The sequence below is a fragment of the Atractosteus spatula genome, chromosome 2 (genome assembly GCF_055471065.1).
Source record: "Atractosteus spatula isolate fAtrSpa1 chromosome 2, fAtrSpa1.hap1, whole genome shotgun sequence".
NCBI lineage: Eukaryota > Metazoa > Chordata > Actinopteri > Semionotiformes > Lepisosteidae > Atractosteus > Atractosteus spatula.
In genome coordinates, this window is record NC_142707.1 from 6142620 (window position 1) to 6276886 (window position 134267).

General features: G+C 41.8%; 4 protein-coding genes across 11 annotated transcripts; all 4 read left to right on the plus strand.

Moving 5' to 3' along the window:
• The first annotated feature begins 6604 nt into the window (after nt 1-6604).
• fgfr1a (fibroblast growth factor receptor 1a) lies at nt 6605-65073 on the plus strand. Of its 4 annotated transcripts, none has more exons than XM_088938287.1 (18): nt 6605-7386; nt 26886-27067; nt 39556-39813; nt 41842-41928; nt 43457-43629; nt 47627-47750; nt 49702-49892; nt 51609-51759; nt 56171-56361; nt 58052-58197; nt 58566-58687; nt 59459-59569; nt 61341-61531; nt 62061-62183; nt 62790-62860; nt 63102-63239; nt 63423-63528; nt 64060-65073. In XM_088938287.1, exons 2-18 carry the CDS (start codon nt 26983-26985, stop codon nt 64234-64236), a joined length of 2445 nt encoding a protein of 814 aa, XP_088794413.1. In that variant the 5' UTR covers nt 6605-7386; nt 26886-26982; the 3' UTR covers nt 64237-65073. The 4 variants fall into 4 exon arrangements, with proteins under 4 accessions (XP_088794413.1, XP_088794421.1, XP_088794429.1 ...); XM_088938295.1 differs by lacking the exon at nt 51609-51759 and adding an exon at nt 53352-53496; XM_088938303.1 differs by lacking the exon at nt 39556-39813.
• An 18909-nt stretch (nt 65074-83982) lies between these two features.
• Nucleotides 83983-99755, plus strand: lgi3 (leucine-rich repeat LGI family, member 3). Its single transcript, XM_088939572.1, has 9 exons — nt 83983-84503; nt 85963-86034; nt 90561-90632; nt 91631-91702; nt 92236-92307; nt 92842-93011; nt 93497-93661; nt 95107-95197; nt 96021-99755. The coding sequence occupies exons 1-9, from the start codon at nt 84310-84312 to the stop codon at nt 96748-96750; spliced, it is 1638 nt and encodes a 545-aa protein (XP_088795698.1). The 5' UTR covers nt 83983-84309; the 3' UTR covers nt 96751-99755.
• Nucleotides 99756-100726: 971 nt separating this feature from the next.
• chmp7 (charged multivesicular body protein 7) lies at nt 100727-107923 on the plus strand. 4 transcript variants are annotated; one of them, XM_088933406.1, is made up of 11 exons: nt 100727-100928; nt 101437-101728; nt 102492-102663; nt 103418-103603; nt 104036-104169; nt 104591-104639; nt 105122-105241; nt 105327-105425; nt 106294-106354; nt 106533-106769; nt 107309-107923. In XM_088933406.1, exons 2-11 carry the CDS (start codon nt 101445-101447, stop codon nt 107362-107364), a joined length of 1398 nt encoding a protein of 465 aa, XP_088789532.1. In that variant the 5' UTR covers nt 100727-100928; nt 101437-101444; the 3' UTR covers nt 107365-107923. The 4 variants fall into 4 exon arrangements, with proteins under 4 accessions (XP_088789532.1, XP_088789542.1, XP_088789537.1 ...); XM_088933416.1 differs by having other exon boundaries at nt 100728-100928; nt 106533-106643; XM_088933411.1 differs by having other exon boundaries at nt 100728-100928; nt 106536-106769.
• Nucleotides 107924-110003: 2080 nt separating this feature from the next.
• entpd4 (ectonucleoside triphosphate diphosphohydrolase 4) lies at nt 110004-119950 on the plus strand. 2 transcript variants are annotated; one of them, XM_088909673.1, is made up of 13 exons: nt 110004-110123; nt 110731-110866; nt 111364-111561; nt 112740-112945; nt 113515-113665; nt 114240-114343; nt 114785-114844; nt 115329-115459; nt 116752-116918; nt 117242-117566; nt 118111-118196; nt 118695-118856; nt 119618-119950. In XM_088909673.1, the coding sequence occupies exons 2-13, from the start codon at nt 110859-110861 to the stop codon at nt 119862-119864; spliced, it is 1845 nt and encodes a 614-aa protein (XP_088765799.1). In that variant the 5' UTR covers nt 110004-110123; nt 110731-110858; the 3' UTR covers nt 119865-119950. The 2 variants fall into 2 exon arrangements, with proteins under 2 accessions (XP_088765799.1, XP_088765800.1); XM_088909674.1 differs by lacking the exon at nt 110004-110123 and having other exon boundaries at nt 110733-110866; nt 115329-115483.
• The last annotated feature ends 14317 nt before the right edge of the window (nt 119951-134267 follow it).

The window sequence follows — 134267 nt, forward strand, 5'->3', positions numbered from 1 at the left end:
AGCGATTAGTTAAAGAATCCAGAGAGCTGGCCCCAAAGTCTGGACCTCATTGCAGGTCTTTATTGCCAGAAGTGTACTAAAGTTTTTTTCAGGACAAATGGTGGAATAGAAATGTAATCCTTTTAAGAGGTTTATTCCAATGGTCTTTGAAATTGCATACTATTAAGGATTGTTGTAATATTTCCATAGAATGATTACTGCATTTATTATGTGGTAATAAAAGTAATTATTTTAAGTATTATAAGAACATAATAACAAAATAAGTTCTGACCCTAGATCTGAGGTACAACCAAAACAGATTAGAAATGATTAATTAATGACACAGAGCAAAATAAAACATTACTTGTGTTACTTTGTCCTTGTTGGTACAGTATCTGGGCCAGTGACTGTGCTTTGTCCTGCTGTAGAGCATCTGCATTTGGCCCAGTAGCCTCACTTGACAGAGCTGTTCCTCCAATTCCATTATCAGGTGACCGTTGTACATGACCGTTAATGTCAGAGAATCAAAGTGAACCCTCTTCATACATTTCCCACCTCAAATTCCCTCAATTAATACTCTGGACAGACAGTTCTTAAAACACAAAACTCTCTAGATTGAGCCTAGCAGTCCTTTGCATGCTGATACTGTTAACCTGTGTGCACACTGGGTTACACATGCATTTTCATAGAGCACCCTCTATTTTTCTAGTCTGAAAAGTTGATCTACAGAGAGCAACTGGCAAACTCTGGTCTCCACTTGGACTCCTTTGCTAAACAGCTGAAAGAAGTCAGTCATCACTGCTCAGACGTAGTGGAAAAAATCCATCTGTATGAATATTTTCAAACTTAAAGTGCTCCTGTTAAGGTGTAGGTTAAGTTCCTCAGGAAACCTAGTTACGAGGTTTCCTGCTGATGTAGTTGAACTACAGGGCTTATCCAGAATAGGTTAATGTTGTGTATGTAGTGCATTTTGAAAACTTTGTTTTTAGGTTCAATATGGAATAATGTATCAGTCATTTTTCATTTTTTATCACCATGATGTTTCATCAGAAATGAGAACATTAGGCTTTGCTTACAATCCACTGATTATCTATACACAAATCACAGCCTCCGAGATGAAAATAAACAGGAAGGGTTTTGTCTGCCAAGGTTTACAAAATCGATGCTGTTATCAACAGCAAATATTTTGTTGCACTTATTTAAACCCTCATGTCCAGTAAGCTGTTTCCTGTGTACACTAGGGGCTCAGAAATCAAAAGCTTCCTGTGGAAATAGAACTTACCTTATACAACCTTGTTGTTTCCAATGACAGGAAGAGTGACGTTTTAAATCTCCTGGCGTACGACAAGCTGAGTGACAGAAGAAGAAGGAATACCTTGTGGGCTGAAGTAGGCAATGCGTTTATCAGTCACTGGCCCCGTTTCAAATATGGAAGCTTGTTTTTATGTGTGCTACCATTGCAGTACTCACTTCTAAATAACTTTCTCTTTTTAGAAAGATGCTGCTTGGGGATGTTAAGATGCTGCCGGGACAGCTAACTTAGCCTTTCCTCTTTCTCCTGAGCCTGAACAGTGTTGCTCTGGCAAGTGTGCACAACTTAATGACCACCGAAGGAAACATTAAAACAGGAGGGCACACATGTGGCTACATCACTAAAGGACTTAAAGTAATACTGTGCTGTATAGTTAAGAGAACACTGGTTCAAACTGTATGCCATTAGCCAGCTGGGACCATATCCCCATGTGCTGGGGTCAAGTTAATCAGGAATTCATAGGCAGACTATGGTTTCCTGTACAAGACATATGGCCTCCTAAAGGACAGGAAAAACTGAGTTTCCAGTCTCCCTATAAGTATGCAGTATTATTAGAGAGAGCTGCATCCAAACTTTACTGTCTGTGAGAGCTTCCAACATGTTAGATGCCCCCTGGCCCCCTGGCCAGCCAGTCCCCTCCTCAGCCTATTAGTAGTGCCCAATGCCCCTCTAAGATCCCTGTTCTGTGTTAACAAATCAAGCAGTTCCAGCATCTAGCCAGGTAAAAACACTTGCTTTGGAGGGTTCACAACAGGCAATAACTCCATTAGAGCTTCACTGACGCACTGCAGAATAAAAAGATGTCATTAAACACTCAGGGCACCAGGCAGGGGTGTGCCCTCTGCAACATTCTTCTGTTACCTCCGGACTGTATACTGAGGAAAGCCTGGATGACCATCACCCCCTTTGCCTTCCCCACCTCTCTCTCTCATGCTGCTCATTAGTCAGCCTTGGGCTGTTTCACACCTCATTGCTACCTCTATTTGATGCAGTATTTGCTGATAAGCCCTCTTTAGTAAGTCAATGGGACCCATTCAGAACATTCGTCTGCTTTCCAGGGCAACAGGACAGATGGCAATGGACAATTAAAGAAATTTATTTCAGCTTTTTTGGCATTTTGGAAAATGGCTGTAAGCAAATACTTCTGTTCTTCGAATGAAATGTATATGTGGCTGGAAATCATTTCTTCTTCAAATGACATGTTCATGTTTTTCAAGATGGTTTACTGGTCCCTGTTGATTTATTTTTGCAGACCTACAAACTACTCATAGTTCTATGGGCTCTGAACAGCTGCCCCCACACCAAAGGAAACTAAATGCAATTTGTGTGTAAATGAAGTGTTAAACGTGCCTTAGAAATGTATTCCATTAGTACTTTATGTGTTATACATTTTCTTTGGAAAGAGTGTTTTCTGGTGTTTTTTAACGATTTTCAATTAATATTTGGAATTTCTGCCTTAAATTACAAAGCAGTGCATGTAGAACTATGAACCAGTCAAAGAGAGCTTTATTACTTATGTTTTTATATTAGTAATATTTATAATGTAACTGTGGTAGATTGCAGAAATGTGTGCTGACATTTGTAAACAGCATTTTCTTTCTTTGCACAGTGACTGCTCCCTGAAGACTCCATATTCTTTTTTTACTTAACTTTTTAAATTGCTAGTTATTTTTTATTATTATTTTATTATTCAATTTTAGAATCTCCAGTTGTGTGTTTTTCCCGTCTGGACTCATGGCTACGACCTCTGACACTGCACGCCGGTAAGAATGAGGGGGTGCAGTCAGACTCCTCCACACAGCTCGCCGTTGAGTCTCCCGTCTTTACCACGTCACAGGCACCCAAAGGTCACTGCTGGTTGGGGGACAGCTGCATCCCTCGTTGGCAGCGCCCGCTAACCTGTCCGTCGTTATGTTTGCCAAGAGCCGGGGGAGCCCAGACTAATTAATCCCACCCTCTCCTGAACTGCGCACAGCCCTCATGTATCTCTTGTCTGGGTGACGTCAAGCTCTGGTTGACATCAAATTCCCTGAAGCTAAATAGTGACAAACCAGAACTTTTACTGGGGGGCACTAAATGCCTCCTGGAGAGCCTCACAGTTATCACGGACAGCTTATCCATTCAGGCATCAACCTTACTCTGGAAACTGGGAGTCACACTTGGGTCTCTCCAGACTTTGGATCCGCACTTGAAAAATTAGACTAATATTTTCACCTTAGCAATATTGCCCGCATTAGATCATTTCTATCAGTGTCCGATTGCTGAGGGCCCGATTCATGCATTTATACCATCAAGGCTTGATTTCTGCCACTGTTTACTCTATGGGCTCCCTAACACTCTTCTCAGTGAGCCCCAATAAGCCCCAATCTCTGCAGCTAGACCTCTAAGTCACACCAGATCTTGGCAGCATATTACTCCTACACTTAAATCTCTACATTGGTCACCTTTAAAATGATGTATTAAATATGAGATCTTCTAACTTTGAAGGTTTTGAACAATCTGTCTCCATCTTACATCTCTGAGCTCCTCCATGTTTATCCTCCTGTAGGCTGCGGTCTGTTGACGCTGGTCCTTTGCTCACTGTACCCAGGACTCACTATTGGTGACTGTGCCTTTTCTGTCGCAGCTCCATCTATATCTATATCTATATCTATATCTATATCTGAAGGCACTTTATAAATAAAAGGAAACATAATGGATGGTTTAAATGCCGCCTTCTTCTTAGGTGAGCAGGATAGTTTATAAGGAAGAAGTAGAGGTTCATACATGCTGAAAAGAGACGAAAAGAAAGACAACCTTTTGGCTGTGGGCTCTATTTTAGGTGTGAATTAATTAAACCACTTAACCCCAGGATAGTTTATAGCTCAGGATAGTTTCTAACTTCTAATAAGCAAAAAAAATGAATTTGCTTTCCTTTCTTATGCAACCTCTTTCCCCTTCACATGTATTTCATCCTGCAGTTTGGTGACATTCCTCTCCTTGACACTCTTTTGTTGATTATTTTATTTAATATATTTTATGCACACTTAATGAGAAATAATTTTACCATGCATAATAAAACTGTAATTTTCCTATTCTTATATAGGTGTGACATTAAAATATGCTATATATAGCATTTCATAAAAAATATTTAAATTATAGAATTACACACATAATATATCCTTCAATATAAAAGATATGTTTAAATATATAAGTGCTCTTGAAGGGTAAAATAACTTGGCTACATCTGGCTGTGATGAAGGTCTGTAAAACGAGTCCTGTCTAGTATCAGTCACTCTAATAAAACATCTGGCAGAGGCGCACATACATCAAAACGTATTGAGAGCACAGGAAGAATGCATTTGGGGTTATTATCTGGATTTAGTCATATTTTAAAAGGCATGTGGTAGTGTCTGGAGTTTCACGTTTCAATTTATAATAAATACTTTAAAGCATGTGGACAGGGCGTGTCACTACCTGTTTCGAAACGGAGAAGAAATTCACGTCAAATACAATGACACCCCCACAGAGGTATGGTGCTTCATAATGGCAATGCTAGTACGATCGAAGGGAACGCGTTAAAAAACTTTGTTGAATACAAGTAAAATTTCACAGCTTAGGGTTCTTATCTAAATGTAAACCTTAGTTTAGGCTTTTTTATCTGTACTTACTTTAGATTTGGTCTGAATTTTCAAAGTGAAAATTATACATAGGCCTGGTATCGCTAAGAGTCACTGTATATTAAATTGAATTTGAATTGTACGTGTGTGTAGACCTACTGCATCATCTCATCTTGATGTACGACTGTTGCAGCCGACCTCTTGTAAACGGTGCAAAACAGCCTTGGACCGTTTAAAAATAATGAACTCGATGAGGCAAGTAATTAATTTAACAGAGCCACTGACACAAACTATTACGGAGCCGTTTAGCGTGGTTAATAACTGAAAAAAAGGTTTACCTCTGTTATTGCAATTATTAAACATCGCCAGGTGGTATTAAAATTATTAAACATCGTCAGGTGGTAGAAGTATAGCATATTTGATGTGTTTATCTTTGTGGTTTATCAAAGATTAGGCACCCGAGATGCCTAACATGATTGTAAGATTCGAATAATACGAAATGAATGTGTTCATTCAACCTTGTTTCATATAATGCTAATTTTATCTGAGTAGCCTGGGTAACTGAACGGAACTGGCTTCCTGTAACGGTTTTTGTTTAGTCAACTTATCAAGTAAATTAAGTTTCGATCAACAAATGCGTTGAACCTGTCGCCCTCAGCCTCAGCTATGTTGTTTGCAAATCCGGCCGATGCTCAGCTGCTTTTTTAAGACGTTTCTGGTTTTAACACAAAAGTATCTTCCACGCGCGTGAATGGCGTTTTATTCTGTTGTCTGCGCCGAAGTAGTTTTTAGTGACAGAACATACCGTATTCAGTGAGAAAGTACATACAATTTTTAGTAAGAGTATATACAGTTTAGGAAGGTCCTTACCCTCTGTATATTTAACACGGTGGGGTTGCCATTCCGTATTTAATCCTTGTGTTGCTTTAACTACATTCATACACATTTTTGAAAAGGGTGGAGCTTCTACAATGCCAAATAGAACAACATTTGCAGAGAGAAAAAATGGTCAATCTTTTATAGAACGTCTTTTTATACAACACTTAAAATGCAGTCTAATTCATCTCAGCGACGTTCCTTTGATGTCAAGATGCACGAGATTATGCGGACTGTATCAGCATTACAGTACTGTATTTCACGAAGAGCAGTTTCATGCAACCACATCCGATAAGTTTCAATAATATTTAAGATTATTAATGACATTTCAAAACCACTCCACGGCGGCGCAGTGGGTTAGCACTGCTGCCTTTCCACGCTGGGGCCCTGGGTTCATTTCCAGACGTGCGGTACTGTCTGCGTGGGGTTTGCGTATTTCCCCCGTGTTCATACACCTAGCTGGACATGTGATCTGAAGAAAACTCAAGAAGATAACTTCAATCTAAATGACAGGGGTCTGTGAGAACACAGGTAACAAAACTCACTACAATTAAGATGTAAACAACATTTGTGAGCCTACTTCTTCATATTATGGACGTGAGAAAAGTATTATAGAAACGAAAAACGTGGAGACTTCGCAATTCGTCGCTGAACGAATAACCATGCGCAGGGTTTGGGTCATATATTGAGTATATATGCCGAATAGTCCGGCAGTATTGACATGTTGGTTTACTTTTCCGCTAAAAACTACATATCCCAGAATGCCGAGCAGAGTGGGTTGAGCCTCACTTGGGCATGGAGGTGTTGGAGGATGGCTCCGAGGCAGGTTAGCTCAGTCGATGTGATTATGTATTCTCCGTATGATGGTAGGGGGCAGGTTTCCATTAGTTCGGCTCTTGTTGTTTCTGGAGCGTTTGAACAGTAGGGGGGAGGTCGCAGACAATCTGCGATGTGAAGGAGAAGTTCGGATGAGCGAACGAAATAAGGAGAGATACAGCGTATTTAGACACGGGGCTGAATCATCAAGCTTTTATGTATCAAAATTCATTTGACTTTCAGCCTGAGTGGGTCAGGAGCTGATAGGAGCCTATCTCAGAAGCTGTCTTAAAAAGTTATCTGGAAGACGGTTATCTTTGTGGGAATCTGGTTTCTTTCAAACAATAAAGAAGTGGAGCGCAGTTTTTTTTTTTCCTTCACGTTATCACCAAAAACAAAAGGTGCAAGGCGTTTCATGCTTCTGCTTCTGCGAAGATTACTTTTCCCTCTCCAAACTTTGCGTATTTACCAGCTGATTTATAGGATTTATAGTTAACAGAAATTCGTAGTTTGGCTGTTCCGCGGCTTTGCTGTGATCTAATCTCAAGAAGTTTTTTTTTAACCTATGATCTGAGCTCTGATTTTCAGGAGAAGAAAGCTACTTGTCGATTCGTCCGGTTCTCCTTCCCCGGTATTTGCTAATTAACTTTGCGAAAGGCATTTGCTTTTTTTTGGTACATACCAAGTCAGTTGTTTGGTACTGGATCTACAATAATGCAAACTTTCTAACGTCTTATAAGGATTCAATTTCTTCTTCGTGAGAATCCCGGCGGCGCATCGTCTTGGAACTACTTGGCAAAAAAGGTAACAATTATTTTGGAACTATAACTGAGTAAGAAAATATCTCATTCTAATTCTGATGTCAAGAACTTTACAAAATCCGTAAGTTTTCCTAATTTTATGAGCAATTTTTAAATACAAACTCAAAATTCAAAGGATAATATTTCTGCGCCGTTCCAACATATGATTTCGATGTAATTCTGCAATTTCACACGTTTTAAGAAATAGTGCGAATATAATGTGTTTCGTAAATATTCCCGTAAGATGCACGGAAATTCTTGAGTCTCAGTGGTTTTCGTATGCTATGTAGCCTGAAGCTAATATTCTTGAAAAAAAATGAGTTCTTGTGTTTTGGCTAATGTCCATCAATGCCAGATGTAGAACGCGTAATGAAACAGAACGTGCAATGCTTATTTAAGTGGTATAGATTGGTTTAGAAAGAAATTCTGGACTCCACAGTACCTATTTAGTTAAACCCGTAAAAGAAATGCAGTCATGACATCCAGCCTAAGAATTAATCTTGGTTAACACAGGAAAAGTGTTAGCGGGTGACCGGACTGATGTATTCCCTGAGGTGGGAGATATTTAACACGTTAAATTCGAAAAACGAATGCCCGTCAATAGCCTTGTTTAAAGTAAATGCAATTTAAAAACCAAACACTGTTACGTTCTAGTGATATGTCGCGATTTGTTGGTATGGAAGACAAAATACTGGGAATTGGAACTCATTTTGATTAAAACGAGTGTCGTCTTACCCATTTATTTTCTATTGCGAGCAGGGGGGTCATTGTGCCGTGTTTAACTTTCATTGAAATGATCTGGCATATCGAGGTATCAACGGCAACGAATGCGTTTTTTCAAAGGTCAATTTAACGGGAAAGTCTTTTCTTTTGGGAGGGAGGGGGGTGCCTAAGACGTTTCAGAGCCAGAAAGAATCATGGAAAATAGCAGTCAGGTTTTTGGCTCGCGGGACGGTTAACTAAAGGGATGGAATTGGAAACTTTTTTTTTTCTAGCTTGATCTCAGAACTGCGTTTCTCTCGATAGCCCCCGTGACGCTGAGTGAAGCCTGGCCTTTTGGCTTTTGTATCCATTTGTTCCAGGCGGATCACAGGCATTTCACACGTTGCCTTGTGGACCAGCGTGGTGTCAATCGCTCGCCTGAGGAGTCCCAACACTTGTTGCGTTTGGTTACCTGAAGTCACAGGGCTGTAGCAGTAGTGGGGGTGGGGGTTATGAAGGCAGAACTGGGCTAGTAAGTCATTTAATTTAATTTTTGTTAGTATGTTAATTCTAACAGCGCCTCAGCCCTCGCGAATGACTATTACAGCGGGCCGTTCCCCCCCACATTTAACGAGTAGTAGGAGATGGATTTTACAGAAGCGCGTTGACGCGTCTACTGTTAAAACTGAAAACTATCGCCGGAGGGTCTGTTTACCTACTAATGTTTTATCTCTTAGTATTTTTTTCTTTCTATCAGGATAAACGAGGAGGAAATGTTGTAAAAAAGGGCTTACTAACGTAACTCAACGGGGGCAATGACCAAAACGTGCCCTGAAGAAAACAGTGAAAAGACGCTTTGACCCGAGTGAGCTGAATATGAGTGACAACGCCGACAGGGCCTGTATTACAAACAGATGACCAAAACACTCCTGATGTACCCTTGTTGTGTAAACACTGCATATCAATTTATTACCTGTTGAAATCGCAAGCAAAGCCTCGTCAATTACACAGATTTCGACCCCTTTTAAAAGTGTAAGAGCAGAATCAAGGTGTAATTTTTAAGCGTTTACTGTTAAAATATTGAAATCCCTAAAACTGTCAATAATGACCTTATTTGTTTTGTTTGGTACGGTATTATAACAACGCGTCGTGAGTCTGACGTGACAAGTAGCACGTCTTTTACCAGGTTTCTGGCGAACTTTCTGGTGGTTTTCAGCAGATTTTGTGGGGGAGGGGACGGGGGTTTGAAACTGAATGACGCACCGAAGGGTCGAACCCAGGCAACGTAATGGGACACCTTTATTATTTTTAAAACTAGACGTTTACAGTGTTGATGATCTGAGCACGTATGTACCTGATACCTTACCAAAAGAGAGCTTATGTTATATTTTAACTTCAAGTCTTGTTCCGTTTGTGTTCATATGTCCATTGGAATCACTAACTGTTATCCGTTTTCAAAATGTTTTCCACTACAGGGTCTTAGTGAGGCACTGAGCATTCACACACAACTTAAATTGAATAATCTGTTGTCATGCTCACAACCAATGATGTAAAGCTTTAAAGGAAACCTTCAAGAAAAGTTACCGCGAAGGGTTTTATAAAAGTCTTCACATGCAGTTTTTCTCCGTTTCCCTTTTTAACTGAAGTCTTTTTGAAGAATAATCATTTCTGTGCAGCGTATAGCGTTTACGCTTTTAGCATATCAGTTCATTTTTACGGTACTGTTCTGTGCAGGAGAGATCTGCCTGGAAAAGTCCTTTGGCTTGGCGGCACTTAATGACCTGGACAGGTTTCTGAGGATTTTTTACCATCATGTTTCTCAGTTTTCCAGTAAGCACAGGACAAGGACTTGTTTTAATGACAGTCGACATAGGCTTTAGCTTGAGATAGAGGCATTTTAACAACTGTCCTGCCTCACATTACTTTTATTTGTAAGGGCACGTCCGCACACGCAGCAGCTCGCCTAAAGCTAGGCTTTTAGGGGAAAAGGTTTATGCAGAGATGACAGATTTTGGTGTTTTAAAACTGAAGTGTCCAAGTTATTGTTCCTCCTTTTATAGATATTGTAGCTGAGCGTTTCTTTTTGGAATGCAGGATACAATTGACGGTAATAACCTCACAAAATTACTTAAAAGTAACAACCACGTGCTTTTGTCTAAGCTGAATTTCAGGTGAAGAGGGCGACGTTTGTAATTATTTCAAGTGAGCAACCTCATGACTAAATAGCCACGGCTGAGCTACATTTTGAGGTATTTTGCCGTGTTTGTCGAGTGGAATTTATTTTTAAGAAGCGCAGTTGACTGAAGTGCAAAATGTGTGCGACGTTCTCCGGGTATTAGAGCTGTGGAAGGGAATGTGTAACACGTTTGCTTTCCTCTTCGGACATCTTTTAGCTCTTTGGATTATTGCGTCCGTTCAGTTTGTTTGGAGAGGGACTTTGTCGTCAACGCTTCCAGCCGATCTGTGAGGCAGATAGCGCAAGACCTCGCACGCAGTACATCACTTACAAATAATTTAGATAAGATCTTACTAGAGAGCAAATACCTGTTGACGACAGACATTTTTTTATGTATGAACAGAATTCAGAATCGCTTTTAAGCGGTTTGTTGCGTTGCGAAAGGCGATAAACCCTTCTTGAAAACCAGCTGCAGGGCGTTTGTTTGGAATTTCCAGGCATCAAAGAAGCCGGTTCACCTGTCCAGAGGGGAAAGAGACTCTTCACACTTAACCTTGCTTGTTTTCGAAGCACGTAAAAACACGATTTCTAGATAGATACTTTATTGATCCCGTGAGGGAAATTAGCTTACTAGATTTACTAATTTACTAAATTAGTAAATTAGTAAATCTAGTAAGCTAAAGTTTTTTTTTGTCTGCTTTAGCCTTATAGGTAAAAGAGATCTATAGATTGTCTCAAAGTTGAAACGTTTCACAAAAATATTCAGCGGTATTCTGGCAAAAGTACGATGTTTTCAAAACTGAATCCTAATTTTCACATTTCTTTTCTCGCATAGGGCTATTGAAATGTAATTTGTTGTTGCCAGTATTGACCTTAGATTGCAGTGATAAGTCTTTAGAAGTTTTTTTCCTATGATTTTACAAGACATAATATATAATGTGTATAATGCACATTATATCTTTGTGTATATCAAAATATCGATCACTCAGTCCTGCTACCATAAATGAGCACCAATGAAGTGCTATGTTCCTGGGATGCTTTGTGTATGGTTATTCTGCAGCTGGCTTTTGACAGTTGGTCAGGGGAATAAGTTCCCACCCCCACTCCCCAGTTGCTCTGTCTTGGCTGTGTGTGAATAGGCCATCCAGGAATTAACAGTAATTTGGCTGCCGCTGTTATCCAAAGTGATTTACATTTGGACCCATTTATACAGTAGGGCATTTTACTGGGGCAATCTGAGTGAAGCACCTTCCTCAAGGGCACAGCAGCAGCAGCAGCAGCAGCAGCAGTGTTCCAACTGGGATTTGAACCCACAACCTGCTACTCCACACTGCTGCTTGTAGCAAGACTTTTCTGTTACTGCAGGTGAGAGTGGTGGTTTGGTTTTGCAGTGTATTTGTGTTTTGTGTATACCTAGGCCTGTTGCAACATATTGCAAGTTTTAACACCTGGTAGTTGACCTTGTGCCTGTAAAACCACAACCCTGAAGCCTTCCTTGGTATCATCCTTGAGGGACGCAAGATCTTGATTTTAGTCCTTCGGAATCCTCACTCAGGTGATTCAGGAAATTAGTCACTTACCTGGCCCGTATTGTTTTCCTAGGTCTAAAGAATTTTGAAGCCATTTGAAAGCAAACCATGGCTGGAAAGCATTTAGATTTAAGTTTAGATCATTAGCTTTGCTAACAGTTTGACCTGGTGAAGTTACTGGGAAGGTTTTTTTTCCCCAAGTGTAGCCAGGAGAAAGTCTGGAGAGGAGAGCAAGTGTTGTTGTGCCATGACAGTTTTGGTGGCACAATATAAGCTGGACTCTGTGCAGCGATGATGTTGGTCCCTACAGGATCGGCTGTTTATATGCTTGTTTGATAAATCAAAAAAAGTTGCTGGAAAAAAATGTGAAAGCTGTAGGTAGTTGATAAAAAAAAAATTCCTTTACCGTCCGACACTGGAGGGGGAGGTGATGTGGTCAGCATCACGCTCTGGCCGGCCTATTACCCCCAGAGGGATTAACCCCTGGTACTCATTTGGAAAGCAGGCTGAGTGGACCTGGGAGCTGTCGGGAAGGAATTAGAGCAAGATCCATCGCTTGCCCCTACCTGGGATTGAAACCGAGATCTTCCGGTCAGGAGCTAGACGCCCTTGCCATCTGAGCTACATGGCTCCGGGTGGGATGCAAAGCCCATATACGTGCTCTACCAGCTTCTGCAGTTCATGGGATGCCGCACTGTCCTTACATGGGGATAGTCAATCATCTTAAGCCCAGTTTGGTGAGGCGGGAAACACTATCTCAAGGGTCCAGGATATTCCAGAAAAGCATGATTTGGTTCAGATCTGGTGACTGAGAAGGCCATGGCATATAGAAAACATCAGTTATGCTTATCTGACCACTGGGGGACCACATGTACGTATACAGGGGGTGGACAAAATAACTGAAACACCTAAAAAATATTAATATCCAATAATAATCCAATAATTTCCAGCTTTGTGAAGCTCAGGGCATAGTTTTTGTTGAGGCTGAGTCACAGAGGTGCTGATTCAATTCTGTGGTCATTTTTGAGGCTGTACTTTTGTGGCATTTAGCAACTATCCTGTGAAGTGTCTGTCTATCCCTGTCGGTGAGCTTCGACTTGAGACCACTGTTGCTCTTTGCCGATGCAGTTTGTCCATGTTTGGCATACACCGTCATTATTTTTGAGACTGTTCCCCTTGACACATTAAATCATTTTGCAGTTTTTGTGACCGATGCACCTGCAATTCGGGCACCAACTATTCGGCCCCTTTGGAACTCTGTTAGTTCCCTCATGTTTGCTTTGAAAACTCACATATCAAAGTGCTGATTGTCAGACCTCTTTTATGGCTGACAGATACTGTTAAATGGCAATCAAAGTAATATGACTCGCCTTTGCAGCTGCATTTGTAATGGTGATTTAGTTACTTCAAAGTTAAACTCCTTTTTCACATGGTGTTTCTGTTATTTTTCCACCCCCTGTACGTGCGCACAGGGTTGATTTAATCTTGGACGACATCCCTCCCATTGAGGATGAGATGCTGTAAGATCAGGTGAAGATGATCACTCGTGACCATTAAATAGTGATCATCTCGGACCTTGCTTTCTAAGGGAATGGGAGCACCCCACAACATCGTGGAAGCAACAGAACCCTACACTGCTGGAACCGAGCACTCAGGGCTACAGAGTTCTTTAGGATAGGGTGCCACGTGTGCACTTGTCCCTTGGTTGAGAAAATGGTGCAGGGTAATTCACTTGACCCTATTGCATTTCTCCACTCCAGTGGAATCACTTATCATTAGTACTGTACAATGTGTGTTTTGCTATTTCATGTTATAAACACTTCATACCTTACAGTTCATATTGTATGAAAAATCATTCCTTCATATTCTACTTAAGCACTTAAATTCTCCTTAAATTTCATATTCTACTTAAATACATAGTCTCTTATTCTACTTAAGTGTTTAAAAATGGTAACAATAACTAATACCTTTTACAGCATAAAAAAGGCAATAGAAAGATAACCAGGAACAGTTTGAGAACAGTGAGTTTTACAAACAATTATAAACAATCTATGACCATCCTAATGCACAGTGCTCAAGAATCTCTATCTTATTTTAATTTTATTCTTATTAATGTAATACTTTATTAATCAATTAATCATACTTTGCTTATCTTTGTGTAAAAAGTCCAAAGTACAGTGTGCTGAAACTGTTTAGCAAATGTACATCAATCTATTACTGAATATAGCGCAAATGTTTTATAACTGTTTGCTCAAATATTTTCTTTGTTAAAGTCTCTAAGGTATACCTTTCCAGCAGCCCCAGAGCCTAAGTATTATTAAGTATTATCGTTATGCAGTTAATTACAGTTGTGTAACTGACAGCTTGGGTGGAACAAAAGGGAGAAGGCCTCAAAACCTCCTACATACCTTCCACCCCAACATTATGAAAGTCAACTAATAATTTGAATAGGGAGTAAATTCCCCTATACCAGGTAGGTCGTAATCAGTTTCTAATTGAAAGATGCAACTAAAGCATTCAAGACTGTCCTTGATGGTTGCAGTAGTCCATATCTGCTCTTAGAATGGCAGCCAGACTCTCATCAGGTGTCATGTGATGGTGCCAGTGCCATTTTTCACAATTTCTCCAGTCTTCCTAGGGATGATCTTTCTCCTGTCCCAGAAATTCTTTTGCCACTATTAGATCAAGACTTCTGCTGGAGAAAGTCTTCTGCAAATTTGTTCTCTATTTGAAACTGTCAAGAGCAATAGCAATAGGACAATAGGGTGCCTTTGGAGTTGCATGAAAATATTCTAATGAGTGGGATTTGAAACCGGGGGAGTCCTCACTGGATTTGACACTGTTAGCAGTATTTCCTTGTCTGATGTTGAAATACTCATGCAGATCCCTGACTTGGCATCCGTCCTAAACGTTAGGGGATTCAGAATGATGTGTGAGGTCTGCAGGATGTTGGTGATGTTGAACCCTCTCTGGGACCTATTCCATCGCAGCCTGTTTTACAGGCAGTAGCTGGGGTTAGGAATGTCTTTCAGTGACTCAGCAAGTTTACACTTGACTGCAGCACTTGGATCTCATAGTTCTATAATGAGTGTCTTCGTGGGTCAGTTATAACAAAAGGGAAAATTCCCCATATCCCCAAAGGAGGGGTGGGCAATGTACAGTAGAGCTGGTGAGGGAAGGGTCCGTTTTCTGTAAGTGGGAGCCAGTCCTCAATGACTAATATATTCCCAAAGGGATTGACTGTTCTACTATTTTCGCACTGAAGTGAGTCACAGCACTTCTAAAAATGTATCTCATGTCTAAAAATTTTAATTAGCTGGATTGATGACCTAATACAAGTCCACACACAAAGGTGAAAGTTGCCTTTATTTATGTGGCAGATTGCTGAAATGGCCCCCTCAGTCACTTTATTCCAACAGCAAATGACTTGGAATCATTGGAAGGGAACTTAAAGGTGCAAGTCTGAGACGAAATGTCCTGTAGCTGTTTAAATTGCTTTTAGTGTATTGATTATCAGTCGTGCATTACCATTTCTAACGTTGGCACTAAACAGCAACAGTAAACTAGACATCAGGCATTAGGCAAAACTAGGCTAAAGGACAGCCGAGATGAATTAGTTATTGGCTGTTCCAGTTTTCACATTTTCACTATGAAGCATCAGGGACTGGGACATTCCTGAAATAATTGTTGGATTAAGCCTGAAATATAAAGGTGTGGAATGTTTTGTAAACATTGAAATCTTGTTTAGGGGCAGCAGGAGTCCTTCTTTGCTTTAAACGTCTAGGATGTGTATTGTCTTGAACCTAAAGCTTAAGTAAAAAAAAGGTGCAGACTGGAACTGAGGAGTCATCTGGGATTCTAGTCCTGGTGAGTTGGAGCCACTGCTGATGTAGCAGACGACTCTGTGGAGCTGAGCAATGAGTTTAGGCAGGTTCCCCGTCTCAGGAACAAACAGAGCTGAGGAATTTTATGCATGGGTGCAGGCGAACAGTAATTAGGGGCCAGGCTGGGCTGGAAAGGGTCTTTATGTCTGAGTGCAGAGGAAAAAATAACAAAATGCAACCTTTAATTACAATTCAGAGCTTTTCATATCCTGGGCTGTTGATAATAGGTAGATGCCTGTTCATGGTTGCTTGGAAAAGTAGATTGAATTTTTTTCTGTTTCCATAAATCCATAACCCATTCTGTTGAGAATGTCAAGAGACCACTAGGAACTCAAAACAGCTTCATTATAGTAATTGCTCTTAATCTTTATTTTTTTCTTTACTGCTGTTTTTCTTTATATCATTATCAGCAATTTAGACCAATTTTTTCCCCGAGCAAATTTGATTGTTTCCAGAAGCTGGAGTCTAGTTCTTTGTTTTGTTTGTATGCACACAGTTTTACTCAACAGTGAACTTCTTTGTGTGTCAAGCATGTCGAAATGAGTATATTTGTCACATTTTTAATGCATGTTGCCTTTGATAGGTTCTTCTTAGTACTTAGATGTTCATTCAAGTTCCCTGAAGCTCTGACAGTACAGTACACAAACTTGCTGTCCTGTAGTGACCTTTAGAACATAAATGCTCTGTTTATGATCAATTCAGACTCTTTCAATCACCTCGCTATTTAATTACTGGTATTCTTGTGTGTGTCGCACTCCTGTATGATTAAAATTTGTCACATTCATTTGTAAGGTTAAACAATCGGTCACAAAATCTGTGCAAATCTTGCTGTTACAGGCACATGTTAGCTTCTGTCTCCAGAACACTGACATATGTTACTGATTCACAACCTGTTTCTCTTGAGTTTTCTACACACATTTGGCAGGACTTTAGGAACATGAGGAATCAAGGCCAGTGACAAGTAGCAACTTCTGGTAAACACCTTTATTGGTTAGTTTTTATATCGGGCTTCCCGCAGTATTGTTGTTCTCCTTTTGCAATACCAGCAGCTTTCTTTGCAAACACGTGGCAGTCAGGGTTGTGTGGTCCTTCTCAGGTACATTTTGCCAAAACTAACAAGACTCGAAGCTAGTAGGTCATCTCTTCGAAACATTAGTTCAATGCTGTGTCATTCTTCATTCCCTGCCTTTTTAAGTGCATTGCCAGACCTGTGCTGTGTAAGGAATGGTGAATAATGCTTTATTTTGCTTGTTTTAGAATAAACATGGAACATAGAGGAGGAAATGATTAAGTTCAAGGAAACGGCAACTCTTATTAAGTATTAACCACTTTGACTTTCAGTCAAGTAAAGCTGTTTTTTTTAATGAAGGATTTGTTTGCCAGTATGCGTGCGTGTCTAAAAAAGTCAGTGTTTATTTTATGAAAGGATTTTATAGTTTGCCAGATCCGATGCACAATTATGTGGTTTACGTTTTTTTTTTACAAAGTCCTATAGGTCATTTTCTTTGAAGCATTCAGTCCTTCAACCTGACAGTGTAGAACATTCCCTTAAAGTTAAACCCATTACTGCATCAGGTATCTCTTCTCTGGCCTTAATCCAAAAAGGCAATATCTTTTCTATAACATGATGACCAAAATTGTACATAATATTTTAAATGAGGCCTTACTAGTGCACTATACAGTGCATTAAATGTGAAATGCATAGAATTTTCAATGCATAAAATGCACAGAACTTTCCTAACTTTGTTTACTTTCTTAATTGCTTTCCCCATTGTCCAGATGTGTAATAAATGATGGGTCAACATAAACACCTCAGTTTTTACCATTTTGTATTGTCTGTTCTTGTTACCAGTATGGAAAACCCTGCACTTGTCTACATTTGGGAAGGTCAGGCAAAACATAGTACAAGAACACTGAATTATCATTTTTTTAATGTACTCTAGCAGATGGCAATTTGGCCTGTTAAAGCTATCAAGCAGACTATAATAATGTTCAGATATTGAAACCCAGAAGTACTACGCTGCCATTCAGATGTGCTGATAAACTGAAACGAGGGGTGTTGTCTTTTTCAGTTCAAGGCATTCCAAAAACTTAACGTGCTTAACAGCAGTATCATATGTACGGCATGCTCTGTGGTTATACATTACCGTATGCTTAGGAAGCGGTACTTTTCTTTGCCAAGGGAAGAGATGGGGAGAGAGAGGAAAGGAGTTTCTATCTTTCTATAATAAGAGGCCCGTTTTGGGTAGAAGGGATTAGTTCCGTCTTTAGAGCAAGAATCCATCTCCCTCTCCCTCTATATTGCCCCTGCCTGTAATCTTTCAGATGTGAACGAAGACAGCCCTACCTCTTTACTTTCTTCTTGCTGTTACGAAGAGTGGCTGTTAATTACTCGTCCCGGACGCACTAATGAAAGGCAGCAAGCTCCCCTCAACTGTAGGTTTAATTGCTTTTTGCTGTCTGGCTCCACTGCTCCACAGAAGCCAAGAAAAAAACAGACCTTATTCTTAAGGGGGGAAGAAAAAGGGAAAACTGAAAACCAGCAACTACAGTTTGATCATGTTTGAAGGCACAGTGATAAGTTGCCTGTGCACAGAAGCCAATTTTGTTTTTTATCCCCTTTTTGCAAAAGCATCAATCCACAATAAAAACGAAAAATATGAAGAATCTGCAATTGAATGGAACATGTAAGCAGAGTGATTGAATCTTTGGATTATGCTTGAATAAACTTTGCTTGTTGTTTACAGTGGGGGGGAGGCCTGTGGCACTGCTGTCTTTGTGACCACCGGCTCAGGAAATGGGATTGTCTGTTTTCTTCCGAAAGGCACCAGGGGTTAAACACAGGTCACAGCCGAATTATCTTGGGTGGATAATAAGTGAGTGCTCATAGCATGTTGACTGACGAACTCCATAAAAGGCAGAGATGTGTGAGGTGGAAAGAAGATGTCTACTCCCAGTTCCTAAGTTGGCTGTGCTTTGCTCAGACAGCCTAGTCATGTCATTTTCGGTTCGGAACGGGGGAAGGCGGTCTCAGTCCTGCATGGCTGCCGTGTCTCTCGGTTTAAAAGGTCTCTTTAAAGCAGTGGCAGTGCCTCAAGAGCTTGGCGAAGCTGTTAATTGTCCCAGTTAAGCCAGTAACCAGAGTCGAGTTGAAATGCACACCCACACACAAGACCAGCCCTCCAGGGCCAGGATTATACCCCCCAGCTCTAGAATGTGCAGTTTTCTTCCTTCAGTACTCGAGATTGCTGTTTCGCCGGCCAAGGGTCAGCTCTCAGTCCTGACCCTGGGGGAACCCAAGTCTGTCTGCTGTCTTTTGTTCCAAACTGTGATCTAGATTACCCCACATACTTGAAAATAGGTTTAGTTCCACACAGAATGTCCCTTTGCAATTACCTCACGTTATCGTAACAGTCAAAGGTCATTCTGTTACAGGTCCGGATTAAGTGATTCAAAGCAATGATGGATCCAAAAGCCACTGTGATTTCCAAAGCAGTGGAATCATATTGCAGCTGGGATTTTGAGAAAGCACATAGGTGAGGTGGCCAAGTGCTGCCAAATGGTTACAGATGCTGAAGGAGATCAAACTATTCCACTTGCAGTAAAAGCTGTTGGATTCAGGAACATTGAATCGATCCAAGATGAGTTCACAAAATATAACTGATCACTGCAGTCACACAGTCCGTGTGCATCGTACTTCTACTAAACTGAAACTCTGCACCCTGCTTGCGGAAAAGCAGTCCGAGTCGTGTCTAATGCTGTTCTTGTTACAGTCTTATTGAAGTTTTTGAGGTGCTCTGTTGGCGACGGATTTGGTTTTTAGTCATTCTCAGCCCACCACGGCTGTCTACTGGTCTTCTTTGCTAATATATTGAGGTCAGACAAAGACACTGGCACCCGCAGTATATAAAACGTTAAGCAAGAACTAATCTATAAATCTTTGAAGTATGTTGGGGGGGGGGGTGGGGGCTTTGCTCAGCCATTTATTTACGAGATTTAAAATTTTATCACTCTGAATTACGATGGCCATTACGGATGTAAATGAACTGCATTCATGAGCTCTTAATAAACCTACCACATGCTAGTGCTTAATGCTGTTATTTGTGGTCACAAGAAACTTCAGCATCTCTACTTTGTAGTTGCATGAAGGGGAAAAAATGGAACAGCCTAAAGAACAGTGTTTGAATTAGGTGGATCACTGTCCTTGACCAGAACCTGAAATTCATTAGTGTTCTATAAAGCTGTATTGCATGGCTATAGACACCACTTCCTTGATGACAGTGCTTTCAGTGAAAGTGATTTGGTGCGTTATATTAGTGGCATGCCTGTATACTTCAGTACACTATAAACCAAGACCAATAAAGTGTCGTTTTATCTTTCTAAATTTCAAACTGTGTAGCACTATTGGATTTTGAAAATAGGTTGGTTCATCCAACCTTATTGAATCTTGTTTGAGAGCTGAGCTTTCACATCTTCCGGTCCAACTCGAAGACCAAACCTGGATGGCAGATTTGTTTTTTTGGAAGACCAAAGTGCAGGGGTTGGATCATGGTTGCTCATGGGTTCAATATGCACATGCCATACTTCTCCCCGGACGCCTGCATTCTCTACTGTGCCAGAAGATCAGGTCTTCTTCCTCTGGAGTATTCAACACCATCTGGGTTTCGAGGGGGTGATGTCACTTCTGTAACATGCTTGGTGCACTGAGCCCTATTACACCTGCTACCACAGTTTTTGGACAGCATTTTTGTGAGGTCGAATTGGGTATCTTAGTTATGCATGACCTGAAGATTAGCCTCAGTCCCTGGTGGAGTGGGCTTCTGTTTCTTTGGATGTGGGCTCACATTCTAAGAGTCTGACTCATTGTTATGACTCATCCCTCACATCGCTGTGGACTGCCAGCTGTGATGTGCTGGTGACCTGGCCCACTGTGGGGGTTGACTCATCATCCGAGCACGAGATGATGCCCAGGAAGAGAAACGTGACAAATTCGGATTAAGCATCTGTTTCGAAAGGGAATATGCAGCTGCACAGATGCTGCTCTGTGCCTGTGCAACATGGGTTATGCAGGTATCCCATGATGTGTGTTGGTACAGATCCCCAGTCTTCTGAATTGATTTCCAGAAGGAGGGGGGCTGTTGCTAAGATCTCTGGAGGCTGAGGGAGTGATATTGGTGTGGTCATTGTCCACAACGCTGTGCCATTGTGAAATTCTCTCCCCAGTCCACCACCTCCTGTTGCTCTTAAAGAGAATTCAGAGCAGAGGTTAATCTGTTTACTGGCAAAAGTCAAGCAGAAAAAGCTGGAGCTTTTAGGGTACATTGCAAGCCAATAGTAAGGTGGAGGTATGGCTGCAGTTAAGGGCTGGGAGGGCTTCAAAGACCCTTGAAGCCATTGGTCAGGTCTCTTTCACATGGATTCCAGGGGGGGAAGTGTTAATCCCTTAGCCAGGTGCTGTGGGTAATGGGATTTGCAGATGTGGAGGTGGAGCTCCGGGTAGCACAACAGGAATGTAAATCAGTGCTCCCGAGAAGTGCTCTGATATGTGGGCCATTTCAAACAAACCTGTCCGTGGGGATATCTTATTCCTGTTCTTTGTAGTTTTAACTTGGTGTTTTTCCTTTCTCTTCCCTGCCTAGCTCTGTGGCTCTGCTGGAAGAGCTGGCAAGATGTCTTACTAGAAGTTCTATCTCAGTCGCCCAGGGTGATGGCCACTGTTGAGTGTTGCCGCAGTGGGGATGTGTTGCACATGTGTTTTTAAAAACAGCAGTCTATGCTGTCTGCTTGTGCTTCATTTGAAGCTGTGGCTATTGTGCAGTTGTCTGTAGTAAGCTTGTTTCATGTTTACTGCTTTTTTGAGCGCAATAAGCATTTTCCAGCTCTTTTTGAATAAAAAATTAAATGTTTCTTTTAATTTGTTCAACGTTTCACATTAGTTTTGCACTGTTTGGCTACTATGTAGCCCAGTTTTTGAAGCAATGTGTGTTGATGTGCCCCTTTATTTTCTCATAAACCCCAGACAGCCTATTCAGAAACTGTTTTTACATGTTTCCTTGTTTGTAAGACAAGAAACTTTAAGTGATGTCCATGCCAAGATGTTAGTAGCATTAGTGTTAGAAAAGTACTACATTTTTTAAAATGCTTTGGGAACCTTCAACAATTTTGAAAGAACCTATAAACTTTTTTAATTGCTAGTTATTGTTTAAAGCATTCATTGTTAGTTTTATAGCTGTGTCAAATTCCTTTGCTTGGGGCAGCCCTCTGTAACAGTATCTTGTGAAAACACCCTGACATACACGCCACCATTCAGCAATTTCAGGAATGGATCAAATATCTGCTTGGCAAAAATCTCTTTTGGCCTTTGATTAGAATACAAATGGGAAAAATTAACTGTAACAATCCTCCACTTGCTACATGCAGTTACCTCACATTAGCGAATTTACTATCGCTTGTTTAAAGAATGACAAGTTCTTGACAAGTTCAACATTTTCCGATAGTGAAACTGTTGATGAATTGTGAATAGAAGTTTCATATTTATTGTTGCACCATTCTTGCAAAGTATTTTTTATAGATGACAGGAGCAATATCCTAAACAGATTATCTCCGTTTATGCTGGACAGCATTACCTTTTAAAAATGAAGCAGATGTAAGTTTTAAAAATGATACCTGCAGATGGTGTCATTCTTAAAACAAAAATGAATGGTGTGAGAATTGGTGTGGTGTGCACCTTACATTTCACAGATAGACTTTGAGTGCAGTGTGCACCACTGGTTTTCTCCAGCACCTAATCCCTAACTCTTCACTCTACACTTGAAGTAATTTTAGAAGTAGTTTTATTTTTGGAGTGTTTAGTAAGTAGAAACAGCTTCTGTCAGAAGTGGCCATGTATGCCACCCATTCAAGAGCAATTTGAACCATTTCATGTTTCTGAGCTGCAAGGTTGTAACAGCCCACTGTGGCTGTTGAATGCTACCATTTTTATTTTGCACATGGACAGATGTTGAAATATGTGCTGGTGTACAATGAAAATATGTCAGTCTTAAGCATTGCATTAAAATCTCATTGGGCACATAATATTACTCCCATTTTAAACAGTGGGCAGGCATGTTCACTGATTGCTGCAGTGGTGTTGTTCCTTTGAATGACGATCCTCAGTTCTTTATGAGTTCACGTGTTGATTAAGAATTGGTGTAACTGCCATTTAAACAGAAATAATTTTAATTAACGCAAGAAACGTGATGCCCTACAAACCACCAGGTTGGTGTTACTGGTGATTCAAGGCAGCAGCTGATTTGTGAGGGAAGGTGCTTGAAGAAGGAGGCTTAGTTTTAACAATCGGCAGATTAATGCAGAGGAGCCAGGAAGCTAGCAGTGTGAAGCACAGGCCATGTCCTGCCAGACAGAGGGTCACCATGCTGGCCCTGAACTGTCAGATCTGTTTGACCTGTGTAATCATTTTCAGCCAGCTACAGTGCAACAAACAGTGAAATTTGTATGCGTGACGCCTGCTCAGGGCCAATGCTGAATGCTGAGCAATGAAATCACTGTCATCTGAAATGGCAGCATGGTACTGTAGGTGGAGGAGAATTGTATTCATTGGTGAATGTCCTTTTCCTTGACTAACCTGATGGAAAATGCTGTGTGTAGATATTTCTAGGACAATTGCATTGCTCACGCTAACTTTTGAGGTGCTGGAAGTGTGTTGACATGGAGAAGAATCTCTTTTTAACATAAACATGCCTTTGGCACCAGCCGAAGGCAACGTTGCTCCTTAGCAATACATTGAAGTTCTTGATCCAACACCTTTTCTGTTCCTGGAAGCCAATCAGGAAGTGCTACTCTTCCAGTAGGACAATGCAAGACCACATAATGCTGGGGTTACAATGGCATGACTTAGTTACTGATATTGAGACCTTGCTATGGCCAGCTTTGTCTCCTGATCTTAGTCCAGTAAAACATCTGTGGACACCAACTTGCCAATTTCATTGCGGGGAAATCTGCAGTTTCATAGGACAAGCTGCAGCAGTCTGTCAGGTACTTGATCATGTCTGTGTATCACTGTTGCCAGGATTGTGATAGTTTCTCACCTTACAAGCTGAAGGACTATTATTATTCTTTCAGCATTCTTAACTTCTTGTAAATTTATTTTATAAGAGAATTAAGAAGTATAAAAGACTTGATTAGATTCATTCCACATGAGTGTGCCTCAGCTGGCTGTGCCCATCCTGATGTGTTCGACATGTAGGCTCATGATGAGATTCTGCAACAAGACGCAAGAAAATATAATCACTGCAGATTTCAGATGAGTTAATATTCAATCATGGATTGAATATTGTCAATGAAAAATTCACTTGCTTGGGCCTGATGTCGGCCTACACATTTTATGCATAAAGCCATCCTCCAGCCACAGAACAGTAGTCCTTGCAAGTGGTTTCTGTACCTGAACCAAAGAAATGGCAATAAAATGGAGCCATAAAACCTGCCCCCTCAGGATCGCTTGGCTGGCACCATTTGAGAGAGAGCTAGGAAGTTACTTGAAAGAAGTCCCCTTTCCCAATTCCTCCATCTCTTGCTTCTATAGTTATTAGACAATTTTGGAAATCAAAGCAAAATCTTTTTTTCTGCTGTGTAAACTGCTCACCCCATGTCTGCTCTGTATCGTGAAGAGAAATGTTGATTTTTCTTGAGACCCTTGAAAGTGACCCTAACTATTAATAATAATAATAATTGCTTACACTTATATAGCGCTTTTCTGGACACTCCACTCAAAGCGCTTTACAGGTAATGGGGACTCCCCTCCACCACCACCAATGTGCAGCATCCACCTGGATGATGTGACAGCAGCCATAGTGCGCCAGAACGCTCACCACACATCAGCTATCAGTGGGGAGGAGAGCAGAGTAATGAAGCCAATTCATAGATGGGGATTATTAGGAGGCCATGACTGGTAAGGGTCAATGGGAACTTTGGCCAGGACGCCGGGGTTACACCCTTACTCTTTTCGAGAAACGCCCTGGGATTTTTAATGACCACAGAGAGTCAGGACCTCGGTTTTACGTCTCATCCGAAAGACGGCGCTTGTTTACAGTATAGTGTCCCCCTCACTATACTGGGGCATTAGAACCCACACAGACCGCAGGGTGAGCGCCCCCTGCTGGTCCCACTAACACCTCTTCCAGCAGCAACCTTAGTTTTTCCCAGGAGGTCTCCCATCCAGTTACTGACCAGGCTCACACCTGCCTATTAGAACCTATTAGGATCTAGTCAGTCAGATAATGATCAACCCAGGCTCTGTGCCGAGCCAAACTGGGTGATTCTATTCTGGAGAAAGGATCATGTTTGCCTACAACCTCGGCCTTAACGCCTAAATTGATCTACAGTTGGAAATGGGTTTTGTCTACAGCTGCTTGTAGAAACAAAGTGATTAACTTACACATTGGCAACTGCTGCTGCTGTAGATTTCATTAGTGTTGCATTTCCAAAGGACAGTGCACAGTGAGGAATGAAGAGGCACGCCGTACCACTCTGCCACATGGATAAAACGCATGACGAGCCCATCCAGTATACTTTTCTACAATATTTTAGAAAACAAGTGGACCTGATGGGGGGGGATTAAGATCATTAATGAGGTCCTTCTGATCAAATGCCTGGGAGCTCCTTCCAGATGGAAGTTTATGACCGTATGTATGGGTTTAGCAAATGAGATCAGAAAGCCTCTGTCCTTTATGAGCTTTTATGAGTCTGCTGCGGTGGGCTCTCTGTGCTCAGTAATGAGTCAAGGTGTGCCAGGACAATCTGAGCTGTGCGCTGCTGGGGTCTTGACAGAGGAAATTGTGGGTTTTTTCCCCTCCAGATGATACTGGCACAAAATAGGCGAATAGGCGTTCGGACAATTGCTAACATTCAGAAACACCCTGTGTGACTTAGGTCTTTGGCTTCTGGAAATATTCTTGGTTAGGTTCTTAAACATGCAGGGCCTCTTTTGATGGCTGTTTGAAGTGGAGAGGTTAGAAAAGTGAGGACACTTCAGAATGGGACTCCTCAAGTTTGGTCCTTGATGCTTACAGTCCAGTAGGTGTTGTATGTCTCCTTACAAACAATATCTCAGGAACAGTGATAAATTAGCTCCCATAAGGTTTAAATGGACCAATTTGACCCTGCTGTACAAATGTAAAGTTGCTGATGATGTGAGGAGATGTGCGACATATCCTGGACTGGCCCACAAGGCCCTGGCGATCCCTGCTCTACAGCACAGTTTCTCAGCCGCTTGCTCTGTGATGCAGCTTTGCATCCTCGGGCATTAACAGGTGAAATTGTGTAGAAGTCACTGATGAGAAATCAAAATTGAATGATTTATATACATGTGAGACAGACAAGTTTTTCACATTTGACGGATAAGAAACAAAACACAAAAACTACTGCAGCTGAGGAAGAGCTTCTTGTTTCACTGTCATCATGTACTGCCAGGATGAGGCGATTATGCACTAGGACATTTCAGACTGAAATGTTTAGTTTATTATATTGTAATGGTGTGCGTAGGCCAGTGACGTCTGTGTGTCACAACACGTTTCTGTAAATGTGCTTCAGTATGCAAAAGGTGCAGAAATGCTGATCTAGAGCAGTTACAACTGGTAAAATCACTTATACTCCTTGCGTCTTTCTATGTGTGATTATTCTTTTTGGGATATTTTGTGTGTGAGGGGGGAACAGTAGAAGGACGATAAATCAAAGTTGCTCTACTTTTCCCCCTGAAAAAACAGCTGGAAATATGATTTTTCCTTATGTTTGCAATTCTGCATTGACTTCCATGCAGCAGTCTGGCAATGATTTTATTGTCTGAAAAACATTTGTCTTCTGATAGCTTTGCCTGTCCATAAAGCTGTAATTAGAGCATGGAAATATGTCCTCCTAGATGCAGCAGTCTGAACCACTTCATGGCTTTATAAGATGTATGCTCTTGAATGTAATATTGGGTGCAGGATTTTGTGCTTCTTTGATTTTGAGTACAGTGTTAAACTTTGTGTAGCAGCTCCTAAAATGCAAAATGGCTCCAGACTGTGCTGCAGAAATGAAGTCTTTGTTCCACCTGTGAGCTCCCGTCTTCAATGCGTTTCCATTTTTCATTGAAAGCAAGCGCGCATGATGCACAGTGCTCAATCTTGAGTGGATTTAAGATGATGAAGGTCCTGAACTCTTTCTCTCTGTCTGCCAGACTGGCGATCTCACGTTGGCAGAGTGGACGGCCCAGCGCTGATGACCCGTGGTTGCCATGCTGTGCGCTCCTGACCAGTCGTAGAGGTCTCAGGAGGATGTTGCCCTGGACCCTGGTGTTTCTGTGGGCTGTACTTGCCCAGGTCTCTTTCTCTGAGGGCCGCACCACCATCACTGACCAAGGTAATACATCCATCTGCTTAGTCACGCCAGTTCAAGTGTCTTCATACATAAGGCTGCCAGCTTTCGGTGTTTATTCCTTCCAAAATTGTTCGACCGTACTCATCTCTTGTGCCCACAAAGCAAGCCAATTCACTGTCAAGCTGCCATCTTGGGAAAACCGCAATGAGATTTATGTGTCGCTATAAAATAAGCTTACTCCACTGAGCAACCGAAATTTAATTAAGAAAAAGAGACGGTTCAAGAGTTTTCACTGCATCTTTAAAGACTGATGTGGAGGAGAGGAGTAAACTGTGAATGCTGGCTGTCTTTGTCGCCGGGGGAGTGAGGCTGGAGATATTGGAGTGTACTGTGCAGGCTTTGTGCCTTTGTGTCTGACTTGAATTATTAATTAATTAGGAATTGTTTTGCTTAGAAATTGGCAAACTTTAGAAATCCGTTTTGCTGTCTATTTTTGGGCTTTTCTCAGTGTAAGGATTGTGTCTGGGCAGAGTGATGTGATTCAATCTAAAGGAAAGATCCTTAATTACTCTCCGCCTTGCTGAGGGAACACACCGGAGCCAAGACTATGAATCACTCGTGCATCTCTGGCCTCACTCCTCAGTGTCACTCCCCCTGCTCTTCTTGGTGTAAAACCTATCCTTTACTAACCCATTTCTTTGCTGGAAGGGGTGTAAAGTGGTGAAATTATGTTATACGAAGGAGGTTTTTTGCAAAGTGAACACTGAACTCAGTAATAAAAGGTGGCGGGTGTTTGGCTCAAAGCCGTTTAGCAGGATACGGACACAGATGTAATTTTAGTTCCAGACAAGGTATAGTGAACCTAACAAAACATCTTTAGCTTTAAATACAGTAAAACTACATTTTCAAAGTTATTTTGAAAGGGATTTGAAAGTGGGTTAAAGTCCAGACAATATTTTTGCATGCAACTGTAGCTTCAGTGAGCATCCTCTCCCTTCTATCGTGTATAAGAAGGGTGTGAAACAGTGGCCATTGTTCAAGTTTGGGTTTTAACATTCACTTGTACTTTGCATTTGTTCAGTGTTTTTCCTCCCCCAAAGGTGTTGTGCATATGAAAAGGGCCATGTTTCATCTACCACTGAAGTGCAGCCCCCACCTGGGTGACGTGTAGCAGCCATTATGTACCAGCATCCCCCTGCACAGCAGATCAGGGGATGAAATGGGCAGTGGCTGTATTGGTTGACCTGAAACACTGAGGCAGGCTAGGTTGTGCAGGCCCAGAGTGGAATTAGGCCAGTAATACAGTGCAGGTGAGCTCTGGTCGTTGAAATTTAGGCTCATCAAAAACAAACTCCGATCTACAGAAGTCCTGCATATGTTGAAGGCCACCTCAGTGCAGGTTTTGGTCATGCGGTTGACAAACAGAACAGCTCTGAAGCGTTTTAAATGGGTTGTGTTGGCCAGGTTGCCTTTCTTAAGTACAAAAGGGCATTCAAACATGGTCTAACTAATCCTTTAATATGAGCCTTGTGTTGCTCTAAGCAGAGGTAACATTCAAATGGATCCATACATAAGAAATTCCCTCCCTGTTTCCATTAATGCTTGCTACTGTATCGTTTAGATGGCCTCTTTTCACTTTCACAGTGTGTTGGAGTCTGTTCTCGAGGTACTATGCAGAAGACTGTATAAAAGTAGGGTCTGCACTAATTCTGTAAACATAATCTGCTCATACATAACCAGAGCAGCCCCATCCCACAGCCCCCATATGTATGCACATTCTCCACTGTACCCCTCTTCCCTGTAATGAGAGTTTAATAAGCTTGTGCTGGAACTCATTAAGGCTGTTGCACTGATACTCCAGTAGGCATGAAAAAAAGACCTAGGCTCACATTCTTGCCATCCATAATGTTCAGATTATCCCGTGGTGGAATCTGATGCAGTTAAGACCCTCTCATCCCTTGCAAATCCCCTTCCCCAAAAACCCACTTGTACTGTGAAGCTTGTTTGAAAAGGAAGATGTGTGAACACTTGACTGACTGCCATCTGCCTGAGTCTTTCCAACTTGATACTGTCAACAGATCAGGTTGGATTCCATTTAAACTGTCAGAGGAATTTAAATTTAGTTTTTCATTTAAAATTGTCAGTTTCCTCGTACGTTCAAGTGTTCTGTTTCTTCCTTATTGTGTTTGAGCTGTTTTTTGTATTGTGTGTGCATTATATCCATTTTAATGGTAATACACTGGAGGTTTAGTGTTTCATTAATTTAATACTTAGAAATAACTTAGTTTAACTTTGTGCCTGGCCAGACTACTCTTGTAGCTGTGGTATGTGAGTGTTTTGCATTCTTAGCTTACAAAATGTCAAATCTCTATTTTCTGTAAAAAAGCAACCCACAATTGTTAAGGTAATGATTCCCATTTTCTTATCACTCTTGCACTGAGAAGCTGTCTTTCTTCATTGAGAACATTCCCACACCTTAGCCATTCCACACAAAGGAGCTTCTATCTCACATGGGAAGACAATGGTTTAAGACTAGCGAGGACCATTGTTAAATGATGAGGGCATCAGTGTGGATTGTTCTAGCTATTGGGTTTTTATTTGATTTTGTGAGGTTAAAAGCAAGATGTGTGCAGTCAGTTTCTGGGATTCAGAAGTCACTTTTGCTTTGTCAGAGATCTGGCCTCCACATCTTATAGTACCATTAATACTGTTATAAGGTACTGTAATACTGAAGAGGGACAGTTTTAAAGTTATATTCTGGGTTTTACAATGCTGGTCAAAGAATCAATTAATTTGAGCTATAAAACAAAACAAAAAACAGAATGAAGTGGCCATGTTTTGAATAAAATCTACTGGATGAAAAAAATGTATATTAGTAACAAATATGTCATCTGTTTTTAAAGGGTGTTTTCAGTCTTTTTCACACCCAAAATATTTTAATTTAGAAACAACTCTCCCGACAATGCAGGCAAATGTATTTATGAAATACAAGGTTTAGTGAAAGTTCTAGAGTTTTTCATTTAAAAAAAAATTAAGAACATATTTTTTCACTTGATACAATCCAATTATGCTGCACATTAAATTCCCTTTTTACTGTTTAAAGGGATCACTCAGAAGAGTGGTACAACAGTCCTTTTCTCTTAAAAGAGAAACTCAAATAAAATTGAAACTGAATACCCAAAAATGTACCCATTGGGTGTGCCAAATGTTTATCTCTAGCCACCTCGACCTACTGCCTACTGTGAGCCTGTAGGAGCATCAGTTTAAAATGTTTACACTCTTGAATCGGAAGTGCAGTGTGAGAGCATCGTAAAGCACAGCATTATAATTAAGCTAATTACCACAGAGGGGTCTCCCTTATCAATAAGGCCTATAAATAAACCAGGCAGAGCTTTGTTTATCTGAGGAGCAAGGGGGGGAGATGGACAAAATGGATTCCATCTGCAGCCCCAGGCAGCCTGAATACCCAGCAGCCCCTGCTCCTGCCTACATTTCTTTGTAATGAAAAGGTATTTGGTGTCACTAGGGAAGAGTTAACGGCTGGGGAAGCTATAAATTAGGTGCTTTGAAAAACTGCTAGAACTCCACCCTTGGGCTACGTTACACTTTGGAGATCGGGTTTCTGGGAACGGCTTTGGGGTTTTTTTTACAGAAAAAGAGGTGGGTGAGGGTTGATTTTATATTTTCCCTGCCCTCCTCATCCACCAAATGGTTATTTACAGTATGGGATCTCCCCCACACAAGCTCCGGTTGTAAATTGTCAGAACATCAGTTTTTCTGTTGTCTTTCCATTATAGTGACTGCTAGTTTATATAGTTTGGTGAGGCAGGTCCAAGCTAGAATATAGACTCATTGGGCACAACAGAATGGAAAAGAAATGGCAACATTGAGGAAAACCAGAGTTTTTCCTTATGGATGAAACAATTATTTTGTTTCATTCCTTTGCAAAAAAAAAATAGTCACCGCTTTAAATTCTTTACACCTTCATCAGAGCCTGCACATGTTCCTTAAAATTCATTGTAATAAACATGAATTTATTATGTTAAAAGCAGCACTATAGGACTAAAGAGATCCTCGATTGGCTTCCTGGATAGCCACTGTAGAACTACAAGTAGAACTGAGATGCCTCATTTGTAAAGTATTGTGATGTGTATGATGAATATCCCCTTGAAATCCCCTTGATCATAAGTGTGTGCAGAGGAATTAGAATCTTGGGTGCCTGGTATGCTTAGTCATAGTATCCAACCAATTTTTTATGATATTCGTAGGTCAGGACTGTATGTTTTGAAGACAGTCCCATGGAGCAAGTGTTTTTCTAAACATAGGTCTTAATTTTGCTTATTGGGCTATTACTGAATACTGTATATAAAAACCTATAACCTGTAGAGAGAGGGGTCTTTTAGTTTGAAGTCTCCACACTGGTCTCTCCAAGTGAATGAGCTGCAGGCAGGCAGACTGGCCTCTCGACAGCATTGGGGAAAGAGGGTAAGGACAGGAGGGTAGGCGGCACTTTGGGGAAAATGTCTTCCCAGTAGCTTCCTTTGACTCAAGTGTGCACTTCCTGTCTGTAGCCCTAGGGTGCTGCCACTCAACACAGATGTGTCTGTGGGCATGGGGGGAAAAACAGAGCTGTCAGGTCAGGGGAGGAGGGGCTGAAAGAAAGAGGCAGTGAGACAGGTTGGGAGGCTGAGGGGGTGAGAGGAGAGCAGGTCACAGCTGTGATTTACTGTGCTGTGTCAGTCCTGAAGTCGTCATTCAGGGTTTCTGCTACCTTCTCAAGAAATGGCCCCTCCATCAGGAATGTAGGAGATGGTGGCACTATACTATGAAATGGCGCCATCCTTCAGATGAGATGCAGGTCCAAGGTCCTGTCTCTCTGCGCTCATTATAAATCCCAGGGTGTTTCTTTGAAAAGAGTAGGGATGTTACCCCGGTGTCCTGGCTAAATTTCCCCCTGGCCTTAAGCAGCCATGGCCAACTAATAATCCTAATGTATGAATTGGCTTCATTACTCTTGTCACCGTCACTAAGAGATGATGTGTGGGGAGCCTACTGGTGCAGTTTGGCTGCAGTCGCATCATCCAGATGGGGCTAAACACTGGTGGTGGTGGAGGGGAGTCCCCACTACCTGTAAAGCGCTTTGAGTGGAGCGTCCAGAAAAACGCTAAATAAGTGTATGGAATTATTATCATCAGAATCTCCTCAGCTGGTTTAAATGCTTGTTTTCTTAAAGTAACAGCTGTTTTTTTTAACAAAACACAAGTGTTACTGTGGTGTCTGTGGTTTGGAAACTTTTCTAAAAGATGGTTGTGCTCTTTTTTTCTGCTGCTGTTATTTCATGAAGTCGTGCTGTAAGCTGACTCACTAGTTAAATGCTTTGAGATGAGTATTGCAATGAAGCAGCACTCCGAAAAATAATTACTATTTTTAGGACTGAATGAGTTGTTGTTTTTTAAGCTGAGGAACTGGCCATCCTTAGTCAACAGTGAATTCCTAGTAGTTCTAGGGATATTTTACTAAGGGAAAATTTAATGGAAATGTATCTAGCATTCCCAAGTTAGTCACACTGCATTGTTGAGTAATTAGTTGAAGCAGTCGGGGCCTAGAAATTTCTATTGCTTCTTGATTCATTGCTGTTTGAGATGGACTACAGGTAGTAAGGGCCTCTGCCCTCCTCTGTTCCTGATTAATGAAGATGCTGTGAGGGAGGGAGTAAATTCCTTTGGTTTTCATCTAGACCCGGATTAGTTTATTTCATTACTGGGATTGAGGGTTTTTTGGAGGGGGAGGGGCTCGGGTGATGGTGAAGGGTGCCAATTAATTGTGTCTCCTAGCACTGAGCAGTAGCAGGAAAAGTGTATCGCTTCGCACAGTGTGCGCACATAATGTGAGGCCATGTCAGTTCCTCACTGACATTACCGTGCTGTGGCGAGCTTGGCCCGATGAGGTTGAAGTGGGAGTCTTGTGTGGATCACTTCATTGCTTTTTTTTAAGTACAGGAGCTGCCAGCTTTGGCTTCACATGTCCCTTTCTATGGTTTGAGAGGAGGAGAGAGCCTCAAAGAATCAGGCAGTTATTTAATAAAAAGGATGGGGGGTGATTCTTATTATGCTACTGTGTGAGTGTAGAATTTGTTTTTATGGGGCTGTGCTGGAGCAAGACCCAATCAACTTTGTTGACATTGTTGAGAGTCTTGAATCTAGTACTGGAAGCAGACGGAGATGGCAGAGTTAATTTGAGACATAAGATCCCCTGTTGGACAGTTCAGTGGTCTCTTTTCCATGGCTTGAGATGGGACTTGACGTAGTCAGAGTGTCAGAGCAGTTGAGAGTGGTTGTCATCTATGAAAGAGTAGCACAAGCTAGAGCTGATGATATGTCAATCACCCCCCCCCCCCCCCCCCCCATGCTGTTGCCTCTTTCCCTGGTTCATCTCGGGTTTCAGGGGCTCTGAATTCCTCCTTGGAGGTTGTTGAAAGGTCTCCAGCAGTCTTGGCACTTCCTGGCATTCCTGTCCCTCATCACAGCCTCTTCCTCCGCCGGCCCAAGCCTTCCAGGGGGCTGAGCACTCTGAACAGGGAAAGATCCGTCCCCGCACGCTGTTAGACACCGGGGTTTGTCCTCTGCAATCGCTCCAGGAAATCCCAGCAGCAATCCAGCCAGCCTATTGCTTCCTATGTTGAATCCCAGCCAGGTGAAAGTCTGGTGTGAGAATCTGAAGTTTGCATAGAGAAACAGTGGTTTGTGACTTTATCGGTAGCTACTGTTAGACGGGCAACTCAGAACCTTTCTGAGTTCTATCGTCCTACTCCCCACCTTAAAACCTTCACTTGTCTAATTCTGGTCTCCTGAATGTTCCCCAAGCCTGTCTACACTGCCTTCTCCTGCTATGGCCCAAACTCTGGAATTCTATCCCTAAGGGTATGAGAGAGTCACCTGTCCTGAGCCCTTTCAAATCAAGACTCAAAACCTTCTTCTTTAGAAAGGCTTTGATTTAGCGGGTCCTGTGTCTGCCCTTTTGCTTGTAATTGGCATGCACACAGGTGGGTGATGGGAGAGGAGATCTGAGTCAAGGCTGTGTACAACTTGAACATTTCGCATTGGTGGGTGTGAAAGCCAATATCAGTGATTTAAAAAAAATTAAAACTACATGTAGCATCACGTCTTTTTCATCTAGTGTGTTTTGCAGCCACCTTGGCGTGGTGACCGTTATTGTAAAGGGCTTTCATCCTTTGAGACAAACCCATGCCTTTCACAGAGCACATTCAGGGCTCCCTTTCAAAACATATTACATTTAGAGTGAGTATAAAAAAAGCTATGGAAAAGATGATGTAATATTTGCCTGCAAAATTAGTGCAACGTTTGGGTTACCAAGACTGACTGTAAAATGGCCTGCAAGTTGAAGCAACGATGATAATGTGCCACCTGTGTTAATTGACATCTGAATCTTTCATGTCATTTATTTTGGAGTCCCATAAAGAATTATGAAGTGCCTCTTGGGGAAAATGTCAAGAACAGGTCAGATTGTGGCTTTTGGAGACTTGAAATGTTCATGTCCTTATTATTCAGTCAAAATGCAGAGGGTTGATACCTTTGGGTTGAAGGGTTCAGCAAAAACCAGGCTGTGCTTGATTCCAAGACCAAAATCTGTTTCCCATTTTACATAAGTTTGAGCCATTTATTTTTGTTTTAAGAAGCGGAGCGACTCCTTTTTCCCTTAGTGTGGATCTGCAGTTTCAAAGCAATGCATAATGGTCTGTTTTCAACTGGTTCTAATTTAGCAGAGGGGAAGGTTTGGATTATTCTTCCCATACAGCATCCTCATACTTAAATATCCAGCCTTGCAACCATGTCATTATGGTTCTTATAAAGAGACTGTATTTGCGACTACCCAGGAAAACGAGGACAGCATGACTGCATATAGGTCTAATTATGGTCTTTTGGTTTTTTTCCTCAATGTCTTTAGCGAATGAGAGCGTGTGGTGGTGATTACAATTTAAATTGTGACTAGAGAATATTTGAAAAATGTGGTAAAACATTTCAGTTTATATGTGGTAAAGTTGGGACTCATATCCAAGTATACTCATCTCAGCCTGAAAATGAAGTTTCAGATTGACTCTTCATTACAGGTTCAGATATGATGCTACCCTGTATATAAAATACACTTCCTTCATACAGGGTGGTACTGCAGTGCATGAAGGTAATAGGTTTGGCACCAAGTAGGATGGTCAGTTTAATTATTTAACTTTCACCTCCATTTTTATAGACACCTGGATTCATGGTTAATAATTGTAGAAATGAAAGGTAGAACAGTAGGAACCATGAAATAGGAGGGGAGTTTTCAGTAGTAAATATGGCTATTAATTGGATTACATTAAGGCCTTTCTCTATTTCACTTGGTAAGTAGGCTTACTAAGTAAGCTAAAGTGTATGGTTTGACATGTATCAGTGAAAAGAAACACCTACAAAATAGTTTTTCTGTTATATTAAACCACTTGCTGAAGCAGCATTCTTTTTTTTTAAATCTAAATATTTATATGGGCTTCAAAGTAATTTAAAATAAGAGTGCAGCTGTCTGAGTTTGATAAAATTTCAACTAAAGATTAAATTGAGAAAAACCCATTACTGTTGAGAATTATTTCAGAAGGGAAACCGAGGTCTGGGACATAGACATTGAGACCATGGTTTACTTGACATCAAAGCGACAAGTACTTTTTACAGCTTTTATGGCTTTTTTATGGTGTGTTTGTGCTCTGATTAATAGCTGGAATGTTGACTGAAGCTTATCAGCAATAAAGAGTAACACAAAACAAAACTAGACCTCATACGGGATGCATTAGACTTTACAAAAAAATCACAGCCCAAATTAAAACATGTAGGAGACAGGGACACCCCCCATATCCCCCACTCTCTCTGCCTCTTTTTCATTTTTTTTTAGGAGAAAGTTGATCCTACCCCCTTGGCCCCCTTTCCTGCTGGGATTAGGAGGCCTGTCAGGCATATGTGATCCAGGAAATACCTTTACTAGGCCTAAATGCAGTCACCATGACAACCGGCAGTGGAACCTGCTGCTACAGGCCTCACTCTCCCCTCTCCCCCCTTTCATTGTTGTTGTGAGCCCTTTGTTGGGATAGTTGTACAGCGCAAATTGAAAAAGAAACAGAGCAACAGATAGGGAAGAAGTCAGGGCTGAGTGTGTGCAGGTCTACAAATTTAGATCTAAAGGGTGTGTGTATGTGTGTTGGGTGGGGGGTGTAGGCAGTAGTTAGTGTTGTTGTTGGGCATGGGGCCATGTTTTGTGTGATTTGTAAAGGGAGGGAAGTTAAAAGGGTCATGCTGCCAGGAACCTGCAGTGAATGGCAGGGTCTTAAGGTTAATCTTTAAACCATTCCTCCTTTCTCTGTGGACCCCACCACCACATTGTCCCTCCACTTTTTATTTTAATTGCATCGTTCTTGTTTTCTGCCTAAATCCTTGCCTTTTATTCATCTTTTTCTGAAAACCTGTTGGCGTTCCTTCCATTTCAACAGTTTTGGTCCCCAGCAGTCCTGCAACTTTGTGCACATTCTGTGAGGGCTGTAAAATTGTTCCAACATTTTTTTTGGAGAATTTGCTTAAATGTGTTGATCCATCAAAAACTCTGGTACTCAGCAGAGATCAGAGTCCCAGAATCCACTTGATTTTGGAAATTGACATATTCTACAAACTTTATATCAATAACATTTTTCACCACATTAGTGTTTAGACTTTTTACACAAGGTGAGGTTGTGCATACATTAGACTGTTCTTTCTGGCCAGGGCTTCAAAAAGCAAAAAACTACTCAATTACACACATCTGTCATCTGCGTGATGGGTCATCTTTAGAACATCTGATTAGATTGCATCACACAGTTTTATTTCACCTTCTTTTGTGCAACATATATTACTGTGTTGTCAGGTACAGAAATAAACTAGAATAGCTGTAGCTGACGTGAAATCCATGACCATAGCACTTACAAATATTAATAAAAAGTACAAGGGCAGTTTCATTTTTGTTTTCCAAATGGATGTTTTGGTGCTATCAGTTACCCTCTATTTCAGCTTATATACAAGAAGTTTCCAGAGCTTACATATTTTTTCACTCAAGTATAATTTTAGATGGTAAAATTGATACTTTTAAAATGCTTTGAAAGTGGTCCTGTCAGTGGTAATTTTTTTTTCTTAAAATAGTCCGAGAAAGCTGTTGTGGGCCTGTCACAGTGTAAATGGGCACTTTGGAAATTTACAGAAATCTGCTCAAGGAGCCAGGAAGTCAGAAGGCCAAAATATACTGATCTTCTAATTCCTCCGGTGCCCTACTGCCACCTCACATGAGGTGAAGCTCATCATCGTCAAAGGCAGATTGACAGAAAGCCTTCAGTTTCTATAGAGGGTTAGAAAAAGATGGGATAGAGAATCCAAGCTTTTCGCTTAGTTGGAAAGTATTTGATCTTGAAGGCCTTAAGTCTCACTAGGAGACAAAGCTGTGTGTGTAGGAGGGAATTTATTCAAGTTGCACAAGGCGGGCTCTGTACCTCATTTCTTTTCTTCCGCACTCTTTCTGGGCTTTCGATGTCTTACATACAACAGCATTTATTGATTAAATTGTGTTTTTTAGTTTTTTTTTAAGTACTTTATTTAAGATGCAATACAAACCCAGTGCTGTTTTCTGGTCTACTTTGTTGAAATGCTAGAAGACTGATATCTCATGTGATTACTGAAAGGAGTACACAAGGTTTTGGTCTGTGTTCAAGGGGGTGTCGTTTAATAATGAAATCTTCATACCTTGTTCAGGTGGGTACTAGCTTGGGTTTCAATTCCATGCAAAGCAGGGTGGTTTCCATTACCTCTCACACCCTGTTTAGTCAGCGATCTGACAGACAGCGTATTGAGTGGCATCTTAACCCCAGTGCATTGTCTCATCATATTACCAGCAACCTCATCCTCGGGTAGAAGTGTAGCACATCCAGGAGTTTCCATGGGTTTCAGGGAATTAAAGTGTAGCTGTGATACAAGAGAAACAGGGCATCCTCAGTCTTTGAAGACGTTAAAGATAGGCGATTTGAAAATGCCACTGAACAAATGAGTGTGAGCTTCTTAAAGTACAGGCAGTTCCAAACTCTCAGATTGTTAACTCTGGCAGTCTCAACTGCAGACTGCTTTCTTGTCTCTGGAAAGATTAAGCAAGGGAATAGCTCAAAACAGAATTAGTGAAGGGGGAGAAACAATTAAATGCTTTGCATCTGTTTTCATCACCATCCCAGTTAATTGGGAGGTTCATAGTATCCAAAAGTGTTTGACCTGGCGGCGAAGTGGCAGATGGAGGTTTGAGAGGGATGGACCTTTTCTTTGATTTCTGTGTCAAAACCCTAGCAGGTCTGAAATGTCTGACAACAAGGTGATTTAGTGGAACACTAGGTGATGGATGTAACTAAAACAAACGACTCCTTAGAAGGACTGAATAAGTCCCAAGGGAAGAAGGCAGAAACTTGCTGTGCTGAGCAGAAGAGCACCAGTGCTATGATTGATGAGGTGTCAGGGTAATTGGGTTTCCCAGCCCCTCCCCCCTCTGACTAGGGTTATGGAAGACCAGGGGACTTGGGTGTCTTAGCTGAAAGGCCCCTTTCCCCTGTAAATCCGATTTGTTTTGTCACACACACAGAATTGCCATTATTGCAGCCAAGACTGACAAACAGACCATGACTAAGTTGTAGCAGCAATTTAATTTCCAGAAGACTGGAGAGAAAAGGAAACGATGGCTTTATTGGGCCTGGTAAACAGGGCTGGGATCTTATGAGTCCCCAAAATAAGATGGCTGAAAGGAATGGGGTGAGGAGAGTCTAGTTTGTAAGCATCGCCCAGTCTTTCCAGGCCCTATCAGCTCCAGACTTCCAATCCCATACAAAGTGCAGGCGTTTAGTCAGGCTGGTTTCTGTAGCTTGAAGCGTTTATGACCTCCTACCTCACAACGTTGCAGGATTTCTATGGTAATCTGATTTATTCGCTTCACGTCGACCAGGATCAAAACATTGACATTGTCCAACTTCAGCAAGAACATAGAGAATTACAGCAGCTGTGTATCAACCAATCCTGCCCCATAAAAAAACAAGGAGGACATTTGGAACATATAAATTGTTTGCTAGCAGTAAAATTGAAGCTCTCTTCTTCAATGATAAATATATTCTTGCAACAGTCAGTGCAAATTAGAAGCAAGTGACTGTAGAAATGTAGTATACCAGAGATGTTTTAGGGACATTAAGTCACTAATGTATAAAGCTCATTTTGGTGGTGGTGCAATCTTGTGTGGCAATCGCTTTTTGTCCTTTTCAATATTCTTCATTTGCTGGCAGCTGTTCTTTGGTGTTGGTGTTGGTTCTGGAGGCTTTTTCCCCCTCTTTGGGTGATGGATTCACTTTTTTGTTGCATCTTTTTGATTGAGCCTAAGAGAAAAAAGCAGACCCCCTCCACGCATTGTGTGGCCTTTTTTTTTTGTTTTGTTTTGTGCACCCATAGTCCCTCCCGAAACGCAAGCGGAGCCGTATACATTATACCCCGGGGAGCGCTTAGAGCTGCGCTGCGGAGCCAAGGAGGAGGGCCAGGCACTCGTCTGGACCAAGGACCATGTGACTCTGCAAGACGGGGAGCACACGCGCCTGCGAGAGACCTTGCTCGAGATTGAGGGCGTGGAGCCGGCCGATTCAGGCCTCTATGCCTGTGTGAGCCAAGGTCCTTTCGGCAACCACAGCATCTATTTCTCCGTGAACGTCACAGGTACGTAGGGACCCTTCGAGGATCAGGACCTCCCCAAGATCGGTCAAGAACTACCCCACCTGCTCTCAGGCTTCTCGGGCAATACGTTGATCACGGTCTTCTCAAGGTGACCCTGTCCCTGTCCTGGCTTTCCAACACGGATATCATTTCTCCTCACCATGGCTGGGGAGAAACCGGGCTTGGACTCCATCCTGCAGTCTCAAAGCTACAGGGCTTATGCTAGGCCTTTTAATTGTAAGGACATCGATGTTTATGCAAATGAGAAGGTCATGTGTCTCGCCTGTGCTTGCTTCTTTGCTAGTAAGTTGTTGATACAAGACTCATCTCATCTTTATTTTGAAGGATCAAAGGAACTTTGCTTCAACAGCACATCTGAGATGTTGACTCCACTCAACTTTCTGATTGTAGAAGTGTCCCCTGTTCTCTGACTTAAGTGTACAAGCACTTAATTTCTTGTGTCCAAACCCACACCCAGCTTGTGTCACTGGGTGCACCTGTGATGTCTTGAACATGGAGCTTGCATTTGTTGTTGGATTTTTGATACTTCATCAGTGCCTTTCAGGATTTTCCATATCTTAATTAAATCCTTGCCTAGTGTCTTCTGTTCAAGACTAAAGATCAACATTTCCTTCAAACCGAGTGTGCAACGTACCGTTCAGAGACTGAATTATTCTCAATGAGCCACTTACGTCAAACATAGATTGATGTCTTTGCATTGGTTTCATGTCATTGGGTTAGTGGTGAAAAAGTACCATTTTTATGATTCTTCATGAACATGACTGCACTGTGATGTGGTTTCTTTTCCTTGATTAGTTTGCTGCTAAGCTGTGACATACAGCCCTTTCCTGACTGCCTGCTCTGATGTACTAAGAATATCCCGCAGTGGACAAGCTATGGAGCCATTAGTCCATTTTTTTGAGCAAGTGTTGTGGGTGAAATTGGTTTTGAGATGTTTGATTTACTGTGAAGAGGATGCCTTGTTTATTTCTCAATTTGCGATACACTAAGCAGCTTGTATACCTTTATGTGGATCTGCTTTGGCTTGGAGTTTTGTAATTTGTGGACTAGATATTTCATAATACTTTTCTTTTGCCTTGTCCTCTTCAGATGTGATATCCAGAACCGAAAGAATCTTTAGTATTTCTGATTTGTTTTCTACTTTTTTTTCTTGTTTGGTTTTTGAAAAGTATTTGCTGTGCTTACTATTTCCCGAGGTATGACTTCTTAAGTAGTGACTGTGAGTACGTGTGTTGAGAAATTTACATTGCAGAGCTCTCTGAACCCAGCTATTTGAATGGAAATCACAGTAACAATACCTCCACAGCACCCCCCTGTAAAGAAGACTTTCCAAAGGCAATTTGTTATGTGTGAATTTTTAGGCGTATGTTTTTTTATATATATGGTTTCTTAATTGATTCGGTGGATTCTTTTATCCAAAGAGATTTATAGTTGTTCACATTTATACCCTAAGTTATTCTACTGGAGCTGTCTAAATGAAGTACCTTGCTCAAGGGTACAACAACAGTGTCTCACCAAGGATTTGAATCCACAACCTTCTAGTTGCCAGTCCAGAACTCTAAACAAGCAATCTTCTAAACAGAGACAATAGAGACTCATGTGTAGAGCACACGAATTAGGTAGGCAGTGAAATGAAAAGTGTTAAGTTTTTAGAATTAAAGTACTGAACAAATACTACTTCAGCTTTGTTTTTGACTATTACAGCAGACAATTACCTTTTAATGTCTTTATACTCGCAAACTCTGTCATCTGTACCAGTCAACTCCAGGCTCGTCCAGCTTGAGCAAACCATACCTTTATCTAGTATTTGAGGGTTTCCATATTGAAAAGCTGTGCCTTCTTTTTATGTGGGAACAGGACACATTTCAAGAGTTTGCAACCAGCATTTGCGTCCAAGTTGTGTAGATCTGTCTTTCATTCTCATGAAAGTCTTGTTGGAATCTCTGTAACGTTGCCTCGTGCTGGTTCCTTGGGTCACAGGTATTGAGGGGCTGACTGTTTGTTTTCCAGCTGATACCCTGGCATCCTCTGAAGATGAAGATGACGACGAGTCTTCCTCGGAGGAGACCAAGCTGTCCAGCAGTCAGAAACTCCTGCGTAAGTTGAGACTGTAGTAACCACTCTGGAGGCAATTTGGAGTGAGGACTGGAGCAAGGAGTTCAATTCTCATGTCTTCATTCCCCTCAGAGCTCCTGTGAGCTGGTTTTTATTTATAACTTAGAACTTGATTCTCCATATTTCTCCAAGCAGGGTCAGTTGGTGCTTTCTCTGATACCATTTCTAAGCAGTAAACCCGTTTGTTACAGAATGGTGTGCCCTGTGTATATGATTACTGGTTTCTTCATTTGTCTTCTGCTCTTAATGGGAGCCACAGGTCTAGAATCATCCTTTTTTTATTCTGGGTAGGGAAATGCGTTGTTTTAATTGTCTTTTCTGAGGAATTTGAATATATTTATCACCCCATGTGAAAGAGACATGGATGTTTTTTTCATGTAGATTTAACAGTACATGGAGAGTTGTGTGAGATACAAGATTATATATTCTTGTTTAAAGACCTTGATTTTCTTTATTTTTAAGCCTCATTGGATATTCCTGTCTGGCAAGGTGTTGGGGCATGGTTGTTATCACTATGACTGTGTTACTGCTCAAAATGGAAATAGAAGAAGCTAAGTGCCGGGTGTCTAAGTAAGACAGAATTAGGCTTATGTGCTAGGTGGAATATTAAGAAAACGGCACATTGATATTTCCTTAAGATAGGAGTAGGAGGGGGTAGGGGATCAGCCACCTTTACACTTCAGTGGCTGAGCAAGGCAGTTCCTGACAGACCTACCCCAGGCCAGTGTGATTTGCTGTCTTGGGAACAGCTTCTGCACACTGTCACGAGGAGGGAGATATTAATCAGAGCGTTAAGATGTTTTTTTTTAAGTAGTCATTCAGAATTCCAACATGGCTCTTATTAGTTTTTCAGCCTGCAGGGCATCCTGAAACCATCCAGGTGTGGAGATGTGCTTGGTCAGCCTGTTCCACGTGCTGATATCTTGTGGTTTTCTGGGCAGGGGAGCATAGCGGGCATTCCTCGACCCTGACGGGCACCCACAACAAACCAGAGGCCTGCCCTGCTCTCACACACTACAGTTTTACTCAGTTTTACAATTTCTTTTTCAAAGATTCCCAAATATTGTTCAACTCCTATGCATTTTAACCAAAAAAAGGTCTGAGATTGTAAAGGCAAAACGATGACACAACAGTGCCTGTGAGTACTACTGATGGCGTGCAAGTTTTTTTAATTGACACCCAGTGTTTTGTGAGAAAGGTTGCGATTGTAAAGCTCATCTCTGCTTGAAGAAGAGTTTCTTGTTTTTTCTTCCTTTATACTCGAGCTTATTTGGAAACTCCCAGCTCCCACCGTACCCTGGTGAATGACTCATCCATGCAGGGACGCCAACAAGAATCCCACCATGTGGAAAGCTGAGGGAATATTTTAGGGTTTTTAAGGGTTCCTTCCCTATCCCGGTGGGAGAGGGGTAGCTTGTTTTCCCTGTTCGTGTCACTACAGTGGCAACTCATCTAGCTCTTGTGGACAGTCCATGACTGCACATGACCTCACCCTCTCCTTCCCTCACAGCCATGGCTCCACAGTGGGCTCAGCCGGAGAAGATGGAGAAGAAGCTCCATGCCGTGCCGGCCAGCAAGACTGTCAAGTTCCGCTGCCAGGCCAGTGGCAACCCTGTCCCCACGCTGAAGTGGTACAAAAACGGCAAGGAGTTCAAGAGGGAGCAGCGCATCGGGGGCTTCAAGGTACCTGCCTCAGTCCTGATCCCCCCTCACAGCTGTCACATCTGCTCAATCCCAGCACCCCCAGCACCAGTCTCAGACCAATACATGGGCTCTACTGCACATGTGCTGTCCATACACTCCAGTATCTAATTAATCCCAAACCATTATTTGTTCAGCTAATTGACATTTGCAGTGGTAACCTAGCCAGGAGGCACATGGCACTCGACAAGATCTAGAACAGAATCAAAGGAAATCTTCCATCAAACCTGTTGTAACAACATGTTTGTCATGTGGAGTGGTGGTTAGGACCTCTGAGCTCTAAGCTGCAAAGTTGTGGGTTATACAATACAGGCGTTACACTGTGAGGACATCAGTTGTGTTCCTATTAAGTCAGGCACTTTTAATACCATTAAATATATTTCATGAATCTGTGAACTTTAAACTGTAGAAAAAATGTATATCTTTAAGACTAGTGGTTTTGGAATTAGAGCCTGAAGCTTGGTTAGTTCACTCATAAACACATGTCTAAATGAAAATCACCAGACAAACAACAAACATTTTATTAAGAGGAGTAAAACCAGAAAAATAAGTGGAAAAGAGAGAGAATGCTGCAAAACCAAGCCTAATAGGAGAGGGGGAGTGAATAAGGAGTGCAGGTGCCTTCCCCCTGGCCTCACTGCCTAACTCCTGCGTACCTGAGAGAGCAGCACTTGAAAAAGTTGGACGGAGAGAGTGAGTGAGTAAGGAAAACGAATAGAACTGGCAGCCCAGCGTGTGATCTCCGGTCACAGCCCGAGCAGCAGAGTGAGCCTCTCAAAAACCTTTTCTATAAATGTCAGTAAATGTTTTTTTGCTAATTGAATTGCAGTGCTGCCAAAGCAGTAGCATCAGCCGAGCCAGTAAAGCTGTTTGTATGTGAACTGGAGAAGAGGGACAAGAAGGGAGTGGGAGAGAGTAAGTGCTTGGCAGCAGCAGAGTCCGAGTTGGGCCTGGGAGCAGCCCTGTTTTCACACCTGAGCTGGGAGAGCTGTACGTCACTGTAGGTGAAAGAATGCAAGGTGAAACCTGATCCTTCAAAGAGCTGATTATATGATCCCACAATAGGAGAGCCTGCAGCAGAGCCACTGCATCCCTCAACTCTTCACACTGGCTTCACGGGCCTCTCGTGGGGGGGAGGCGGGGGCTGTTGTCATTTGAGATTTCACTGCATGTGAAGGATGAGAAAACTGTCCCTTCAGCAACAGTGCTTTCCAGCTGCTTTGCTGAGAATCTCTTTAAAAATGTCCAGGGTTACAAATCCACCCTACAGGTTACTTTACAAATAAAAGGCTTCCTTTTCAAATAAGGCCAGGAGTTGGCAAAATTCCGAGCAGCATAGGGTATTTTTTTAAGGCTACTTAAAGACAAAGAATTCCCCAGGGGTATCTTCCCTCCAGACCATTTTCACTTTCTGGCGATGGGCGAATGAGATTCCTTCAGGTGTAAACTGCTGCAGCTGACTGAAAATCAGCTGTTGTCCAGTGTTTGTTTTCTCCTGGGAACCAGCAGTTCCACAGAAAATAGTTTCCCTTATTCAGAGGCTTCTTTCACCCTGGACATCGATCATTCCTGCCCCAGAAAGGCTTCTCACCCCTGAACAAGGCTTTTGTGTAGACATTGTAGAGAAGCAGATTGAATACAAAAAAAACAACACTTAATTTTTTTTTGCATGCTGTTATGATTGGCCACTAGGATTTGGAACAGGTTAGCAAAGGGCTTCAGTTTCAGTTGTCATCTCCGCCAGCATGACTCTCTCCTCTTCATGATGCTCTGTCCTCCTCTTGAATACTCTAGAGGTTCGATTTGGCCATTTCTTAACCAGTGATGTATGAGTCAGGGATGCTCTTAGGTTTTGACCTGCTGTGGTCCTGGCTGACTGCAGGCAGGTGCTGGACTGAGGGGAGACATCTTGGCCTTCTCTCCAGGAGGCTCACAGGCTTGCTCCTGGCCTGACTTGCACATGTCCCGTTGATGGATGAGGTCCTGGTGCGCACTTGTTCATCATGAATCAGGCTAGTCTGGCCACCGCGGTTTGGGATGGCGGCCAGGATCTCATCTGCAGCAGAGCACAAAACTGCTGCTCCAGCAGAAAGCCCCTGGGGGGGGCCTGGCTCGACGTGACCGCGAGGAATTGCTGGGCAGTCCGTCCCAGACAGCATTCCCCGCAGCCCTGACACTTTCCAAAAGTGGGGAGATGAAAGGGAAAACCGGCAGCAGAAAAGACAGGCTTGATGTTTGTGCTGCGGCGTTAAGAGACAACCGGCCATGGCAAACACACTTGGGAAGAAACTAGTGTTTTTTTTTCCCCCAATTTTAAAATTAAAATTGCAAAATGTGTCCTTTGGCTTCAAAAAAGGAGGCCAAGCTTCTTTGATTTGGGTATTTTTAACTTTGTGTGACTTTGTGCAATTCCCCCAAATCGCCATATGTGTACCACATACATCAATCAGCAGTTCCTGTCATATGTGTGTGGCGTTGCGTGTGCATTGCGAGGACTTTTAATGAGGCAGGGCACACTGGTAAAGACAAGGTGCCACTGTAGATTGACTAGCAATAGTAGTCTGTGAGCCAGATGCAGAGTATTGAGGTGGTGGGTTCACTCTGTATGGCAAAAGCCATGCCTCACACAAAAACCACTTGAGCAAACACACGGAACAAGCTGGCGTCTGTTTTTCCTATCCAGGCCTGTCTGTTGTAAGCGGCTCAGCTGGGAGACATTAAGATGTTTCCTCTCTACTGGCAGAATCTCTCTGTGCAGTGTGCTTTACCATCTGGACCTATTCTTTACAGGCAAGGTGGACATGTCTGCAGCGGTGGCTAGGGAGTGCTGTGAAGGGAGTTTTTTCATCAGGGTCGCTGATCTGCTGCTTGTGTTTTCCTAACAGGCAAAAAAAGCAAAGTTGGGATGTATACAATTTAGAAAAATCTCAAAGCCTGCTTCCTTTACTGCAGCACAATATTATCTGTTATTGAACATCTTTCCCTTTCATTACTTTGGAAAAGAACTTGAGACTTTTAAAAATGTGTGGTTCAGCCTTGAGGAAACAGAACTGTTCAGATGTCTGCTGTGTTATCCAATCATGATCACTTTGTGGGAATTTTAGTTTGTGTATGTGTTGCTTTGCTGTCTGCTTCTGTTCCAAATTCTTGCGCTTTGTCAGCTGAACCTTTGGATTAGTTAAAGGTAAGCCCAATCTCCTCTTACCTTCCACTTGCTTCTGCCAGGACCTGTGTGAGTGAAAATGTTTTAATGCTGTTTTCTATATATATGGTGCTAGTTTCCCCCCTCTGTGAGAAGTAGAACACTGTTTGCAGCTGGCTTGAGATTTTTCTGGAGTTCCCCGTTTCAACATGTTTTTGCATTAGTAGAACAGGCTGTCTGGCATTTAGATACAGGGGCCACTAAACGGAATGAAATATAGTGGGATGAGCAGCTCTGCCAGATAGCCATGTTAAATGGTGCAGTGAAAAGAGAAGGAAATGTTTTACCAGACTTGAAGACGGTTTTATGTTCTGTACACGAGTTTCGGCACAGAACAAAGAACAGTATCTTGACAAGGGAAGATCCATGAGACAGCAACAGGCAGCAGCTTGAGGGAGAGTTTGCCTTCATGATCTGTGGGCGACTTAGCATTTGCTTATATTACATTGTTTTTAAAAGGATGTCCTCTGAGGAATTGCAGTTTAACCTGTGTGTAGCAATTTTAGTCCAGTATTAACTCAGTTCAGATATTGAAGAAGATATCCATGAGATATTTCCATAGCAGTTTTATCTTTTTGTAGGTGTTAATGAACTAGAGGCTCTTCTATACATTGTTTATATGTGGCCATTTTGAAATAGCTTTGTAACCCTCACCTGCTTGTTCAGGTGAAGCTGGTGGAAGCTGGCAGTAACCATGATGTTGGATGTGTCCTACAGCACTGTGGTGTGTCAAGTGTGTGCTGTGCCATGCTGACCTACGCCCCCCCTCTCTGCCAGGTCCGGGAGCACATGTGGACCATCATCATGGAATCGGTGGTGCCCTCAGACAAGGGCAATTACACCTGTGTGGTGGAAAACAAATACGGCAGCATCAACCACACTTACCAGCTCGATGTCGTTGGTGAGTTTGTCTCCATCCACTGATACTCACTCCTAGTTCAGGGTGCAGTTCAACAGTTTTTTTAGGTCATTAATACTTGTCACTGAGTGAAGACCTGGAACCGGTGGAAATAAAGACCAATTAAATTAAATCAAGTCATTAAGAGTCCAGGATGGAGGGAAAACCAGAGGAAATGGCGATCCTCCCAAACCAGGACTGAATGTCATTGGGTTAGCCTCTTTTTTGTTGTTTTTCCAACTGCTTTCCATTTGTTTTTTCAGCCGAGCCTCTTCCTCCAAAAGAATTGTGGGATCTAAAGTTATTGGCGAGCTTTTTGAGGATTCCTTCTGGCTGGCCCTGGAAATACTTTTACCAGATCTCCAAAAATGAAGCCCTCTTTTGCATGAGACATGTCTTATTCCCCGATCTAAAAATGAAATAGGTGTGGCTCTGGTCCTTAACAATGGACGAGAGACTCTCATAAGGTGACTCTGAGGCAGTGTGGCCCTAACGGTTCTCGATACTCAAAATGAGATGTTCACTGAATCTGAGGGGCCAGCACAAAAAAGTTGAGGTCAGCAAGGAGTGGAGACTAGAACAGGAAACTCGGCATAAAGTAATGGGGACACAGTATCCCCCTTTCTGTACTTTCTTCCAGTCACACCTCTGACCTGGCTCATACTCTGGGGGTTTGCATGGGCAATGTGGTTTAGAATTGCTCAAGCCTGGGAATGACTTCATCCCCAAACCATTATTGGCCTTCTTAATGAGGTCATTCTTGATTTGAAGCCCAGTTTGACAAGTGTGCACAGAAGCTTGGGGATTCTCTGGATTCACCAACTGATCTGAACAGATGGTTTGAACTTATTGGAGCCTCTAATAGCACAAAACAAGGCTACTGTAAATGCAGTTATTCTTGCAAAATCAGAATGTCAAAAGATTGGCTGATCATAATGAGAATTTTTGCAACCCTACACCCCATTGTTGTACGTTTATACAATCCCAAGTACTCTGAATTATATTTTAAATGTTTTTCTTAATTGAGAAAGTTGAGATCCAGTCTTTTAACAAAATTCTCTGCCACTGCTTCATGTTGTAGAGGATGTTCTAGTAGGGAACAAACAGGTTGCTATTGTTCTATGTGTTGGTAGTGTCAGTTCTCTTGAAGCCTCAAAGGTTTTATCACCAACAGTAAGAGTATTCTGTGCTGTCTGCCACAAGCTTGTTTTCTAGTAGGTTAGACAACACAGCAGCAATTAGGGAGACTGCATAGCTCCTCTGGAAAATAGCTATTACCCTGCCTGATTACGCCCTTTCTGTGTGCCCAGACTGAGACCAGGAGTGAAATGAACCAGGCTCAGCAAGACTACAGGCCATGATCTCATCCAGGCCTGAACAGAGGCCCAGCCCCCATTTTCATTCCCTCACCACCTCCTCATCCCTCCTTCACTCTCCTCGGCTCTTTCCTTCTTGACTTTTTTCCACTCACATCTTTTCCCGTTTTCTTCCTGACTCTCGCTTTTCTTTACCCTCGTCCTCTCCCTCGGGTTTTTGCATCTTCAAGAGGAATGCTAATCTACTGTAGTAGTGTTCTGCCTACAGCTGCGCAGGCTGTGTTTTTCATGTTCATGAACAGCTTCCCTAAATTATTTCCTACCACCAAATAAGAGAAGATCACTTTATTGGCCATATACAATTTCTTGTATTAGGATTTTTTTTTTCACACACCCCAACTTGCTCTCCATGAGACACACAGACACGGAGAGAAGCTTGGGGTCAGAGCGCAGGGTCAGCCATTTATACAGCACCCCTGGAGCAGTTTTCAGGTTTAAACTTTGCACTCAAATTTAGTGCGCACAAGTTTTTGTCACGGGGGGGAAAAATTTCACAACACAGGCCATTAAAAATCAAAGGGAACATTGGACCCTGAGCTTCCTCTCACAGTCTCCTTCTCTCTCCGTCTGGGGTCCAGAGCGCTCCCCCCACAGGCCCATCCTGCAGGCGGGGCTCCCAGCCAATCGCACGGTGGTGGTGGGCAGCGACGTGGAGTTCGTCTGCAAGGTGTTCAGCGATCCCCAGCCCCACATCCAGTGGCTGAAGCACATCGAGGTGAACGGCAGCCGCGTGGGGCTGGATGGCCTGCCCTACGTGAGAGTGCTCAAGGTAACAACCGGGCCAGGGCCCATGCCCAGCTGATTTTCTCTCATGCCCATGACCAAAACAACACGTACGCGCCTCGGGATTATAATTTGCCTAACGCAAACCTGCAAATGCAGCCCGGCATTTCCGGCAAGTGTGTTTGGAGTCTGTTACTTTCACAGAGTCAAGTTGTATTGTAGCAGCATGGGCTGTGATACTGTAGTGTTACCAATATTACAAGCCCCCTTGTATTTAATTTAAACACTCCAATCAAACCCAAGATTCCACAGCTGTAATACAGCAGGATCAATTGCTAAACCATCTAATTTTATTATGAACAAATTATTCCTTAAATACACTGTAAATTGTCTCTTCATTTATGTATGCATATGGCTACCTGCCATCCATTCAACAAGCTGATCTATAGCATTATAATTGTTAGGATTAAAAATGTCCCAGGTCAGCAGTTTGCGGACTACTCAATTTGGTATTTGACTAACCTTGTTTAATATTGATGTCCAAATTGCTTAATTTTCCATGGTTATACCAAACATAGGAATGAAAGTCCTTTCTTTGTAATACCTATAGATGTCTAATTCCTCCTAAATCCTGTTATATAAAATAGACCCTTGGAACTGCCAAGTTAAATCTGAAAGCATAGATTACATTCAGGTTGAGGCTAAAGAACCATTTCCCATCAGTCTGGAACCCTCAGATTATCAAGAGATTGTGGTGCCAATTTATCGTTAAACATGAATTCTTAATTATTCAAATTTAGTAAATTTGATATCTAAGAGTGTTTTGTTTAATACTGAATGATGCATTACAATTCAAAGAATGCAACAAAATCACATGTCATAGTATGAGGCGAAATACACAACACCATCAGGATTTAACGTTTGGTTTTTGGCAAATGTGGCCAAAACTGGAATGCCTACATTAAGCTGGTATTCTGAATTAAGATAGCGTTGCCTTTATTTGTGATGATAATATCAAATGCGGGTTTACCTTAGTTATTTTAATCCACCCTTATCGTTTATTCCAGCCTTTAAAGGAGAAGTTAGATCGTCTTCACTTTTGATATCTTTTGGGTCTTTTGACGTACTGATTTGCCAGTCCTGCTAAAACATGTCCAGAGGAGGCTGTTCTGAGCTGCTGGGGTTGACGTGTGCAGGCATAAAATACTATATCACCCTACCAGGGACACCTTAACATATAGATTTGGAATGACTAGATGGGAACAAAGTCATGCTGATGAGTGACTGCTCATCCACTTTGCAGAGTACCTCTGTACCTTTGGGTAGTAAGGTTCCCAAGGATGTGTGCCAATGTAGTCTGTCTGTGTATCTAGAAGCTGTATGTAAATGAGGCAGCCATATTGCCTAGGCAGTGCAAGTGCAAGAAAATGTCATTCCCTTCTGGTCCTTGCTTGTCTGTGATGTTCACAAATCAAAAGTGTTTCCTCAAAGATATACTTCCACAAGTTTGTCCTCTTCCTTTGGCACTTTTTTTACAATTAGGCGTCATTACCGCTTTGGCATGAAAAAATGTAGCAATCTTTAGGGGGAAGCAACAAGAAAATCACTAAGGAATATTAATGGTTAAAATAGCAGTAGGCGATAGCTAAAATAACACGACCAATCAAATCAAACTGCTCCTTTAAACAGGTCATATAGTGCTAGCAGCCTGTTTCATGTTTGTTTCTCTCCTTGGTTTTTTTTTTGTTATTGTTGTTTCCAGTCCTCGGGGGTCAATAGCTCGGACACTCAGGTGCTGACTCTCTACAATGTGACGGAGGAGGAGAGCGGAGAGTATATTTGTAAAGTGTCCAATTATATAGGAGAGGCCAGTCAGTCGGCCTGGCTGACAGTCATCAGACATGAGGCACAAGGTAACACCCCAGGAAGCATCTTGGCCCAGTCCTCCCCATATTGCAGGCTTAAATAGTCAGGCAGGCAGGCAGAGACAGCCCGGACAGCCAGGCTGAAACTCAATCCAGAAACAGCCTGTGTGTTTCTCTCCTCCCTCATTCCCTTCTGCCTTGGTGTTTCTTGCTGTACCATGGAAAATCCCCTGCAGAACAACAAACGCACATGTGGGTTTGAAGCCTTTAATTCCTGCTGTTTTTTTTCCTTCTCTTTCTAGAAGGGCTTTGTCCTTTTCTCCTTTGTACTTCATCTCTCTCGCTCACAAACCTGTTTTATTTTTCCGGTGAAAGCTTTTATTGATTTATGTTGCACAGGTCTCTTTCTTTTTCATTTGGGTTCAATTTTCTGATCCGGAATTCCACCAGAGGTCTCCAAGGCTAGAGTTTGCATTGAAGGGGACTTAAAACATCCATTGACATCTAATGAGCTTTACTGGTATTTGGAAAATGTTTAGCTAAACTTCCGCTCTTGTCCCATAGGCTCAGTACCCTTAAACATTAGCTGTCAGTGGCATCTCTCTCATAGAGAAGTGTCCATAGTCCCTTGTTGGTCTTGTCACTTCAGATTCTTGCAGTCTTTTCATCGTTTAGACTTTGTAGATGTTTTAATTATTCCTTTCTTTAGACAGATAAATAAATAGAGAACAAATTTTAACAGAGAATTTGGTGACCTGGGATTTGAACCCTCACTGTTGCAGTTTCAAGTCTGTAGCCCCAACATGTTAATCATTTGTGTAATCTACTATAGTTTTTCACCTTGAATGACCAGCTGCATACTATTGTCAGCATAATCTCTATACCTATACCATGTAGAGCAAACCTATGAATGTGTGTAGCCCCAGTGATGACTTTTTTTTTTGTTTAGGGACTCAGTATAATCTGTGTTCCGTTTGTCTTGTAGATTAGATTTCTTGGCAATGGATTTTATAAGCCCATCCAAATATATAAAGACAAAACACGGCATGACCAGAGTGCATGTGTAAGACATCAGTATGATAAACACACCAAATACCTGTGATCTTTGAAGTTGCCAAGACCTCATGCCTCTAAATCCATCTAACAGTGTTCCCAGTCCTGCCTTGAAAACCGCTTATGTTAAGACCATGATGGATGAGCATATTCTTTCAGAGGTGAAGCCAGTGGCGTCCCCCATGCCTTTAACTTGTCTTTCTTACTGCCTTCGCTCTGTCCTCAAACCCTGGTTTTCCGTGCGGGCCTGTGTACCTACCCAGCAGTTCTGCGGGTGGATTTTCCATGTAGCCCATCTTGTGCATGTCAAGATGGGACTGGGACCGGGGGCGAGTGGTCCCTTCAGTGGTGACGGGTGTCAGCGTAGGGCAAACTGTCCGTTCTCCTCCTCCTGATCCTCTGTCCCGCTCCTCTTCTGGCAGGGTGCGGAAGGGTGCTACTGGAGGTCCCATCTCCGGGGTGGGTGTGGGGGGGGGGGGGGGAATACTGCCCCCTCCCCCCAGCCCGGAAACCTCTGAACTTTCAGCGCCTGCTCTTGTGGTGTTTTTTTTTTTTTTGTCGGTCTGCTGCCATTGTTTTCTTTGTAGACGGCCGGCCTTAACACAACGGACAAGGAAATGGAAGTCCTCCAACTGAAAAATGTCTCTTTTGATGACGCTGGGGAGTATACCTGCTTGGCGGGCAATTCTATCGGGTACTCTCATCATACTGCATGGTTGACCGTTCTTAAAGGTATAAATGGTTCTTTTCCCTGTGCCCCCTTCTCCTCTACAGCTTTTCCCTCTTTCCTGGTCTCTTCCACTTTGCTTCCTTCTGCAGAGGAGTGGGCTGCCCATTGCTTTAAGACTGAGAAGATATGGGAGGTTGAGTTGATTAAAAGATATTACATCATTCTAAATTAACTGTTATTTTCAGTTCAACTTCATAGACATCCATTGACTTTAAGACAAGCTTCATTGCCTCTCAGCATTGCAAAGAGCAGCGGTTGTATGCTACAGCAAATCCACAGACAGCATACTGGGATACTAGGATGTACCTCTCACTGCTCTCTAACAAGCAGGTAGATTGTTGAACTCAGTTGCAATTCTCAGCATTGCAAGGCTGAGTGTAGAAAAAGGGGAAACATTTTTTAAGCATTAAGAGAACAGTGAATATAAGTCATTTTAGGAACCTGACCTCCTCTATGTTCAGTAGTGATGGGCAAGGAAGGCAGGCCAGATTAGCTGGCATTAACAGGCCTTCCCCTCTCCCTTTGCTTTCCTGCCATGCTGTTCCCAGCCCATCTGTCCTGGATGGGTCTCCGTGGATGGGAACCATGCAGAGAAAATGCTCTTTTTCCCTCTGGGTATGGTTTAATGAAAACACTGCAAAATCAAACACTCATCATGCAGTAGTCCTTGAATCTGGAGGATGCTAAGGCCTACCGGCAAGATTTTGCATCTTTTAGAGCAAGGTTTCCCAATTCCAGCCCTTGGGATCCCACACGCCTGCTGCTTTTCATTTCAGTCAAGATCTCGTGGACTTAATTGACTCTAACTGAAAGTATCGGCGGCTTAATTGGAACAATATCCAGGCTTTTAGCTGCCAGAAAGTTGGGAGATTTCAAGTCGATCCACTAAAATGTAATGTTAAAAGGAAACCTCTCAGCACATTTAAGAGTTTGATATAATTCAACAATTCAAATTAATCATATTAGTTCAGATAATCTTTCACTTTCCACTTGTTGATGTGGAGCAAAGCCCAGCAGGTGTGGGCATAGCAGGGAGCAGAATGGGGAATAACTGCCTAAGAACATGATCTCTGATGCATGGCACTAAAGTTTACTTTTATCGTTTTGTAGGAATTTACTTTCAGTTATGAGAACTGAAATCTCCAATGAAATTTGTTACAAACCTGGAAATGGATCTTTGTTTCCAGAAGGAGAACTGCATACCAGAGATGTTATCTTTTACAACTGATTGTTTGATATTTTATGTGCTGGTTTCATTAAAAATGAAAGATTTGTTCAAAGTGTTGATCTGGTTTTAAAAAGTTCATTTGGGTGGCTATTTTTGACGAACCCTGAAGAACCCATACAGTCTCTTTCTTTCCTGTTCTTTCTGTATGCTGGCATCTCTGCCCAGCTGATGCCACTTCACTGTTTTGAAGAGGCACTCAGTTACTCTTCAGGTTTGGTGCTGATAATTGGCAGTCAGGAAATGAACTCTAACTTCTTGGTGGGAAATACCATTTCCTCATTTCCTAAATTATCAGATGCTTGTCATTGAGCCTCCAGACACAAGAGGGTGCTATCTTGTGTTAATGGGTGTTATTGAGGGTCTCTTCTGGTTCTCTCTGCAAAGGAGGAAGGCTGAAATTGGACATTTTTGGTTAATTGCTACTCCTCATTTGGGAATGATGTCCAGTTATTTACATGTGAAAACCAAGACAACATGAAAAGTTCATGTTTAATGGCTTATTTGTTGGTTATGACACAATTTATGAGAGTTCTGCTTAAAGATCTCTTTACCATAATCAGTACTAACATTGCTGCAGAATCTGAGGGCATTTTCAGTACTCTGGGAGCTCTCTTGAAATGTAGCTAGAAAATGGTTTGACAGGAAATAACTGGATACAGTGTTCCATTTTTGGAGAGCTGGGAGATCATGGGAAGGAAGTGGAAGGGTGTGGTTTAGGAAGTGGGGTTACCACTCGTCAGTATTTGGAGTTTAGTCTTGTATAAACTGACACACAATTTGACACATGTGGTTTATTTTTAATCCACAATCCAGATCTAATGATCACTGATCACTAAGGTAAAAGGGCTTCTCTTTAACTAAAAAAAAATCGTGGACAGTCTAGAATAAGATATTAAGGTGAATGTCTGTGAGCTTATCAACTTTAAAAACTTTAAAATACTTAAAGAAAGTTGTGTAGGGAAATTATGTGTAGGATTAAGAAACTGTTTAATTGTGAATGAAATGACTTTTAGAAGTGCCTATTCCAAGTTAAAATAGTCTTATCTTTGTGTGTGTGTGTGCATGAGGTCTTTCTTTTGTCTGATTTGTCACGTCTTCCCTTCAATGCACCTAAGTTTGTGGATGAGTTAATTGTGTGCTTGTCTCTGTGAGAGGCTGACAGTGTGAATCTACAGTCCTGGCTCCTCATGTCAAATCATGTTTTAGAGTTAGTAGTTGAATTGATTTAACTTGGAAATATGGAAAAAAAGGATGCCTGTGTTTTCGTTCACTTATGTAATGATCCCAAGCATCTGAAATACTGTTTGCAAGGGCTTCTCCACTGCATTTGTCAGAATGGCCAGGCGTGTTGGCATGTGTGATTGAGAACTTGTAGTTCAGCCGAGTGCTCATGAGTGCGCTCCTCATGTGCCATTGCTGTGATCACTGACCCTTGCCCCTGTGCCCAGCCATGCCCCCCTCTCCGGTGCCCAGCCAGACCTACCTGGAGGTGCTCATCTACTGCGTGGGCTTCTTCCTCATCTGCATCATGGTGGTCATCGCCATCATCTTCAAGATGAAGAGCACAGCCAAGAAGAGCGACTTCAATAGCCAGCTGGCTGTGCACAAGCTGGCTAAGAGCATCCCACTGCGCAGACAGGTAACAGAAAGTAGATAGGGGGTTTGGCACAATTACGTCTCTCCCCTCATACCTTTCCTCTCTCCCCTCAGTGCCTCCCTGCCTTTTGCCACCTGGCTCTTCTCCAATTCACGGTATACTGCAACTCACCAAAATGATGTGCTACTACTACTCTCTTCTGCATTTTCTGCTTTCAAATTGGTTTCCCTTTCATAAGTGATGGGAATTTATTGCTGGTTTCCCTCAAAGCACAAACCAAAAGCAAGCAGGGATTGCCTAACTAGGTAGATCTAGTGTTCCTGGCATTTAGACCTATTGATATCTAAACTTAAATTTCCAATTAATCAGAAGTGAACACCTCAGAAAAAGGTGCAGTTTGTGCTTTATGTATAGGTGGTGAACAAAATAATGTACACGTCAATGAAAAGTTGCTTATATAGGGCTATCACATGCAGCCAATACAGTCTGTAGGCACTGTGGCGTCGAGTCGACCAGTGTCTAAAATTCCAAAGGAGAGATGCAGCACCATTCTTCATGAGGAAGTCAGTTAATTAATTCCTAGTTGATAGGGTGCAACATGCTGTCTCTGGCATTGTTTCAGAATGTTCTGTTAGTGCTCAGCCGGCACTTGAGGTGGTGACATGGTGGTGGTGACAAGGCCATGACATATGGATAACAGTGTCATGTTCTTCATACCTTTGGGTAACCCCATGTGTTCTGTGTGGGGACGTAGTCATCCTGAAGACACCCATCTCAGCAGGAAAGAAATGCTGCTACATCGGTTGAAAATGATCACTCAGTACCTTTTAGTAGCAATTAACATTGACTTTCCCTTGTAAGGGAGTAAGTGCACCTATTTAATACCTGGAAAATCAGCCCCACATCATTTCAGATCCACCAGACCCCTTCACTGTTGCAACCAAGCATTCAGGGCTGTTGAGTTCTTTAGGTTGGTTTGACTTGTCAAGAACATGGTATTGGATGATTTATCTGAAATATCACATTTCTACTATGCTCTTTGAACCACTGGATTCACAAATGTACATTGCCAAAAGTAATGAGCAGTTTGTGTACTGCAGCTTGACTATGGTATCCCGCTCTGTGGCATTCTCAACTGAAGATGAAAATGGATGTTTACACCTCAGATTGAAATTTGCTGTTGTCATTTTTACGCTTAAAATCAATGCACTGATGCCCTGATCCTGGCAGATGGACTTCCACACACTCTTGCCCTTAGCGGATAATGTCAGTCAGGCAGGGTATCCCTTTCTCTGTGCATTTTGTCAAGATCGCTAATGTATCCCAGTGTCCCAACAGTCGCTTATCACTCATTGATGTTCCCCATGCGTTTCATGGGTGTGACCCCAACAGTACACTAACCTGCACTTAACCCAGCCCATTGAGGTAAATTGGAGGTGCCACCAACCTTTAAACCCTCAGTAACCGAAAAGCAGTCTTCAAACCATGACTGAAAAATAATACAGAGTTATGCTCCCTTTTTGTTGTGGTGAAAGAGCCGTCTATAATCAAAAGGTACCTACTCATCCCTCAATTGGTCCTTTTCCTCTCCTTAGTAAGAAGAACAGAAGATGGCTGTTTCATCTATCAGATTTACTTAGTTCTGTCTTTCACTTCCAGTCCTTTTGTCACCCGTTCTCTCACTCTCGCTCGTCCCCCTCTGTCAGACAGTAACCGTGCTCTCTCTCTGCAGGTGTCAGTGGACTCCAGCTCCTCCTTCCACTCAGGGGTGATGTTGGTGCGCCCCTCTCGCTTGTCCTCGAGTGGGACGCCCATGCTGTCGGGGGTTTCGGAGTACGAACTGCCCCAGGACCCTCGCTGGGAGCTGTCTCGTGACAGGTACTCCCGACCAACCTGGGTTTGCACACCACAGCTGCACACTTAGAAGTGTCTTAGGAGTGACATACAAAGAGGCAGAGTGAATGGTGGCACGTGGACATATAGATATGGAGATTGATAAAACACTCAAATGTTCTGCAGTGCAAAGTGACCACATCAATACAAATAAGAATGGTTGGACGTGCTTCCAGTGCGAGGAATGTACAGGAATCCTCTTTTGTAATGTGAAATATGCTAGATGGTTGGATGCAGACTCCCATCCCATGCAAGCAAAAAGCATTAGGGTCTGTGAAAGAATGACTCTCTCATGCTACATCTCCAACTTCTGGTGATTTCCCTTCGTACTTTCTGACCTTTCTGTCCTGCAGGCTGGTCCTGGGCAAGCCCTTAGGCGAGGGCTGTTTTGGCCAGGTGGTGATGGGCGAGGCACTGGGCTTGGACAAGGAGAAGCCCAACAGAGTGACCAAAGTGGCTGTGAAGATGTTAAAGCGTGAGTGAGGGGCTGGGACTGGGGGGTGTGCCCTTCTCTTAAGTATATGAACTCAGACCTATGCTTTTGAGGATTGTGAATTACAGTGATTTCTATCCAGTTGGCTTGACATTTTCATCATCATTTCAATACATTGAAAATGGTCAATTGCAAAAGTAAAGCCATGGGGATTAAAATGCATTGCATTTTTTGAAAGGTTGTTGGCATTGGTCTTTACAGAGCTCATTGATTGTATTGGCATATGTAACTGCAGTATTTCATATGAGATATGTACTGCATATGAGAGGTTGATGGGGTAAAGTTTCCAATTTCTAGGGGAATAAGTATCCCAAACACTTTCTTCCAAGAAATTCTAAGTTTAGAATAGCCTTCTAGGAATGCATCTAATTTTGCATAGTATAGCCCCATCTTGCAAAAGGAAAACTACGATGTATCTGAATGCTTGAATCAGATCCCATCCCAGGCATTGACAAGGTCAACCCTATGGACCTTCAGAATGAACAGTAAAATGTGAGTTACCGGACACACGTCAAGGGGAAATGGATTTAAACCTGACAACAGAAGGCTTCTGGATGAGATCCTTGGATAAATTAGCTGCTAAAAACAAAATTGACTAGATATGCTGAAGTGGCCTCCTCTGATTAATGACCTTTCTTCTTCTGTTCTAACACTGAAAATTATAATTTCTGTAATAAAGGGCTTTTGTCTGCATTGTATTTTCGTTTAAGTCCCAGAAATGGTAGCTCATGTTGGCCATCTCTTTCCTTCCAGCCGATGCAACCGAGAAGGATCTGTCAGACCTGATCTCAGAGATGGAGATGATGAAGATAATTGGCAAGCACAAGAACATCATCAACCTGCTGGGAGCCTGCACACAAGATGGTGAGAGGGTGTGGAAGGGAAATAGAAATGGAGAAATAGACCAGTTTGCAGGAAGGTGCAATGATATGATCATTCTGGATCAGAAGTCCCAAACTCAGTTCCTGATCTTTTGCTTTTTATTCTAAAACAAGTTAAATATTTGTGCCAACTATTTAACTGGGATCTCAGGTGGAAAGACCATCAGCCCTCCTGGAATCGTGTTCCAGATTCCTGCTACAGAGGGATGAAACCATATCTAAGAGAGCGACTGTGAAATTGAGACGCATGAGCAGAAATGGGCTAGAGGTACAGGTAGGAGAGAAGATAGGAGGAGGAAATGGAAAGAGGGATGTGACAGAAACCAAAGAGTTGGGAAGGGAAATGAAGATAGAGAGGATAAAGCAGACGTTCAAGGAGGTAGCTGCGTTAGCAGGTGTAGGTTGCAAAGGAACAAGTAAAGATTTATTCCATGCTGAAAAGAAAAGATCGGCTGTGGAGCCTACCTGAAGGCTCCATAGCTAAAACATTCTTTTTCTGTACCTGTTCCTTTAAAGCAGAAGTAGAGCTTGAGTTGTAAATAGCTGACAAGCAGATTAGAAGCGGTGTGTGGAGAAGTTATTGTGGGGGTTAGGGGGGTTCCCCTGTGAAGGAACAGCAAGGCTTTTGGACAGCACCTCTAGATGTTATTTGCCAGTCTAAGTGCCACCAATAAAGCACTCTCATTCTATTCAATGTAATTTTTTAATTGGGAGTAATAGCTTGCTAGACATTTGAAAACGGGAACATCAGTTTTCAGCAAGCCCTCTCAGTTCCATACAAAGACACCAAGAAGAAGTGACAGGAGGCAGAAAAGGGGCACCATGAAAGATAAAGTGGTCTAGAACAGGAGTTGAAAACAAGCAAATGGAGCTTTAGAAAACAGTGAAATATTTTATCTGAATGGGTGTGCTAATATGGGTCTTGGAACTCGTAGTCTGAGATGGCTGCAGCTGTTAAAAAAGTTGCACTATCTTTCAAACATTCATTGACAGTCATTGGCAGTGCTGTATGTCTTGTAAAAACATTAGCTTCTGGCAGTGCCGCTCTCCCTTGGTTGTGTGTATTAGATCTGCTGAAAGACGTGAAAGCTGGGCTATTGCTTCAGCTGTTTCCTAATGGTTATGCACCTTACTGCCTGTTGAACTCATCGAGTTCCTCAGAAAGGGCCCTTTTGTTTTAAACATTTAATTTAAAGCACTGGTTTCTCTAGTCTGAACCTGCTGATCGCACTTCTGCCTGGTACAAGGCTTCAGTAATTGGATTTAACGATTGACTGCCTCAAAAGGTGAAATAAGAAATCGCCCTGGGGTACTGTTGGAGAGAGGGGGAGGTGTTTTTGTCCTCAGCGCAAAGTTAAAAAATTTCCTGGTAACTTTTATGTTAACTGTGTCACCTGCTTTTAGAATAACAAATTCCTATTCATTTATTACTGGTGCTGCAATTCCCACTAATCTAGCAGAGCCGAGGATTCACAAAAGCACCGTGTCCCTTTGAGACCGATTTTCATAAAGCTGGGCCCTTTTTCTCCTCTGTAAACCGTTCACCTCCATGCTGTCCGTGGATGATGTTATACAATCCTTTTACAGTCTTTAACTTAAGAGGCCGGTTTTCCTCTTGTAAAGAACTGTAGAATGATGAAAGTGCAGGACAATGCAGCCCTGAGAATTGAAATGGCAGTGGAAAACCAATGTAAAGCTATCTTTGCCACGTTGTAACATTGGTACTCTGCATCTCTTTCCGCCTTCATGTCCAGGTCCTCTGTACGTCATCGTGGAGTACGCCTCCAAGGGCAATCTGCGCGAGTACCTGCGGGCACGACGCCCCCCTGGCATGGAGTATTGCTATAACCCAGACCAGGTACCTGTGGAGCACATGTCCATCAAGGATCTGGTCTCATGTGCCTACCAGGTGGCCCGGGGCATGGAGTACCTTGCTTCCAAGAAGGTGAGACCTTTTAACCCTACCCACGCTCCTGCTTCTGTTACAACTGGTTTTCCCCTCTTGTATATCTTATCAGCAAATGATGATCCTAAAGTCATGGAGCGGCTGAACCTCTAATTTTGCCCTTAAGCTGTGTTGCATACCACACCTACTGTTCATGGTGGGTCAACACATTCAGTTCAACATCTAGTGTCCAGGTTCATCTTTATGTTTCAGGAGTTTAAAACATACAGGGTTTCATGCAAACAGGCCCTGGAGACCAGCACAGGGCATTCTTAAACGTGTGCTTCTTAAAGGGGTAAGGAGTGTCACAGAGTGGCTCCCTACTAAGATCATGACTCAGCTTAAACTTCCTAGAGTTAAGAGTGGCAGAGAACTTAGAAATATAGTAAATATTAATTAAGTGTTTGAGTCCTGTTAGAGTGACTTAACAGAAGTGTGAAGTGACCTTGCAGATCATGTAGATGTACTGTAGTACTCTGCAGGCATGCCCTGTGCGAGCAGTAGAACTGATCCAGGTGGTGTCTTCCAGTGTATTCACAGGGACCTGGCAGCCCGAAACGTCCTGGTCACAGAAGACAACGTAATGAAGATTGCGGACTTTGGCCTGGCACGAGATATCCACCACATTGACTACTACAAGAAGACCACTAATGTGAGTACTGCTAGACCATGCCAATTGCTCTGAAAGCTTCTGTTAAAGAAAGGAATCCTCCACATCATAACTCCTCGGCTCTGGATTTCAAGGGTAACTAGGTGGATGGAGTCATCTTGTGTTCTTTGCAAATGAGCTCTTTATTATATGATTGGCATCCTTTAACAACTTAATGGAAACACCTAAACCCTTTATTTTCCCAGGTTCTATGCTATTAAACATTTAAAAATTCTTATTAATTATGCTGGGTCATGTCCTTCAAGGGTAAGACTTCATTCTCCTGTTACCTCTTTGCTCAGTTGTCCTGTATAAGACATCTGCCAAACTCATCCCATTGTTGATAAAGGTCTAATCAAACAGTTATTTCGAGAAGCTTTAGTGTGACCCAAGCTAACCCGTGCTTTGGATGGGTGCGATTTCAAAGCAGGCTTTCTCCATCTTCACATCCTGGCAGACAGAATGCTTAACTGTTAGCTGGATAAGAGCCCAGCGGATGCAGAGGACAGGAGATGACAAACCCTGTTCGAATGTTAAACACTTTTTAAAATATAAAACAATAGATTTGGCTGCTTCACTGAGTAATGGACGAGCTCTCTTTCCCTGTAGGGTCGCTTGCCAGTGAAGTGGATGGCTCCAGAAGCCTTATTTGACAGGATATACACACACCAGAGTGACGTGTGAGTATGGTACCAATGGTCTGTTTCATTTCTCGTTCGCAATTTAGCAACTCCCCTCACCACCAACACCAAAGGGGGTTGTTCACCTCTCAGAGAAGTTGACTTGAGATTTGGGCTGGTTGTGGACAATGTAACTATGCAGCTGTGCATACAGGTTAATGATCTGGGTAATTAAAAGGAATCGTGTACCAGATTGCAGATGGTGTGGCTTAGTCCAATAGTGAGTGGGTCTATTTTGCAGGTGGTCCTTTGGCGTACTTCTCTGGGAGATCTTCACCTTGGGAGGCTCACCGTACCCTGGGGTTCCAGTGGAGGAGCTCTTTAAGCTGTTAAAGGAGGGGCACCGCATGGATAAACCATCCACCTGTACCCATGAATTGTAAGCTCCGGCTAGGCGACTGTTTATTACAATTATCTTCCCCTCTAAAAATTAGAAGGATAGTATTATGTAGCTGACAACATTTTCTGCATTATGATCATAATCAGACAGTGAAAGTATTCCTGCACATAGATCTGGTGTAAAAATGGATAAGAGCCCTGCCTGTCAATGCTATGTGCACAGGTACATGATGATGAGGGACTGCTGGCATGCTGTGCCCTCCCAGAGGCCCACCTTCAAACAGCTGGTTGAGGACCTGGATCGCACCCTAGCCATGACTTCCAACCAGGTGAGTGAAGACCTTGCCCCAGCCACCAACCATGTGCCAGAACCCAGCTCCCCATGCACAGAAGGCTGGTGCACAATAATGAGATGTTGGATAACAATGAGCAAACTAGTCAGAAATTGTTCATTTAGCAATAATAAGGAAGATTAGCTGAAAGGTCTCCACTGGATTGTAATTAAATTCTGAAAGTGACAACACACAACGCATAGTACCATACTGTACAAGCCTGTAACAAAACAATCTACACTAGGGGCTGTCAACTCCTGGTTCTGCAGGGCCTATAGCTTATGTCTTACCTGTCCAATTCCACTGATTTAAATTAATGGATCCCTTTAACAGATTTCCCCAGTTTTGGTTGTGGGGTTGGCTTGCTATGTTGCACAATTGAATACCACCGGCCCGTGTTTTTACAGGAACCCGTTGCAAACCAATCTCATGTTTTAGCACAGTGCTATAATTTGTGCAATGTAAAGACATGTGGGATGTAAAGATGGAGATGCACTGTCTCACCTGTCTGCCCCTCCTCTCTGACAGGAGTACCTGGATCTCTCGGTGCCTCTGGACCAGTACTCCCCCAGCTACCCAGACACCCGCAGCTCCACCTGCTCCTCCGGTGAGGATTCAGTCTTCTCCCACGAGGGTGGGGCTGAGGAGCCCTGCCTGCCCAAATTCCCCCCCCACCCCAATGGAGTGGCCTTCAAGAAACGCTGACCTTCCTACAATCTCCCTCTCCTTCCCATCTCCTGTCCGGCTGTGCTGTCTGACAGACTGAGAGACAAAAAGAGCTCAGCTTTTATCTTGCCCTGTTCTGGGCTTCCTCTTGTAGGTACTGAAGTGGGAGGGACATGATTTTTGGATTTTAACGTTTTACATGTTTGAACACAGAGGTACAGGATCGTGAACTGTTTCTAAATCTGCAGTTGGGGTCGGCGCGTCTCTGGGGCTTGGTGCGGACTGTTCAGAGCTGAAGGACTGCCCTGGTGGATTTGAAAGGCTCATTCACACCACTGTCCCTCAGCTGTGCGCTTTCTTTTTCTGGGAGATTTGAGGGAGAAGGGGGAGCACCTTTTGGACTGAAAATAAAATGCAAGATACTTGCGGATCTCAGCAAGGTGCGGAGAAAAGATTGATTTTTTTTCCAATGCTGTGTTTTTCTAATAAAGAGATAAGTTTGGCTTTGCAAACCAAATCTGTAATGTAATCTATCTGCAAGGAAATGGCCAAACTTTTTTTTTGCTTTTGCAGATGATCAGTGCATTCCAGAGACATGCCATTTTGTAAATATAGTTAGAAATGTATAAATATGAATATATATTTACACTGTACTCTGTTTATTATTCATTTTGTACAAGGTTGGTAATGCTTTTAACCTGTTTTGGAATATTGTCTGGGTGGGAGAGGGGAGCTGGGAGGAATGGTGACTGAGTTGTCATGTGATGAAACTGCTAATCTTATATTGATGAATTATAATGATGAACTGGCCAGTTGTTTGGGGCTCTGCTTTTGCCCTGCACGAACCACAGCTCAAATACAAATGTCTTAAATTTCTTTTTGCCTCTCTTTGTTTGCTGACTGGTAACCAAAGGACATTTTGTACTGTTGTTTGCATTAGGTTTCCTGGGGTCATGTCTTCTCACATAGTGCACAGAACAGTCCACTGGAGACTAAATGGAGGTAGTTTTCAGCCCATTGTATTGTGGCTGGCTGGGATCTGGGCAAGTGGTTATTCTCTGGTTAAGGTGAAAAGATTTCTCAGCTGGTAGAATTGAAGTTTTGAAGCTCAGTACTGCTGTGGACTTTGAGGGAATTCCCCCCCCACACACACACACACATATACAAGGTACAAGGAGGAACAGCAGGAAAACCCATGATCTAAAAAATAGGTGTTTTATTCTGCTCTTCTTTTGTCACGATAAAATATTTAAAGGCAGGTTGGGTGGCTGGAAGGGTCAGCTGAAATGGGAATAGTAATGGGACCATTGATATGGGACTGTGTGTCGTTCCTTTAAACCAGTGATGCGCATTCCTGGGCCTGGAGAGCAATTGTGTCTTCTGCAGGTTTTCACTCCTGCTTAAAACTGGCTTACTGTGCCCATCTTCACTTCTCCCAGATCTTCAGGTGCTCTGAAGGGATCTCCTAAACCTGCAGTTGCACCAACTCTCCAGGACCAGGATTAGACAGCCCTGCTTTGAAACGTTGTGATCAGGAGAACTTGAAAAGAAAACGCTTTTCCATGTAGAAATGACCAGCTGTAGCAGCCACTTCCTAGACCCCCAGAGTATATAATTACCCCCCCCCCCAACACTCCTCCTTCCTACTGGAATTGGGTGTTGCCTTTGCCATGGAAGACCATGTGAAGGAAGGTGTGAGCTGAACAAGAAGAAACTGTTAAATAAGACCAAGCTTACTGAATAAGTGTTATTTGTTCATTTCAAATTAAAACTGAAAAATGCTCATGTTGGAGAAGCATCGATTTTAAGTGTCTATATATATGAATGGCCAGGTTTATTTTTAACCATATTTTTTGAGGTCTTAAACTTTTAGGTTAATGTCAAAATTAATTTACATCCTAGCATAAATGCAAATGACCAAAGACAGTTTGTCATCAAGATATACCTCTTACTCACACAACCCATATGCACACACCTGGCATCTTTACGGATTACAATAAATAACGTTTTATTTAATAAAACAAAAGCCTGCACTATGTAAGCACTTAATAAACAGGGCCATCAATTCCTGCCTTGCCACTTGTTTGCAGTGTAAATCATGGTTTACAGAGAACAACTAGTGGCAGTTTCAATCCCTTCTCCATTTAGCGCAGGTTACAGGGGGCGATTAAATATGATAATGTGGGGCTGACATCAGAAGAAATATCTGTGCCTGCAAACAGGCAGGTAATTTATAGTTGGGGGGGTGTGGCTTTGCACTGGCATCAGCCAATCAATCTGCTCCCCATACCTGATTGCCTTCCTGCTGTCAAGTGCTTCATCACTCAGAATATAGGACAACATTCCTTAGGAATACAGAAGAACTGGTACTATGGTTGACAGTGCTTGGATGAAGCTTTACCCGAGATGAGTTTTTGTATGCATTTCTGTAAATCCATAAGAGAAAAGCAACCACAAATGGTTTAGTGCAGTGGATCTCTTAAGTTCTATGGTCCGCTTACACCAAGTCACAGATGTGGTGGACCGCCTATGCCTACGTCCACTTCTTACCCTGTAAAAAGCATCACCTGTTAATGTACTAAAATTAATAATGAATTAAATTTATGAAAGTACTGATATTTTTACAAACAAAATTGCATGTTTTGCAAATGTTTTTATTACTTAAAAAGTTAATGTGAAGAATGGAGCTGCTTAGACTTGCTTTATGAAAGATGACTAGGTCAGCCCGCGGACCACCTGGCGCATGCTCTCGGACCACCAGTGGTCCATGGACAACACTTTGAGAACCACTGGTTTAGTGTATTTTTTTTCCCCTTCATTGAGTAGATGAAAACTGTGATCAATCTGACAGTTTCAAGATTTCAGTATATTGCATTTGGACAGACGTTCGCTGGACAGAATTTATTATTCCAAAATCACGATGGTGCTCCAGAAAACAAAATTATGGACTGTTTGTTTTGCTTTAGTTTCATTAAGGCAATTTGTTACTAATGTCATGTAAACTAAAGTTTGTGTACACTAACGGATTAGTTTTCATCAGCTCCTAAGCATTAAGTGTTGCTTCTGTTATTGAATGTCTGTTGTTTTAGTTAGACCAGAAAATGAACAGAATATGTTTCCATGATTTCACAAAGACAAAAGTTGGAAAAAGTGAAGGTTCATACACCAAAAGGAAACAAGCTAAGTAAACTGGTTAACATTTATGTTAATGTAAAATAGCATTTGATCATCCAGGAGCATGACCTAGTCTTCCATAAGAAGACTTTCTGCAAAGGAATACAACCAAGTACAACCTAGGGGAATCTGTAATATAGGGCATTGTGAATAAAGGGCTTAATGTTAGATGCAGAAAGACAGTCAAAGGGTTTACAGAGAGAAAATACACCCTTCCCCCAAAAAAAATGACAAAAAATGTCAAAAGGTGTTTTATAGAGAGGCACTTGAACAAAAAGTACAATACTTAGGATATCAATCAATGAACTGGAAAGTGGGAGTTTAATCAGTGATTTGTTTTGGGCCGTTTCGATGAGCATGTTTTGCTTCTGTTTTTTTTTTACAGTAAAATGTTATTTATACGACAAACAAATTGATCGATGTGACATCTGCCTGATTCCCCCTGCCATTAATGGGCCCATATAATCAATCAATGAACCAGAGAGACCCCATTTTATTACCAGTTAATGGTGTGTGTTGTGAACTGGGTGGCACAATTAAGCAGTCCGTATTATTACCCTCGACAGATGGCCAGGCTGGAATTGCGAGAGGCAGGGAGCTTTGGATAGCGGTCTGTGCTAAAAGAAATATGCTTGTATATTTAGTGACCAGGCAGAGGGTTCAAACTATAAGATGAAATCGAGATTCACTGGGTCTTAGTTCTGTAAGGACTGAATTGGTAAAAAACAAAGGCTGTGGAAGCAGGAGCCTTTTTAGCTTGTCTTACTTGGTTACTTAAGCAGTACCTAACTTATCCAAGGATCTGTTTTTTGAGAGACCAAATAGCTATATTTTTGTTAGTATTGCTGGTCAATGTACCTTTCATTAAGCGGTGCTTAAACTTTTTTACCTTGGTTTTAACATCCAAAGCCTGAGGTCATGATGTGGGGATTTCCACATGCTTTTGGGTGATGAGTGAGTGAAGTCTGGGGTTCCCACACCTTCTCCTGGAGAGCCACACAGCTGATGGTTTGTGTTGCAGCTGAGCTCTCAAGTTCTACAATTGAAACCGTAATTGGCTTCAGTTAGGTAATCTGGAATGAAAACCAGCAATTGTGTGCTCCTCCAGGATTAGACATAGGAACCCTTGAATAAGAGCACACACCTTACTTCCATTTTAATACTATTGCACAAGACGCCTCCATTGAGCCAATTGAATCCTCAGGCCCGATGGAGATGTGTACAGTACCCTCAGTCCCGATATTTCCAATCACTCTTCTTCAAATCTGGCTTCTAGCCAGGGATACAATTTCCTGATAAGCATTAGATTGCCCGGATGTTTCAAAGAGTGGAAATTGTCCATAAAATAATGGACCTTATCATGGTAAATCTGTATCTGAAATTAATATTCTGGAAACAAACAAACATCTTGCAGGCTAAGTGGTAGATAGAGAGCAATTTCCTAAAAGGAGCAGGCAAACATTAATTCCACACTGAAAGGTAAAGAAAAGTAAGTTTCAGCTGTGCAGCCTTCTTCAGGTATGATTGAAGAAGAAACAACAGCTGAAATGTAGTGTTTCTTTTCTTTGCCTTTTGCCTTTGCGTGGCCTGAACCCTTACTTGTTCCTTGGATGCTTAATCATGCTGCTGCAGCTCCCTACTCCCACATCTTCAGAAAAGTTTCGACATTTATTCCAGCGCCTTCAAGGACAACTTGCTTGTTTTACGTTTGGTTTCTTGGCTTCACCGTGAGACAAAAAAACAGGGACCTGAGAGCTACAAACAAAAACAGTTGCTCAAATTTTAATACAGTTGTATCTGGACGGTTGCATGGAAAATAATTCCCAACATATTTGACAGTGTGTGACCATATTCTTAAGCACTTTTCAAGTCAGTCATTTTGCATCTCTTCATTTAACCAGACAATACTAGATTATACATACCTAGAGCCTAAAATCTACAGTTTATATTGGGACTTATTAGTCACTAGAATGTGAATTTAATAAGTTTAAAAAATATTTGTAGTAAATACATTTTACAGTAATCTCCATCAAAACTACTGATCCTCGATCAGATGCCTTCCTTTCTTTTAAAGCCTTTACATTTGTCCCCACTAAAATTCAATGCTGGTTTGGTCTCTACAAACCTATGCCATTACTTCCTTCAGTAGCTGGTTGTTTTCGTTGTCAATTGGGCATTTTGCTTGTCAAGTTTGGTGAGGTCTGTGGCAAACCAGGCCTTTATTTTGAAAAAAGAAACACAATTGCTGGGAGCAAAGACTTGTATTAATTCACCTTTAAACAAAACAGCTTTTTGAGTTTCTGACAGTAGGATCTTCACTGTGCCTTGCTCTTTTAAGTGAAAATGATTAAATAAATCTCTGGACTTTCTTTAAGAGAGTGTGGTCACCTTTCTTGGAGTGAGTTGTAAGCTACTCCAACATGAAGGACAGAAAGGGGCTTCCGCTGTCTCGGTCAGCTCTCGCACACCACGCTGTATTTTGGCTGTCGTCAGCGCTGACAGATGACCTGCCCTTCACATGGCTTCTTACTTTGGAAAAAGGTGACGCATTGTCACTCCGATATTCCTGAATTATTATTCCACACCAGGGAAAGGGGGGACGCCTGCTGATTAAAGCGACGAAGAAAAGAGCACTGACATCAGCCTGTTTGTTGTGCGTCCTGTCTGTCATTTAGCAATTGAATAGGTTATTTATGGGAATGAATGAGGGAACAGTGCCCCAGCCTTGAGTATGAAAAAGGCTGCCAAGGCACTCAGGGAGTACATGGGAACAAAGAAGCAGGAGGATGAATGAACTCATGAATAACGATCAATTGAGTTCCCATCTGGTGGGGAACTGCCTAGTCTTAAAAGCTTGAAATTTGCCACAACCTTTATAGCAGGAATGGTCAGGCTTTCTAGTCGGCCACTTGCTTTAAATTAGTTTTTTGCCCTTCCTGTCTTCTCCTGCTATAGTATTCAGGTATAACCAGCACCTTAATTGTTACGTCAATCCTGTTGGTTATCAATTAAAGAAATAGGGAGCTGGCTGATGCAAAATGTTGCAATGGAGTGTATTGGAAAGGCTGTAGTTTGAGTGTCTCTGCCCCATGAGTAGAATCGGTCTAGAGGTGTGAGATGGTTGTGTCGACCACTTTGAATTAGGTTAAATGCATCAATTTAAGGAGAACAATTATGGATCAATTCACACTACAGGAAATAATGGAGCAAAAACATATTTAAACTCTCCTGGCGTGAATAGGAAAAAAGTCTCCAACTCATGCGTTCAGGTTTTATTATTTCATTATCATTCTGATTAAAACAGGATTTTGTTTTTATTTTTGGTTTTATTACCAAAACTAAATCTTTGCCTGTGACAAAAAAAGACAAATCGTCTAGACATGAGATTAAAATGTACAAGAAGCAGTTAAAATAGAGAGTATGGCAAGAGTACCTGTGCTTTTAATTGTATTTTTACAGTGTTCAAATGTATCTTGGCAACACAATAGCTTGGCTACTGGCGAAGCCTCACAGCCACTGGGTTTCGTTCTGATCCTCTGAGCCGGCCCGTTTGGAGTTTTCATGCTGTCCTTGTGGTTGTATAGGATTCTGCCATGTGCTCGAGTTTCCTCCTACCTTTTAAAGACTTGGAAAGCAAGACTGGTTGGCTACTTTAAATTGTCCATCCATTATCTGATCCCAGGTTCTCATCCTTACCCTACCCTATAAACCATGTCTCTGATGTCTCTCTCCCCTATTTTCAGGATCGAGTGGAGGTGAATATACAGTATATTTTAATCTGTGCTGTTATTTTGCTAGCCCTCAACAGCTGACTTGCTGAAACAACATATGTTGCCCCTTTAAATTTTATTGAAATCTTATTGAAATCAACCCTTCTTCTCCCAGGTGCCCATGTCTAAGATATGGAAGCCATGCAGACACGCAGCTCTGACAGATGCCCACATTGGGAATGTGCTCAGTGAGGTGTGACTGACAGGGGGTGTCATTGTGGGGTGTCAGTGTGGGGCGGGGGCCATCAGTCAGAGAGGAACTCTCCCCCCCAGCCCCCTCTCTTCTGTCTGGCTGTGCATCTTTCTGGCTCGACACACTGCCTGCCGCTATGGAAACGTAGGTGCTGGACTGGGTTGTATTTACCCACAGTCCCCTGCTTCCTTCTTGAAAGGCCACAGTCCTCAGGTGTATTGGCTTTTAAACCAACACAGAACAGAAAAAAGGGGTCAAATTTGATTAAGTAATTAATACCTTTAGCTTATTAAGAGTGTAGGTGAAAATGCAAACCATTACATATTTACGTCCTGTCACAGGTTCCAAAACATTGTTGTAAATACTGTAGAAAACTACAGAACAATCAGATCCTTGGCTTCAGTATACCATTCAATCATGTATTGAAATTTCTGCTAGGTACATTGATTACTTAAAATGTATACTTCATTCATGTAAAAGAAAAACATTCTGTACATTACATCTGTGTATAATAGACAGTAGGCCAAGACCCCCCTAAGTGTTAACACAGTCCTCAAAAATATATTGGAAGCACATTAGAGGATAAAAAAATTAGCTAACAGTAAAGACATCCTCTCCTTTTAATTTTTCTCATTTGGCTTTTTTGAGTATAAATTTAAATGCGATACAGATTTTAGAGCCATCACAAATGATCTCTTTCACCTCATGTGCTTTGAATTGTGCTAATGCTGCACTATTGTAGTTATCCTATGGGCACAGTAGCTCGTATACCATAAATCAAGGTTTCATAAAGACAAACTGAATCAGATACACGATAATGCAATAATCTGGCCAGGAGGGCTCATAAAAAAGATTTTTTGTTTGTCTTTTATAGGCCATCAATAAATGAAAGCAGTAATTGATTAGAAAGCAGAGAGGGGGATATCGTAGGTGGCTCTGATTTATAAAAGGCAAAGGGAAAACTGCACAGTAAATACTGTACTTATATACGTTCATAGAACAGCTTTCTTCTGGCTTTTCATTTAGTTAACTCATTCTATTCTTCATTCGTGTCTCTTCATGTCTTTAGCTTCACATCTTTAACTCGCGAAAGATTAACATTTCAGCAGTTGTTTGAACACGAAAACAAAATGAGGGGCTTGATCTTAGTTTCTCTCTGTCGAATGAGTTTCTTGCCTGTGGTAGGTCAAGTCTGCATAGAAATGTTGTAATTAACAGTTTAGAAAGAGTTTTTTCATGTCTAGCCTGTGATTTGTCTGAGGGTATACTTTTTTAAAAAAAATGGCTGTTATATGAATTGTACCGAAGGTTTGATTAAAAAAATGTTTGCGATAAATGTGTGACTATTGAAAAATCACCCCACACAAATCGCAACTTCATTCTTTAGATATTTCTAAAAAAGTGTACATAAAGAAATTAAAACAAGCTGCGTTCTATTTTATTTTCAAAGCCGTTTTTTTTTCTTTTTAGAGTAATTCTATGCATTTATAAAAGGGAACAGAGATTCCCTTCCCTTCCCACAGTCCTTCATACAGCGTGTCTTGTATGTACCACATTTCCTGGTGTTTTGTACTAGTGTATTAATGTATAACATAGTATTTTATTTGCTAATCAAGCTGATAAGATAAGATCTAAGAGCTTTAATATGGGTTTTGTGTATGGCTTGTCTACATTACTGTTATGCTGTTACAAGGGTTGTCATGGGAAGCCAAACTGCTTCAAAATTGACAATTCCAGACCTAAGAAACAAGTCTGAAACTGTGTTGGGCTTGTCCGGAATGACAGTATTATTTGGTTGTATCTCACACCTTGTCATGACACATTGCCTGCAGATTCCTCACATGAGCTCCTCAGTGGATACTGTGTGTGAGTGACTCTTATAATGCTTCCCTGCTTTTAATTGGGCTTTTAGAAGGTGCCATGATTAGAAAAAAAGGTATCTTGTTTTGTGACGTTTGTAGAATTGATGCTTTTTGACTTTCTCTTGAGAAAATGATTGGTTTGTGTGGATTGGAGTTCCAATACTACACTTTTATGTACCAAACTCCCACTTAAAATACCAAATATTTTTCTTCTTTTCCAAAACCACTCCAGAGCTCCAGTACCAGGACAGCCCTCGGAATGAACTCTCAGCTATAAATCACAGCAGATCTGCTGCGCTGATGGTGACCAACATGTTGACTTCTCTCTGCCTTCTGCAGGTGTTTCATTCCCCCGTGAGAATAATCATCAATCAGATGGAACCATCAGGAAACCCCTAGGCATCAGAGTCTGGGCTAGGCCCTGTCTGTTTGTTAAGACACAAGGCTCATTAGCAGAGTGAGGTGTGTCTGTGATGTGTGTGTATGTGGGGGAAATTCTACAGAGCTATCTTTCAAGAGTTCAGAAGAAAGGTTTTAGTGCACTAACATCTAGCCTGCTGTTGTGCATTAAGGTTGCAATCAATAAACAAGATAAGCATATACCATTAGATACCCACCACTGAGTACATTAGTATACCTAATGGATTGAGTCAGCTGGGGCCTTAATGTTGGTCAAATTACAGCAGCTGCATGACAGATTACATGAACAAAATTTGTACACATTTGACAAGCCTAATTAACTATCTGACAAGAAATTAGCCACAGACAAATTAAGACAGCTAGTTCCATCTCTCTATTTTACAAACAGTGTAACTAATTGACGCAGGTCTCAACCTAATAGAACATGTTCAACAGTCCAGCATCACACTCCATGACATCAACAGGGAAAATAAAATAACAGATTTTGATTTCCTTTTTGTTTTGTATGTCAGCATAGTAAGTTTGAAACTAACCTTTTTATCATGAATATGGTGATAATTTAATCGTTTTTCAGCATTAATGTAAAAGGAAACAAATGAATGGTGTTTTCACCTCCTTACAACCTGTGTTGAGCATACCAAAGCAGTTAAATTCCAATTCTCCAGATTGCTCTTCAGTTTTTGTAGGCCTCATTGTGCACCAAAAATGAAAAAATAAAACCAAACATAAATTTAAACTTTGAATAGAAATTGTGATTTCGAAGGACATTGTCAAAATGCTTTCATTTTTCTTCAGTTCAGTTTTCTCCAATTCAGCATAAAAAAATCACGTGAGGGCATAAGTGCTTTCATGTACAGGATTGTTAGATACAGCCTACCAGTTGGAGATATCATGATAAGAAGACAAGTCTAACATGTATGAAGGTTACTGATTTTTATTACAGATACTTGCAGAACTGCATTTTGGCATTTTATTAGATTATTAGGATTGAGGTGGATTTGGGAATGGGGTAGCTCTGCAGACGAAGAACAATTGTCATGAGATTGTACTCTCTAGCCTGCATGGAACTCCTCCATAATTCTGTCTTTTGCAAATTAACTGATATGAAGGGAAAAAGTATATTTTATTTTTTCTATAACGATGAGAATTTATCTTGTTTCATGGGGAAAGTTACCTTAAACTTGATCAAGGGACCAATAGCATTTGGAATTAGTCTCAAAATGCTTTTTTGAAAAAAATATTTGTGGGTTTCAAGGCAGGTAAGCAGGCTTCTTTTTTCTTCTTTCTTTTTTCCAGAAGGTAATACAAACACAAACATCTGTTCTACATTTTTTCAGATGTAGATCTTCTGTCTCATAACTACACTGACTCATCCCTACAGTCCTAATCCAAACCATTGAAACATGGACCTATATAGCTCTGGTTTTTGTCATTGTTTGATACTTTACGATTTAGCCTATAAAATGATATATTGTTGCCCAAGATCAGTCACTCAGTTTTTCTGACATTTTTATATATTTCTTCCTTTATTCAGTAGCAGAGTATAACCTTGCTAAAAATTCAATTCAAAATGTATTTAATCTTGATTTATTTTATGATGGGAATCTAATATGCTTGGTGATCCATCTGTCTATTTTCTAACCGCTTTGTCCACTACAGAGTTGCAGGGGACATTGGAATTGCAGCAAGCAATGGGCGCAAGGTGGAATACACACCTTTGCTAAACAGGATCCCAGTCCATTACAGGGCACACAGAAAGACAAACCAGCATCACATCCGGGCCAATTTTTCCCAGAAGCCAATGAACCTACCAATCTGTTTTTGGACTGTAAGGGAAACCCATACAAACATACAAACGTCACCCAGATAACACCCAACGAATTGAACCCAGGGCCCCAGTGCTGAGAAGCAGCAATGGTAACTGCTGTGCTGCCCTCTACATGCTGATATAGAGAATGCATCTTAAATCTCACTTTTCTCTAGGTTTGTTTTGTAAAGTCTTTGTATGCAGTTAAAGAATGCATAGCTTAGATTTTATCTCCTATTTGTCTGGAAATCCTCAGCCCTGTTAATGCCTCATTAATGACATTACACAGATGCTAATATAATGCCAAAAAAAAGCGTTTTCCTGCCGTTAATTGGTGTTGCACTTTTATGAAAGTTTGCTGCTGCTTTCATGACTGCATGTGAATCTCGGATGAATCCCACTCTGCTAGCCAAATGTTAAATCACAGTATTGTGTTCTGTGATGACACGCCAGATTCTGTTGCAGATCTCTCCTTGAAAAGGGCTGTCCAGTCCTGGTCCCAGGGTACCGGTGTATCAGTTGGTTTTTGTTACAATTTAGCTCTGAATATAAATCAGCTTGTTGGTGGACCTTCAGGTGCCTTAAATAGGCCTAGAAACTCTACAGACACCCCCACCCTCCAGGACCATGGTAGGATACCACTATCCTTGACCTTGGAGCGGCCACTGGTTGAAATATTGTTTGCATTAAATGATATTTAGAGATGGCCCTTATCAGAAGACTATTCCAAAGTACCATTAAAATTAAATCTGAGTGATTCTTAGCTGTTCCAGCTGCACATAATGGGTCCCCAAAAGTCACGGGGAGCTCTTAATTTATTGAATGAACTTTTCACTCCACCCCATTAGTCCAATTTAATTTCATTTCTGGATCTTAAGATGTTGGGATCCCTATATTAAAATGTAGACTGTTGTCATTAAAAAATCACGTCTGCTTTGTCCTGCCTTGTCTGTTTGTGAATGGCTGAGAAGAGATGACATTTCTAAAGCACTTGGAGGCAACTTGGGTGTGACCCAGTGGTGATGCTTTTCATAATATGAATCTTACGGTAGATGCAACTGCAAAATTTAGAAATCAGGTAACATGTACCTCCACAATTTTGGAAGAGTAATGTCAGATGTAATCAGCACAAAACTAGGAAACGGGCAAAAGCAACACATAGAATTGTATTTTTTGTGGTTAGGTGACTGGTCCTTTTAAGTGTCTGTAGGATTCCAGTGACAGGGTTGCATTACATGATCACTTTACTGGCCATATACAATTTCTTGTATTACGAAGTTTGTCTTTTCACATACCCCAGCTTGCTCTCCATGAGACACACAGACAGGGAGAGAAGCTTGGGATCAGAGCGCAGGGTCTGCCATTTATACGGCACCCCTGGAGCAGTTGGGGTTAAGGGCCTTGCTCAGGGGCCCAACGGAGTAGGATTTCTCTGCCGGCCACAGGATAAAAAACTGGGAACCTTTTAACCACAGGCACAGATCCTTAGCCACAGAGCCACTGCACTGCACTAAATTGTATTCCCTGACCAGGAATCGAACCCGGGCCACAGCAGTGAGAGTACTGAACCCTAAACACTAAACCACCAGGGAAGAGGAATGACATGTAACTATCAACCAACCAAAAGTTTTAAGAGAAGTCTAATCACAGACAGCAGATGGATTTGAACCTGACTGTCTCATTTATCCTGAGGGTACGGTGGATGCCCCTTGCCTTTCATATTCTTTGCCCCAGTAAGAGAAAGCTGAGAGTGCTCCTATACCTGTGGACAGCCTCAGCGCATTACATTACTGTGTATCTTCACAAGGTGGTTCAAAGGTAACGAAATATGCTCAGTATGTCAGAAAAGGAGCTAATTAAAGGTGGAGGAGTAATGTATACCTTTAAAGGGAAGGTCAAAATTAAGTGTGTGGAAGTGAAGAGGGAAGAGTTTTTGTTCTGGGTGTAAAGTGATAGTGAAGCAGCAGTTTCCTGTAATGTCTGAGGGCTGTGATTCCACAATGCAGCCAGCCCCTGTGGGCAACCCACCTCCCTTTTCCCTCTCGGATCCCCTTTCTGCTGCAGGTGGATCAGACACAGACACGTCTCTAGTCCCTTGCCAGGCAGGGCCACCTAATCCAGGCTGTCAGCCCTTTCATCACACAGCGCTCACAGCCCAGCCAGGCCTTGCTTTCACCCCTGCGGGGCGCGAGGAAATGAAAAAAAGATCCCCCCCTTTCATATTTCAAGAAAGTACATTCACTTCCTCTTGGAGTCCTTTTTTGTTGTGCTGTTTTGCTGGAGGGGAACCTTTTTGCTTTTTTCTAGAAAAAAAAAACATCTGGGGTTTTAGTGGCAGAGAAAGCCTTAACTTAAAGGTGTCTTTGTTCAAAATAAAAAAAAACAAACTGCATGCCCATAAAATAACTATACATGCTAAACGAATATAGGCATCTACACTGACTGACATAGGAGCAGAAGATAGATTTATGAGTGTTTTATGAGAAGCTATTGTGCTCAAGGGAGAGAGAAAGTATTGATATAAAGCCATATCTGTGTGCATGTTCTTTTTAACATAGACTATTTTTTAAAAGAACCATGTCTTTCAAAGTATATGCTGTGGTGCCCAGGGATCATTGACTGGCAGATTTTATATTTTTTGGACCAATATCAGGTTCTTTGGAATTCTGTTGATAATAAGATCATTATTCCAGTCGAGCTGGATGCTGGTGCTGATGCCCATGTTGTTCACATGTTGAGTAGCCCTGTGTAATAAGGTGTTTGTTTTTTACAAAATAAGCTGATTAGGAGAATTAATTGTGATTGTTTTTCCTCATTGTCTGTTTTTTCACTTGTTTAGCATTTAATTTAATTTGATGAGTTTACAATGGAAACTTTCAGAGCATTCAGAGCAAAGCTCTTGCTCTTGATTGGTAAAAGCAAGACCATCGCCGAAAAGAGCTTGTAAATGTGTCCCTTTGAAGCTGTGCCATGGTAGACCTATCAGAAGAATTCCCTTTATGCAGCATACTGTATATTATAGATTTTGTTTTTATACAGAATCTGTCTGAAAAGTTGTTGTTTTTGTTAAGTTAAGAACCAGTTCGGTTTTCAATTTGAAACAATTTTGAGTGCTTATTATAAAAATCTTTTGATTTATCACTTTATGGACATAGAAAGACCATTTTATAAAATACAGAAATGCACTCAGTACAGTATCATTTTACAATGCAAAGTCTCTTAATCTCTCCTCTCAAGAGTACTTGGTATATGATAGCATACAAAGCCTCAGGCTGTTTGTAAAGAGACAGCGCTGTATTCTCAAGAGGGGGTTTAAGAAGCCCATCTCTGGATTGACATGCTGTTCCTACTCAGAGTCTAATTACTATAATCACTGTAATGCAAATGGAAAGATCTGAGCCATTTTTTTCAATATAAATGTTCATATGGGGAGTTATCGATCACACGCAGTTTGTGTGCTCGGTGTCGCTGTGCAGTTCAATAGTAATGGAATCTCTGTGGGTCCCCCAGGCCAGCGCAGGCATCCCAGCGAGCTGGTTCATTCATTTCCCTGAAAGCCACTGTAAACAACCAGCCATGTCCTTCAGCAGGCTGAGCTGGAGGTGCGAAGCAAGCCAGGGAACAGAGAGGTAACAATATAGAACCTGCGCTTGAGGCTGTGTACAGAAGAGCCAAATTAGTCTGTGTGTGAGCAATGCTTATGACTCAGAAAATCTTTGTCAATCGCTAAAACCCACTGTTTTCACCTTTACTCCCTTAGGGCTTCACTCCAATAATTGAACAACTTAGTTAAGGTTATGACTTTCACTGATCAAACAGTCTTACACTTCTCTGAACAGCACTATTTGATGTACAGTATTTGTGTATACAGATTGACCCAAGTCAAGATTTTTTATGGAGGCTTGAATAGGCCTGTGTGTGTTGCCTGTGATACATGCTACATTTAGATGATACATATTTCTATCAACAACAACTTTGGATGTAAGAGGTCTTTGGTCTTTTCATCAAATTCTCCCCCAATCTTGTACCCTGAACTCAAGCCCAGAGCCAGGCCTGTACTGTCTAGACTTTCCAGGATAAGCTACGTAAGGGCACATCTGTCCCAGAGCTAAATGGTCTCTGGAGGGCTGGGGCATTACAAATCACCTGAATTTAACAAAATGCTAATCCTCAATTTCTATAATAATTACCGACACTGATTTAGTGGTTCAGAAAAACAATACATGAAATTACTCAAATGGCCAGGCATTATGGTGGCGAAGCTGGAGAATGCAGATTTGCAGCCATTTTCTGCCATCTCAGTATTGTTTGCCAGAGCTTAATGTTGCTTTTGGCACAGCAGCCCTGCTCTGTTTTTCTTATCTTCATCTTAGATCCCCCATAAGTGTCTATAACTGTTCCTAAGCCCCTGATCAAAACTTTGTTTGCTAAAGACTTCTAGTCTTTCCTTTTCTCACCAAACAAAGAAACCCTTGACTGTAGCGAGCGTGCGTTTTTACTGGAAGACTGATGTACTTGACCTCCCACACCCTTAGTAGGTACAACCGGACCATTTACACCACCACCGTGAAAGCTGACATTGAGCCTGATCGCTGCCCGGTGGGAGGGGGCCAAGTTTCGAACACCCATGCGGGGGAAAGCAATCCAGTTCTGGTCTGGAAAGAGAAACAGCCAGCTGTGCCTGTGTGGTGACCTGCATCCGTCCCTGCACGACTGAGCACAGTGTTCCTGTTTATCCCCAGGTTTGTTTTGGAAGAAACATCATTTGGGAAAACTAGTGACTCAGAAAATTTAATTCTACCCCAAACGCCTCATGTGATGACTGCAGGAGCCAAGTGGGCACGCAGGGGTGAAGTGGTTTCAGGGCATGCCAGCTTGGCTCATGCTACACTCACGCTAGTTCGAGCTGGCCTGTACTATTACTCGTTTTACAACTGGAGCTCCGGTGCTCTGCTTTTCAGACAGTAGAAGATGGTTTCGACCAACTCATCCACAGGGCTGCTGATGCGTCAACTCAATACAACTCCTCTGATGTGCCCACAGTTCATGGATCTTAAGATCTTTTCACATTTCTTCATGTTTAATTTTGAACTTCTTGGTTTCGCCAAACCACAAGGATGACTCCGGATAAAAGAAATGTGATGTATTGGGGGATGTTGTATTAGTCATATAAAAGATTTGGATCGAATTCAAAACTGGGCAAACACCTGTAGACAAGTGCTCTCTAATAGAAAATGGAAAACAGTGGTCTGACAGAAGACACCTATGTACCAGACTGAGTCATGTATGTTGACACAATTCTCCTCCTCTTGGGAATGTCTGCAAGCAAGAATAATAGCAAACGAGAATAAGATAGTACAGTATAAAGTATAGAATTTGAGTCAAGGTATGTAATGTTAAAGTTGTATGATGTACTAATAAGACCTCATTTAGAATATTGTGTACAATGTTGGTCATCAGGTGATGAAAGAAAATGCTGCTCTGGAATCAGTTCAAAGAAGAGCAAGCCGGTACATTCCCAGGCCTACAGGAATGTCATACACTGACAGGCTAAAGAAAGCAAAGAAAGTCTTTTTAACCCTGAACACAAGACCTGATTGAAAATCCACATAGACGTTGACAATGTCAGTCCAAATAACGTCTGCTGGTAAAAGAAACCTGAAACAGAGAATACAAGTGGAAACTACACGGACGTGTTAAGCAGTGTAAAACAGAGCAGTGGGGACTTTTTTTACATAAATTGTTATGGGAGTCTGGAACAAGCTACCGAGCCTTGTTGTTGAGGCTGACTCCCTGACTTCTTTCAAGAAATAGGTGGGTGAGATCCTTAGATTAATCAGCTACAAGGAACTTAACAAGGTAGATGAGCAGAAACGTCTCTTCTCATTTGTACACTTTCTTATGTGGCCATAGCTTGAGGGAAAGTGTGTCAGACGTCGACAAGGATGAAAAGTTATCACAGGTCTCCTCCTGGTGGTGCGCTTGTGCATTACAGATCGAAAGTACAGGCCTTGAAATCCTTCCAGAAGAAACACTTGTGTTCGCAGTGGGTGTGGAGCCTCACTTGCATATTCTGAACAGATCTGTTTACAACAGCGAGGCGCTAAAATGAAACATCTTTAGTGACTTTCTTGCAAAATTGCTGTAAATGATTTTACCTTTTCTGTGTTCGCTTATCGTTTATTAAATGTACCATCTTGTAGTGTTTAAAGTGTCAGCACACACACCGAAGTGAGTAAGATGATGCATGAAAAGGCTGAGAATACAGAGACCATGAAACTGTAGCCTTTTTTTTAGTTTAGCTGTCAGTGTGTCGAGCAGCGAGTTCCCATGGAGAATCATCAGTGCCTGGCACCGCGGTGCCCACTCAGCCAGCCACACAGGTAGCCTGAACTGGGCAAGACTACAAATGGGCATAAGTTTCCCTTTTACCATCTGCCATAGGACTGGAAACAAATGAAGATATTTATTTAAAATAACAGAAGATCTGTTGTTTTTTTACATACACAAAACATTGATTCACCCACAAAAGAAATGGGTTATTTTGTGAGAACTCAACAACTTGACACTAATTCTAGATTAATATACGGTCAGAATTTTTGTTTAAGTGTGTTTCAGGATATTATTGCATTAGAAGAAGGAGCTCTGCTCACCTTCTTGTCCACAAGCCATAAGGTGATTACTTTAAGGAAAAAGCCCAGAAGGGCTGGAACAGGAAGATCAATCAAGTTCTTCATTTATAATGCCCTTTATAGCAGGTTAGAAGGGGTTCTATATCTTAGGTGCTTGAACTGGTAACACAATGTCCTCTGCAGTTCATTGAGATAACAGCCTCCAGCTGGCCAGTTGGCTGTTTATTGCTTTATGTAAAATTTAAAAATAATTGTAGGTTATTACTGCATAATATAACATGTGTGGGCTCACTGTCTCATGTAGTGCTTGTCTTGGCTCAGTCATTGCGCTGGGATCAGATAATGATTGAAAATCTCTGTTGTAGTTCCTTTTATAATCTTCAGGTCACTACATAAATGGCTAAGTTTTCTAAAAACTCAACAGTACCTTACAAACCTTTTCAGAGGATAAGGCTGATTCGTTAGCAATGTCAATGCATGCAGGGGGTTTCTCTTAGGTCACACACAGGCCTGTGTGCCTTGTTCTGTGTATTTCCAATGTTCCTTATGTGTTTTTTAGAAAATATCCTAAATCTGAGAGACTATATCCAACCTAGTTTAAACTTCAAACTCATTAAAGTATCCACGACTTCAGCTACACCCTTGTGCTATACATTATGATATAGATATTAGTATACTGTAGTTCATGCAAAGAGCACTCAACACCTATTCAAGGAACCTAACCAGAAATAATTTTCAAGCCTAAATCCTGGATTTCAAAGGAAAACTTGTCAATGCCTGGATGATATCCTGTGATCATTTAACTACTAACTACCAAGTGGGCTACTGTAGGTGAGCTTAATTGCTTCCTGTCGTTTGCAATATTTCTTCTTTTCCTTTATGTAAAGAGAACCGAAAGAACAGGACAAATGTTCACATATCTTTCAATTGCGAGCTTTTTGCCCAATGTTATTATTGAGCGGTTTAGTAGGAGTAATTTAATTGAGATACTGAATTGGCTTTAAACTATGTGGACAAGGCCAAACATAACATACAAGGACAAGACCATTGGAAACTGCAACTAGGAGGAATGAATCAAGACGATGCAGCAAGAGTGCAGAATAGGTGGAAGTGGGGGTGCTGGGAAGGAGGTGTTTGTTACCTGTATTTAAGCTTAGCTGAGCATGGTGGAGAGTCAGCTATTTACCCAAATTTACGTTATGAGCGATAAGAAGATAGTCATTTATTAATGTGAGGATTCAAAGAAAGATTTGTCTGTCTTCAGGATGGCTTTCAATGCTTGTTTGTTCCAAAGCTGAATTTGCTTCCACTTCCGTTTTTTTAAAAGGACTTGTAAAACTTGGTGCCAAACCTGTGCCAAACCTGTCAAGAGAACACAAAACATGGAAGTAAATAAAGGATTTTTCAACAAATTAGAGCTTGGAGTTTTTAGCTGAATTTGTGAAGAAATAAATAGAAGGAGCACAGTTTTGCATCAGAGCAAATCTGTGCTGCTGGCAGGCAGAGCTCACTAGAGACGCCTTGCGAGTATCCCTGTTTAGATATTTTCTTCAAACCTAATTTCAGGTCATAATGTCCAGCAGCTTCAGTGTCTGCGATGCGGCAGCATCAGGCATCCCTGTGCATTGCATTGTGAATGCAGAGAGCACAGCCCAGCTGGAGCTCTGCCAATATCACCCGTGTTTCCCCCAGGCTTCCCCTCTGCAGATTTCTCTTCCCGGCAGAGCTGTGATTACCTGGGGACCCTGAGAAAATAGGTCTGGGAGATTTCAGAGTAGCTTCCACCAACACACACACACACACTGCAACCCCACAACCTCCTCCCTCTAGCAGCATCGCGGTTCAGCTGAGCTGTCTCTGCAAAGCTTCTCCAAGAGGTGATTAATAATTCAGTGTCAGTAGCGTTGCATAAAATCTCCTTGTTGAGCGCAGAGTGCAGTCGCACTGTGCTCTGACAGCTGCACTGTTACTGGGAGCTCGCGAGGCTGCATACTAAACACTGTACAGGCCACCTGGGACTGCCCTCACTCTCTCTCTCTCTCACTGTCTCTTTATCTGTCTCCGTCTTACTCTCATCTCTTGCTCAGGAGCACAGCAGCAACACGCAAGTAGTCCTTTCCAGGGAAGAACTGGGATCTCCTTCTCCTCGCAGGAAGCGCGAAACAGCAAGATCAAGCTCTTCGGTCTCTCTCTGCGAGCGCCTCCGCACTCCAGCCCCCCCCCCCCCTCCTCCCCCAGTTCCACGGCGGCCAGAATGTCAAGAGCTGAGTCGCGGCTGCCCCTCTGGGCCACCTTACTTTGCCTGCTCTACCTGACGGGCTGCAGCGGAGCCAGAAGAGCCCCCAAAGTCCCCCGCTGTCCCGCAACCTGCTCTTGCACCAAAGACAGCGCCTTCTGCGTGGACACAAAGGCTATTCCCAAGAGCTTCCCTCCGGGCATCATCTCCTTGTAAGTACCCCGACGCGCAACCTCCCTCTGTCAGCAGACTGGCTCAAGCCCTGCACACTCCTCTTAACGCTGTGGATAAACTTTGCACTTGTTTGTTTTTTTTACTATATTTTCCCCTCGTTTTAAGAAAAGCACTTTTAATTAAACCAATTTGCTTTTGTTTTGAGAAAGGTTCCATTTCTGTCTGTTGCAGGAGGTTGGGTTCAGTCTTTTTTTTTTGGAATAATGATTTTCAGACTAGAGGGCAGTGCGGTCTGGGAACTGAAATGTGAAATGTGTGTGCTCTTTACTGGTGATAGAGTGCAATCCAGCTCCACAGACTATGTTTGGAAAGATTCCTTCACAGCAGAATTAATTGAAGGATTTATGTATTTGATCTGTTCATTTCAGAACTTAAACATTCAGTGCAAATGCTTAGAATAAAGCATCTCTGCTCACACTGTCTTAAGAAAATAATAATACAGAAAAACCTTACCTCTCTGATTACAGGATAAATTAGTTCAGTGCTGCAGGGGCAAAACAATCCGTTTACGGATTTGCTGAGATATTCTATTTCCGTCTCAAAGAAAGTAGCATTCTGTTTCAGATGACACTGATCGGTGAGTTCTGAGCTGCCAAAGATATTGATTAATAACAGTGGTAGAGAACAGCAGAGGTTCAGATTAGTTGGACTGTGGAGGTGGAGGAAGACATTGATTTTCCTGTTGCAGTGTGGTGGGGGTTTAATCCCCATATTTCACTGACTGAATCAAAAGACCTCAGTGGCCTGTTATGGTACCACAGACGTACTTCAAACCTGTGTGTTTTGTGGGTGTGTGAGAGATTGTACGAACTTGCATTGACAACACATGCAGTAGATGTATATGAGTATGTTTAAGTACAAAGATTTCCTTATATTGACAAGTGATCAATACCATCTGTGAAAGCTAGATTTGTTTTGAAACGGAAAAGAAAGTTAAGACAGGCTTCGGTTGCTTAGCTCTGTACTGCAGCCTCCCCAGACTGTGAATTGAATTCTGCAAGGCAGTGATGCCATGACGGAGATGAAAGAAGAGCCCTGGGACTCTGTGGTCAAGTAGTTTATGGAGTTGAGGCCCGGGCGACAGTGAGGACGAGTGATCAGAGCTAAGGGACTCGGCCTCCATGCTTAATGTTCAGAGACTTGTGGTTAAATTGCTTCCCGTGGTTAGAGCTTGCCAATAAAGGCACGAGTGGAGCTGTGGAGGTGGGAGGAGGCTAAGGGCTGAGCTGGCTGGCCTAGTTTTACTGCTGAAAAACTGGAGAAATTGTCCTAGTGAATAATAATAACTCAGGAACTTAATATGAGGGGAACGATCATAGGAAACTAGCATATTGGTCTTTCAGGTTCTGTTTTAGATTGCTCACAGTCAACACAAAGTAGACCGTATTGTTCCTTGTGCCCGAAGTTCTGATATCCTCTGTACTTCTCCCTGTGCAGGACAATAGTGAACGCAGCCTTCACAGAGATTCCTGAGGGTGCATTCTCCCATCTCCACCTGCTGCAGTTCCTGTGAGTACGACCCCTGCAGTCTTCCTCACCCCCTCCTCCACCTGCACAGCTTCCTGGCCTGGCCTGCTGGAGGGCACGGGCTTCACTGGTCCCACTTTCAGAAGGGTGGAGTAGAGAACATCACCCACACTCGCCCTGTTTCTTACTAGACACGTTCGAAACACTGTCTGTGTGAGGACAGTAATGAAAGATCTGATTGCGTTAACTGGAATCAGTCTATAAACATGCAATTCATTGTACGTTTTTGTATATTATAATAACATAGCAGGGTTACAAATGGCAGGAAGACATCTGGCCTATCTAGCCTGTTTGATATTTAGCTACGAAAGTCTCCTCAATGAAGCCAAGGAATCGGCTTCAACAACATGTTTTGGGCAGCTTGCTCAGATCTCTCACAACTCGTTGGGTAAAGATGTTCCTTCTGTTCTCAGTTGTAAATACATGTTCATATACAGTAGCTTCTGCTTGTGTTCCCTGGTTCATCGATTCTGTTCAATCTGAAGAAATCCGTTGGGTCTTTCTCATTGCCCTTGATGCGTTTGAATACTTGTATCAAGCCTCTCATAATTTTTTTTAAGATTAAAAAGGTTCAGTTCCTTCAGTCTGCCAGGACATTCCATTAAGTGCTGGAATGAATAACATGGTGACAAAATTTGACCTAATATTCCAAATTAGGCTTAACTTGTGCATTTTACAATTTTTAACATAACAATTCTTGATTTAAATTCTGCTCTTTTAATTACATACTGTATATATCCCAATATTTATTTTGACAACAAAATGCTAGCAATTTAATTTATTAATTGATATAAACCTTGTACCAGTTTCTGAGTTTCAGAACTACCAGGTTTGTGCAATATTAACACAAGATTGCTTTGTTATAATGATGCAAAGGAACAAGTAATATGTTTATTCCATGATGAAAAGAGAATAAAAGAAACAACGTTTCGGCTGTGGAGCCTTTTTCGGGTGTCAAGAAGAAGACTCCACATCCGAAACGTTGTGTTTCCTTTCTTCTCAGCTGCTGCTGGAAATTCTGGATGTTGACGTTGATAGAAACAGTACTCCTGAAGTGGTGTATTTTGGAAACTCAGGACTGAATCCAGAAACATTTTCAACAAAACGAACGGAACAATTAAAGTAATCGATTAGAACTAAAGATGTAGAGGTCAGCTGGAACAGAAACCACAGACACAGTGTTCCTCCTGGACTGGAAAACCACTGGTTTATAAGCACACTGTGCATAGTTTTGATCAGGAAGTTGAGAGTGTTTGGGGTGAGTCAAAACATTTTAGACAAGGTTTAAAGAATGTTAGTAGAAAGCATCCTTATTTTTGGTATCACAGTGTGGTATGGTAGCCTGTGTATTAAGAGTAAAGGGAAGTTGGCCAAAATTGTGGTAAAAAATTGGTTGCCCACAGAAACAATATAAGAGCTGTATTATATTGTAGTTCAAAGGAAAGCTCAGCTTATCGTTGATGACCCCTTCCACCCTCTTCATTCCGATTTTCAACTGCTACCTTCAGGGGGGAGTTTCAGAATACATGTGGCAAAGAAAAATGAATACAAGAATTATTTTGTTCCCTCTGCAACCAGTATGTTAAATGTAGCTTAGTGACTATTTCCCGTGGGAAGCTATCAGATTAACTTAATGATAGTGTGGGCAGGGCGAGATGTGTGTATGTGCATATGTATGGTTGCATGGTTCGTACTATTGTTTCTTTTTATTTTCAAAAAATATTTTTGTGGTTTTTATGGTGAGGCTAAAGCCAAATGTCTACCCTTCTGGGTGGCCAGTACAGTCATGTAAATGTTGCAGAAGAGAAAAAGGGACAGATGCTTTATTGCTTTAGTGCTTTATTAATGATGGAGGGACACAGACTGGCTGACATTAACATGGCTTGGTGTTTGGTTTTGGGATGTTGTTTTCTGAAGCTATGTGGTATGAAACAAGGACTGATCAATGGATTAGACTAGTGGGTATCTGATCAAGGGGCAACAATGGCAAACCAGCCATTAAAGCATCTGTGTTTTTTCGATTCAATGCACAGATACTCCCTTTAATGAACCTGCTGTGCTGTGCTTAGGAGCAGAATTGTCACGTCTATGTGAAGATAAAATATTACATTCCTGCGCATGCTTTTAATGAGAACCCACCACATCTTTTGTCTCTGATTTCCAGCTGAATTACTGTCTGTCTCAGCACAAAGCATGGCATTTAAAGAGGATGTCTTAGTTCATGCTGATTTCAGGGATCGTTTTCGTGCTGTGTGTGTTTTCATGACACAATACCTCCATGTGACTTTTCTGTAACTGGTTCTGTACTTGCATTGTATTGTGAGTGGCTGTTCTAGGGACAAAAGGACATCTTAAAGCAGAATGAGGGTGAAATGGCTAGCAGGGGCCGATCTTGTGTGACTGTGTTAACAGTGTGCCACAAGGTGGAGTATGAAGCTCAATCACTTCCCTTACCATGCCCTTCCTCTCAATTAGGTCAGAGACATCTTTTTGCACCTACTGTTGCTGTTGCTGGAATAGTTTTAAACTGGTAAAACAAAAACATAAGCAAAAAAAAAATACTAGGCATTCACGCAGAGGGAATATTGTGTAAGACGTTATGCCTCTGATCTCAAATGAAATGTCACACAAATAGAAATATTAGCTACTCCGTGTCCTTTGTCTTCAGGTATCTTTCCTTCCTCAAGTACATGTTTAGTTTTTAGCCCCCTTCTATGATTTACCATTTCCATGAGTCGGGATTCAGGGTTTAGTTCAACTAAAACATTGTGTTCACTCTGGGAAATGCACTGGCTAATGCAGCATTTCCTTCCAATAAGCACTGATCGTCCTTTCATGGACAGCCTTTGATATCTTCCATTCCTTGGTGTGACTTCTGTCTAGCAGCAACACTCTGTCTGAGTGAAGAGGGACAGCTGTGCACTCGGTCCCCCAGATGTGTGCATTTTCCAATCTATTTTGCATGGCCACAACTTATTATTCTCATGCTGTCTGCTTTATCTGATTATCTATGCAGTGCGCGGCTTGTGGTCTCTACAAGCTTCTGTATGCTAGAAGAATATCTAATAAATGAATGAACTGACAGGCCTCCTCTGTTGCATATTGCATATTACTCAGCGTCCATAGAAGGTCAGGTTACAAGACGTACCTCACAGCTTCACATTGGACATGACCTTCAGATGTACTGTAGCTGAAAAATAAAAAGAAATTAATTAAAGGCAAAAAATATTCAGAATCACAACATTCAAAGGTATCTACAAATTATACACAGGCTACAGCTTTGATCACCCAGAAAACAATCCAATATTGTTTTTCAAAGGGATTGTCTTTGTCCTGTGTTTTCTGCTTTCTTGTCTTACCATGGTCTGATGCTTTTATTCTGAAATGGATTTATCAGCTCATGAAAGTGCCTCATATTGTCAGACATCCCTGGAGGCTTGGAAAAGAAAAGTCTAAAGGCTGCCTGACCCACAGGGAGCATGAAGAAAAATCTAATTATAACAGAGAGGTCTTGATTCCTGTCTGAAAAAGAAGCACACAATATAGCAGATGTGTATTCATGAAAAATAGTTTTTGACATTGAATGAGTTTCAAAATCATTCTGAGTGGCCTGTGTGAAAAACGATCTGAAGAATCTAAATGGTACATCTTATGAGACCACAAAAATAGCTTTAACTATTTATGTGCTGTATATTGCGCAGTGCACAGGCAGAATAGAATGAGCACCTATGTCTTATGGTCATATTTGTGCTAGTGTGATTCGGCTCACTCATTAATCTCTCATGAGTGTGATGGAGGAAAATTGGTAATTAAAAACATATACATCCACCTTGCACTTCGACCATTCTCTATTATTCTTATTGGCATGACTTGCTCACTAAGTTCTGCACACGATCACTGCCTTCAACAAACCCATGTGAGTTATGTAATGAGCATGACATACTGTACCAGCACTGCAGCAACAGCCCGGATGGGTGACCAATGTCATTAAGATGCCAAGGGTGCTAACAGCATTCTGCCAGGTCAGCCTGGCTCTCCTGAATAACGCAGTCCTCAGTGAACATTTCCAAATTATTACCTATTTTTTTACCCCACTTTGCAGATTCTCTCAATTCAACCTGGCCTCTACAAATCTAAACCTGCAAAACATCTCTACAGGGAGATAAGTAAGGGTCCTTTCAGATAACAGCTAAACCATTTAATGTCTCATGCAGATAAATATGGGGAGTTCCATAGTATTTTAATGTAGTTCCTCTTGGTGACAGCAAAACACACCATTATTGAAGCTAACAGTACTGAAAATGAGAGAGACAGCTGCCGTCTTATTAGTTTTGTTATTTCCTAGTTCACCTGTCAGACACAATGTTTTTTTTTTACAACAGAATAGATGAAAAAAGTAACCCATTTTATGGCAGAAAAAGCTGGAAAGATTTCTCAGACACAAGAAGGGTATATAACACACACATGGTATTCTCCTGAACTGTTTGTGTGTCTGTTCCTCCCTGCAGGCTACTCAACTCCAACACTTTCTCCATCATTGCTGATGATGCCTTTGCTGGTCTTTCTCATCTCCAGTACCTGTGAGTGTCACCGCCAGAACCGCCCAGACTAATCCAATCCCCGTCATGGCTCATGCAGTTGAAGGTGCAAAACTCAAGACAGGACGTATAAGTTTCCCTGAACAGAAAGAATGGAATTGCTAAATGAATTTTAAATGTTGGTTAAACTGATCTTGTTTCTGAAAGGCAGCATGACAACAGTTTTACTTCTGTTCAAGAATAACATTTTTTTTTTAGGTGGGCATAAATTTTGAAATTCAAAATAGGTAATTGTGCCAACAAGCAACTATATCAGTGCTCTTTAGTTGGATTACAGATAAGTAGTCAAGGTGGTGTGTTCAGCATAGACAGGATTCAGCCCAGTGATGTTGGGCCAGTGACTCAACCACAAGACAAGCAACAAACTCATGTCCTGAATTAAAAAATACTCTTTCTGTGCTATGGTCTTTTTTATTTCTTCATTACTCCAATATAAAACTTCTAATGGAATAAGTTCTCAAAGCTGAGCCAAGAAGCATATTTTATTCTACTGCCCAGCAAAGCTGACCAGGCCTTTTTGCTAATTAATGGATGTGTAGAAGTATGAAATCGCCAATGACCTCCTTTTTATAAGCCGGTGAAGAAGACGAGTACACAGAAGCAATGCTTTTACTTGCATTAAGTGATTGGGTAATGCTGTCCTGAGCTCAGCTCCAGTCCTCAACAGCGGCTAGGCTGTCTCTGTTGTGAATTTTAATTAATGCAGAGCAAATGTATAGTCCTACACCTTCCACTGCAGTCTAGCTTTACATTGTCAAATACAATTAACATTTCAAATGTAAAATGTTGTTAATGAAGTTTTTATTTACATTTTAGCTAATTCTGTCACTCTTTAGTTTGAGGGAGCAGAGTTTTTGTTGTTGGTGTTGTCGTGTTAATTCCATTTTAAATTGACTAGAAGCGTCCAACATCCTCTTTTTGTGTCTATTACTCTTGTGTTCCCCTCTGGCTGAAATTCGTCTTGTTCATGTCTTTCACAGGTTCATTGAAAACAATGACATCCAAGCCCTGTCCAAGAACACATTCCGGGGGCTGAAGGCACTGACTCATCTGTAGGTCTCTGCACACTACCCACACTCCTGTTGTGTGTTAGAAGCAATTTTTAGCAACATTTTAGGCCAAGCCATAAATGCTTGCTGACTTAGAAATCTTAATGCATTTACATCAGACTGGAAGGCCTAATTCTTCCTATTCTCTAGTTGTCTGCTGTGGCAGATGAAGCATATTCCATTGCCATGGAAACAAGACTTCCGAGATCAATTTGATCCCTGTTTTATGCGGTCATTCGTTTAAATCAGGAACATGAATTGCTCATTTGAATGCTTCCAATTTCTTTCCTATTGCTTACTCTGTCATGCAATTCTCTGCTGTTGTTTTTGCACAAACATCTTGCTGAAAGTAGGCCTCTCGGCAGAGTTCTTGAATGTCAAAAATGCATTTTTGAGGATTATTGAGCAGTCATCGTGTAGGTATGCCTGAGAATTCTCACCTTGGTCTGCTCTCTTCACAGATCCTTTGATTAATAAATGGGAATCGTGTAGGCATGCCTTAGAAACCTAACTGGTCTGGTCTGCTCACTTCACAGTTCTCTGGCTAACAACAACCTGCAGGTCCTTCCTCGAGACCTCTTCCGCCATCTTGACATACTGACTGACCTGTAAGTTCAGGCTCCTTCCCCTTTGTGTCACTGAAGGGCTCTTTTTGGATTTAAGACTCTAGGAAGAGCTCAGGAGAAAGTTATGATTAAATATTCACAGCCACAATCAATATTTCCATACTGTTTAGGATGAAAGGCAAACACTTCATCACAAGAAGCCTGTAGTAATCACTTTTCTATTATTTTCTTAGTCGCTATGATTTCTCACAGGAATAGCAAAATCAGTGAATTACCTAGCATGGGTTTGAATGGTTTCTGCTGCAGATCATAATTGTTTTTTGAGCTGAAGGGATTGAATTGTGGAAACACAATCATCTACGGATGACATGTTTTTAATAAGTATTAAATAAAACAGCAGAAGCTGTTTTCCTGGAACCATGAAGGTCAAAAATGTTTAGAAGATTTGCTCAGTCAGGAGTGGAGTTAAACTAATGTTACAAACAGCAGATTGCTTTGGGACTTCAGCTCCACGATTTGCAGGGGAACCTGTGGCTTGTGGAACATGGTTCAAAGTGGTTTCTGTCTCCTGGTCAGTGACCTGAGAGGGAACTCATTCCGGTGTGACTGCAAGATCAAGTGGCTGGTGGACTGGCTGGAGAAGACGAACACCACGGTGCCAGCGATCTACTGCGCCAGCCCTATAGAGTTCCAGGGCCGCAGGATCTCTGACCTCACCCCCCGGGACTTCAACTGCATCACCGCAGGTCTGTGGGCAACAAGTGGTGGGAGCTGCTGGTGAACTGGTTAAAAAAAAAATCTTTAAGAACAGGCATCTGGAATTCTAGACAATTTAAAGGGCTTACTCGTTTTTGAGCTCTAAATGGCTCAGAAGGACATGTCATTTACTTATTTTTACAGGAACTTCTCATTTACTATTCAAAGCTTCTTTAAATTCAATGCTTTAAAACATGCAGGACTGCATATTGGTGGTTAAGGTTCTGGTCTCCTATCATGGAAGGTTGTGGGTTCAAATCCCAACTGAGACCCTTCTGTGCTACCCTTGAGTAAAGTGCTTTAATTGTTCGAGTGGAATCCCCATGTATATAAATGGGTGCAAATGTAAGGTACTTCTAATAAAAGTATCAGTCACGTGAATTATAATAGAATGAAAGTAGTTCAATAGTGAGCAGTTGATTTATACTTCTTTTGAAATGCAGTCTTCTAACAATAGTTTCTTATCATCCCCCAGACTTTGCCGTGTATGAGACCTTTACATTCCAGTCAGTATCGGTGGAGTCCTTTGAGTACGCTGGAGACCTCTATGTGGTTTTTGCACAGCCTGACACTGGGAACTGCACCTTGTACGAGTGGGACCATGTGGAGATGGTCTTCAGGAAATTCTACAATATCACGTGTAAGGGTTTACTTTCAGAGTGGGGAGACTTAGTCAACAAGCAAGAGCATAAAGAAAAGCCAGATCTTTTAGTTAAAATGATCTTCCCCTTAGGTGTCACAGTCTTGTCTGCTTTAACAAACACCTGTCACCACCTATCACGACATCTGCTGTAACAAATAACAGAAAAAATACACTGCCTCCATTTCTCCTGATTCCTCATGGCTCTAACCACATCCTTTCTGCTGCTCTCTGTCTTTTCAGCAACCCAGTTCTGATCATTAGCCCTTAATGACTCCATCTTGACTCTTCAGTTATGTCAGCTAAACTGCATGGCCAGCCTCTCTGGTGATAACTTCTAATTAAATAATGAAATCACAATGAAAACGTACCCCCTGAATTTCTGATGTACAACAACCACGCTGAATCCCTTACTCCTTATCTCTAGCCACACTCTAGTCGTCTGATATCACCCTCTTAACTGTCCCCTCATGAAGACTACAAACAAGCAGATGATAGCACCTTCTCCTGCTTTGCCCCTAGACTGCATAACACCCTGGCCTGTGAATTCAGGAAATCTGTTTCTGTTTCTTTTCATTTGCCTTGAAACTGGCATTTCTATTGATTAAGTCTGAGTGGTGTGAACACCTGAAGAAGGCTCCACGGCCGAAACGTTGTGTTCTCTTTCTTCTTTTTTTCAGCATGGAATAAACCTATTACTTGTTCCATTACTGTTATAAGCTGCTTCCATTCTGCTTACTTTCCTTGAAGTTCTCAAATTTCACTAATAATAAAAGCAAAAGCCTCCCCAACACCTTCCTCCCCTCATCCACTCGTGCAGGTAAAAGCTCCAGCGAGCGCTCTCTTCCTGAACTGGTGTAGCTGCTTTCAGGATAATGGACTGTGAGTGGTACTCGCAGGGTAGGCTGTGTTTTCAGACTGGGTCTTGGTAGGCTGTGTGGCAGACAGATGAAAGAGCCCTGTGGATTTAAGAGCCCTTCTGTAGCGTTGGTTACACTGCTTAGGCAGCCTTTTAGCCTACTGAAGCATGAGCATTAACCTCTTAGAGGAAAACAAATCTCTGATCCTAAAGATGCACATAACAGAGACATGAATTCCATAGGCATCTCATAGAAATATCTGCAGTTGTTGTTACCAGTATTTCAAAGTCTAAAAACTCACTAGGACAGTATATGCATGTACTGTTCCCCATATTATTTAAATATCTGCAGTGTGCTTAAAATTATACCTTTTTTTTAAGGAATTGGGCTAAACTCCAAATGATTTGGTTCTAAATCCTTTAGAGTAACGTGAAATAATGGATCCAGCATAAGAATTTACAATTACAGTAGAGGTGCTCAGCTTTCACAGCCCTACACTGACTTGTTTTTATGTGACTCCTTTTTTCTGATTGCTCCAGAGATTTCTCCCTGACCTCTGTGTCTGTGTGTGTGTCTCTCTCCCAGCTCGCTCGGCAGTGTACTGCAAGCCTGTGGTGATTGAAAACACTCTGTACATGGTGGTGGCACAGCTGTTTGGTGGCTCACACATCTTCAAGTGAGTGTGAAAATATTGCCTTGATCTTGTAAAGAGTTCTGTGAACCTCCCGAAGTGACTTGCTGGTTTTAGACAAAGAGTCTATTAATTAAAACCCTTGAATTTGTGCTACAGCAGTACTGCAATCCAGAATCTTCTTCTTTGCACTTAGTGCTTCCCAGCAGTTTGCAAAACAATCTCTCTGATGTTCTGGCCCTCAGAGAATCTTCTGAGCTAATGAAATTCCCTTGGCTATATATAAGATGTTTTGCAAGACACTTGTAATATGATGATTAATCAGAAGAACTTGATTAAAGACACAGTTTCAGGAGCAGTGAGGGTCGATCTGGGGTCTAGCAAGCAATGTCTCTGTTGATTGGGGATTGGGGCTGGGGTGTGAAATTACAGCTGGGTGGGGGGGCAAGATTTTAAATTCAGCACTTCTTCAAAGGACAGATGCTTTTTGTAAATGGCAGTAGTATTTTTATTTATTTATTTTTTGTAGAAGATTTAAAAAGGGGAAACGTCTGTTTGTAAAATGGGCTACTTTTCATATGAAGGGGAAAGGTGTTCCCAGCCATTGGTCCTTAGATTGAGCCCTGGTCAAGGTAATATACTAGATCCTCAAGAGCAAAGTGGCACAGCTTTGTCTGGTTTAATGAAAAAGGTTGGTTAAAAGAATCAGAGCATGCTTTAAATGCAAACCAGAGCATATTTGGAATTGGTCGCTCTCCTAGGGATTGAGATTGATCGTGAACTTGTTCCAGACAGTTTTATAGAGCAGTACCCCCACATCTTTGAGAACAGAACTCCCTGATCCTCCTCCCATTCCATTACCTGGCAGGTGGGAGAAAGATCCTCTGAGGTTTGTGAAGATCCAGGACATTGACACCACGCGCGTCCGCAAACCCAACTCTGTAGAAGCTTTCCTCCTGGAGGGAGACTGGTTTTTCGCTGTGGCCGACAGCTCTAAGGCGGGTTCCACCAGTCTGTACCGCTGGAACAGTAATGGGTTTTATTCCCACCAGTCCCTCCACCCCTGGCACCGGGACACCCACGTCGAGTACCTGGAGATAGACGGCAAACCCCACCTCATCCTGTCCAGCAGCTCCCAGCCGCCCGCGGTGTACAAGTGGAATCGGGGGCAGCGCCAGTTCGCCTTCCACTCCCAGATACCCAACGCTGTGGACGTGCAGATGGTCAAGCACTTCCGGGTGCTCAAAGACCTTTACCTCTGCCTCACCCGCTTCATCGGGGACTCCAAGATCCTGCGCTGGGAGGGCCAGCGTTTCGTGGAGATCCAGTCCCTGCCTTCCCGGGGTTCGATGGTGGCCTACCCTTTTGCGGTGGGCCCCCGCCAGTACATGGTCCTGGGCAGCGACTTCTCCTTCTCCCACGTCTACCTGTGGGATGCTCTGACCCAGCGTTTCCAGCCCTTCCAGGAGCTCAATGTGCGGGCCCCCCGATCCTTCAGCTTGGTCTCCATTGACAACAAGAACATCCTCCTGGCTGCCAGCTTCAAGGGCAACACCTTGGCCTACGAGCACCTGGTGGTGGATCTGAGCGCTAAGTAGAAGGTGCCAGGGAGGAATAATCCCACTTCTACAGGTTGGGGGCTTGAACGATGTGGGTCAAGTCTGGAGTGCAGGGGGGTCTTATTCGCAATCCAAACAATTCCCAAATCAACCCCATGCGTTAATTAGTTATACCGTTCTGCTCCAATGCATGTTTACAGGTTACAGGGCGGCCTTTATTTATTTAATTCAAAGTGTTTTTGATCCAGAGCAAAGGCTTCACTCCTCATGATGTGAATGCCAGAAGGAAAAATGCTACACACTATTAAATGGATGCACTGTATCAGAAGGTAAAATGTTATTGACTCATTGCACTGAGAGTTAATTTTACAAAACACTAACAGAGGCCTTTGCCCACTGGATACCACAGGATTTCACTTGATGAAATGCTTTGAGAGTTTTGCCAGTATCAGAATGAAATACTAAGGAAACGGGCAGTTTTGAGCTCATAGTCCCTTTCCGATCTACACTTTTTTCATCTTACATACAGTATGGATGGAATTACCATGTAAAAATTGCCTTTACAAATTAAACACAACCGATTTGTTTGTACTAAACAACCAAACTAATGCTGCATGCAATCTACTGAATTGCACAACGTGCAAAGCTCATTAAAAACGATATTTTGTTGCAGAAGAAACCCTAAGAAGAGAGAAATTGTGTAGAAAGGTACTGTTACACCATACAGAAACCTTACAATGTGCCAAATTAACTTTATGACAAGGTACACAATTGTCAGGAAAGAAAGAAGGTGTAGTGTATAGCTGTTTCTAAGCATTATCTCCTTTGCTTTTTGTGATACCTTACTTTGAATGTGTTTGTATGCCTTTCATTGAGTATAGAGCAAGATGCCGGAGATTCACATGAAGGAAAAATCCTGTGTCACATGTAGCTGCATCTCAAATATAACCCTGTTATATAATTGCTTTGAAAAGGATGTTTCTGTGGTAATATACTGTATATTTAAGGCCTTTAACTATTTTATTAAAAGCTGTTGGCATTTGTTTAAATTACTGACATCTTTCTAAAATGCACAGAATGATGGTTACTTTGTAATACAATATTTATTGTAATTGTACAGTGTTTATTGGAAGGCCATTCTTCAAAATGTCTTGCATGAAGACATTAGATTCCAGTTAAATGGCATTTCTTTCATAAATTGACTTGAACATGTATCTGTTAGTTTTTAAACCACCAATTTAGGTGTTAAGGAAGAGGTGGGGCTAATTTTAAACACTAACCTTTTTAAAGATATTTTAGTTTCATTTTTGGAAAAGAATGCCAGAACATTAAAGAAGCTAATGATATGAAAAAATATGTCACTGTGAAGAATAACTCTAAAACACTTTTTAGATTTGTGCAAAAACAATATTGCCAAGGTCAGCATTCATTTATAATTGTAATTTATTGACTGTTACAAGCAGGAATATCAGGAACACCTTATCATTTGCAAAGATTGAAAAAATCAATTATTTTAATTAGTTATGCTTGGTATACACTCTATATACATTGCGAAATGTGATTGGTTATCATCCCTGTGACACATCCTTATTTGAGAAAAAAATGTATATGCAATGGAAAGTGTATTTGAATGGGAAAGCAATTTATTACATCAACACAGAATATTTTAGCATTCATGAGATTTAAACATATAATTGGTTAAAGCACCTCTATGAACAAAACAGAAATTAAAATATTGCATCTTAAGTGATGTGATCATGACATTCTGTAGTAGTTCAGGTGGGCAGCTGCATCAAAATGCATAGGTTGCAAAGGAGCAAGTAATAGGTTTATTTCGTGCTGAATAGAGAAGAAAGAAAACACAACGTTTCGACTGTGGAGCCTTCTTTAGGTGTAAGAAAGATAGGACTGCCCTATCTTTCTTACACCCGAAGAAGGCTCCACAGCCAAAATGTTGTGTTTTCTTTCTTCTCTTTTCAGCACGAAATAAACCTATTACTTGTTCCATGATATTCTGTATCTGAGATTACTTCCCAGCTAATCTAACTAAAACCACAAGTGACAGCAGTGCTCTCCAGTTCACATGTAACTTACATTGTTTTTCCCCCAGGCTCTTAAACTGTTCACCAGCAACCTACAGTGTCACGGTTAAGGAAAACTCTGCCTCAATCATTCTCTCACTCACTGCCAATTATTATATGTGTGTAACCAAATAAGTGCAATAATCATAATAATACTAAACTAAGAGGCCTCTGCTTAGCCCTAATGAATAACAATGAATTTTCTTAATCGGGTTACATTTCTTTGTATTTGTTGAATAGCAATAGTGTGTTAGTTTTACATTACTGTCAGGAATATTAACTGTTAGTTGTTTGCAAACCTTGCAAAATATGAAATACTGTAAATATAAGCTAATCGTACTAAAGAAAAACTCTAAACATGAAAATGTGCTCTAAATGTACTAGTCCTAAGATTAACTTTAGTATCATGCTACCATGTTTATGATTTCTAAGCCTCTACTGTATATAATTTTTCTGTGTACATTAGAAATGTGAATTATATAACCTTGCAGTAGATGACAGGTGGTGATTGTATAAAGATGAGTTCTGAACCATGAAGTGTTTCAAATGGGGGTAGAGAAGGTATTTCGACCAGAATTACAAAATTTGTCGCAGTTTGTAATTATTCAGTGCCAACGTGTAAGACTGACCTTCACCCTTGTTCCGTGTGTGAGAAAATATTGATTTCCAAGTGTTAACTGTGAAAAGTAAAAAGTTACTGGCCCATTTAAAACTGCTTACAAATCCACCAAGCTGCGATGCGGTGTTCGTAATTCTTTCAAAGGGCTGTACAGTGAATGTTCCCTACTGAATGTACTGTTCTACAGAGGTAAAGAAGGAATGAAATGGAACATGTGTGTTATAAATGTTTGTGCCAAAGCAGCCTGTTGCCACAGCTCTTGCTTCCTGTTATGTAACATGTGGTATGGAAATGTACCTGTATATTCCCATGGTAAGTGATTAATAAACGTAGGCCCTAACTAAGCTGCTGGCTGTTGGTGTTGAATTGTACCCCGGAGAGGTCCTTTACTGTAGATGGGCAGGGGAACATCAGTGGGCACCTTCTCACTTCCAGCTTTCCCTCCTGCCTTAGTAGACAAGGCTGAGAATGTAGACTGAGGAGACATGATCCACAGGGCTCAGGGCTGAGGCATCAACCTCTGACTGGGTTCAGTATGGGAAAGAGGCACTGGGCAGTGACATTGAGAGATGTGTTTGTCTCCTGATCCCTCTCTTACACAACAGGACTATAGATGTGACACTCCAACCTTATGTCTTCATAAGCATTACAGCTCTTAATGACCACTTGCTAAGATTAATGTTTAATAAACTTAGAATCCGTACCTTTATCAAATATGAATATTTTTACCATCTTTATTGCTCTTAACAAAATGTCATTTAAATGTCAAGGGAGTACAAGGGAGTTTCTTAGTCATATCAATACACACAGGCCCACAGTAAGGGGTCTGATCCAGGAAACCTTTGCCTGACGGTACTCGGTTGTGTTATCTCCGAAATCCAGCATTCTATGTAGGCGCGAAGTCACATTTTTTCAATGAATAACTCGAGTTAAATAGATATTTCAGGTCTTTTCGCTTTGTAGCTCGTCTGAACCGTTTGCCCTGAGTGCGTTTGCGCAGCAGCCACTGTTGCAACGATCTGTAACCTCGGTGGGCAGCAAACCATTGCGCTACACCTGAAGACACACGCACTGCGTTACCCGCCTGTGAGGGCTTCTCCGCAGCTCATTAGCCTGCTGTCAGAATTGTCACATGACAATAACAAGTCCACGCGAGTCACAGGCCGCAGTGGGAGCGCGTGAGAAAAGTCCCCCTCCTCTTAGCGCGTTTTAATTGGCTGTGAGCTGTAAACTCGCGAGGGCCCTAAGGGAGCACTTTGCCGCTATTGGTTGAAAGTCCTGTCAGATAAACAGAGGGGCGTAATCCGTTTACTTTTCACAACCGGGTTGCTGTAGGTTATCCGCTTGGAGCAGTCTCCTGAACTCAAAATGCAGTGACTAATTTTTAAATATTTCCAGTCTGGTTTGAAAGAAGGCCAATTAAAGACGCAGAGGAGGAAAATGAAGAGCACGTTTACGTTGTAAACCTTTGATTTCAAAATGCGTTACTAAACGTATCCACGGAAATAACATCGAAGGTAAGGGCGTGGGGGTTGGTTGGATCTGTCGATTTTAACAATGTTGCATATTTTCGCAAGCTCGCTGCAGTGACTTCAGCTGTCAGGCAACGAATAAGGAGACATATTTATGGAGACTGTGCCCTGCTTGTTAAATCATCTTAACCTAGAAGGACACTCATTTCATTTTCTTCAGTCTGTTTTATTACGACTAATATGCCGTCTAGTTTACAGCTGATGACTGGGCGCTTTTTGATATTTACTTCGTAACTTTGTACCCACCTTAAAGTGTGCTATTTTTAAGTTTGTAGCTCCATTAGAACCCTACGCACTTCACTGAATAGTTTTAGAAAACACGGAATGCGTGGTTCTGTGTTACCAGCAACATTTGGAGGACATACTTTCGAAACAGCGAACCTTGATATTTCGTTATTTAAAACTGAGATGCTTTATTGGTTTAAACCAGCTATGTGCAATACTTTACTTACAGACTATTTTTTCTTTGTATTCATGCCGTCGTTGTGATTAGGAGGCGACATGTCGGCCCCCCAGCTACAGGAACACAGCGATGTGCCCTCTGAGTTCCCCCCGGAGTGGGCGGACGACGAACGCATGGCCTTCTTGTTTTCAGCGTTCAAGCAAAACCGGGAGGTCAATTGCACGGACTGGGACAGTAAGATGGACTTCTGGGCGCCGCTGATCATTAGCACCTGCCGGCGACGAGGCGCGGTGTGTGTCACCTTGCAGGAGCTCAATCAGGTCTTCCGGAGGAAGGGTAGTGTGCCCCTGGGCCTGGGCATGGTCATCCAGAACATGGTCAGGTACGCATCCCTCTGCACTCCCTGCTATCTCCTACCTCCGTGTGGCTCTGTATCCCGGGACCTGTCTTACTGAGACATACAGTATGGATGCAGGAGTGTAACAGAAATTTCTATTTGAGCTCCTAGGGATTAACCTTTTAAAAACAGATCTGGGGGATGTACTGTATTTACTCCTTTTCAGCAATTTGGGGGGTTTATTTATGTATATTTATTAATTAATAGTTTAAAACAATTAGGGATATACTTAAAACTATTTCCATCGCTATACAGAATCTAAAAGATAAAGGTAACTTCAGTTGTCATCTCAAGGCAAAAACATTTATTTCATGTAACCCTACTGATGTTGTCAGGTGATTTTTTATTCCTAAAGTTTGTTACAGAAATAATTGAGCATTGGCAGCAGAGTTATTGCTATGCAAATGCTGTGTGTCTTTTATGAAAATAAGGACATAAGAATGGAGGAGGCCATTTGGCTTGTTTAGCATGTTGATAATTAATCCAAGGCTCTTATCCAGCCATTTCTAGACAGAATTTGCAGTATCTGTTTTAATATCATGCATGGGTAGCCTGTTTCACTTCTCAGGTTGAAAAAGTGCCACCTTTTCTTGCTTTTAAATGTACCTCCGCACCGTTTCCACTTGAGGCCTCTGGGTCATGCAGAATGAGCACTGAAAAGCAAAGCAGACAGTGATATAGGCTGCACGCCTGTGAGCTGTGTGGATCCCTGACCTCCTGTGTTCATCAATGTTGTGACTCCCTGTAGGCGTGGCAGGCTGCAGAAGGAGTCAGAGTTTGCCGCAAATGTGGACTCTGGTTGGCTGTCCTGGGGGGTGGGGCTGCTTCTGGTCCGGCCCCTCAAATGGACGCTCTCCACACTACTGGGCACAAACCGTGTGCCCCTGGAGGAATCCTACGTTGTGATTGAGCTTGTTAAGGTTTGTCATTGGCTCCGACAATATCAATTTCTCAAGCCAGTGCTTTTCAGCATTCATAAGCTGTTACAACTCATCACCACAAAATTAAGGACTACACGGGTGCCATTATCAACATGTGAAGATGTTAGAGAAGAAATAAAATGCCCATTTTTAAAAAAACTGCTCAACTTACTAAGAATAACCGTGACTATATTTGTAACCATCGTTGGGTCACATCGATAGCAAGGCATTTGCATGGTGTAGGAAATATAATGTGCTTGTTGTTTAAAAATAAACATCAATAAGTTATGTCTTGGTCAGCAGCATTTCATCTTGGATGAATAGTAAGAGGCAACAAAATAATATTTGTACAATGGAAAAATAACAAAGACTCATACTTTTATAAAGTAAGACTAATACTTTTTTAAAACTTGTTTTAAAATTTAGGTTCTCAACAAGGGGTAGTTGTAGGATGTTGCAATATAGTTCTAGGAGCAACACACAAGATCACAAATACCACATCAGTGACATTGATAGTACTGAAAAGTCTGTTTCTGGATTTTGTACTGAGAAACATTAAAATGTTTAATTCTCAATCTTGCTATGTACTCTAAATGTTTTGTTTATTTTGGCTTGTAATAAGTGAATGGGTTAGGTTTCACTAGGTGTTGTAATTTGTCTGAAAAAAGTATAAAGAGCTACTTAAAGTTAAACCTCTTGGCAATGGTGGTACGTTTTGCAGCATGTATATCCTAAATCTCTGTGTGTCTTCCAGGAAAAAGCTGCAGAGCTACTGCGGGTGTACCGGAACTCCCCATTGGCCGATCACGCTCTGCTGTCCTTCCAGGACCTGCGGACGCTGGCGGCTCATGTCTGCCCTGATGAAACCACCCTGTGCTTGGCACTCCTGCAGCTCCAGAGGGAGAAGCAGGTGACAGTGTCACTGCATGAAGGAGACAAGGTAATGATGCTAATTATCATTAGTCATTTAGCAGACAGCTTTGTCTAGAGTGACTTATTGATATGAAGGTGAATTCTGCAGCTGACACAGCTTTCTTTAAAGAAGGACAGAAAAGAAGGAAGTTCAAGAATGTATCTGGACAGCACACAACGAGAGGCAGAGCTGGCAGAGCTCAAGCCATATACCTTAACTGCTCAACCACCTAGGCTCACAGGATATAGTGGGGGCAAAGCTTGCTAAAACCATTTTACTTGTTCTATGGATGTACAGCATTTTTTCCCAATCTTGCCCATGCCCTGGCCAAATATGGTACAATAATTAAGTTCCTAGCTAAGATCTTTAGGGGGTATATGGATCGGCCGATGAAGCATACCTTTGGTTTGGTTGGTTCAGTTAGATGACTTGCTGTGCCCGTGCTGTGTTTGTGTCCAGATTGTGAAGTTCTCTCAGCCTGGGCAGGGGCGGGTGTCTCCGGTCAGCGATGTGGACCTTGGCATTTACCAGCTGCAGCGGAGCGAGAGGCTGCTGGGGGAGAGAGTGGAAGCTCTGGGGCAGGAGGCGGAGAGGTGAGGTCGCGGAACTGGCGGCTGCCACCTTGCAAGAGCTTTTCATCCAGAGTCCTTCCTTCTGTTACTTTGACCCCCTTTTCCTACAAGAACCTTATTTCCTAAAGATCAAAAGAAAAGTTAGAAACAAGAGAAGGCTATTCAGCCCATCTTATCTGATGAGTTACAAGTAGTTTAGCACTTGAAGGGAAACCACTTCAAAGAGGTGATGTTATTTTAAAGATTAGCTATGCATGCGATATATAGATCACTTTAACTAATGACTCTTTCAAACTATCTCACCCCCAGATTGAATTTTAAAAAGTAAGTCCTTTTTACAAGTAGTTCTAATGGATGATTGTTTCCCAAGTGCAGACTGTAATGTTGCCCAGGAGTGTAAATGATCCAGTGCTTTAATCCTGATGTGAGTGTGTCTGTGCAGGTGCAGAGAGGAAGCCAGGACACTGCTGCGTGAGGGGAAGAAGACACAGGTACAGGGAGCATTTCAAACTACGGCATTCCTGAATCACTCCGATTGTTTTAACTGAATGCTGAATTTGTAAATGATGGGGTCATTTTATTTTGTTTTTTTTAATCAAAATGTTTCCTATGGGGTGTCAAAGTTGGTATTAGATGAAAAAAGGGAGCAGAAAAATTTGTCTGGATGTACTTCCTAACATATGTTGAGGTTTGTGTTAACCCGTTTACTATCATGAAATATGTACATTATCAAAGAAAGGAAAAAGGGTGTGAAGATCACTTTTTGGGGGAAGATTCAAGACAGTGTAGCACAGTGTCACCTAAAACTGCTCAAATGTCAATGAGAATACTTATACCGACCTTTAAATTACTGCGAAAACATTCAGCCTTACTGAGGTTGAATAAAGAGCACAAGTAGCAACTTGCATTTGTTAGCATGAGGAGATCCATTAAAAAGCCCAGCTGAATCTGTGGCGTCACGTCTCAATCGCAGGCCCTGCGGTGTCTGAGGGGGCGAAAGCGAGTGGAGAATCGAGCAGACCGGCTGCATGCCCAGCTGGATACGGTGAAGGCCATCCTGGACAGGATCGCACACTCCAGCACTGACCGCTTGGTGAGTTACGGACCTGTACCCGCCATTGAAATGCACAGCATTTCCCACTGTATGTATTAAAAGAGGAAGTGGTGTTTGTGTGCAGGTGATGCAGGCGTACCAGGCTGGGGTGGCAGCTCTCAGACTGTCCCTGAAGGATGTGACAGTGGAGAGGGCAGAGAGTCTGGTGGACCAGATTCAGGAGGTGAGGCTCTTCTCTTCCTGATGAGATCCACAAACTGAAAATACAGCTGAATCTTGACTAGGGGGAAAAAAACTAGAAAATCACGGACAGGTAACAAAGGTTTTCTCTAGCGCAGTAGGCTGAAATCTGAAAATAGCTTTCAGCTTAAACATCAATCACATTAAGATAACAGTTCTTCCTCTATTCTTTTATGATGCGGTATTGTTGCTGTTGCACTCTTGAGTAAGGCATTTCACTTAGTCTTGCTGTAAATAACTCACTTTGTTCTCAGTTGACTTGAACTGCTAAATAAAGGATTAAATTAATTAACACCAATGAATCATTTCAAAGTATTCTGAAATAGAATGAATTTTCTTTACTTTTGCAATAGCAGATACTGTACACTTTAATGATGCATTGCATTAAACATCCATTATTATTAATTTATTTGGCTGATTCCTTTATCCAAAGCTGCTTACAGAGGTTAGTTAACTTTCTTTACATACAGATTTTGATTGATACAGCTGGGTTTGCTAGAGTCATCTTGATGAAGTGTCTTGCTTAAGTAACTGAGATCTGAACCCATTTCCCTTTGGCTAGAAAGTCCAAGCCCTGCAGTTGGTCCACATTGGTGCTTGCTGCCTGTCTGTGTAACATTCTTAGTGATTCACCTGTTTCTGTATACGCTGCTCAGCTGTTCCAGCAAACTATTCTGACATGATGTCTGAGCCAAATGGAGGAAGGAGTGGTGGGGTGCTTCAGTTCTGGTGTGGCACAGAACTGATTTTTGAAGCCTGGGAGGTGAATTAATCATCCATGAGTAGTAAATGTGTCTGCAATGCTAACATATGTTTTCATTATCTAATGTTTTTAATTGTGTCTGTTTCAGCTCTGTGACACTCAGGATGAAGTTAACCAGGCTTTGTCAGGAGCAGCACTTGATGGCACAAGTATGTTTCGTTATGTCCTAGTTTTTATTAAAAAGGCATCTCTTATTTAAAGCCCCATGAGTTTTTATGTCAGTCCTTATTTTTGGAAATGTTTAATACCAGTCTGGACATCAAGCTGGTTATTTGTGGTGTTCTTCAAATAATAAACGAGCCCTCCTTTTTGTCATTCTCCTGCCAGCAGATGAGGACACAGAAGAGCTTGAGAAGGAGCTGAAGTCTCTGTTAGAGGACACTGCTCCATGCGTTCCTCCTACTCTTCCTGAGGTTCCGAATAAACCCCTTAGCTCAGGTGGGGCTCCAGGTTTTGCTGAAGACAGCTTCTTGGCCTCCCTGCCAGATGTGCCAGATTCCCAGCTGGGCATTACTGACGAGGAGCTGGACAGAGAGCTGAGTAGACTTACCCTCACAGACACAGGTTCACCCCTTTCCTAATCCTTCTGCCCACCTTTTTCTCTTAAATCCTTTTAAACTGATTCACTTTCTCTCTCTGCCGTTATTGGTTATAAAATGTATTGGTGAATCAGCTAATTTCAGAAAGGTGTACCATAGGTAGTATTCAGTTCATTTTGAACTTGGTTAATTCTCTTAAAACTGATTGCAGCCATCTCTGGAGGAACTCTGTGATAGATGATCCCTACCCCTTGCAGAGCAGAATAAAAGTAGCAGAATATATAGATTGAGTGGCTTCATTATGTATAAACAGTACATATGCTTAATTCTAAAAGAATAAACAAGTTATGTGTTCCTTTTGGAATAGAATATGTTTCCACTCAGGCTTAAAAACAATGGGAACTTATAATTAAATATATCCTGTACAGGCCTCAGTTAGAACATTAAATTTTAAAAAATACATGAATTATTAATTGCTTTGAGTCCCATTCATTGTTACAGTAGCGTATACATTAGTACTTCTGTTCCCGTTATCTAGTGACTTTTGCTTGTGGTCTTTCACAGCTGTGGCTAAGGAACACCATATCTCTCCTTTGAAAAGGCTGGAGCCAGCCCAGTGAAAGACTGAAGCACAATATTCATCCCAGCACTGTCAGCGCTGCACAGAGAGTCTCTGAATGGTGTCTGGGGGATGTCAAAGGGTCCTCAGAAAAGCAATCAATACAAACTCTGTCTTTTGTAACAGTTTCTGTTTGTAATGATTCATGTCCTTTTTTTTTCCAATTTTTAAGAGTCCTTAATCGTGATGTTTTGACTGTAATGAACTCATATATACTGTATAAATATCATTATTATGTGACAACAGATTCGTCTGCTTCAGACTCAGAGTGCAGATTGCTGCGTAACCCTGTTGGTTTGTTTTCTGTGTTTAATTGCTGTAATTGTGAGTCTCGACTGGTTCTACAACACAGATGGGCACATAGTCTACATAAAAAAAACATGATCAAATCCTGTCACTTATTAGACAAGGCTTTCGTAGAGTTAAAAGAAAAACAAATTAGACAGCAGACTTTATACCTTATCATCTGTAAAACATGTTTCATACTTTCTGAAATGCAAGAAAAACAAATACATTTTATATTTTAATAAATGTATTAACTGAGAATTAAATTACCTTTAGTGGGTTCTTTCCTATAGTCAGATGTTCCAAGGTGAGGAAATTCAATTACTGGAATTACTGAGAATCTGTGGAGTTGACCTTCTACCTGAACATGGACAGATTCCAGGCTTTAAGAAGTACCATGCTTATTCTTCACTGTTCAATACTGTCAGGATATAAAACAGTTTTTAATGAAATATGTAAAACATTGAACACCCCATCCCCAGAAGCTAGTTTACTTATTGTAGATCCTAAGAAGTTTGAATTGGACAGAAGTTAATGACAATTTGTTCCCATGGTTTTTGAACCTAACTTCCATTTTTATTCTTTTCATTTGTAATATTTGATTCTGATGTCCCTTTTTCATTCATGACTGATAACTAATTTCTAAAACTGTGAGCAAAATTTTGATGATGCCTGAAATGTACCAGAGAAAGTTTGCAAAGAAAAGGACATTCAGCCCACATATTTTGTATGGTTTCTAGCAGCCAAGTAATTGGATGACTTTATATAATAATAATAATAATAATAATAATAATAATAATAACATTATTAACCGTTTACAATTTCTTTTATTAGGAATTATCTTTTTGCATACCCCAGCTTGCTCTCCATGAAACACACAGAAACACAGATAGGGAGAGAGCCTGGGGTCAGAGCGCAGGGTCTGCCATTGTACGGCGCACCTGGAACAGTTGGGGTTAAGGGCCTTGCTCAGGAGCCCAACGTAGTAGGATTCCTCTGCGGTATTTGAACCGGCAGCCTTCCAGCCACAGGCGCAGATCCTTAGCCACCGCTCAGCCCGATGCAAAATATAGCCTTTTGTAGAAAGAAATCACAGTATCAGCATTGATAAGATGAATGGATAGCTTGTTCCAGACACAATTCAGTGCTTGACAGTCCTGTCCTCATGTTTAAATGCATGAGAAGTTTGCACTTGTGTTCTATGGTTCATTTTCTCCTGTTGATTGTGAAAAAGGGGGAGAAAACGTTGTTAGCAATGCTGCCGTGCAGCACTGTGACCCTGGGTTCAGTTCTAGGCTGGGGGTGCTATCTGTGTGGAGTTTATATGTTCTCTCCCTGTTCAGATGGGTTTTTGCCAGGTGCTCTGGTTTCCTCTCACAGTCCGAAGACTGGTAGGTAAATTGGCTTTTGGGAAAATGGTCCCTGATGTGAGTGAGTGTGTGCGTGTATGTGTCCTGCCAGGGACTGGCATCCAACTTGGTCCCCATTGCTTGCCGAAATGGTGTCCAGCTCTCCCATGGTCCTGTATTCCATGTTAGTTTATTTGAAATACTGTGTAGGTGACGTGGCTACCTCTGAAGCTATTTTATCATTTCCAGTATGAGAATGCTGTACGAACATACAGCACAGCTAGTACATATAACCTAGTACTAAACCCTCTCAAACCATCCTAGATTTCCTTTTGATAAATAAGTCTAAGTTATACAGTTTGGCGAATGGGAGAACTGCCACGTAAGCACGTCTACCAGAGATAGTCTTCTGTGCATCTACCTTCCCAATCGGCAGAAGCGTGTGTATTAGTACAGGCGAAAGCATACCAATAAAGTTTTTCAATGTATATGACGCATGCGTAGACCATTATGTTGTAGTATTCGTTGGATACGTTGATGGTTTTTCTGAAAACGAGTTGAAAAGATAACCTTGCTTTATTTTAAAGGTTATGTTTTGAGTCTTCGTTGTTTTCAGCGTACACCAACAGGTAAACGTCAGTTTCATATAAAATTTGATTTGGTTAAGGTTACAACATTTTCAGTTAATGCACGAATAATATGCGGATATTATGTAACTCACTATTTAGTTTTTTGTATTTTAATTTTAAGTCAGATAATGTATTTTTTTAACATTTTAGTTTTTTATCTGTTCTTGAACATTGGCAATGAATGTCACCGGTATCATCCAACATTTATAGCGACTAACTAGGAAACGGCCGTCTGTGTTCTTCATGTTGGCTCTGAAAAGCTCAATGTACAGTACTTAACGCCGGGTTGTTTCTTGAGCCAAAATGGTGGCAGTTTCTTAAAGTATGGGACAAGTTTACGTAGATCCGTAGAAACATTTGATAAAATCAGACGTCTCAAAGTGCATTGCGTAAGAGGAAGTTTGAAATCAGTGAGTGGAACTGCACCTGAGACGTAGCAGATGGGAAGTCGTACCTGGCAGTCCGACACATCAGCAGCGGCCAGAAAATAGAACCAGGTAAGAAAACTGTATGGTGAATTTGTAAAGAAGTTCTCCTTGATACATTTTTTTTTAATGAGGCAGTAAACGCGATTGTAGTATATAAAGGTCCAGGTTATCGAGACATGGAAAAATGTATTTACTACAGCCGAAACAAAAAAAAGTGTTGCAATATATAGTTGACTAACTCTGCGCTTAGTGACGTAATAACTATACAGGTGTACGCAGTTTAGCTGCCTGTATTTCGGGTGTGCTCAAGTGTGCGGTAAGAGCATATCAGAGACTAACCGACAATCTGGTTGTGTTCGTTGAGGAGTTGAGGGTACATATCGGATGAATGTGATCTTCGCTATCTCCACCTCCCTCAGTTGTTTTGCATTCTCTTTTAGAAATTAAATATGGGAAAGCGATTAAAACCAACTGTCATCAGTTCTTTGTGAGTGATCTTTTATGGCAATAGGATCCTCATAGTTCGAAAACTTGATCTAAAGCTTGTTAAAACCGCTTGGTTTCAGCACAAATCGCACTGTAGGTTATTTTTCGCAGACGGAATAAAGGTTTAATGGTCAAAAATGAAAGGCAGGTGAAGATTCTAAGTCTTCTATCGTGTTTTTTCCTTTCCCAGTTTGTTTGAGAGTGGTGTCCTTCAGGTGGCAGTGTGTTCAACGTTCAACTTGTAAGAATGCTCTGAGATATTTTCTCTACCCAAGTCTTTGGATTGTGGGTAACTTGGAACTAAGGAGACTCCCAGACATGGGGAGGTAAGTGTTATACACCTGGAGTCTATGCATTACCAGCCTACAGTACATATAGTGTATATATAATTTTACTTGTCTTATCCAGGATAAGATCTAAAAATACATTAAATGTAAGTCCTTAAAAACAGGGTATAGTAATGGAAAAATAACAATTTATAAGCAGCTCTTGTGGCTACTTTTGGTTCAGGATCAGTGTTAGATCTAGGGTTTTGACAGCATGGACAAAATTATTGTTTCCAAAGGCAAGTTATCAAGCTCTTCACTAAAAATCAAATGCAGAAATCATTCTGCGTTCAGAATTCAGAAACGGAAACAGACTTGTAATTTGTCGCTGTAGTCAAATTCATTCTTCAAGTGAGGACACTAGTGAAATAAAAAGTGCATCTACCATGGATGTTGAGAGTGCTCGGGTTGTACGCCTGATGGGTGCCAAGCACAGAAAGTTATGTCCTGCCCTAAATGCACATGTGTGAGTGGTGTGCACTCTCTCTCTTTTCCAGGATCAGTTTCTCCTGTCTCTTCCCTGCTTCCTGGCACTTCAGCCTTTCCCCTGTGGGCCTGCCTCGGCTGCCCTGCCTCTCTCTCAGGCAGTTCCTGTTCTTGGTGCTGCTGGTGGGCACACTGTGTGTGCTGTATGTGCTGCTGGTCCTGGGCAGGGGCAAGCACGGCTGGCTGCACAGGGACAAGCAGTTCCACAGGTGGGTGCCTTACAGCTGGCAGAGGGGAGGGGGGACTCAGTGGCTCTCGGGGATAGCAGTGGACTCCCAGTGAAAAGCTGTATGAGACATTTCAAGTCCTTGAATAAACGGCATGCTCTTGTATACAGCCCAGTCCCAGGTATTGGATATTTCTATTTTGAGTAAGTTTCTAGTTTTAAATGATCTTGAGGGAGAAAACTAATTTTAAGCCCAACTTGGAGTAAAACAGGAAAAGTGAGAGTTAAACGTAGTGTGGATTTAGATACCTGCAACCTCAGCTTTAAAATATTTAAAATATTTCCTACCACTCTCCTGACTAGGAATACAAAGAGTGCACTGTTACACAGGACACTGATAGTGCTGCGTTGCCTAGCAGGTGAGCTTTGTATAACAGGAAGAAATTTCAGAAACGGGACCAAGTAACTTAATTCTATTGTAGTGCTTTTGTTTCACCTGTTATTGACCTTTTTTTTTTTTAAAGGGGGACTGCAGTTCCAATTTTTCAGACTGGATTTTAAATCTTGGGTAGCTTCGTTGATGTTAAAGAAATTTGTACATTTTTTTTCTAATTAATAAATCGTGGACTTTGAAATTACTGTAGGTCACCAGGTTGTGCAAAAGGCTTTTCACTGCAGAAATGTTCCAATGTGATCTGCATGCAGAGTTAACAAGGCGTATATGCGGGCAAAATCAAGGGCATTATTTCTATTGGATTAAAAGAGATGTATTCACCACCCTGCTTGTTTACAGTGTCATAGGGCCACTCACATCACCCGAAGTTTTGTTGCCTCGTTCTGAATCGCAGAACATGGTTCTGCACATATCTAGAAATGTTTTTCTGTTTTGTGGTGTAAATTGGATGTTTCATTTGACAAGTTACTGTGTATATTTGACTTTTATTGTTGTTTGAAATGTACTTATCAATGCTGGTTATTTCTAACCCCAAAATATGACAATGGCATTGCCTTTCCCCTTGAAGTAATCTAATCTTTTTCACAAAAAGTTGTCTTTGCTAGGCAGTCTTGTCACCTTCATTCCATTGCCCATTGCAGTAAAATGAAATGTATGTTTTGAATGACTTGCAGTGCAGTCAGAAGGTGGGCGATGCTATCGTTTTTTGCAATGAGGTCTTCCCCCTTCCAGCACCCCTGATCTCTGGCTGTGTGTGTCCATCTCAGGTATCTGGCTCGAGTGACCGATGTGGAGGCCACAGATACTGGGAACCCGAACCTCAATTATGGCATCGTGGTGGACTGTGGCAGCAGTGGCTCCCGCGTGTTTGTGTACTGCTGGCCCCGGCACAATGGCAACCCTCACGACCTGCTGGACATCCGCCAGATGAGAGACCAGAACAGGAAGCCCGTCGTGATGAAGATCAAGCCAGGTGGGACTGACCTCCCCTGACCCTCCTGTGCCCTGTGAGGGGGAGAGAAAAGAATAGTCAGTCTCCAAAAGTGGAATTCAGAACATTCAAGATGGGCGACATTCATATAAACATTATTTAAATACTGTAGGTTTAATACTTGTTTTGTAACTTTTTTCTTACAACTTTTTCCCCTGCTTAAAGAAATGTGCGCATCTTTAAGAGACTTCCAGGTCAAGTTGATTTTGAGCCTCTGCACAGTTTAATGGCCATATGAATAGGGATTAAAGTAATTAATCAGGGACACTCCCAACCTCAATGGATCAACTGAAACAAAAATAAGTTAAGTTTTTCTCCGGGTCTGTGAAGGTTATATGATTACCAGACCTGGAATGAAGTGCTTTAGAAACAAGTTTCATCATGCAAGTGACCAATTTAAAAAAAAAGCCAGTAATGTGATGTGTCCTTCTTTGTGCTCTTTTGACTTTCTCAGCTACAACCTGAGCCTTTGATTAGCATTGTACCTTCTTAACTACTTTTGGTCTTAGTGGTATTTCAATAATGTGGTCTCTTTTTGTGTTTGTTTGCAGGCATCTCTGAATTAGCCACAGCTCCAGAGAAAGCCAGTGATTATATTTACCCCTTGCTGAGCTTTGCTGCACAGCACATTCCCAAGAGCAAGCACCAGGAAACCCCTCTGTATATCCTCTGTACTGCAGGAATGAGAGTCCTGCCTGAGAGGTACTGCAAAAAACTAACTGGTGTTGTAGCCGTTAGATGTCAAACACCTTTGTTAATCTGCTTCAGCTGCTTGATTTCACATTGTCAGACTTGCACCTTTATGCCTTTTAATGACCCTGTGTTGAGAACTACTGGATATTTTAAGTCTCAAAATGATTTATCTGTCATTTTTTCTCCTGAATGACGCTGCTGTTCTATATTGCCTTGAATCCCAGAGTAGAAATGATGTTTTCAGCATCAGGCTGGTGTCTCTGACAGTTTGCAAAGCTTACTGAGTGAGTGATTCTTGTGTAACCTGATTACCAGTCACATGATTATCAGGATAAGTGTTCAGCCAGATTCACTGTAAAGTATAAAGCTGTCTCCGCGTCATTTAAATCCAACTGTTTCTTTGGTCTAGTAGTAAAATGATCATTTTTAATGTATTTGATTAACAGACATAGTACTAAGAAGACTTCTCATGTAGGAAATTCAATAAATGTTCCTTTTCCTAAGAACCATTTTGCTCCGTGGTTCTCTTTATAAGTTGCCAGGAATGGAGATCTGAACACTGATACTGTGTCATGATTTGCAGTCAACAGGAAGCCCTGCTTGAAGATCTGCGGACTGATATTCCCGTGCATTTCAACTTCCTGTTCTCGGATTCCCATGTGGAAGTGATATCGGGGAAACAAGAGGGTAAGTGTGATGTGTAGTAGTGTTGCAGGTATTGCCTAGAATATTGTGGTAGGAACTGAGTAAATGGTTATTAGTACACTGGTACAGAATAAGAGAGTGCACTCCATAGCTGTGCTTTTTCTCTTAACAATATCAATGTAAAGAATATAATCAGGACACCTGTACAAGATAATGGTGGTGGACTGGAAGGATCACATTATGAGCAGCCCACCACAAGTGTATTTTTTTAATGATGCATGCATATTTCAATCCATCCTGAGAAGAATAAAATATGGAATTGGAAACTTTTTCAGACAAAAGCTAGAAATGGAACACGTATATCAAATATTATTTTAGCATGTTTAATATTTATATGGAATGAAGCGTCAGGGAAAAGAAATACTTTACCTTCCAAAAAAAGAGTAAGTCCTAAAATGTTGTTAATCCATCTGTCTATAAAAGGTGTCTATGCGTGGATTGGCATCAACTTTGTTCTTGGAAGATTTGATCACATAGAAGATGGTAAGTATTAGGAATATTTTTATTTACATTTTTGATTTCAGTATTATTTTTAGAGCTGTTTATACAGAAATAAGCTGAGGTGAGACTACATAAAATGTGGAGCTAAATATTGACTTGTTAATGTTCTGATAGAAGAGTATCCTTAAAGTTGAGTATTTTCAATTCTAGTTTAGATGCAGAAAAAAGTAAGCAAAAGTCTGAGAAAGCAGGCAGATGAATTCAAGGCATCAGTTAGCATGAGTAATTACCAGTTCAGCTAGTTGAACCAAAGAACCAGTAGACACTGGGGTTCCACAGAACTGTGACTGCGTACCACTGAGCTGTAGTCAAGAGTTGGCCATTCCTGGTGCAGATGATTCTATTTTATTTAAACTCTATTGACACAAATGCTTTTTTTTTACTAAAAACATTCTACATGCTTAAAAAATCAAATCTAATGTTCCCCCCCTTTTGACCCCCATCCCTCTTTCTGTCTCTACTGCAGAAGAGGAGGCTCTAGTGGAGGTGCAGGTCCCTGGCAGTGACCACCAGGAGGCGCTAGTCCGCAAGAGGACAGCAGGTGTGCTGGACATGGGAGGTGTCTCCACACAGATCGCGTATGAAGTGCCCAAAACTGTAAGCTTTGCCTCTTCACAGCAGGTTATTATCCACACCACTTTTCCTTCTTTTGTGTTTTTTATGTTTGGCTTACTCCATTTTATCCTACCCCACCCTTGTCCCAGCCCGTTCCTCAATCTCTCCCCCCCTCCCTCCCTCCCTCGCTCTGGAGTGTAGCACTATCCTCCCCTGTCAGTGGTGACAAGGGAAGGGCTAACCGCAGCCTGCAGTGTCCACTAAACAGAGTGCATGACTGGGCTTGCAGATTGGCCACTGATGAACACAAAGGGCTGTCACGGTTAATTTGATTCTGTTTGAAAATGAGGTGTTGTATGAAACCACGCTCGAAGTGGATTTACTTTAACATAGAAGCAAGATTACCTTGTGACTAAAGACCTTGCCTATACAGAACCTTTCTGTCATTCTAAAATGACACTGCAGTTTCACAAGAAACAAAAGAAATGAAGAAAACGCACAGCTGAGACTCTGCAGCCTAAAGAATTTGTGATAATATTAGTGTTCTCTTTTCGTCATAGGGAAATTACCTGCAAATGGTGGCATGGGTTTTGTAAAATGGCGTCATATTACACCTTATACTTCTCAGGTTAAGATTGGTTTTCCACGATGTCAAGAGAATTTGCTCTCTGAATCTGCAGCATTAGCTAAGGTTGCCACCATCTCAAGCAGAATACTGTAAAGTGTCATCAGAAGTCCCCACCTGCATATTTGCCTGTGTTTCCTGAGATTGCATTAACCCAATAGAGGACCGTGATAGAATCGACGCTCTTTTTAGATTGCTTGCAGTGAGGTGTGTTTCACCCGTTATGATTTATTTTTTGAAGTTGTGAATCAAAAATTTCTCTGTCAACTTAACAATAGGCTAACTTTTATTTTAAACCCAGCAGCATGAGAAAAGCCACCTGGTTAAATCAACTTTGTATTGACATGTTGCTACAGAAGTATTGTCCTATTGGACCAGTCTAATAGTGAACTCATCATAGCCCAACAAATTCAGAGAAAAGATGCATAGTTATACACTAGAATACAACTAACTGGCTTAAAATCTGTATTAATTCATGCTTGACTCCTCTATCCAGGCACAAGCCAGCATCTTGATCTCGTGTACCATTTTTGACTTATTGAAAATAGTTTTCTCTATAAGTCTCTTGTAAATAATGGATTATTGATAAGGATGCTTACCCACTAATGCCTGGTAAATAGAAGTTTTTGGGTTTGTTTGAAGGCACCCACATTAACGGAGGTTGGGCAAGGGGGAGGGGATTCATGCGCTGATATTGAACCTCTTGCAGGAGGAAGTGGCCAAGAACCTGCTGGCAGAGTTTAACCTGGGCTGTGACGCCCACCGCACGGAGCATGTGTACCGTGTGTACGTCTCCACCTTCCTGGGGTTTGGGGGAAACGCAGCCAGGCAGAGATATGAGGAGAGCATCGTGAGCAAGACCTTAATGGAGAACAAGTAAGCACAGATCATTAGTGCTTTCTACCAGTGGCTGGCAGACTTGGCACTAACTGCTCCGTTTCCTGTCCTGAAGGAGTTCAATCCCAAGAGTATTTTATTCTCTGAATTTGCCTCTGCTACAAAAACTTGCCAAGTTTGAAGTGCATCATGCTGGTAAATGACGTCTTACTTTCCTTGCTGCGGTTATTTCGGTTTCCTAGCTGAATGTTTAACCTAATTCTTGAGATGGTGAAGTTCTTTGACCTCCTGTGAACAGTGGAGTTTTAGGTGTCTCCATTCTTAATCATCTTGTTCTGGGTGTCCTACTTCTTCTCCGTCAGGCTGCTGGGGAGGCACGTGGGCGAGTCGTCGGAGACTCCTTTCCTGGACCCCTGCCTGCCGCTGGATCTGGAGGACAAGATCGAGCAGGGAGGGCAGAGCCTGTTCCTGCGGGGCACCGGCGACTTCGACCGCTGCCGGCTGGTCCTGCAGCCCTTCATGAACAAGACCAATGAGACCCAGACCTCTCTCAACGGCGTCTACCAGCCACCCATTGACTACCAGAATAGCCAGTTCTACGGGTTCTCGGAGTTTTACTACTGCACTGAAGATGTGCTGCGCATGGGCGGCGATTATAACGCCACCAAGTACTCTCGTGCTGCCAAGGTACAGCTCCTGGTCATAATCCCATAGTGACTTCTGGGGAAGGGTTCAGTCCTAAAGCTGTGGACAGCAACCCTAGTCCTGCACTGCAATGAGTCACAGGATCAAGGAGTAGAGACCCAGAAGATGTATTAATTCAGTTATTTTACATTGATACGAGTATTAAGTGCTGAGTGCTTTTTTTGTTGCTAGTTTGAATTTACAAGGAATTCAGAAGAACATATCCTCCCAGCATCAGTGAAAGGGTATAGTTATTCAGCTTGAATAGCTTGTCTGTTCAGAAATGAATTGAGAAAAAGGGTGTAAAAATGTAAACTCAAATGTAGATCTGGCCATCACACAAAGATAGTAGCAAGGCAGTGTAGTATTAAACAAATGTAATAAGAGACAAAAGCTAAAAGTACTGTTTGTACATGAGCACATTCTGATTAAGACTTCAGAGTACATTGAGTTACATGTTTAATTTAATCCCGATAAGTGGAGTCAAGCTGTTGATATTTTTCAGCCAGCAATGTTTTACTTGACATTCTCTTTTTTTCCCCCGTAGAGTTACTGTACCACCAAGTGGAAAACCCTGAGGGAGAGGTTTGATCGGGGTCTGTACGCCTCTCATGCAGACCTGCACAGACTTAAGTAGGTCTTCCAGTGGCTGTTAATCTTTTTACAAACATCATGTTAAAATAAAACCAGTTGGCCCTCCCAAAGTGAAGGTTTTGAAACGAAGACAATACTCTATAACACAGGTGTTGTTCGACTTTCTATGGTTAATTAATTCTTTTCAGTAGGGACCCCTGTTCTTAATAAGCATGAAAAAATGTGTTTAGATAATAAGGCTATGATTAAAAGCCACCCTTTAGCACAACAGCTTCACAATAAACTCGTTTAGGCACTTTCTTTGGGAAAGGTAATAACAAAATTAAATTCATTCATTCGAAGATTTGAGTTTTGTTTCGTTGTTTTAATTGCATTACCTTGTGAAAATCTTTTAGGATTTTAAAGATCCCCACTGACATAGCTCTTAGAAGCATTTCTTAGGTTATGCAGCACCACACATCTTTCAGGAAGGTAGTCCTTTCAAAATGATTGTTTAAAATCCCCCCCCCCCCTTAAGACATCCCTTTCCTTCTTCAGGTACCAGTGTTTTAAGTCAGCTTGGATGTACGCAGTGTTTCACTTGGGGTTCTCCTTCCCAACGGAATACAGAAACATGAAGACAGCCCTGCTGGTCTATGACAAGGAGGTGCAGTGGACCCTGGGTGCCATCCTCTACAGAACACGGTTCCTTCCCTTGAGGTAAAGGGCACTGCTCAGTTAAGGTTTTATGGCTAAATGCATCTCTCTCGTGCCCACATTTTAGAAAAAAAGCCAATATTGTTTCTTGCAAGTGGGTTTCTTCAGTATGCCCTGAGGCTGTGTTTTGAAGCACCATCTTGAATGATTTACTGATGTGCAGTGCTCTACTGCCATCTGTTGGAACATGCCATTCCAACACATTGTCCTTTGTGAACAGAATATGGAGGTCCCTCTTATAGACCCCTTCCAAATCTCCAGCAAGATAGAATGTCCTTTCCCTAAATGTTAAAGAAAAAAGAAAGCTATGAATTAAGCACACAGTGTCCATTCCTGCTCCTGGAAGGCAGGTGTGATATAGATATTCCCTAAACACCTATATTATACCTACATTTATTCCCTAAATACCTCTTAATGATCTCAACCAGCTACTTACTGGCTTAACTGCAATTTAAAAGCTTTTCCCACCTCTTCAGTTGGTGCTGTTCTAAATACCCCTTGAAAAGGTACAAGTCCTCCTTTACCAGGATTATACAGCGCTGCATTAAGCACAGCAGGTTGGCAATTAAACTTGTGCATTAATGTTTATGTTTAACAAGCTTCCATTTCTGCTTCCTTCTTGTCTGACTGTATCTAGAATTCACAAGTGGACTCATTACTTTTTCCCTTAATGGATTTAAGAGCTGTAGAGTCGTTCAGACAGCAAAGGCCACGTTTGCTGTGTTGCATTTGCCATAGTGTCTCTCTATTATGGTCTTTCACAGGGACATCCAGCAGGAGATCCTGAAGGGGGCGCACTCTCACTGGAGAGGAAGCTTCACCTTCGTCATCAATCACTATCTCTTCCTGGCATGTTTCCTAGTAGTGCTGCTGTCCATCCTCCTCTACCTGCTCCGCCTGCGGCGAATCCATCGTCGCATGCTGCGCAACGGGCTCTCCTCCTCTTCCTCTTCTTCCGCGCTGTGGCTAGAAGAAGGGCGGGGTGCTTCTGCGATCCCCGTCACTCTCTAAGACCCCCACTCAGGTACAGGGGTTCAGCCAGCATGGTCTTGAGAGATCCAAGCCTTCGCAAGAAGAAAAGAACAGCTGCTTTTCAAAGTATTGACCCCCAACACCGGAGATCTCGCGAGGGTCCTTTTCCCTGGAGCAGACCACCAGTTAATGTGATAACACTGCCCTGGGTTCATGGAATGCCGAAGACTGCATAAATAACATGCTCTACACTGCTGGGATGGAACAGCACCACTACTAAGTGTTGTGTTTCATTCTTTCGATAAAGTAAGCAATGTGAATTTTTTTAAATGTATTTATATATTGTGAAGATGAAGTCAGTCTTTTTTGTTTCTTTTCCATCAATACATAATCAAAGCAAGCAACACTCCAGCAGTCAATTGTCTGCCACCCTGTACGCACTCCCCACCCCCCATCCAAAAGATAAAGAGGGTGCTGACAGGCTGTGTGCCCATGTGAGAGCACGCAGTGGAGTGACTTGGGAGGATTGGTAAACGAGCAGAATAAGTCTTGAGTTGGCTTCAGTTGTGTAATTTTCAAGAGATAGTTGCAAAGCAGTAGTGTCCGTCCTTAACTAAATACAGGTTTTGAATGCTAACAAAAAGCGCTATGTGAGTATTAAACCTGATGTTAAAATCTTTGCTGCTAAGCCAAGCTTTTGCGAATGGCTAACCGATTACCAGTAAGAGTAGAGTGCTGCACTTTATCCTTGTTTCCATTATGACTGCCGGAAATAAAAAGTCCAGATCTGTGCAGCAGGATCGCTGCAAGACTCATCATTTTTATTTGGTCATTTGCACCTTAATATTTGATGTTCATAGCCCATTTTAAATAGCATTTTTGTGTGGGATAATGTGATCCACCTGTAGCATTCAGAGTTGGCTAATGGAGGAAACATCAGAGCACCTGGGGTTAAATTCCGGAAGATCAGCCTTTAAAAAGAGATTGAAACCCACAACTCAAAACTTGAAACTTAAAATGAAAAGATTTCATCCTTAATTTAAGGGTAAATTAAAATTAATTTTAAAAAATCATACACAGTGTAGGATTTCTGATGGCCTGGGACAGATTTGAGTTGACATAGTTTGTATTGTGCAATAATTTCTTTTTTTAGGTGGATACGGGGAAAACCAACTCACTTTCTTGATACTTGAAAATAAGAGAGAGACTAATAAAAGACAGCAAAAATTGTGCAGGTCATCAGTGTTAATCAGGTGAAAGCAGATGTATTCTACTTATGTATATACTGTCACAGCCAGTTCGGGACATTTTTTACCTACCTTTTTAAATTTTCAGTTTCTCTCATTGCAAATATGTTTGTGTTACAGGAAGGCAGTTTATGCATCCATCATAATTTAAAAATGCACTGCTTATAATAATATTTTAGATTTAAATATGAGACATATGCCTGCATTTAAAAAGTAGGAATTTAGAACGCTGAAATCGCTACATCAGGCAATACCTGATGTAAATGTTAAGTATTTTCTCTTTCTGCTGCATCTATGTAATTACATGCTGCTTCATGCATGTAATTACACATTTCAGGATTGGATGTATTTGACCTTGATTTTAAAACACTGAACAATATAATACACTGTCACATTTGAAACTTGACTTTTACATTATTTTTAAGGTCAAATATTTCTGACAACTTTTACTTCAACTTTATTTTAAGAATAAGGTACACCAGATTGTTTTAGCCTTCCTGAGATCATTTTTAAAAGACCACAGTGATGATTATTTTAAGTTTGGAGGTATTCATGATTTATTTTAATCATGCTCTTGATTTTGGGTTTCAGTGTGTAATTTGCAAGGCAAAAAAAAAGATTTTAAAGAGATGTTTAACTGTTAAAATCTGTGAATAAGAGGATTGAACCTTAATTGCCATCAGGCTTATCTCCTCACAAAAATGCTCTTCCCTTTATTAATTTTAGCTTAGTGCTTAATTGCATACAAAGGTATGTTGAAAAGTGAAATAGATACGTCATTTTTAAAATGACTAACAGCACATGGTTTTCATGTATTTGCCTGGAGCAGACAACTTGTGTTCTGTACTTCAGTTGAGATTTTCTTGAAACATAAGCTTTCTTGAAAATGTTCCATCTGTCACCTTATAGTTTTAAAATGCTGATTCTTTTATTCCTTAGTTGAAGATTTTGCAGCGACCTTTCAACCGATAAAAATTCAAGATGCTTGTCACAGTTTCAGAAGCGTAGAATGTAGCTTACAAAGTATACAGGCGTTGCAATCAGGGCAGAGTTGAAGAACTACAAATCACCTTGGGGTAATGATGTAGCCAAAGACTTGAAACATTACTGTAAATAAAGGTGATAAGGATCTCCATGGGAGAGAGGTTTTACATGACCGCTTCTCTGCTGCAAAATACAGGAGTTTGCTCCATCACAGTATGATAGTGGTTTTTAAAATGGTGCGATATGAAACTAGGTTTAAAAAAATTGAGGGGAATTTCAGGATGGCCTGCAGTTTGTTCAGATTAGTTTGTTTTTTTTTCCATAATGCAAGCATGCTAACTGGTGCCCTTGTGAAAAGTGTTGCTTTTGTGTTTTGTGGAACTAGGCTCTTGTTAGCCATTTAACTGAAAACGCAAAGAAGATGAGACGAGACCGTTTGGTCTGTCTAGGTAATTGGTCTCTACCTGTGAAGCCATGTGAGAAAATGATCATCTGTAGTCTGACACCAGATCACTTTGACTAACTCTGTGTCACATGTCATTCTTAATTTTAAGTTGGCATGCTGTCAACTCAAATTCAATTTCTCTACTATTAATTTGTCATTGATATTTTTTCCACTTTGATAAATACTGGTGGAAATAATAGAACTCTCAACTTTTCACCATCTTTTTTTTCATGAAAATCAGAAGTGCCAGGATTGCTCCGTCTTCATTTTGTACCAACAAGAATGGTTGAAAGCAGCTAGTGTGTCACAGTCACTTGGATCTGAGGTCCATTATAACTGGTTAGCAGCAAATGTAGCTGAGATGACAATTAAGTCCTGCTGCAGTAATCTGAGATGTTGTAAAACTTTATATAAATTCTTATAGAGCGATAAGAATAGTGTATTCTCATGTGGTAGAGCTGTTCTGATTTGAGTTGGTCATTTTTATCAAATGATGAAAAACAACGAACACTCTCTCCTTATGGGTCAAAATAGTCTGACAGCCATGATGCCTTATCCTTGCAGCAGGGCAATACGGGGAGAGAGAAGGAGCAGAGGTGAATGTGAGTGGGTCACGGGGAGTCGGCTGTTATCCTGCAGGTCTCCAGAGACTTTCTGGACTCATTTCATCAGGGCTCTGTCACTTAACCAGTTTGCTAAGTTGATCTGTAGCCATTGGCAGTCTAAAGATACCAGCATACCTGCAGGCTTATGTTCCTCAAAGGCTTTGGGATTTAACCTTTCGTTTAGAAGATAAAACAATGGCTCTTCATGGGTTTTTGTGCACTTCTGGTTATCTGAGATGTATCACACAAGCAGTCTTTTTCTCCATATGTGGTATAAGCACCCCATAATTCAGTATCTTTTGACATATGCTGCTTTCTTTGAGGTCAGGCCTGAGGTGTAGTGGTGTAGTGCAGTGATAGCAGTCTTTATCTGGGAATGTACTGCCAATGACCTACCCTTTGCTAGCTAACTCAAAAGTGCTTATTTCTAGTGAAGCTGTAACTGTTTGTTTTTTGTAAGCTGGTTCTCTGTGATGAAATAGCAAATCAAGTTGCTAATTCATCACTTTAGCCTGAACCCATTATCAACCCCTGATTTGGTTTAATGCCTTCTGTGTATTCTAATGCAGATGTAAGATAAGTCTGGTCTTTTTTTCTTTTTTTTTAACTGGACTTGGCTTCGTTTTCTGAAGCTCCGGTGTACTTTTTATGATGCACATATTTTTTTTTTAAATAGATGCCATATTTATAAGAAATTGTACATTTTAATTTAAAATAGTTTTCACAAAGAACAGTGATGCCATTGTTCAGACTGAGCATTTGTGTTGCTGTAAAAAATAAAGTGAATCTGTCTGTGTACCATGTGTTTCTTTTCACATCTGGAAATCTCCCTCATGTAGCAGAGTGGAACAACCACATTTATTGCATTCCATAAAACAGTGGAATCTATAACTGTGTGGTTCAGCAACAAAGCTGGTAAATAGTCAAAATCCGTAGTTGTCCTAGGCTCTAATGTTTCATGCTGTATGACTTATGACACATGATTTTCTACGGCTACCAACCGTCTATAAGGTGGTTGGCAGAACTGAGAGGGTCAACATCTAAAAGCGTTTTCTTCTAGTGTGGATGGAGCTCTGCAGCCCAGAGGAGCAGATTGAATTCTCAGTCCAGCAGTGCCTGGGGCAGCAGAAACACACCACATTCAGTGCGCCACGATTGTAGGGCGAAAGCTCTTCAGCTGAGGGCAGTCTCTTCTCTCAGTGACTCCTCTGTTCTTCGCTTCAAGGCACCTGCAAGCGTTCAGGGATGGCTGTGAGGGGAAGGCGATTCGCAGGTAGAGGCAACCCCAGCAGTCAAGCAGCATGGCGCTTGCGGTGTGCTGAGATGATTGGTAGGGGGCCTGTCAGCCCTTCCTTCTCCTCCCTGTGCAGTGCAGGAATCGCTGCTGTAACCAATGTAAGAGCCAATTCATATTTCCAAACTGGGAAGAGACAAAAGGCAAAAATAAAACTACAGTGAACTTCTCGATCTCATGCAGAATTCTACAGTTAGTGGTGAAAGAGGCCAGTTAGATGTGTTTGAAATAGGATGCAAGAGTTTATGAACATCTTTAAGAATGGTTTGTCTTTTTTTTTTTTTGCCTGTTTAAGATTTCTTGCAAAGATAAGACAGGAATGTAAAAAAAATAGCTTTGCCCATCTTTATTTCACTACCAGCCTGGTAGGATTGATTTTTGGTTAAGCGAGTCAGGCTGTGATTGAGAACAAGAAATCATTAAGGTTTGGCCAGTTTTCAGACCGGAAAATCCTATTTTATGAAGTGGTTTTAACAAGCAAATGCCTGGGGCTTTTATGTACTGTATTTATAACTTTCCAGATTGTAGGAGTTAATATCAAAGGATTCATATTTAGCCTATTTTTTAAAAAAACTATATTTGCAGTGGAAGGGAAACCTGCTATCTCACCTTCTTTCTGCAGGCAGAGAGAAGAAGCTGGAAGCTGAAGGTGGGCTTAAAAAGAAATCGCTTTCACAGGAGCCCTCAGCTAGTTTGGGCCCAGAAGTATACATTACCTGCTTCAATAGATGGCAGTTGATGACTATTTTTTTGTTGTCGAGTTAAAGCGCTCCTAAATTCCCAAGCTTTCACCTGTGGGCTTTCTTTCAAAGCCCCGACTTGTCTGTTTGTGGTGGTTTTGCATGTTTCCGGTAGGGCCTCTTACTCAGGTCGACACTAAACCCACAGGACGTGCAGATAGGGGTGGGGTAATGACAGCAGTTGGGGGCTTTGACCTCTCTGTAGATGTGCAGTGAACAGTGGGTTACAGCCACTTTCTTCTGTCACTCAGCAGCATGTTTTCACTTTGTGTTGTAGCTGTTAACAAGTAGGTTTCTTGAATCCGTTTGGCAAGAAACTTCTCAAACAAGCCAAGACTGTATTGCAGCTTCAGAGCTGTGTGCATGATGGACCCATAGACAATGCATTTTTATTGCCGCCTTATGATTATAAAAAAGAGTGTAATTACCAATGGATGTGGACTCACCTAAAAGTGGATCAGCAGACTTTGAGTTGAAAATGATGTCAGTGTGCTTTGGCTAAAAAGGAACAAGTAGAGATCAATTCCAGGCTGAAAGGCAGAAGAAACAGCGTTTGAATCGCCATTAACGCCGTTTGAATCGTGTTATAGTCGTCATGCGTTGTGGAAAAGTGCTCACTTATAAATTAATCACATTGTAGCCAATTCAGGTTATGGAAACACATCATATCAGAATCACTGTAATTGCGATGGCAGCCATAGTGCACACAGTACGCTCACCGCCCACCAGCTATCAGTGGGGAGAAGAACAGAGTGATGAAGCCATTTCATAAACAGGGATTATTAAGAGGCCATGATTGGTAAATGCCAGGGGGAAATTTGGCAAAGACACTGGGGTAACACCCCTACTGTTTTCAAGAAATGCCCTGTGATTTTTAATGTCCATGTAGAGTCAGGGCCTTATGCCAGCAGCCATATCACCCTGCAACTCACAATTGGCAACCCACTGGAGCTCAGCAGGTGTGAGCCTGGTCAGTACCTGGATGGGAGACCTCCTGGGGAAAAACTAAGGCTGCTGCTGGAAGAGGTGTTAGTGGGGCCAGCAGGGGGTGCTCACCCTGTGGTCCATGTGGGTCCTAATGCCCCAGTATAGTGAAGGGGACACTATACTGTAAACAGGTGCTGTCCTTTGTATGAGATGTAAAACTGAGGTCCTGACTCTCTGTGGTCATTAAAAATCCCAGGATGTTTTTCGAAAAGTGTAGGGGTGTAACCCCAGCATCCTGGCCAAATTTCCCATGCCTCCTAATAATCCCCCTCTATGAATTGGCTACATTACTTTGTTCTCCTCCCCCCCCCGTCCCACTCTGACGGCAGGCGGAGCGACGTGCTGGTTGGAGTATTTCTCGGTCGCAGTTAATGGTAACCTCAGCTCAAGGATTTGGTTCAAACCACCAAATGGAGACTGGTGTGTTGACAAGGGGACCTTGCTGATGCAGGATTAACGCTAGGAAAGAGAAAGAGTCAGGACCTTGTTTTTATGTCTCATCTGAAGGACGGTGCCTTTTTACAGTATAGTGTCCCCACCACTATAATGGGGCACTAGGACCCACACAGACAACAGGGTAAGTGGCCACTACTGGTCCCATAACACCTTTTCCAGCACCAACCTTAGCTTTGCCAGGAGATCACCCATCCAGGTACTGGCCAGGCTCACACCTGCTGAGCTTCAGTGCGTTGCCAGTTGTGAGTTTCACAACTGTACTTACTTTAGTACTGTAGCTGGGACTCAATATGTTCACCTGAGAGAAGATAATGAGAATGATGTTAGGTGAAAGATGTTTCAAGGCGTTTCTTTATCTCAATGTTTTGAGATGGCAAAAATTAGTTTTTGGTGCAAATTAAGATGCTCGTGTTCACCAGGCTGAATGTACCATTGGCAGGTCAGCGGTTGGGAGAGAAATCTTACAGAAAGATTTGTTGGCTTTCAGCTGTGACACTGACACATTGAAATTAGATACCAAAAACACACACCAAGAGTTGCAAGGTTTGCAGCGTTAAATATGGAATTTGCATATCCCACTGTGCCCGTTGTAGGACCAAGGGTCTCTGACTTAGTCGCAAAAGGTTAAAGGTTGCTTGAATCCAGTTTGCTCATTTATATCCCCCCCTGTTCTGAGGTAACACAAAAACCATCTGTCCCCCCGACTCTTTCACACTGTTCTCATTGGCCAGTTCAGGATTTCAGCATGGCCTTACTGCTGTTTCCATTCTGTTACAGATGTTTTACTTTTCCCAGCTACTCCATGGTTAAAAGGGTAACATTCAGTGGTTGAATGTATGAATCAGTGGTCGGACTAAAGTCCTACAATAGAATAGAATGGAAGCTGCAAGTTTGCCTGCTCTCAGCTCTTGCTGTTAGGTCAGAAGATACTTGGCAACTTCAGTCAGACGTCAAGGAAGAAACAAAAAAACACATTTTTCACTTTTACCACTTCCTGAATTCACATGGGCAATCCATTTCACGGGGCTGTGTTCTTCTGAGTCCATGGAAGTTTTAAATCAACAGACATATTTATTTTAAATGGACAGACATATTTTTAGCTGTGCACTAATAGTACAAGCCCTTCCGGCCTGGCAGTTAATTGAGTCCCAGTCAGAGCGCTGTGGAAGGAATCAATCGGGAATACTTCATCGCAGACGGACACAATGCCCACCTCACCCTCAGCACAAGTAGCTGGCCGTTTGTCTTCATCAGTCACGCCATTAAAAGGGTTCTCCACAGTAGTAAAAAAGGCTTTGTTTTGGTAGCCGGGCCTGTCTCAGTTGATGGGTGGCCTCGTTCCCCATCATCTCTGGGTGTTTTGTTTGCAGTCTTGCTGCCCGACCCCTTGTCTCAAATTCCACCACAGCGGTGATGAGCCTGATGAGTGATGGTCTCAACAGGAATGGGCTCAGCCCCTCCCAGAGCCTGTCGCCAAGGCAACGATCAGGGCCCTGATTGCAATGGGTTTGGGGAACACAATGACGGGCCACTTTCTCCACAGCTATGTGCTCTAGTCTTCACAAGCGTTTCTCAGGTCACTTGGTGAAATTGTGTGTTTTTCATCCGGAGTGAGCTTTCTTGTTCTTTTTTTTTCTTCTTGGGTATAGTGCTTTGCTGTACGATTGTTTAGAATTAACACACACACACACACACACACACACTTTAACCTGGTGGATTTGTGTATGTTTCTAAGTTGATCTGAAGGATTTTTTTTTTTACTTGGATTTTATAAGTGGTTGTATTAACCAACACGAAGAGAGAGGCTGTGGGAAACATCAAGGAACTTACCAGATATGATTGCTTTGTTGTTAACATTCCTCTGCCTTTTCTATGTATATACTGTAAAATGAGGCTAATTTTTTTATATTTATATTCACAGATCATTAAAATGTAGATATGAATTTCATTTAATTGTACATATCTATGTTGGGGTAGCACAGTGGTGCAGTGGTGAGCATTGCTGCCTCATAGCGCTGGGGCCCTGGGTTCACTTCCAGATCTGGGATGCTGTCTGTGTGGAGTCTGTATGGTTCTCCCTGTGCTCATGTGGGTTTCCTCCCACTGACCAAAGACAAGCTTGTAGTTAATTGGCTTCTGGAAAAAATGGGGAATGGGGTGAGTTTGTGTGTCTGTATGTGTTTGTGTGCCCTGCGATAGCCGGGCATCCCATCCAGGGTATATCCAGGTGTGTCCTGGATAAGCAGGTTAGAAAAAGGATGGATATCTATGTCATTTCTTTCAAGATACATAGTCTTAAACTATACAATTGGTCCTAGAAAATAGTGGAGCAAAGTTCTAGGCCAAGAAAGCCTTCGAACTCAGTCTGTAGGTCAGATGAAGTAGACAGATTGAAGGCTGGGGCTTTGTCACGCTTCCCAGTGCTAATCATGTTTAAAATAAACAACAGCAATTAGTTAAACAGGCCGACTGCCAAACAGACAGGCAGAGCCAGGGCCTCAGTGGAGGTCATTAATCGAGCGCGTTGAGGGACTGGAGACGAGGGGCTGTCAGAGGCGGCTCCACTCAGAACTGCCCTGTCCTGTCAGGCCTGCCAGCCCCTGACCTCCCTGAACACACCCGGCCTGAGATCAGCCGCTGTTCAGCCACAGTCCTTCAGTTCATCATTAGGCTCCTACTTACGCAGGGATAACAGTACTAGCAGTCTGTTTTTCCTTGTATCCATTAATTGTTTCTATTTTTTGCTTTCTTTTGTAGGCTGAAATTGCACAATTAAACAATTCCCTTCAAAGATCTGATCTGGGTCCCGGAATATTTACCGCAGCTACCAGTTAGATTAAAACTCTCTGGACTGGTCAAGAGTGTCCCAGAAAGCAGGCAGTAGTGACTGTCTAACCCCAGCAATGATGTCTCTGTGCCAGGGAGAGCCCGGCACAATAAGGTCCGTTTACATGAGATCTCTAGTTACCGTAGTTCATTAGGGACAATGTGTTCCAAACCGATTTCTAATCTTCTCATTGTCGCGTCACGTTAAGGCACATTTTCAGATTAATGTATGCTGTTACAGAGAAAAACGTTATCAACAATTAAAGTATACTGACGGTATTTCAAAAACTCTTGATAACTGCTGCTAACCTCGGTGTTTGACATTCGCATTGTTCAGCCACTATTGACAACTGAAGCGCTAACTGCCGGCATTTTCCATTGTCTCCTTTAGAGAGCGCTATGGTATAACTCTAGGCTATCAGGAAAATCCTGACACCTCCGTGTCCAACATTTTCTGACCTGAAATTGTTAAAACGTTTATTCATTCTTAAGCGATTTTATCATTCTTTATACAAAGTGACGTCAACGGATTAAGAAAAGAAACAGAATATTATTTTATTTCTGATAATTAGTTATTAACCTGATATCCCAAAAATCAGACTAGCATGCTTAGTCAAATTCCTGGGAGTGCAGTTTGTTATACAAACGTTTTTGTGGGAATGTATATAAGGGGCCATCAATTATTATTCTCAGTGTGACGGATAAAATGCAAAATTTTGTCCTCACGGAATTCTAGGCAAATGTTACGAAAATTTGTTTCCTAAAATAAAATGGCATGCTGTTCCAAATACATAAGTGCTAAATATGTTTACGGTCTATTTTGCGCCACATGGAGGTTTCTTTCTATGGAATAAGGGAAAGTACATGCAAACAGAAAGGGAGACAATAAGTCGTCGTCAATGCGGGGATACAAGCGTGTGCGATTGTGCCGTGTGTCTTTTGCCGACTGTCGGCGGGTCTCTCCGGGGGGCTCTCTGGTCCCATTAGCTCGCGAAGAGCGTGTAATAGCCATGTTAGCACAGCTGCTGGCTACATCCAGTAGCTCACTGTCAGCGTGAGGGGGAGACGAGGTAGCCCGCCACCTACTGCAGGCTGACGTTTTAATATAAGAACAAGTCACTCACTGGGTGACTCGAACTTTGTAAAACCGTTCGACCTTTCTTGGAAGAGCACAGAAGTACAGTATGTCGGAGAGGGTTTTACATTCCTGTTTTGTACTCATGCTACAGGCATAGTGTTTTAATTCTTATTTTAAAACGTGCGTTGCAACTCCAGCTTGTGCTAGCCTTATTGTCATTCATTTTGTATGTGTTCGTTGAGAAATGATTGTTTTCTTTTTCTATAACTACGTCGCCCTCGATATAAGCATCTGCTCAGCAAACGAATAGCAATGCTAATTTACAACCGTTCTAAAATATGACCTATAATATTGTCCTAGCGCTTCTTCCAATGTATAAGGGTAATATGCTGCTTGTAAGTTATCACTCCATCTGTTTAGAAAAATGCCCCAAACTAACCGTCATTTAAGCAATTCCATGCACTGTGCTGTTTGTGACAACATTGTCTTTTCTATTACTGGGCTTTTAATGAACTGCTTGTGTGCCTAAAGTCATAAAGAGACGAAGTGCCACATAACCCTTTCAGAGTAGTGATTTAGGTGCCCCTGTGGGCCTGTTTTCCTGTCCTGGAGTATCACTGTGCCTTCTGTGTTTTTTTTTCCTTCTAGCTGAGCTCTTGATTAATTAAGCTTACGGAACAGTTAATAGAACTATTTGCTTTTTTAAAATCAGTTTCACCTCTTGAATGGTTAAAGAAGGTCAGAAATAACATTTAGCCTGAAACTGAAACCCTGAGGCTGGGTTTCAGAATTCCTGACATTTAGGTTGTTTGCTTAAAGTGTAAACAACTGGCCTATAGCTCACCAAGAATGCTTATAATTTGCATTTGACACAGAGCCACCTGTGTATGAAGATTATTAATTGATATTGACTGTTTGAAAGTTATAGCAGACCAGCAATCGATTTTAGATCAAGGTGGAACTGGGTTTAGCCACAGCATTTCTTGGAAATAATGCACATAAGGTAGATTATGTGTGAAACCAAGATCCTAAGTGAAGAAAGGAGCTCAGGAACAGTTGGTTAAATTAGCTTAATTAAGATCTCTGTTACAACAAAAAACAGACAACAGTGTTACACCAGAACCAGGTCTGGGAAACAGAGCTTTAGGTAGTTTATTACAATTAGTATTTTAATAACAGGCATGCCCCCAATTCCAGCCAGCTGTCCCAGTAGTTTGTCTTATTTTTAGGGTGCTTCTACTGTCTGTTAACTCAACTGCTGGAGGCTGCGTTGAACTGTGTCCTTGTAGGCATCTGAGTATCTCATCCTGGTTGGCCCTTGATAATGCTTGTGGTCAACAGAAAGATAGTTGCGCTGCCTGCTGCATAAAAAACAGCAGGAGGGAATCCATGTTGGTATGTTGTGAACTTTGGGCTGTAGTCAAAGAACACCTTTGTTGTAGCTCTCTGAAAAAGTGCAGCCAGCTGTGATAGAGGGCTTGAGTTTCAGCAGAGCACACGCAGTGTGATAGGACATGTGGAAGTGAGGGTGTGTGGGAATGTATACCCAGACATATGGCCTGCTGGAGCTAAGTCATTCCCTAACTGAAGGAATCTGGAAAGGCAGAATTGCTAAAAAGCATATAAAGTGAGGAGCACCCACAGGGGCAGATAAAACATGAATAAATTAATGACACGGGCAAATGCTGTGCAACATGGGGAGTTTTTGGAGTGAGTTAGACAGTGGAACAAATGCACTTGCATCCAATATCTTCTAATCACTCTCAACAGCAGCTCTGCCACACTGCAGGGAAGTCTGTACCCTTTTTCCATGCATGGGCTTGAATGAAGCCAAATGAAGAAAAGCTGAGTCTTGTCAGAAATAATAGAAATATCCATCCCCTTGTGTCCCCTTGCCCTGGTTGTGGTGATATAAATAAAATTCTTTAAAAGTTTTTCAAAAGCATTGTGCTGAAACTCCATATTACTGAAAGACACCATATTCATACCAGGGTTTTTTTGCCAAGTCCTGCATAAGTCTTAGTCAGTCATCAGGAGTTTCATGAGTAAGATGCAGGAGACTGGTGGGGAGAAGCACTTTTACAAAAATCACAGTGTGGGACGAATGACTGACCAATCATATGCTGTGGGTACTGATGATTTGTCCCAGGGTCTTGGAAAAAACAGGTGTAAAGCAGTAGTGAGGTTCTAGAATCTGTGAATCCCTCTCATCTGGGCACTGTTTTTCTGAACATTAATAGTGTGGTGTCTGGTGTTTTGTGTCTGGACTGTCCTTACATTTTGACAGCATCCAGTCAGTGCGAATGCTAAAGTATTCTGAAGTGAGGGGAAAATGCTGGCACTGGGGGTGGCGATGTAATTCAACCTTCTGGGCTCCAATGAGAGCCCATGACGGCCACAAGTGGGTCAGTGGGTGAATTATTCAGAGGGTATGTACAATGAATGTAAAAGATTACATGAAAAAGATCCATTTTCATGTATTGACTCTGGCCTCAGTCACTTCATTTTAGTTTTTATTTTTGAACGGCAAAGACATTGGAGGATATCTGAGTCAAGGATTCACAATCCTCAAGGGGACTGAGAGTCAACCCGGAGGACCTGTGTGAGAATCAGCAGAGGTCACAAGTGGAAACTACAGGGAAATGCAACTGAAAACAGGAGGTGCTTCTTTACACAAACAGTCGCATGAGCTTGGAACCGTGGAACCTTGGAACCGAGCCATGTTGTTGAAGTCCCTGTTCTGGCCAGATGAAGTCCTGCTGTAAATCAGCAACCGGAAACCACTTGAGCTACAGTAAGAACAGATATGTTCCATTTCATTTGTAACTTATCACATGTCCGTATCCAGAAGCTATATCACCCAGCAACTCACAACTGGCAACCCACTGAAGCTCAGCAGGTGTGAGCCTGGTCAGTACTTGGATGGGAGACCTCCTGGGAAAGCTAAGTTTGCTGCTGGAAGAGGTGTTAGTGGGGCCAGCAGGGGACACTCACCTTGGTGTCTGTGTGGGTCCTAATGCCCCAGTATAGTGATGGGGACTCTATACTATAAATGAGGTGCCGTTCTTAGAATGAGACATTAAACTGAGGTATTGACTCTCTGTGGTCATGAAAAATCCCTCCTAATAATCCCCATCTATGAACTGGCTTCATCACTCTGTTCTCCTCCCCACTGATAGCTGGTGTGTGGCGGAGTGGTCTGGTGCACTTTGGCTGCAGGTGGGTGCTACACACTGGTGGTGGTGGAGGGGAGTCCCCTTTGCCTGTAAACTGCTTTGAGTGGGGTGTCCAGAAAAGCACTATATAAGTGTAAGGAGTCATTATCCATTTTCTATCCGCTTCCTCAAATTCAGATCTGGGGCAGCAGGAGCCTATCCCTGCAAGCAATGGGCATAAGGCAGGGTAGAGTCTGAATGGGACGCTAGTCCATTGCAGAGCACACAAACACTATGAGACTGTGGGAGGAAACCAGAGCACGTGTTCGTGTGTCCTGTTTAAATGGTCGGCTCACTTTGGTGTTTCCAGGAGCTTTTCTTTTGATGAAATTGTATCCTTCAAACTTTGTGGTTGTAGTTTTTATTCTTATCTGACTTTTAGTCGGACGTACGTAGGTTTTACACAATTTCTTAATTAAAATGTAAGAGAAGGACATTACTTCAGTATTTTCTAATTGAGCGTCCTGGGAAAAACCTGTGGTAAACCTGTGAAAATGTCGAATTTAGGTCTTAATAAGGCATCTGTTCATGTTTTAGACAAAGACATTTTAATGTATTATTTATT

Bases quoted from the DNA above. Each gene is read 5' to 3' on its own strand.
- chmp7 (XM_088933406.1), top strand. From the start codon at position 101,445: ATGTCGGCCCCCCAGCTACAGGAACACAGCGATGTGCCCTCTGAGTTC. The intron at 103,604-104,035 runs GTAATGATGCTA...GTTTGTGTCCAG, and splicing joins CACTGCATGAAGGAGACAAG to ATTGTGAAGTTCTCTCAGCC. The intron at 105,426-106,293 runs GTGAGGCTCTTC...TGTCTGTTTCAG, and splicing joins TGGTGGACCAGATTCAGGAG to CTCTGTGACACTCAGGATGA.
- fgfr1a (XM_088938287.1), top strand. From the start codon at position 26,983: ATGTTGCCCTGGACCCTGGTGTTTCTGTGGGCTGTACTTGCCCAGGTC. The intron at 39,814-41,841 runs GTACGTAGGGAC...TTTGTTTTCCAG, and splicing joins TTTCTCCGTGAACGTCACAG to CTGATACCCTGGCATCCTCT. The intron at 63,240-63,422 runs GTAAGCTCCGGC...CTATGTGCACAG, and splicing joins TCCACCTGTACCCATGAATT to GTACATGATGATGAGGGACT.
- lgi3 (XM_088939572.1), top strand. From the start codon at position 84,310: ATGTCAAGAGCTGAGTCGCGGCTGCCCCTCTGGGCCACCTTACTTTGC. The intron at 86,035-90,560 runs GTGAGTACGACC...TCCTCCCTGCAG, and splicing joins CTCCACCTGCTGCAGTTCCT to GCTACTCAACTCCAACACTT. The intron at 92,308-92,841 runs GTAAGTTCAGGC...TCTCCTGGTCAG, and splicing joins CTTGACATACTGACTGACCT to TGACCTGAGAGGGAACTCAT.
- entpd4 (XM_088909674.1), top strand. The intron at 115,484-116,751 runs GTTATTATCCAC...AACCTCTTGCAG, and splicing joins GCTTTGCCTCTTCACAGCAG to GAGGAAGTGGCCAAGAACCT. The intron at 118,197-118,694 runs GTAGGTCTTCCA...TTCCTTCTTCAG, and splicing joins GCAGACCTGCACAGACTTAA to GTACCAGTGTTTTAAGTCAG.